The 144,179-nt window shown below is 40.2% G+C and overlaps 2 protein-coding genes and 1 pseudogene across 4 annotated transcripts; 1 reads left to right on the top strand and 2 right to left on the bottom strand.

Annotated features, from left to right (window-relative positions):
* Nucleotides 1-37,035: 37,035 nt before the first annotated feature.
* SLC35D3 (solute carrier family 35 member D3) lies at nt 37,036-40,439 on the bottom strand. The gene is made up of 2 exons (XM_002747060.7): nt 39,789-40,439; nt 37,036-38,759 (listed from the first exon to the last, which is right to left on the bottom strand). The coding sequence occupies exons 1-2, from the start codon at nt 40,225-40,227 to the stop codon at nt 37,972-37,974; spliced, it is 1,227 nt and encodes a 408-aa protein (XP_002747106.3). The 5' UTR covers nt 40,228-40,439; the 3' UTR covers nt 37,036-37,971.
* A 7,514-nt stretch (nt 40,440-47,953) lies between these two features.
* On the bottom strand, nt 47,954-134,662 carry PEX7 (peroxisomal biogenesis factor 7). Of its 3 annotated transcripts, XM_078370166.1 has the most exons (12): nt 134,429-134,662; nt 132,046-132,103; nt 130,817-130,967; nt 110,360-110,437; nt 109,876-109,984; nt 100,779-100,885; nt 97,421-97,534; nt 95,166-95,221; nt 94,277-94,352; nt 80,468-80,520; nt 67,738-67,837; nt 47,954-48,435 (listed from the first exon to the last, which is right to left on the bottom strand). In XM_078370166.1, exons 1-12 carry the CDS (start codon nt 134,556-134,558, stop codon nt 48,367-48,369), a joined length of 1,101 nt encoding a protein of 366 aa, XP_078226292.1. In that variant the 5' UTR covers nt 134,559-134,662; the 3' UTR covers nt 47,954-48,366. The 3 variants fall into 3 exon arrangements, with proteins under 3 accessions (XP_078226292.1, XP_078226293.1, XP_002747105.5); XM_078370167.1 differs by lacking the exons at nt 67,738-67,837; nt 80,468-80,520; XM_002747059.6 differs by lacking the exons at nt 80,468-80,520; nt 94,277-94,352.
* LOC144582214 (small ribosomal subunit protein eS7 pseudogene) lies at nt 50,498-51,171 on the top strand (annotated as a pseudogene).
* Nucleotides 134,663-144,179: the final 9,517 nt, after the last annotated feature.

The raw sequence follows: 144,179 nt of genomic DNA, 5'->3' as shown, positions 1-144,179 counted from the left end.
GGCTAAAGATCACTTTTGATGAGATTGTCAACATTGCTCGACAGATGCGGCACCAGTCTTCATCCAGAGAATTCTCTGGAACCATTAAAGAAATCATGGGGACTGCCCAGTCTGTGGGCTGTAATGTTGATGGCTGCCACCCTCATGCCATCAACAGTGGTGCTGTGGAATGCACAGCTAGTTAAGAAGCACAAAGGAAAATATTTCAATAAAGGATCATTTGACAACTGGTTAAAAAATACATCTATTTAGAAGCTTATTAGTAATTTTTTCTGATATTTTAAATGGAAGCAAGCTCTCCATTACAATATTGTTTTGATGGAAAAATACAACCTGTTTAACTATAAAACCATGTCACACCACAGTTTCCAAGAAGTATTCGTCCCCATCAGATGAAGCCTGCTGTATTCAGTTTTAAGTGGGCACATTCAATCTTTTGGCAGGATGGATGGATGGATGGACACAGAGATATCTGAATGAATACATGTTCTTGCTGTCTGATCGAAGGTATAATTCACAGGTGACACCGAGGAAATTAAGTGGCAGGTGTATGTCTTTCAGCAATTAGGAATGGTTGGACAATGTCCCTATTCTAATAATAGGCCTATGGATGGGTTTCAGCTTGAGTCCACATCAGCAGCACACTATTTGTCAGCTTCCCAAAGGATATTCTGGCATTTTCATTAGACTCTGCTTTCTTCCTATTAACACATCTGAACAGAATGTGCCCCTGCAAAGGGAGGCCAGTGACAGCATTTAAGTCTGTAATGTCAAAGAAGCCCTCTGGTGATACATACACTTCCCTGGTCTCTTTTCCCTTAAGGATTATGAGAGTTATAGATCTAACGAGGCAGAGTGTGTTTTCTTTGTATGCAATATCCCATATCCAAACAAAAACACAAGCACAAATACCACACACACCTTTAGCCATTTACTGAGTCAGTAAGATTCTGACGTTAGTAAGAGCAGCAATGAATTATGAATGTTTCTAAGAGAAACTTTTAATCCAGAAGGACTTTTTAAAAGGCACTTTCCGATTCTGGCCTAATAGATGAGTATAATCAAATAGCTGCTGTTTAAATTATTTAGTTATTCCCAACTAATATATAAAGCCCAACTGACAAAAACCGATTCTAATATCACAGGCTGAGAAACTCCACTGCCTACGCTTCCTCATGCCCCCATTCAGTGGAAGAGCTACAGTGTCAACACCACATTGTGATTGTTGCTTTAGTGGCCACTTCCTGCAGCTGCCATCTGGCTGATTAGAAGTGGGGAAGGCCTATGGTAACAAGCCCTCGGGGCCTTTTTCCAACTCTTTAGGAAAAGAAGGAAATGCTTGGGACTCTAATTACAGATTAATAAATAGTTCAAGCAGAAGAGGTTACGGGTCTAAAGGGAGTTGATCCCTTCATCTACCATATTCCACACTCTCTCTTAAATCTTTTATTTTCTTTCTTTCCTTTTTTTTTTTAAGACCGAGTCTCATTTTGTCGCCCAGGCTGGAGTGCAGTGGCATGAGCTCAGCTTGCTGCAACCTCCACCTCCCAGGTTCAAGCGATTCTCCTGCCTCAGTTTCCTGAGTAGCTGGGATTACAGGCATGTGCTACCATGCCTGGCTAATTTTCATATTTTTAGTAGAAATGGGGTTTCACCATGTAGGTCAGGCTGGTCTCACACTCCTTACTTCAGGTAATTTGCCTGCCTTAGCCTCCCAAAGTGCTGGGGTTACAGGCGTGAGCCACTGTGCTGGGCCTTTTCTTTCTTCTTAATTTACAAATCTGAATGGCCAACCTATGGCTTCATTGTTAAGAACCTAAGAATTTCTGCTCTGTATCACACCTGTGAGCCTATCCGATCATTCGTTTGTGAGTATCTATTATCCACCAGGTGTGGAACTAAATAATAGGAACTCAAACGCAAAGTAGAATCTTGCCTTGAAAACATATAAAACATAATTGATCCAATACCCTTCACTGAACTGTATTTATCTACCTCTCTCTCTCTCTTTCTCTCTCTCTCTCTCTGTCACTTGTTTCTTTTTACTCCATGTAGCCCAGAAGTTAAGAATACAGGCTCTACTCTCAGATGTGGCTGGAATCTCAGCTCCACCTTCCGTCCCCATATCCCCAGAGTTCTCATCCTGTTCATATGTTCAGTAACTTACTCATGGTCACACAGCTTTTAAGAGGTGGAACCAGAAAGGGACAGAGCTATGATCCAAAGCCAAGCAGTCTGACTTCTGATTCCATGCACCAAACCACAGTGCTTATTAAAAGTTGGGGAAAATATTTCAACATCTGTAGCAAACAAAAGGTTAATATTAAAACCTTTTCTGCTTTTCCAAAATACACATGCTGTTTTTCAGTTAAAAATATATGACATAAAGTTCTTTCCAGATTCTTATGATACTTTTTTTTTTTTTAAGACAGTCTCACCCAGGCTGGAGTGCAGTGGCACAATCTTGGCTCACTGCCACCTCCAACTCCCGGGTTAAAACAATTCTCATGCCTCAGCCTCCCAAGTAGTTGGGATTACAGACATGCACCACCACACCTGGCTAATTTTTGTATTTTTAGTAGAAATGGGATTTTGCCATGTTAGTCAGGCTGGTCTCCAACTCCTGGCCTCAAATGATCCTCCTGCTTCAGCCTTCCAAAGTGCTGGGATTAAAGGCATGAGCCACTGTGCCCAGCCTTAATATACATTTATATAATCTTTTATAATTTAAAAACCTGTATATACATATATATATAATCTATATAATCCAGACATACATATATGTGTATCACACATATATGCATATATACAAATACATATATATTATAGTATTTATTATTTCTATGTTTATAAATATATATTTATATATTTAACCAACCCCCATTGTTGAACATTTAGGCTGTTAACAATTTTCGCTATTTTAAATCATGGTGGCCATACTCCTGATAAACACAGGTGTATCTATATCTATTTACTTCTTCAGGATAAATACCTATGTGTAAAATGCCAGATCAAAGAGTATTCACTTTCTAATACTTTTAAGGGCTGAAGCCAAAGCTCCCTTCAGGAAGCCTCAAGCCAGCAGGATGTGAGAGCATCTGTTTCCACTGCACCCTTGCCAATGCTGATAAAATGTCAGACTGAGGAGTAAAAGCTTTTCAAGTATCTGTTTCTATTGATTAATAGTGGAACACTTCTTTGTTAGGTAATAATAATTTGAAATTCTTTTGCAAATTGCCTTTCCTGTTTTTTTCTAATAGAGTTTTGAAATTTTTCTTATTGATTATAATTTTTTTCTTGATGTATTTATATTAACCTCTTATCTGATACAGATGTTGAAATATTTTCCCTCAATTTTTAATAAGCTTGGTAATGGAGAAATTTTTTGCTGTATAAAAGTTATATATGGGCCAGGCGTGGGCTCACGCCTGTAATCCCAGCACTTTGGGGGCCAAGGTGGGAGGATGACGAGGGCAAGAAATCGAGACCATCCTGGCCAACATGGTGAAACCCCATCTCTAAAATAAAATTTAAAATAAAAAATTTTTTAAAAAGGTATATGTGGCTGGGTATATGGTGACTGCCACCTGTAATCCCAGCGCTTTGGGAGGCTGGGGTGGGCGGATCACTTGAGCCCAAACTTAGAGACCAGTCTCAGCAACATGGTGAAACCCAGTCTCTACAAAAAATACAAAAATCGGCTGCGTGTGGTGGCCTGCGCCTGTAGTCCCAGCTACTCCTACTCGGGAGGCTGAGGTGGAAGGATAAGTTAAGCCTGGGAGATGGAGGTTGCAGTGAGTCATGATCACACTACTGCACTCCACCCTGGGTGACAGAGTGAGACCCTGTATCCAAAAAAAGAAAAAAAAAAATTATACGTGACTGTACGTGAAGCAGGATGTTTCCCTGACCCATTCATTGGACTCGGGACGGGGGTGCATCGTTCACTCAGTCCCCCACTCTCGACTCTTCGCAGAAGGGAGTGCACTAGCAGTCGCGGCGGGGACTGGAACTGGCCTGCGCTTCGGCACCTGCTGGAGCGAACTCTGCTGGGCAGGCCTCACAGCACCGTGCAGGTGGGGATGCCTGAGACCCCTGGAGCTCCAGAGGGTGTGTTACGGTGCTCTTTTAGCTCTGCCGTCCTCGAACGGCTTAAATGTCCACAGCTCAGTGAGCCCTTCACCTCGTCGTGTGGGACGACTGCCCTCCACCAGCGAGGGCAAAGGGCCAGTGTGGCAGGCAGCCTTTGTACCCACACTCGAGTGGCTCCCGAGCTCTTGTCTGGCGTCCAGGAAAAATGAGGTTGCGCAAACGAATTGAAGAATGGTAAATGCGGGGGATTTTATTGCCCAGGAAAGTGGCTCTCAGCGGAAACAGGCGCTGGAAAGGGGACAGAGGTGGGGGGGAGCGGCTGGGTAATCTTCGCCTGGAGCCCAGCTGTCTCCGGCCAGATTCTTCTCCAAATTCTTCTGTGAAGCTACGCCGGTCCAGCTGTCCCTCTGAAGTCAAGCTTTTCTCTCCAACTTCCAGCCCTAGTTCCCAACGCCCAGTGGCTTCTCCTCTCTGCCTGCTGAGTCCGGGGTCTTCTATGCACAAGATAGGGGGCAGGGTGGGCCATGGGTAGTTTAGGGAAAGGCAACATTCACATGGGAAAACAGGGAGACAAGTTCTCACTTTGGGCCACAGGTTTCAGGCTTGTTGGCTTGAGAGTGGGGTTTCATCAGGGACTCACCCTTTTCTGCCTAGAATTTCTCTGTCCCCGTCCCCATCATACATATAAATGGGATTCTCAATGCCAAGATTACACTTATATTCACTGACATTGGATCGTTATGCAACCACCAGAAGCATGACTGACATCAACAGAGGGAATAAGGCATGGTAACCCAACCGGGTAGAAATATTTCTAAGTTGAAGTGTTTCCACTTTTTAAATAATAACTTTATATCCTTTTAATAACTTAAAAGATGGAGGAAAAGCAAAATATTAGACTAATCAAGAAATGATCCACAGATCCTTATCTGGCAGCTCAGAGTAATTGAGTGACTTGGCCAGGGTCATGGTATTAGTGGATGAAACACATTTGAACCATGACCGCCTGGCATCAGAGTCTAAGCTCTACATCATTTAACCTTCCTGAAAAACTTAAGTCCTCTTCTTCCATCCCCACACCCCAGAGTTCATCCTCACTCTTTTCATGGCTTCTGGCTTAATCACCTAGATGCTCTCCTTCTGGTCCCTGACTATGGCCATAGAAACTTCGACTTCACCTGTGGATTTCAGGCTCCTGCAGGTTCTTAGGAGCGTTCTGGCTGTTGCCAAGGTCGCCTTTGGGCTTTTTGAGTTGCCGGCTTTAGTAGTGAACCAATGCATTGGCTTCACCAATGACTGCTACCTACTTCTCAGGACTCAGTGCAAAATGATAACGTGGGGCCCCTTTTTCAAAAACCAAGAGAAAGAATTTTTCTTTCTCCCCCTCATGGTTTCTCTATTGCCCCTTCCTGTTGATTATTTGCTATGTAATCCCACACTCCCACGGGCACAAGAATACTGGAACGTGAGTGTAGATCCTCAGAAGCAAGGGGTGGGTGGTGAGCATGCGCACAAGACCACCAGGGCTCACACTGGGGCAGGGGGCGGTTGCAATGGGGGAATCTGGGACTGGGTGGTGGGGGAGCCTGGGACTCGGTGAGTGGGTGGCTGGGAGGGGAGCCTGGAACTGGGTGTGTGGTGGGGGAGCCTGGAACTGGGTGGGTGAGTGGGAAGAGAGCCTGGGACTGGGTGGGTGGATGGTAGGGGAGCCTGAGGGTTGGCGAGGAGTGGGGAAGCCTGGGACTGGATTGGTGATGCTACGGGAGCCCGGGACTGAGTGGGTGGTGGTGGGGGAGACTGGGACTGGGTGGGAGGGGAGTCCGGGACTGGGTACATGGGTGGTGAGGGGGAGCCTGGGACTGGGCAGGTAGAAGGTGGGGAAAAACCTGGGACTGCGTGAGTAGGTGGGAGGGGAACTGGCAGCTAGGGCCAGGAGAGGCAGGGAGGTGGTGGGAGCCTTCAAACTCCCAGCTTCTTCTCCATCATCCCATTAGGACTTCACTTAAAAGACACCGCATATTCAAAGATAAATCAGAATTTCAAGATGGTGACTGCAGACAATGAGGGTGCAAGGGTCCCCTTCTGGGCTCGAAGCCTGTGTCACAGCCCCATGAAGCCAGCCCTGCTCCAGCTCCTCTTTGACCATTGCAGTGCCTCCTCCTTGAGCTCCAGTCTGCCTGCACTGGACCGTAATTAACTTTTTTTCTTCCTCCCTTCCTCACCACCCCAGCCCACACAGCCCACAGTCCACTACCCGCAACCACTAAGCCGGCTGAGATAAGCACAAACAGACACAAGGAAAGCCAAGAGGCCCCTCTGTGTGAGGCCAACTAGAGTCCCAGAGTGCATTCCACTTAATTACCAGGAGAAATTCTCTAGAACTGCTTTGGATACTGTTCCTAGAATCAGCCCAAACCTTTCATTTACATGTTTTTGCATCTTCGAGTTTGTGCAAGTTGAAGATGCAAAAACAAATAACTATGGTACTGTATTTTAGCAGCTTAAACAGCTCCGTTTGTTTAAACAGATGAATAGCCTTCCAAAAATACACAGAAGAGCACTTCAGGCCTGAGGAACGCATAGCAATGACAGCTGTGAAGTCACAAAGGAAGTATCATTAGGTGGCATTTGCTAACAAGTTGTATTTTAGGAAGTAAAGAAAAAAGTTGTTAAAATAATTAAAGTCAAAGCCAAAGCAGAAACCTTATTTTACTTTATATTTAAGTAGAAATTATATACACATTATTCCGTAATTGTGTGTGTGACTATAACATTTGCTTTTGCTTTCGTAAAGATATACGTTAACAATGAGATACAGTCTGGGCACAGTGGCTCACACGTGTAATCCCAGAACTTTGGGAGGCCGAGGCGGGCGGATCACATGAGGCCAGGAGTTCAAGACCAGTCTGGACCATATGGCGAAAACTCATCTCTACTAAAAATAAAAATAATAATAAAGAAAAAAGGGCATGGTGGTGCTTGCCTGTAGTCCCATCTACTTGGGAGGCGGGGGCAGAAAAATCACTTGAACCTGGGAGGCAAAGGTTGCAGTAAGCTGAGATCACGCCACTGCACTCCAGCCTGGGTGACAGAGTGAGACTCTGTTTCAAGAAAACCAGAACAAACAAACGAAAAAACTATCAAGATACATATATATGCTAACATGCCGTATTTAGAAAGCAGAATTTCTACAAATTGGCAGGTGAATTTCTCCATTCCAGTGAACAGTTAAAAGCTATGCTAAAATATATGAAACCAATTTTCACATATTTTTCAATTTTAAGATTATGTGCTCAAAATAAGAGTTTCATGAACTTTGAATTCAAGCAAGATTTTAAAATTTTATTTTGTTGTTTTACTTCTCATGACTCATTCGAAGATAGCTTTTAAATTTTAACTTAATTGATTTACCTCCCAAAGAGCCTAATCTTAGCAAGGATGATTTTGAATTACATCAGTAACAATGGAAACCTGATAGCAAACATTTCCTGGTATTAATACAGATCTGTCAATTTGCAAATGAATAGACTGATCAGAGAAATGGCCTGTTTCTGAACGACACCCAATATGTTCATGTGTATTACACAAAATAAGGTTACACACGAAAAAGACCCTTAGCCGTTTCGAAAGTGCTGAGAGATAGTATACTCCAGTTGAGAGAGAACTGAACTATGTTATTCCAGCTCTAAGGACACTTTAATTTAATTTGGGAAAAGAAAGCAGCATTTGCAGCTAAAACAATGTTAATGATGGAAACCAGGGGCACAGAATCAATCTGCCCAGGCTTTATCTTAAGTCCTTTCTCCTTTTTTCAAATTGTCCCCTTTCTATCTTCTAATCTTCACCTGTTTATAACCCTTGAATTCTAATCTTAATTCCTTTCTTGATTAAACCCCTGAATAAAAATCAGCCCCTCCAACACACTGCCTCACAACCAAACGTGTATTATTATTTAGCCTGCTTGGTGTTAACTGACAAAACAAAACCTTAGACAAACACACTGGGTTCTAAATTTTGTGCTGGTCGGTTTATAACACAGAGGGGCCAGCTGCTGTCAAAACTGAATTCTTTTGTGCTCTTTCCATTTTCCCATATTTCCCTACTTGACTGGTACTCCCTTCCTCTTCCCCACAGCCCTCTCTACATCCTACTCCCATTCTTGCCCATCCTATCCTTCAAAAGAGTTCTTCCCACCTTTTTCATTAATGTTTCCATCGTGCCCTGTGTTAGTGATCCTCAAAATAGACACATGTTGTATTATGGAAATCACTTCCCAGATCCTCATCATCTTTAGGGGCTTCTTCCTAAGACCATTCTCCCTAAGAAAGAGCCTGTGGTTCAGGTGTCTTGCTGGTTCTCTGTTCCCATCCCGCCTTTCACAGACACACCTTCTTCAGACTTGAAAAAAAGGAAGCACCCACCTCATCTACCAGGACTTGCCACCACGGATTGCCTCATGGCTTAAAGGTCTCTGAGGCACCCAGAATGAAATTAATCTGAAATCCTTGTGTTTGTGTTGAGACCATGAAAGACTCTAACAATTGGGTAACAACTCCTTCTCCAAGTGAGTTGTTCCACCCATTTGGAGGCAGGGCTGATAAATCATTAAACATTTTTCACAATTGATCACAATATGATTTTGTTAGGATATAACTTGGAGAAGTGAATGGCTTTCCTATAACAAAACGCTTCTCATTTCCAACTACTTATTTTAGTCAACAAAGTTTCTCAACACTTAATGTGTGTAAAAATGGCAAATATGATGAGAATTGGAGTGGAACCCTATGCCTTTATGATTATACTATTCTTTGGTCTACTAACTAATGCACTGGCAATATACCAATGGTGACGAGATGTTGTCCGAGAAGGCATATTTCAAGGCCACTGCACACTAATTGTTTAAAAAGACTGGCCGGGCGAAGCGACTCTCGCCCATAATCCCAGCACTTTGGGAGGCCAAGGCAGATGGATCATGAGGTCAGGAGTTCAAGCCTGGCCAATATGGTGAAACCCCGTTTCTACTAAAAATACAAAAATTAGCCGGACATGCCTGTAGTCCTAGCTACTCAGGAGGCTGAGGCAGGAGAATTGCTTGAACCTGGGAGGCAGAGTTTGCAGTGAGCCGAGAATGCACCACTGCACTCCAGCCTGGGTGACAAAGTGAGACTCCATCTCAAAAAAAAAAGTGAGAATACATAAATAAATAAAAAGACCTGTGACACAGAATACTTCTCTTTATTGTATCAGAAATGTTGAGAATTGAAGCTGAACCCTATCTTTTTCTAAGTAATATTCACCCATGAATATATAAAATAACTGGTTTTTGCTTTTTTATTCCTGTTCCTTCTGTAATGAAATAACTTTTTAAATTCCCTATCTCATTAAGAGATGTGGTTCTAATGGAATCGTATCTTTACATTTAGTAACTACTAACACGTGTAGTATAATGATATTGAGGACCCACTGAGTACTAACAATAATCGTAATGATAACTGAATCCGGAAGAAAGCCTTTAAATACTTAGAGTCCTATGGTCAAAGAAATTAAAACTTCAGTTTCAATTTATATACATATTTTTGTTAAAGAAATATATTTAAGATTTTTAAGCATAGAAAACACCAGGATAAAAGTTTTGTTGGAGAATGAAATAGAAATATGACTTCAAAGAGTTTAAGGAAAAAGAATAGGATATAACATTTCTCTCCATGTCTACCTATGCCTTTCTTATCATTATGCTATCTAGGCTCCATTGCATACAGCAAAAATAATTTATCTATGTTATTTTAAAGCAAAAATGGAAATTACCTACTTCGCAACTGTGTAGATTTAAGTTGAATTTTTAAAATATCAATTTTAAAATGTTCAAGGAACACATAGCATTTGAAAATCCTCTTTGGGAACACACAAGCAAAAAGTTTTCAGCCTACTGCTCTATCTTATTCCAGTGCACACCTCTTCCCTCCCCAGCATTGCCATCCAGAAGGTTCTTTCAGCTAGGATGCAGTAGTTAGGAGCACAGGCTTTTAAGTCAGGAGGACAGAGGACCAGGACGAGGTGTGGCAAGAGAGAACCAAGGGTGCCAAACTTGAGACACTCATTTCCGGTTCACGCTCACACCAACCCTACACTGACACCCACATATCAGAGAGTTAGCCTCCCTGAGTGTTGCGCTCTAGGCACCCCTCTTGCCTCACCCCAGTCTCTTTCAGTTCTTACTGAGTGATCTCAGTAAATTAGTTAGCTCCTCTGAGCTTCAGTGATCCCCTTAATAAAATGGGGAAATAATACTACTGTCCAGAGTTGCAAGAGGATTAAAGTAGAGAACTTGGCGAAGTGCCCACCTGTGGTTGCCAGTCGATAAGTGGTTGCTCTTTATTCTGACACCAGGGAAGTGTCTGATAAACAATTCATAATGAGACAATGATCACCAGACAACTTAATGGATTATCATTCCCAAAAATGTTGACTTTAGGAGGCCTTTGGAGAGGCAATATTTCTCTGTCTCTCTGCCTCTCTGCCTCTCTGCCTCTCTCTCTCTCTCTCTCTCTCTCTTGCGTGCGCGCGCACGCGCGCGCGCGCACGCACACACACACACACACACACACACACACACACACACAGCCAGCATGGCTGACCAGTGAAGTCTGGAGGGAATCAAAGGTAATATATATTTTCTTCACTATCATGAGACTTTTCGACCGACACCCCCATAACAAAGGACAGATTAACAAGAGAAAAGCATAACCAGTGTATTTAACCTAAGTTTTGTGTGACACAGGAGACTTCAGAAATAAAGACCTAATGACCTAGAGGACACCATGTGTTTTTATGCTTAGGTTGGATGAAGAATTGACAGTGTGTAGAAATGTGATTGGACAAAAGAGTGTGATCTCCCGGTAATAGACTGAGGCGGGGGAATCCCAGTAAGAACTGTTTAGATTTTTCTTGGTCTGGGTGTAGGGCAGGACCCTTCTGGGTTGAGGGTTTTGTGGCTCATTGTCAGATGAGGTAGGTCAGAGAATTTTCTATGACTTAGTTCTGGGTAGAAAGGCGGGAGAGGGCCAGAGTGACCTTCTTGCTTCAGTAGTTTTCTCCACTGCCAAGGTGCCATATTTGGGGACACATTCTGAGCCTTGGCGGGGCTCTCCTTTCCTCCCATCTGTCTTCTCCTGACAGAAAGAAGGAGAGCCCTGCTAAGGGCCCTCTTTCTTCTGATTATGCTCCTGTGTGCCCTTTCTGTGCTTGGGAACATCCCTGTCTTTCAAAGCAAACTCAAAAAGAGCAGGAAACTTGCCTTTCCTTTGCAATTAGCATAGACATAAGCACTCAGTCTGCATAATACTTCAGCGTAACTATAGTGTAGTAAATAGAACCTAACAGCATTGCCTCCAAAAAGGCACTATTATGGAAATAACTAAAGTGTACAGAAAGGGTTGACTTCCATGTGGGTACAGTGAATGATTCTGTGAAAAGCCTAGTGAAGATTTAATAGTCTCCTTAGCGGCCGAACACGGTGGTTCACTCTTGTAATCCCAGCACTTTGGGAGGCCGACGCGGGCAGATCACGAGGTCAGGAGTTTGAGACCAGCCTAGCCAACATAGTGAAACCCCATCTCTACTAAAAATAAAAAAGTTGGCCAGGCTTGGTGGCGGGTGCCTGTAATCCCAACTACTCCAGAGTCTGAGGCAGGAGAATCACTTGAACCCAGGAGGTGGAAGTTGCTGTGAACCAAGATCGCACCATTGCACTCAAGCCCAGGTGATAGTCCGAGACTCTGTCTCTAGCAAATAATAATAATAATCTCCTTTCCTGCCTAAGTGTTAGCATCTGCCTATAGAACATGGATCCATCCTCAAGCTTCCCATTACCAAACACTGAGGATGGACCAGGCAGGGCGACCTACATGATGCAGAGATGAGAAAACCGATGCTCGCCTGCAATTACCTTAAAATTGAGAGGCTATATTTAATTTCTTCTCTTGGCTCTTCATTTTCTCTTTTCTAGCTTCACAACACCAAAACTGGCATTTTCATTTCTTTGTTGTTTGGTTTTACATGTCCAGGGTCACAGGACATTCAACCCTGCTGTGTAAGGGAATTTTACTCATTCAAATATCCAAATGCAAATATTTTTGAGTGCCTAGTCTATGTCGAGCAACTGTTGTAGATGCTAAAGACATAGCACAAACAACAAGAACAACAGAAAAGAAAACCCTGCTCTTAAGATGGGGTGAAGGAGGTGTCTCTTTTTAATAAATTGAAAGTGCAGCTGGATGCCGTGGCTCATGCCAGCACTTTGGGAAGCCAAGGAGAATGGATTGCTCAAGTCCAGGAGTTCCAGACAAGCCAGGGCAATATGGTGAAACCCCAACTCTACAGAAAATACAAAAAATCAGCCAAGTGTGATAGAGCACACCTGTAGCCCTGGCTACTCGGGAAGCTGAGATGGGAGGATTGCCTGAGTCTGGGAGGCCGAGCTGTAGTAAGCCATGATCACGCCTCTGCACTCCAACCTGGGTGACAGAGTGAGACCCTGTCTCAAAAAAAAATAATTAATTAATACCTAAACCCTCAAGGCTTAAGCAGACAGAGAGAGTCCCCATCTCTCTCCTGAGCCACTAGCTCCTTAGGCTTCTCTCACTTCAATTACTTCTGCCATCCTTTACCTTGGGCCCCAGGGATGGGTCCTACCCACTTTAACCATCTACTGCACACTGAGGCCAGTGAGCCAAAGCTGCTAGCTCTGTGACTTTATAAATAAAGTTTGACTGGAACCTAGCTGCACTCATTCATTTATGAGTCATCTGTGGCTGCTTTCCCACTACGACAGCAGAGTTGACTAGTGGCTACAGAGGCCATATGGCCTGCAAAATATTTACTTCCTGATCCTTTAAGAAAAAATAACAAAAGTCTCCTGGTCTAGAGGCCTAACCCAAGCCTGCACCTGCCCTGAGCGCCTCAGTGTATCTAAAAACAGCTTAAACTTTCAAAAAGACCTTACTAAATAGCTACAGAAAACAAAAAGGAAATGAACGCAGAGAAGAAAATAAACATGCAAACGTTCTGATCCCGGGCTTTGGTATCTGACCCTGTCATGGCTGACTCAGCACAGTTCACTGCTCGTGTCTTCCGTTCCTATCTTCTAATCCAGCCTCAAAGGCATACCCAGAACCGCAGACTCCTCTTTTCTGCTCCCAGCCTGTTCTGTGTGGAGATCATCATCTTATGGTCCAACATTTGGGAACTACCTCTGGGACATCTTGATACCCTCAGGTCAGAACCCTGGCACACTTCCTTTCCACAGCCCTCCTGGGACTCCTTTTTTTTTTTTTTTAAGAATTTTTTTTTTTAGAGCAGTTTTAAATTCACAGCAAAATCGAGAGAAAGGTACAGAGATTTCCTATTTTCCAGTACTCCCACACGTGCATAATCTCCCCCATTATCAACCAGAGTGATGAGCTCAACAACTGATGAGCCTACATTGATGCATCATTACCCACTCGGTGGTGTGCATTCTATGGGTTTGGACAAATGTAAAATGACATATATCCACCATTTGTTGTTTGATGATGTTGTTGTTTTGAGTTGGGGTCTTGCTCTGCTGCCCAGGCTGGAGTGTAGTGGTACAATCATGGCTCTCTGAAGCTTCAAACTCCTGGGCTTAAGTGATCTTCCCACCTCAGCCTCCTGAGTGGCTTGAACTACAGGCATGCAACATCAGGTCCACCTAAGGTTTTTGTTGTTTGTTTTTTGTTTTGTGCAGATACGGTCTGGCTATGTTTCCCAAGCTAGTCTCCAACTCCTGGTTCCAATCAATCCTTCTGACTCAGCTTCCTAAAGTGCTGGGACTACAGGCACGAACCTGTGTCCGGCCTGTATCCACCATGATAGTATCATATAGAATCTTTTCGCTGCCCTTAAAATCTTCTCTGCTGCACCCATTCATTCCTCTCACCACCTATTCCCTGGTAACCACTGATCTTTTTAATGTGTCCACAGTTCTGCCTTTTCCAGAATGTCTTGTAGTTGGAATCACACAGTATGTAGCCTTTTCAGATTGACTTCTTTCCTTCAAAAATTTGCATTTAAATTTCCCCCATGTGTTTTCATGGCTTGAGTAAAATTTTAGGCCTAAGTAAAATTCCATTGTCTGGTTGAACCACAATTTGTTTATGTATTCACCTACTGGCGAACATTTGATTGCTTCCAAACCTTGGCAATTACAAGTAAAGCTGCCATACACGTCTACATGTACATTGCTGCATGACAAATGAATCCCATTCACTTTGGTGAATACCAAAGAGTACAATTTTTGCATCATATGGTAAGAATATGTTTAGTTTTTTGAGAAACTGCCAAACTTTCTCCCAAATGGCTATATTGTTTTACATTCTCACCAGCAATGAGTGAGAGTTCTTGTTGCTCCACATCCTCATCAGCACTTGGTGTTCAGTGTTCTCGATTTTGGCCATTCTCATAGGTGTATAGTGGTGTCTTATTGTTGTTTTAATTTGCATTTCCAGAGTGACATATGATATACAGCATCTTTTCATATAGGTATTTGCCATCTGTATATCTTCTTTGATGAGCTGCCTGTTAAGGTCTTTGATTTTATTTTTAAATGAAAGTTGTTTCTTTTATTTTTGTGGTTTAAGAGTTCTTTGTGTATTTGGGATAACAGTCCTTTTTTAGATACTTTTTCACAAACATTTTCACCTGGTCCGTGGCTTGTTTTTGTTTTGTTTTGTTTTGTTTTGTTTTTGAAACAAAGTTTCACTCTATCTCTCAGGCTGGAGTGCAGTGGCGCAATCTCGATTTACTGCAATCTCTGCCTCCCAGGTTTAATAAAATCTTGTCTCAGCCCCACGAGGAGCTGGGATTACAGGCATGTGTCACCACACCTAGCTGATTTTTGTATTTTTAGTAAAGATGGGGTTTCACCATATTGGCCAGGCTGGTCTTGAATTCCTGACCTCAAGTGATCTCCCCTCCTCCTCCTCCCAAAGTGCTGGGATTACAGGCATGAGCCACTGTGCCCAGCCTGGCTTTTCTTCTTATCCTCTTGACATTATCTTTTGCAGAGCAGAAATTTTTAATTTTAATGAAGTCCAACATACCAGATTTTTTTTCATGGCTCATGTCTTTGGTATTGCATCTAAAAAGTCATCTCTAAGATGGGCATGGTGGCTTACACCTGTAATCTCACAATTTGGGAAGATCATTTCAGCCCAGGAGTTCAATTGAGACCAGCCTGTGCAACATGGTGAAATCCCATCTATATATATATATATAAATCCCATCTTTTTATATATATATATATATAAAGCCAGGCATGGTGGTACACACCTGTAGTTTCAGCTACTTGGGAGGCTGAGGTAGGAGGATCACTTGAGCCCAGGAGGTAAAAGCTGCAGTGAGCTGTAATCTCCCACTGCACTCTAACCTGGGTGACAAAGGAAGACCCTGTCTCAAAAATGAAAACAAAGATTGCAAGTCATTGCCAAACCCAAGGTCATCTAAATTTTATTCTTTTATCATCTAGAAGTTTCCTAGTTTTGCGTTTTACATGTAGGTCTGCGATCCATTTTGAATTAATTTTTGTGAGGAGTCTAAGGTTTGTGTTTAGATTCATTTTTGCTACATGAAGATGTCCAGGGTTCCAGCATCATTACTGAAAAGATGATCTTTGTTCCATTATTTTACCTCTGCTCTTTTGTCAAAGATCAGTTGGCTATGTTTATGTGGGTCTCTTTCTGGCCTCTCTATTCTGTCCCATTGATATGTTTGTTTATTCTTCTACCAGTACCACATGTCTGGATGACCGTAGTTTTACAGTAAGTTTTGAAGTCGGCTAGTATCAGTCCTCCAACTTCATTCTTCTCCTTCGATATCTTGTTGACTTTCTGGGTATTTTGCCTCTCCACATAAACTTTAGAACCAATCTGTTGGCATCTACAAGATGACTTGCTGACCCTCCTGGGACTCTTTCTCTCTGATATTTTCTATAAATATCAAGTGCTACAGTTTCTCCTCCAATGACTGCCCCAGTCAGTGACCTCAGCCTTCATAAAAGGGCCATATCCAGACTACAAAACCAATAGTATTAAAATTCCTGAAAAAGATAATATCCCAGTGAAACAGTCATCTTCATGTAGTAGTGGTTGGTTCTGTCACCTCCCAATTTCAGAAACCCCCATCTCTTGGAGAAGCTAGAAATTACCTGAGGAAATCAGACCTATTGGTGGACAATAATCTGAGAACAACATGAAAAACATCCAAACATAAGTGTAGGTATGTAGTCACTGAGGGCTATGGAATGAAAGAATGATCAGAGGAATGGGAAGAGGCAGAGAAGGCCTCTTTGAAGGGGTGGAACTTGAACAAATGTGGGATAGGAGCAGACAGGGAACATCTGTATCACTGAGAAACTCTGCTCCGACTGTGCCGCTCTCCATCTCCCCCCTACATGAGTTCTTCCTTTTTAAATTGTCTCAATAGCACTGGCCACAGCAGCGGGTGACTAGGGGCCTGGTCACAGCAGCTGAAGTATTAATGGCTGTGTTTACTGAAAACAAAACAACCATGGGGACAGAGAGCATTAGGAAGAATAGCTAATGGATGCTGGGCTGAATCCCTGGGGAATGGGTTGATCTGTGCAGGAAACCATCCTGGCATTTGCTTACCAACCTGACAAACTGCACATCTGTACCTGTGCCCAGAACTTAAAACAAAAGTTGAAGAAAACAACAACAACAACAAAAGAAAAATTGAAGAGATTGTAAAGCTATAGAATAATTAGGCCTTTGGTAATCAAGAGTAAAATGGAATTTGCTCCAAAAAGATCACACTTTCTTTCCCATTTTATTAGTAAAACACCCACTAAAAATGGAAGAAGTAACTATAAGAGGCTTTTCTCTCACCTAGGCAAGACGAATTTTTATAATTGTAAGGTAGTTGCTTACAGAAATTGATTTCCACAAAAAATACAAAATTTTCCCAATATTGTACACTTCCCCCCACCCAACAACTGGTTTTTAATTCAGTGATTTTCCTTCATCACACAGTCATGGAATAAATACTCTTTTCCTTATAAATTAAGTGGATCTAGACTTTGGTGTAAGATAACAATGAGGAAAATTATTAATAAAGACAAGATTAAGCTTAATCATTTGCCTTTGGATTTTTATCTTCCACTCTATATATTAGTATTTCTAAGAAGAAGCAGATGAGGTCCAAAATATATTATGACTAACATTTACTTTACTTCAAAGGAAAAAAAAAATCTTTGTTTCTGTGGAATTGTTGGGCCCCTGTTCAGCATCAATTTCATTCTAATGAGCACTCTTTTCTGTCTTGCAAATTACATTTAAATTCCATATATTTTGCTTTGATATATTTCCAAAGGAGATTCAGACAAATTGTGTTTTTTCTTTTAAGTGTAGTATTAAAATCCCATCCTATGCCACTCCTCTAGGTGCCTTGTTAAAATTTTTAAAAAGCTTTCTTCTATCTGTGAAGTTTTATTGGGGTAGAGCAGGGCTGGAACAAGGTGAAGGGACTGTGTGCATCAGATAATTGTTCCAGGATGAAAAACTCCAGGGAATATATAATGTGCTTCAGAAGAATTAAGGAGGAAAAAGCAAAGGTTGGAAAGAATCTGATCTTGTGGGTGGCAGACGCACAGGAGAGACTGCTCATGCATGACATGTTTCAGATCTTTTGACACAGGCACGCAAGCAACAGAAAGTTATATGGTTTTTAGTCTTCTAGGTAGCAGTGAAATAAAAACGTGGGTGGATCAGGAAAAAATGAACTTCTCCTCATTTTTTATTTAAATGACTTTTGAGCTAGCTCTAGACTGTGGAGGAGTTGATAAACCACCCAGTTCATACACACTCACACCACCCTGCTCCTCCACACTCACGCCAAAGTTGTCCACAGACCTGTCCTAGCCAAATAATCATTCACTCAAATTGCATGGATGCAATTTGACTGATACACGTGGACATCGTGTTTATGCCCAGGCAGGATAGATGAAAGAACACACTTTCTGCCTCTAATGAGAAAGTCATACAAGTAGATTTTAAATGACACACAGAGCCAGAAGTCCACTGACAGGAGCAGAAGTTAGGAACCAGGCACCTAACCCAGCTGGGGATGAGTATGTGGGCACTAAGGAAACCTTCCCAGAGGAGGCCACAGCTGACTGGATTTTGAAGATTGACAGGAGTTATTCAGGAAAGGGAAGGACATTCCTGGTATTCTCAGCTATGCAATTCCCAGATGTAAGGCATAGCGTGGGAAAATTGTGTTTTGAAAAGAAAGTAGAGAGGGCTGGAGAAGTGAGTGAGGACAAAGAATACATATGAGTATCCAAAGAAATACATATGAGTCAAGACAAAGAAACACATCTGAGTCAAGAGAGATATTTATAAGAGAGGGGTGCACCAAATGGGTTGGATATGCGTAGTGAGTGAGAACTGGAATAGGGGGTTTCAGAGAGGAGGAGGAGGAAGTAGGGTGGGGGACAATGGTGGGCACAGTTTAGATGAGATGAGTTCAGTGAATGGAACTATCCCACAGGCAATTGGATCTGAAGCTCAGAAGACAAGAAGAGTAGAAAGATATATTTGGGTGCTATCCAGGGGACAGGAGCAGTCAGGGTTGGGGATGAGATGGTCAAGGAGAGATATGGAGTCCACAGCATTTACAAGGGACCCTGAGAGAAAGAGTGACTTAGAAGGGCAGATCGGCAGAAATAACCCATGAAAGCCAAGGAGAGAAGTATGCTTTAGAAATTGAGTGCTCAGCCATAGAAAAGTAATCCGATGAAGCCGAAGAAGGGACTTGGCTTTTGGAAGCATGACATCCTTGCAGATCTTGGCAGAGCAGTTTTAGTGGAGTGGGCGGAGTAGGACTCAAGACTCAAAGAATGAAGACCAAATGGAGATGGGAAAGCAGAGAAAGGAATAGCAACTGGAATCTCAAGAAGTAAAAGGCAAATAGGAAGAAGGGACAGAAAATAGAAGAGATCCAGGCCAATGCCGGCATAGGGTGAGGTAGAGAGAAAGATTTGAGGTTTTCCTTGAGAAGATACCATCTCCTGCTTTTTCCTGCCCACTGAGAACTCCAGCACTAATCTAATCCAATTCTCAGGTAAAGTTGAATAAATAAATAAATAACAGTGTGTATTGTCCAGCAAAAGCATTATGTATTTTTCCCCTTTTGTCATCCCAGCAGCTCTACCCCATGGATATTTTTATGTTGTCTTGCTTTGAACTCCTGGGGATACTAAGTCAGGAAGGTTCACTGTAACAGTGATTTGCCCAAAGGCCCACGGTAACAGTGGAGTGGGAATTTGGCTGCCGCTCTAATGCCGGCTGAATCTAAGGCACTGAAACCCTGGTAGTGAGAGAGAAGGCCAGTCACTCTGCAGCAATTTCACCCCCAGGGGTCTGTTTCCTTCTAAGTGAAATGAAAGCATTGGGCTAGGAGGCGTTGCTTACTCTCTTTGGTGCACCTTGCAGTCAAGACTCAAGAGATCCATTGAAGAAGCAAACCGTTTGTTAAACAAACCATGTGAAAATCCATCTATTTTGTTTTGCCACTCTGGCTTCCATCTACATACCGGAGCACACAATTCCATTGTTTTCAAACTCTAATTTAGGTGTAGGAGGAACTGAGGTGGTTTTAGCACCGTAAGTTGCTAGCTCAGCATGCCAAAGTCCCATTAACTAAACACAAATGCCTTTGTTAGGCAGTTTCAGAAGAGCTTTTGTGGAAAGGGTTTTTTGTTTTTTGTTTTTTTAAACAAGATGTCACTCTGTCGCACAGGCTAAAGTACAGTACTCCAGCCTTGACCTCCTGGGCTCAAGTAATCCTCCAGCCTTAGCCTCTAGTGTAGCTGGAACCACAGGTGTGCATCATGACACCTGTGGCTAAATTTTTTATTTTTTTTGTAAAGACGAGGGGTGTCTCACCATGTTGCCCCAGGGCTGGTCTTGAACTCCTGGGTTCAAGCAGTCCTCCCGCCTCAGCCTCCCAAAGTGCTGGGATTATAGGCATAAGCCACCATGCCTGGGTAGCAATCTTTTTCTTTGCTTTATATCAGGTTTCTTAAACTATATATATTTAAACTTTTCATGGATATGTGATATACATTTACAATAGTGAACACATCCTAAGCATTCAGCTTGAAAGATTTTCACAAGATGAACACACTGTGGTAACCAGAATCCAAATGGTTGACTCTCTTTAAAAATTATTTGTTCTTTGTTGCCACAGTTATAAAGCTTGCTTGGTAATTCAACTCTCTACCTCACAGTGAATTTAGAACGGCTAGCTAATTATAGCTTTAAATGTAAAACACTTTGACAAACTTGAAGTAGGTAGAGAGCTGCTTAAGTTGATTATAATGTCACATGGTTTCTACTTAAATTATTTCACCTGGGAGAATGTCAAACTGTCCTCATTAGCAGATCACAAAAGAAATGTGTTGGAAATTCACTTTAATGGAGATTTGTGAATTTTTTAAACTAGTGGCGGCTCATTTCCTGAAATATTCCTGTTTAAGTTCTCTGAGTCAGCCTCCTTCTCTTCCCATACCTTTCTCTGCATTCCCTTTTCTATAGCAATGGGAAATTTTACATTTGAAATTAATAGTAGTCCCTAAAACCTCTACATATTATGAGTTGGTCATCTATTGGCTGCCACTAATCTCCAGCCACAAATCTTGGTTTTGAGGTATTAATGATGTTTTAGCAAAGTCACATTCCGGTTCTAACTATCTCCAGGCATGGACAACGTTTCAGAGTCCAATCTTCTTGTATATCGTTTCTAGTCTGGAAGAGCATGGTTTGGAACAGCTGAAGTAACCTCATCTCAGTGTAGAGGGAAGGAAGCAGGAAAGTAATTGACGCGTTTTGAGGACTCTACTTCCACTACCTTATGGGGCCATGGTGGGGAGAGCGAAAGAGCCCTCTGTGACAGTGATTCTGATGATGAAACCTAGAGTCTCAGAGTGAACATCAAGAAGAAAGGTATCTGATTCTCTTTCCAGAAGCACCAAGAGGGATTCTTTCTGGACATTTTCTTATCTGACCAGGAAAACTTCTTTCCAAAGCAAATGCCTTGTCTTAAGACCTTCTATGTATAAATCTCATCAAATAATCAGGAAATATTAATCACCAGAGAAGAGAAAATTCTGGGAGTCATCACCATGCTCAGATAGACTTTTCATCTAGTTTCCTGAGGTCAGCTCCCAGAGATTACCTAGGAAACTTTATCTATATAATAAGACAGCCTTTGTTCCCATGTATTTGGTCCCTCTCCTTCCTATAATCTGTCCATCCCATCCAGCTTCCAAAGAGAAACATTTACAAAACAACACCCACCTCTCATGTCCATATGACTTTCCCATGAACAGAGTATTCAGCCATCTGCCCCTCTTTGAGTCTCATGCTTTGCGTATGACTCTTATGTTCATATGTACTTTCATAAATTTTGTTTCTCTTTTCCTCCTGTTAATCTGCCTATTATAAGTTCATTTTCAGTGAACCCTTGTAGTGTAGAGGGGAAGCTTTTCCTTGGCCTTAAGGAAAAATAATGGTTCTTGTGGCACATAAAAGGAATCTCCTTAATATTATTTAGTTACTCTGTTTGTGTCCAATAATTCCAACATTACTAGGAGCTGCTGGAATGATTGGTGCCTGTATTAGTCCATTTTCATGCTGCTATGAAGAACTACCTGAGACTGGGTAATTTATGAAGAAAAGAGGTTTAATTGACTGACAGTTTCAGTCAATTGTATAGGAAGCATGTATAGGACTGTATAGGAAGCATGACTGGAAGGCCTCAGGAAACTTACAACCATGGCAGAGGGCCTAGAGGAAGTGAGCATCTTCTTCACATGGCAGTGGGCGGTGAAGAGAGAGAGAGAGAGAGAGAGAGAGAGAGGAGAGGTGCTACACACTTTTCAACAATCAGGTCTCGTGAGAACTCCCTCACTATCATGAGAACAGCAAGGGGGACGTCAGGCCTCATGATTCAGTCACCTCCCACTGGCCCCTCCTTCAACACATAGGCATTACAATTCAACATGAGATTTGGGTGGGGACACAGAGCCAAACCATATCAGTTCCGTTTCTGATAGTTATTTTGATAAATCTAGTCCTTTTACATAGTCTCTAGGAAATAAGTTTTTCTTTACTTGCTACCTGCCTGGAAGATCTAGCTCACAATCCGGATTTGTCTTTACTGTAGATAGATAGTTCCCATTTCCAAATTATGTGCCTCTGCTCTTTCAAGCTTAGAGATTTACCAGGGGAGTGAAATTTAGCCCAGCTTTGGAAGTTACTAACTTTATTCTCTGTCTTGGAGCAAGCATCTATAGTTAGCAACTTCAGAGTCTATTGTTATTTTTGTTTTGTTTTGCTTTGCTTTGCTTTTGGAACTGGTTTATGTACTATCTTGGATTCTTAGGTCACTTGTTATTTATATGTCTTGTCTTCTTAAGGAGAATGGTAGTTCCTTGAATGTAGAAAGTAAGTCTTATAAGTTTTTCTATGCCCAAAGGGCCTTACACAACATAGTGCTCAAAAATATTTGTTAATTGGATGGCTGGTTAAGGAAAAAAATGCCCAATAGACCATATTAATATTTTTTACATTTAGGAATATGCTGCCTGATTCTGAGGTCTTTCAAGCTGAAACCACTGTTGCAGGCAATAGGTAAATCAATATTCAATAAAGTTGAGTGTCAGAGACAACAGCACCTTTCCTTTCATAATTCTAATGATAGCTTCAGATGAGGACCACAACCGATTCTGATCCACCCTGGAAGAACTGAGGTTTTTGCCCACAAGCAGCTAATAAAACCATCACAAACAAGCTGAATGCCTCCCTACAAAACATTTTAGATGATATTCTTGCTCTCACTCACCTCGACCAATTTGTACTCTCAAGAAAAGATCATTTTACATATCTGACAATGAAAAGTATTCTCTCAGCAAAGTGCAACACCCCTCTTATGCAATCCATGGGAGTGACATGAATAGAAGGAAATAAGAAAGGTACCTCTGGATGCATGTAAATGAGCAATGTAGGGGCTTCCTTGACCTTCTCAGAGAACACAGTCTTTATAACTCCTGAAGAGTGGTATTATCAAGTATTTCAAATGCAAAATATGAATATATCTGTTTTGCTAATTAAGATGTCTGTTCAACCAAGTACTTGGCATCTCATTTAAATAATTATCTAGTAAAGTATATTGCACTCCTATTTTGTATATTAAGAGTGTTCAATCAGGAGAAACCCTAGCCTGCTTAGGAAAGTTTGTTAATTAAAAGATTTGCAGATTTAAATAGAGTACCTCCAGCTTTGGGAGAATCCTCAAAGGTAAGTCAATAAAAATTATAGCTCTTATTTTTCATCTGGAACTAACAACAAGCTCTGGCAGACATCTGAACACTTCCTCAGACAAAGAGGAGTGGCTCTATTGAATAGGCCACTTTAGAATGCCACCTTCGCTATCCTCCCAGAGCTGGACTCTTCCTGCTTCTCCAGCTTTGCTCGTCTCCCCAAGGATCTTTTTCCATTACTGAATCTGAACACAAAATCAAAAAAAGTTTTTTGGCCCTAGTTGTTCAGTTTATATAATAACAACTTGCCCAGGTTTGAGGACAGCCTAATTTTCCAGTAAGAAATTAAGAGCCAACTTAATAAAAAGAAAAGAAGAAACTGGATGTCTGTGCCATGCTATAATTTGGTTTTACTATTTTGGCAACAATCCAATAGCCTGAAATTCAGGACAGATTTTCAAAGAGTTACTTTTTGTCAAGGTCTGCCATTGAAGGGTCTATGAATCCCCTTGTAGCAAGTGTTTCATTCATTTTTATGATGAACATTTTTTGGAAATTAAATTTAGTTTTGGAAAATAGTTTCATGCTGGGCACAGTGGCTCATGCCTGTAATTCCAGCACTTTGGGAGGACGAGGCAGGAGGATCACTTGAAGCCAGGAGCTTGAAACCAGCCTGGGCAATGTAGCAAGAACTTATCTCCACAAAAAAAATTTTAAATAGGCTTAAGCCCAGGAATTGGAGGCTACAGTGAGCTATGATGGTGACTCTATACTCTAGCCTAGATGGCAGAGCAAGACACTGTCTCTAAAAAAAAAAGACAGAAAAATTATTTCAAGAAATCAAAACATGTTTTCAGTGCACCAGAAGGAATTCATGCATTGAGTAAGCACTCACTAAATGCCTACTCACAAGGAATGCAAAGATGAACGAACCCAAGCCCCCCTCCATGGCAGCTCAGTCTAATGGGGCCACAAGCACAGAAACATAAATAAAATATAACACAGCATGCAAGTACTATACTAAGTGTTGAATAGACCCTTCTAGATAAGCTTGAGGAAATTGACTAGGCTCTTCAGAAAAACCATGTTTAGAATACTTCTATAAACAGGCCTTGCATAGTGGCTCATGCCTGTAATCCCAGCACTTTGGGATGCTGAGTGGGGAAGATCACTTGAGGTCAAGAGCTCGAGACCAGCCTGGCCAACATGATGAAACCCCATTTCTACTAAAAATACAAAAATTAGCTGAGTGTGGTGGTGTACGTCTGTAATCTCAGCTACTTGGGAGGCTGAGGCAGGAGAATCACTTGAACCCAGAAGGCAGAGGTTGCAGTGAGATCATGCCACTGCACTCCAGCGTGGGTGACAGTGAGAGACTGTCGCAAAACAAAAAAACAAACGAAAAAAAACTTCTGTGAAACAAACTATCTCTTTTATTAGAAGTTCACATTTTAAGCTTTAAAAAAAAACCTGAGATGTACACATCATTCTAAAAAAAAAACTTTTTACCATCCAAATGATCAAGAGGCCACCAGGGTGATAATGGGAAGCTGCTGAAAGCATGTGCTCCAGGCCTCCAGTCTTCATAAACTTCCTGCTGACATGACTGAGGACTTAGTAATTAGATTTGCTTCCTATATCAGCAATTAGCCAGTTGTCTTCTAAAGAAGACTTCCTTAACTTTTCTTATGGAACCATTAAACTTAAAACTCCTGGGCTGGGCACGGTGGCTCACACCTGTAATCCCAGCACTTTGGAAAGCTGAGGCTGGTGGATCACTTGAGGTCAGGAGTTCGAGACCAGTCTGGCCAACATGGTGAAATCTCGTCTCTACTAAAAATACGAAACTTAGCTGGGCATGGTGGTGCACCCCTGTAATCACAGCTACGTGGGAAGCTGAGGCAGGAGAATTGCTTGAACCTGGAAGGTGGAGGTTGCAGTGAGCCGAGATCGCACCATTGCTCTACAGCCTAGGCAGCAAAGTGAGACTCATCTCAAAAAAAAAAAAAAAAAAAAAAAACACTTCTGGGCCCAGAATATCTGTTGGATTCTCAAATAATACCTCTAACTACATGCAACTGTCTCTTTTGCATTTGAAAAAAAAACACATATGTTTTCTTTCTCATTGATTTGTGATCCGAGGTTTTCTCTTGGGCATAACTTAGATTGTGTTGGCACTGGGATGCGCATGTTATAGCACTGGTGCCTCCAAAAGCATCTTAGCCGTCACTGGGGTTACTGACTCCCAGCAAACTCTTGTGCTATCCTTCAGTAAGACGCCCTTGCTTTCTCCTCATTCAACCTCTTCTAGGGCTTCTTCCCACACTCATTTGGTTCACTTTCTTGCTATCTCTCTTTTCTTATCTTTTTTTTCTCCTTAGGTATTGCCTAACTCTGCTAAGGTAGCACAGCACTAACTCAGTAGCTGCTAACTGCTCTGCTGAGACCCACATTCCTTTAAACTTGGACATGGTGGACCAGTTTTCCAGGATGTCTTCTGCGGCAGGGCCCTGTTATTGCTGGCCTTCAGTGGGTTCAGTCTAATCATTTCCTATTTATTAGTTATATTGATTACCACCCCCAGAGGAGTGACAGAAATCCTGGCACAGATATTAGCTCCAAAATACAGAACAAATTTCATCTGCCAAAAGCTATTTCAAACACTGTTCAAAAGATTAAAGAAAGGCCAGGACAGCTTCACCCTTTATTTTTTGTCTGACCTATTTCTACCTTGCCTGTCTGAATTGTTAACAATGTTCTATATTATTTTTCAAGACAGGCATCCTAGCCAGAAAAAAAAAAAGTTTCTTTATGAACATTTTTATTGGATTGAGCCAGGGCAAGCCTCCTAAAACTTGCCTGTGGGGAGCTCCTGGGCACCAGGGGTGCTGGTGAGAGCACTTCTGACTGAGCGGATGTTCCAAACGCATACGCCAAGCCTTCCTGCTCCTCCACCTTTCATACAGATGCTACCCAGCCCATTTCTTACCCAGCAGATCCAATTTATAGCATTTGATTTTCTAAGAATGGCACTATAGGCAATTCAGACTTATCTATCAAACCATCTTCAAAGGAGCCGTAGTTGCCAACTGAATGAGAAAACTAAAGTCAGGCTTTGATTTCATGACTTTGATTTCTTTTGTCTGGGAGTCAACCGATATTTATTGAGTGCTAGACCAAGTTCCAGGCGCAGTGTTGGGCACCAGGGCGTACTGGAGCAGATAAGATAGCAGGAATGCCTTCCTTTGTGAGGTGTATTGTCTGGTCTGAGCCTCCCTTTCTACAATCATCTCTCAATGGGTGTGGAATTAAAGAGGATGGCATTTGTTAAAGCCATTCATCAAATGAAAAAGGCAGTGCTATCCTATGCTTACAGCAGTGCTCTGGAAGGCGTAGGTACTATTAAGCAAAGTGAATTTCCCTTTATACCATTGCAATGACAGTAAGTGCCTACAGAAATGGCCGCTTACCAAGTCAGTAATAACTTTTATAAAATATATTGCAGATTTTGGAAGACAGCCACTAGGTGAATTGCAAAATGTAAAACTTTTCTCTATTTGCCTACCCAATTCATCTGAAAATTAAACGTTACTCCTTAAGGAAAACCAGAAACTAGTCATTTGAACTAAGTTGCTTATTATGGACTGCTTTACGAGTGTAGCAGTTATTGACAAAAAAGCATGGTGGCCCTCCAGAGAGCCAGCAATCAGCGTGGATGCACTCTACATACAGGCAGGACTTTGGAATTCCAATCATGACCTGCATTAACTCTCACTAATCCTAGGCAGGGATGCTATACAGCAGAGATTTAAAACTGGTGGTGTTCTATTAAATTATACAATAGATTAGCATTCTAGTCACACCATAATTGAAAAGCCAGCCCCAAGACCAACAGCACCCCACATTCATTAAGAGATCTTTAATACAAGGAAACACACACACAGAGAGACGCCGACAGTCTACATGAAGCCAAGTAGCCAAACAAAAATCAACAAATTTGGTCTACTGTCCAGATATCCCGAAATTTGGTGCTCTGCATCAAGTCTTGAAAACATCAAGTTGAATGGGTTTTTACGTTTTTTCCAACCAGGCTTTTTGGCATCAAATGATTGAAATTAAACTTTCTTCCATCACACCAAAAGAGGGTTGATTCAGAGGCAGGAATGAATCAAACACATTTGTAATGTCACGTGGAGGGACAAAACCAAAGGCATGCTTTTTTCTAATAAGTAATTGTTCCTTCTGCGACATCAAGTTCATTTTATGGATTATTTTCAGAATGTATCACAGAGGTTAATCCATTGTTACATCCTTGGAAGCTTCGAAGGTCTACCAAATTAGTTTACAATAAAGGAGGGGTTTGAAGAAATGATGGCCTTTATCCTTTTGCTTTCATGGTCTAAAACCTTTTCTATGATGAGATAAAAGGAATAGATGACAAATACACATGACTCTGGCCTTTTTTGGACATGTCTATTATATTCAATTGACTCTCTGTTGGCATATACCATAAACTAATCCTTTTTTTTTTTTTCTGTTTTTAGGCTAGTCAAGTAAAGCAGTAAAAATGGAGAAGGAGCAAAGAAATCTATAACTGGTTGTGATTAATTAGTTGGAAACACCTCTACATTCAGGCCACCCCATGAACTAATTCTTATTTGAGAATATTATACTCATCAAAAACTATCAACTATTAATTAAAAAATCAAAGAAAATAATTAAATTATAGGAGCTTACCCTTATATATAGTACTGTGCCTTCCACAGTTCAGTAAATTAAAAACAAACTAATGTAGAGGGTCCTGGGAGTGCGGAATCTGGGGCATGACTGGTTACAAGCTGAGGGATGGTTGGGATGAGGGAGGAAGAAGAAGAAATAGGGCAGGTAGAAGCCCTCAATCACTGTCTCTTTTGTTTTTCAAAACCATTGTCTTTCTCATGAGAGGTGAGGTGACAGTGGATTAGTTAGAATATGGGCCACACAGCTGAACTAAAAAGAACCTTACATATAAAAGCTCAACCGACAAAAGTATATTTTTCTCTCCTAATAGTCTGAAAGCAGGGAAGGGGGCAGAGTGGTAGAAAGCTTTGCTCAAAGGATGATTCAGGGCCCCAGTTTCTTTCGGTCTATGCTCTGATGTCCCCTGGAGCATTGTTATGGCTGGGCCAGTGCCACAGCCACAGTTGGGCTGTGGGACTGGAAAGGAAGGAAGGAAAGGACAAGCAGGTATCTTTTTATTTTTAAGTGGCTTTATTAAGATATAATTCCCATACCATACAATTCACCCATTTAAAGTGTACAAGTCAATAGATTTTAGTATTACATCATTAATATTTTTAATTGTGGTAAAATATATATAACACAAATCTTGTCATCTTAACCATTTTTAAACGTACAATTCAGTGGCAATAATTACATCTACAATGCTGTACGACCATCACTACTATCGATTTCCAAAATTCTTCATCACCAAGCAGTTTTAAACAAGTGATAGATGTTGTCCACATTCCTTCCCTTCCGCTTCCCATTGCTGCTTGTACCTGAATCAATTTGGAGTTCTGGGTGCAAGGAAGAATTGGTGGGTGGGTTGTCACAAATGGGCAGACAACCAACTTTGCATTGGTTGCAACATTGTTCAGAATAAGTCTCCACTCCGCATATGAGTTTTGCATAGTGGGATGGAAAAGGGGTGATGTTTTAATAACAATGACTTTTCCACATTCTGGGAAGTGGTGAAGAATTATTTTGGAGAATGTCTGTTCTTTAATTTCAGAGAATACAGTTATAGCCTTGTTGGTTTCTTCTTGAGAAAATGAAGAATGCGGGGCCTTGAGTCTAGAGTAAGAGTATGAAAAAGGAGTCTATTCTGATTTACAGAGGGCCCAGCCACATAGCAGCAGGCAGGGCCCAAGGAGGGAGGCCCGAGAACCTCCAAGCAGGGACTTCTGGCATTAGCTTCAATAGCTTTCACGTTTTCCTTTTCTACATTGAGATGCCCTTATAGTAGGTGGCATCGAGTGTTCGGTAAACCTTGTCAACTGCATCCCAATGCCAGCTTTATTCTGCAGTGACTTGGGTAAAAACAGGAGTTCAGGAGAAGGTTAAGAAAAGAAGTCTGAAAAAGCAATTTCAGGGTACTAAGAAATGATCAGTCCATATAGGCAGACCCATGGAGAAGGAAAGCGCATAGTAACTGCTGGGGGCTGGAGGATTGGGAAGAAATGCCTAGTGACTTCCAGTGGGTATAGGAGTTTTTATTTTTTGAGGTGAAGAAAATGTTCTAAAATTAGATGGTAATGATGGTTGTACAACTCTGTAAATAAACTAAAGATCACTAGTTGTACACTTAAATCAGACAAAATTTATGGTACCTAAATTATATTTCAATGAGTTTTTTTTATTATTATTATTTTTCTTAAATAGCGACAAGGTCTCATTATGTTGCCCAGTCTGGTCTCAAACTCCTAGGCTCAAGTGATCCTCTCACCTCAGCCTCCCAAAATGCTGGGATTACAAGTGTGAGCCACCATACCCAGCCTCAATGAAGCTGTTTTTTGTTTTTTTTCTTTTAAAGTGATCATCAGTGCAGCAACCTGGAGCGGGAAGTAACCAGCAGCGCTGAGCTATGCTGCTAAGACAGGGCGGTGCTCAATGACTCCTTAGAAATACTAGTGTAGTTCTGTGCTTTCCAAGGTTATTATGTAAGGCGAAGGGGTAGGTTATATTATTTGAATATTAAAGGAGATATTGACACAAAAGGCTGGATAGCTTGGGGTTACTTGGTTATAATAACAATTGAGACCTTTCTCTACTCTGCTTTTCATAGTACCTCACCTGTTCTCTTGGTTCCTAAGGTCTCACAAGCAGAAAACTACACACACACACACACACACACACACATGCACACATACACACACCCCCACACACGTTGCATCTAACAGCGTTGTATCCTCTTCCCTTCTGGCAACAGCACAAAGGAGTGAGGGCTAGAGGCAGGGTCCTCATGGAGTTGGACAACTATCAAGGGTGGAACTGCCTACTCTCACTTCCACCACCTCCAGCTTTCCTATGAAAGCATCCAGACTGAATGCTTCTCACCAAGAGGCAGAATGGCACAGTGGGGAGACACGGGCCCTGAAGCCAGACTACCAGGGTTCATGTCAAATCCCAGACCTACAAGTTACTAGCCATGACACCTCGGGCAAGTTACATAGCCTCTCCATATTTGAGTTTACCTCTTGAATGATTGGGCTCATATTCATACCAACACATAGGAATGTTGTGAGAATGAAATAAATTCATACATCTAAAACACTTAGAACTGAACCTGGCAATAGCAGGCATACTAAAATAAGCACTGAGTATTCATTATTATTATATTACGTATAGCACTATGCAATTCAGAGTATCCTGCAATCTCCAGTGAATTTGTGAACCATAAATGTAGGAATCAACAGACTTGCAAATTGAAGAGAACGAGAGTCGGTAAATTCATGGGTTATTTAGGACTATGGGTGGTACATGCTACACAGTGATTTGCAAGAGACCAAAGAAGCCTATCTAGTCGCTAGTTGGATGCAAGAGCCAACAGGGAGCCAGTTTGTGTTTCTTCCCTCACATCCCTGAAGAAAATCAGAACCAAAAACAAATAAACAATAACTCTCTTTTGGTCCTCTACCCAACCCAGCTTGATGCGAGCCATTAATTTATGTTTGTGCCTCTTGGGATTCTTTGGGTTGCACATATCAGGAGTTCCAACTCGAAATGGCTTAAGCAATTAACAACAACCAAGACTTTGTTTTATGTAACTGACAATATGAGGAAAAGTGCAAACTCAAGGTGAAAGTCAGCTTAATACCAGGGCCAGTGAAGATCACTAAGACTCAGTCTCCCCAGAAACCCACACCCCACCCCGCCCACCTCTCTGTGTTGTTTCCTTCCTATTACATGTTTTCCTCATGGCAAGATGGCAACAGCACCTCTGCTTCACTCTACTCCATCCTCCTAGTTACAAATCCAGTGAGAAAAAAATATGCAACCTAATTAAGCCTTGCCAAAAGCATCCTTGCACCTCATTGGCTCTGTCCAGGTCCCATGACTGTCACTGAACTAACCTTGGTAGCCAAGTGGAGGAAATACTTTGGATTGGCTGGAATCTCATTCGAAGCGGCAGGGATGGAGTCAACACCATATGAACCACCTGAGCTCAGAGTGGGAGGGGGATGATTTCCCAGGAGAGATTTGGGATTCTATTTTACCGGTTGTGTGTCCTGCTATTCTGTTATACTCTGTTCTGCTCACAGGTTCTCTTCCAACCCCTGCTGTTTTATCTTAGGAGAAGAACAAAGCAAACAGGCCGATAAATGTATTCAGAATAGACAGTGCTTGTGATGTATGTAAGGGGGAGGGGACATAGCCTGGGAGAGGGTACCGTTTCAGTAGATGCTGGGATGAAGTCCATCCTGGCGGATCTAACATGATGTCTAGAGACTAAGGCAACAGATAAGTCAGGCTAGCAGTCATCACTGGGAAATTAATGTCAGAGAAGGTGGTTGAAACTTGGTAAAAGAAAATCCAGAAGTGGAAGAGACTTGTGTTATGAAGAAGGGAAGCACTCCAAGAAGAAGGGGTAATCGATACTAATCACAGCTGTCGTGGCACACCAGCCTTAACATGCATGGACTCTTGCTCACAGTGCACTTGGATTTGGATGCTACCCGCATGTATATGTCATTGCAGCTGAGTGCTGAAGTGGGCAACACTCAACATGCGGTGTGGGAGGGTGGGAGTCACAAGAAGGGCCAGTAGCTTTGGGCACTTTTGCTTTCTCTTGGAAGCTTCCTTAAGAATGTCTAGGTTCCCTTCACAACTTCTGTTTTTACAGAAATTGAGCAGACTTTTCAAGTCTTCAGCCAGGACTTCCGGTTACAGCTTCAGTATGTGAAGAACTCAGAAGTGGTTCCTACCATCCTTACAACGAGAAAAAAGATGAACAAAATCTGAGAAATCAATGACATTTCCTGGACCAATCAGAGAACTGAAGTCATGGGGCAAATTGCCACCCCTAAGTCTGGAGAGAGGTAAATCCCAAAAGTTTATAGCTGAGATCTCCTTACCTGGAGCAGGGGTCACTGGAGCCATTGGTCAAGACACTTAAATGGCAATTTTGATAAATTTCTGGAGGCTGAATATGGACTATCGAGAGACGGAGAAATTCTTGAGGGTCACATTTTCATGGGCTTGACCTCCAGGAGCCCCACAGGTGGTGAAGAGTTGAGATAGCGTCCCTTGCCCCCCGGCCAGGGGAGGGGAGAGTAATCACTGTGATTACCAGAGCACTCCCTGTTAAATATCGGGGGACAATTTTACTAAGACTTGGCTGGGCACAGTGGCTCACATCTGTAATCCCAGCACTTTGGGAGACCAAGGCGGGTGGATTGGCTGAGGTCAGGAGTTTGAGACCAGCCTGGCCAACGTGGTGAAACCTTGTCTCTACTAAAAATACAAAAATTAGCTGGGCATAGTTGGGGGCCGAGGCAGGGGTGCCTGTAATCCCAGCTACTTGGAAGGCTGAGGCAGGAGAATCACTTGAACCCAGGAGGGGGAGGTTGCAGTGAGCCAAGACGGCAAAAGCACCTCTGCTTTACCCTACTCCATCCTCCTAGGTACAAATCCAGTGAGAAAAAAATTTGCAACCTAATTTAAGTCTTGCCAAAAGCATCCTTGCATCTATTGGCTCTGACCAGGTCCCATGACTATCAGAGAACTAACCTTGGAATTAGTAATTGCTGGGGGCTGGAGGATTGGAAAGAAATGGGTAGTAAATACTCTGGGCAACAGAGTGAGACTCTGTTTAAAAAAGAAAAAAAAAGATTACTAAGACTCAGGCTAGAGACTCCCAGGGTCAAAGGCTCCCCAGAGCTTTATTCTACCTGGGGAAAGGGCATCTCTCCCATTCCGGGCTCCTCTAGCCTTTCTGTCTCATGTAAAGAGAGCAGGGGAAAAGCCAGGAAACACTTGTGAAGGTCAGGGACTAGGGACACAGGCCCACTAAAAGGCTGAAGTTTAATAAGATTGCAGAACACTTCCCCTTCCCCACACTTTACCACCACATCCACAGGCTCCAGTTTAATCATTCCACCTGAAAGAGTGGCAATGTGCCTGACTCTAAGGAAGGAGGAGTTCTCAGAGAAGCCCAAAGACAACAGGGAGACAACACAAAGATGCTAGAGAAAGCTTGCAGCCTCTGGCACCTGGCACCTGCAGCCGCAGCAAACATTCAACAGAACCTGACTTCTAGCCAGATGAGCATGCAGTTTCACACTAGAGGCCTGTTTGCCTCCATTTCTATTTTCTAATACAGCATGTAACTTCCAATAAAAAAATTAAAAGGCATGCTAAATAGGTGAGGAAAATGCTGAAGAGACAAAGCAAGTGTCAGAACTAGATTCAGATATAACACAGATTCTGGAATTATCAGACAGGGAATTTAAACTAATTGTGATTAATATGGTAAACTCTCTGATGGGAAAAGCAGACACCTCCACGAACAGATGGGTAATGGAAACAGAGAGAAGAAAATCTAAGAATCAAAAGGAAATGCTAGAAGTTAACCATTGATTGTTAACAGAAAATGAAGGCCTTTGATGGGCTCATCTAAAGACTCAACACAGCCAGAGAAAGAATCAGTGAGCTTGAACGTAGGGCATTAGAAAATTCCCAAACTGAAATGCAGAACAGTCTTCAGTCAGTTAAGGACTTAAAAGTTTCACCCACTTTTGTCTTCGCGAAGTATTGCTATTAGTCACTCAGACCATTGTGTCCTCTGACAGTGAGTGACTGCTTTTGTAGGGCTGCTCCTCTTGCAGGAGTTCAGGTCACTGCTCAGCTCTGCTCAGCAACCCCAGTAACATTCATGTACCCTCTCACCTACCCAGTTCTGAGCAGTCATTGACCCAGTGTTTCTTATTTATCTGTTTGTTTGTTTGCTTGCTTATTTTTGAGACAGGGTCTCACTCTGTCACCCAGGCTGGAGTGCAGTGGCATGATCATGGCTCATTGCAGCCTCAATCTCCCTGGGCTCAGGTGATCCTCTCCCCTCAGCCTCCCAGGTAGATAGGACGATAAGCACACACCCCCATGCCTGGCTAATTTTTTTGTATTTTTTGTGAGGCAGGACTTCGCCATATTGCTCAGGCTGGTCTTGAACTCCTGGGCCCAAGTGATCTGCCTGCCTCAGCCTCCCAAAGTGCTGGGAGTACTAGTGTCAGCCACTGTCCCCAGCCTTGCCCCAGTGTGACTGATCTTTCTGATTTATCTCATCCTCAACAATAGAGATCTAGGTTCAGACACAGTGGTTCATGCCTGTAATTCCAATGCTTTAGGAGGCTGAGGTAAGAGGATTGCTTGAGACTAGGAGTTCGAGATCAGCCTGGGCAACATAGTGAGACCCTCTTCTCTACAAAAAAAATTTTTTTAATTGGCCAGGTGTGGTGGCATGCAGCTATACTTTCAGCTACTCGGGAGGCTGAGGTGGGAGGATCACTCGAGCCCAGGAGTTTGAGGCTGCAGTGAACTATAATTGCACCACTGCACTCCAGCCTAGGAGACAGAGCAAGACCTGTCTCAATAAAACAAAACAAAATAAAGCTAGGCAGCATTTGGGGGGCCAGCATTGAGAAGGTCTGTCTGACATTGAGCTATGTTTTAGAGACAGATTCTAGTTGGGAAATGACAGGTGAGCATGAGGCTGGGCGTCAGCCATGAAGAATTGATATAGGAACAGGTTGTCCAAGCAGGGGCCCAGTTGGGTACTGCTTGGACAACCTGTTGGGTGGGGGTGTAATCTCAGAAACAAGGGAGAATCCAAGTTGTCAGAATGGGGTAGACTGACAAAGACTGGATCAGTCTAGCAGCAATGGTGAGTGACTTCCAGTGCGGTCCCACCTATACAGATATCCTGGAGCTGGTCAGAAGCCCCCTGCCTGCCTGATACAAGGCCTTACCAGAGCCCGAAGGTCAGGGTGAACCAGAGTCTTGGATTCCCTCCAGTGCTACTGACAGTGGAGGAAGGATTCCTTTTATGTGTCGGCTTGGCTAGGCTGTGGTTCCCAGCTGTTTGGTCAAATAGCAGTCTAGATGTTGCTGTGAAGACGTTTATAAGATGTATCATCCAATTAGCTGAAGGCCTACAGACCAAAGAGTGAGGTTTCCAGAAGTAGCAACATCAATTCTGCCTTAAGATTGCAACATAGAAACCCTGCTTGAGTTTTCTACCTGCCAGCATGGCCCTGTAGACTTCAGACTGCCCCACAATCACCACTTCCTTAAAATCTCCCTCTCTTATGGGTTCTGTTTCTCTAGAGAAGTCCGATAGAGTGTCTCTACAGGTTCATTGACATTGAAGAGTTAATCCTTTTGCAAAAAAAAAAAAAAAATGCAAACTCACATTTTTAACCAATGGAGTTTTTTTTTTTTCTGTGAAAAACAATCATTCTGTCCACTTATCTGGCAGTGGTAAGAAATACATACTTCATTCAACTTTGCTGCTTTTCATTAATTCTCAGCTTTATATGGTTGTAACATTATATTGCTCTTTGGCATGTTAGCATGAAAATAAATGCTTATTTTTGAAGAAGTCATCATAACCCTGACAAACCATCTCTAACTGCAGCATGGGAAGTCACCTATATCTTAAATGGCTGGTGGAGGCACCTCTGGAAGTAGTCAGTTGCTTGTGGAAACCGGCAAACCAGGGCCAATCACGAACCACAATTCCACTTGCTCAGCCACTTGTGGAGCCAAACTGATGGAGCCAGAACTTCATTTTTGCTTCTGCTTTTTGCTTTGCTTTGATTTTTAGAAAAGAAAGAAAAATATAAGATGTTACTCTCTGGGAATCTCAGCGACATGCTGGCACATCAGAGGGGCCCCTCATTCTCAAAGTATCTCTCCTGCCTGGAGCTCACAGAAAGCTTCCTCCTTGGTGAGTTTGAACGTTTATTACTTCTCAGATTCCATGTTAAGTGAAGTCTGGTGTGGATGGCTTTCGTACCTCAGTGCGATGCAGTGTTTTATCACTTTTTGTTTGGGTGTGCGTTTGCTTTTGAGACAGGGTCTCACTCTGTTGCCCAGGCTGTAGTGTAGGGACCCAATCAGAGCTCCCTACAGCCTCGACTTCCCAAGCTCAGGTGATCCTCCTACCACAGCCTCCTGAGTAGCTGGGACTACAGGTGCACACCACAAAGCTTGGCTAATTTTTGGTGTTTTTTGCAGAGATGGGGTTTCGCCATGTTGCCCAGGCTCGCCTTGAACTCCTGAGCTCAAGCCATTTGCTTGCCTTGGCCTCCCAGATTGCTGGGATTACACACATGAGCCACTGCACCAGGCCTTTAAAGCTTCCTTCACTGGAAGACATGTTTCTGTTTTTGTTGTTGTCTCAAACCAAACAGCTTTGTTAATTTAGCAAGTTTCCAATGGTGTGTTCGCTACCCACCAGATACTGTGACCTCACATTGGAGGCAAACGCAAACTACTATACAGCAACAAGAGAAAGTGTGTCTAAAATAAATTTCTAACAATGTATCTTTTAATAGTTACACTCATACTTTATTTTGACAAAGTCAAGATAGAAAAATATCATAATGTGAATATAGCAGTTGCTCTTTTGGTAACGTGGTTGGGGATATGCAACATGTAAAGGGTGGCCCTCTCTGACTTTACAGGTGGCCATCTCTGACTGGGTTTCAGTTAATTCTGAATTATATTCCAGCCGTTGCATTTGCTTGAAAGAATATTGAACACAGTGAAAAAAAGAATAGGCTTGGCATTCAATAATAAATATTATAAAGCAATGAACCAAAACAACTTTCAAAATAATTACTAAGAGCAAACTTTAGACTTCATGATTAAAGCTAAGAATTCATATTTTCAAAATAGCTTTAACAGTTTCTATCACTATATAATAGAATATTTGGAGACTTATTTTAAAAAACAAGTGAGTAGAATCTGAGTAAATATGATATTTCAGATGACTATACACAGTAAACATCAATTCAGTATATTTATATATCATTTCAGCAATATACTCTGCCCACTTGGCGATAAAAACTGTAGTTCTATCATCAAAAATGCATCCCTGAATGTCATCTTTGAACTTACTAAGCACCGTCTCATTTCTACACTCCATCTTTGGAGGGGGTGGCTTAGGGACTCTTGGTACATGCAGATGTTTAGTTATGGCTATAATGACAAAAAACAAATGTGCCAGGAGTCTGAAGCAGACACTGTTGCCTTACTTTGTTAAGTACCTTCACATTCTTTTGTCTCTGTGATGCCCCAGGTGAAGTCACACTAAATAATTCACACAGGTGCTAAATTTGTGGCTACCTGTCAGTACCTTTCAGCCTCTTTCTTTTCTTCCCTTTCCCATTCTGCAGAGAATAAAACAGGGAGGCCTCTCATGAAAACATGTCATTCTAACATATAAAATAAGTGTATGCACAAGGTACATACTCTCCTTCTCAAGGACTGGGTAACTCCTCGTTTTCTATCAAATAATCCTTCTTCATATACCTGGTTCCCCTAACCAACCTCCACACCTCGAGGTAAGCATCTTTTAATGACCTCCTGCTCCCTTCTTCAGAGCTCCCAGCCACCAGCAGGACTCCTCGCGGGCCGCGCCTGGCCTCTCGCTCACTTGGGCCACCTGCTGCCTCCCCACCTTCTGACCGGCCATTTCCTCCCTCCCCAGGCAGCTCCTCCATCACGAACGGCAGCTGCGCCTCCTCTCCCCGGGGCTGGGCCTCCAGGTCCTCATAGTTGCTTTGCTTTCTGGTCTCCATGAACTTGGCCACACAGTAAATGATGGAGCCCAGGGTGTTCACCACGACGCCAGCAATAAACAGAGAGGTGGGCTCCACGTCGCTGAAGGCCACCATGCCCACTGTGATGGTGGCGATACTCTTCACCACGCCCACGAAGCTGGTGGTCACGGCTGAGTTGATGTAGGTGCAGTGCAGCGTGGTAAAGTTCATGGCGCAGCCGATCAGGATACAGGCCACGAAGATGCAGACCATGGCCGGGTCCTTCCAGCCCGGAAAGGTCCAGGCATGGATGGAGTCGGTGCTGGCAAAGGAGCAGATGACCAGCAGCGGGGTTGCAGAGACAGCGATGACATACTGCGCGGTGAGCGGCCCGTGCTCGGTGTCGGCGCTGGCCTTCTGGATGAGCACCAGGTAGGCGGCGTGGACCAGCACCGCCAGCACGCCCGTGACGTACCCTATGGGGTCACCTGTCAGGTCGCCGGCTCCTGTGGCGCAGGAGGAGGACAGCCGAGCCGGGGCGGGAAGGAAAAAGAGAGAAGACAGCAGGTTGGCGTGGGGCGGGGTGACCCACGGAGAAAACGCGTCGGGTAGGGAAAGCAGACTGGGTTCGCGCCCCAGCTCTGCCCACCGGATTCCTGAGTGACAGACCCCAGTCGTACCTCGGCCACCCGAGTCAAATGCGACAGCCAAACTCAGTGCCTAGTGCGCCTTCCCGCCATGTCCCCGGGTCACTCCATCTTCCCCTGTCCACGACAAAGGTGCCGGAGAGCGCACGTGCCCTCGGGGAAGGTGCTGTGGCTTTCCCGAGCTGACACCGAAGTCACTCAGGCGCAAGGTACCTGCACCTCCCAACCCCCGCCCCGTGGGGCACCCAAGGGAGAGGGAGCCTCAGCCAGTGGCCTGTAACCCAGAGCGGGCCAGGAGCCGGGGAGAACGCCTGTTCTGCCCCCCAGTGAGCTTCCCCCTGCCCCGGCCTCTCGTCTCGCTCAGCAGCTGGGTCTGCCTCAGGCCTGCAGCCCCCCCCCACCCCGCCGCACCAGCCACCCTGCAGTAGCCCCCGGAGCCTAAGCTTCGCCCCCATCCCCCATCCCCATTCCAGCCCCTCGTGACCCAAGGAAGTTCACGGCCCCCTCCTTCCGGGTCGGTCCAGGCTTGGAGGACTCTAGCTCCCAGGCTCAGGCGACTCTCCCACCTCTCCCGGAGGATGGGGTGACCGGGGAAGACCAGGGAAGGGGGCTGCGGGAAGGGCGATCCGGGTGAAGCAGGGGTGAGGGTCGGAAGCCAGGACATTGCGGGGCAGGAGGACTTGGAAGAAAGCCGGAGCGCTGCGAAGGGCTCACTGGGTTCCGAAGTCCCTATTACGAGCTGAGAGACCACTCTCAAAGCTGTCCGCATCTCTCTGCCTCGGTTTCCCCAACTGGAAGCGAGGGCGTTGCACTCAGTGAACCCCGCGGTCTCTGCCCTGCTGGGCGGGGTGGGTGGGGTCGGCTGGGGTCGGCGCGGGGCCCGCTCACCTGCCAGGGCGGCGCCGCAGGTGGTGATGAGCACGGCAGCCAGCACCCCAGGCGAGGGCGCGCCGTTCTTGAGAACGAGGACGCCGATGAGCATGGTGACCAGGGGCAGGCAGCGCTTGAAGACCACGTACATGGGCAAGCTGAGGCCGCGCAGGGACCAGAGCGTGAGGCTGGACTGCAGCGTGGAGAGCACCGCGACCCCCGCGAAGGAGCGCGCCAGGCTCAGGCCGAAGGGGGGCACGGCGATGAGCCCTAGGCGCCGCAGCAGCTCCAGGCTCAGCGCCGCGGTGGAGCTGGTCAGGCACTGCACCAGGGTCAGGAAGGAGAACTGGTATCGGCTGATGAGGAACTTGAGCAGGATGTTGAGAGAGCCCGAGAAGACCCCGTGCGCGATGGCCACCGAGATGCCCAGCACGCGGCCCCGGCACAGCTGCCGCATCTCGCCGGCCCCGCCGCACCCCGCGGTGGCGGAGCTCCACGACCTACGCGCAGGGAGCCGGGAGGAGGCGAGCGAGGGCGGCGGGGGCGACCGCCCGGCGCGGCGGCGAAGGGCAGGGGGCGCCGGCTCGGCTGCAGAGGGCAGCTCCGGCCAGGCGTTCTAGCGGTTCGGCAGCTCTGCGTCCGACCGCCCCGCAGCTCCAGGGAGGCAGTGACGAGGGCGGGGGACTCCGAAAAGTGGCAGGGGTGGGGGGGCCGGTCTGAGAGGAGTGGCGGGAATTCCAGCGATTTGTAAGTGGGTGGTGAGCCGCGGTGGGTTGTGTCCCGCGCGGTTTCACCGTCAGGGACGCTCTTCGGAGGGAAGCGGGCGGCTGGGTGCCCCGGGGCGGCTGCCGCAGGGCGGGACCGGGCCTCTTCGGGCGCGGCGCCCCTCTCCCCCAACAGAGCCAGCGGTTCTCGCTAGCCCCTTCTTCCCGGCCGAAGTGCTTGAGTTGGAGGGATCCGGGACACAGCTAAAGATTTTAGAAACAACAGTGCATCAGGATCGAGCGCCGTTTATTGGTCGCAACAAGTGAGGGCGCCCCCGGCCCCCTCGCCCCGGCGCTGCAGCAGCTTTTCCACCCACGGTCCCTCCCCGCGCAGCGGCGGGACTTCGTCCCATTGCTCGCCAGAGAAGCGAAAACCGTCGGTGCCGGCAGGCCCCCGAAGCTCCCGATCCCGCCTCCGACGCCCGGGCATCGCAGGAGGAACCCGCGGCTGGGGGCGCTGTCCCGGGGTGCTTCGGTGCCCAGAAGAGGGCCCCTTCCAGTGCCAGACCACGCGCGCCACTCTCTGTGTGCCTTCCAGAGGGGGTTCCGGGATTATGCGCGCGGCTCCAGGGAAGCTTTCGGGGGGTGCAGTGGTCTCGCACGGGAGCAGAGCCTGGAGGTGGGGATCATATTCGAATTGAGGCAAATATATAAATAAGCAAACGTGAGGAAACGAAGTCACTACCGCGAGTAGCCACCAACAGGAACCGAGGAGCTCGGGGGCGAGCTTCCTGAAGCGCGGGCGGCAAGATTGGCTGCGCTCGCAGAGTGGGGGAGTAGAGGGGAAGGGGGCGGGAACCCGAGGCCCCTCATCCTGCAGGGAGACTCCGCGTGGCGCTCTCCGGATCCCAGGGAATGGATCGCAAAGAACCCTCACCCTGCGGGACCGTCGTGGGTTGCTCTGGGAAGCAGGACAACCGGGAGGCGGAGGGGTGGAGGAATCACCACCTCTCTGGACCAGGGTACATCTTTGCACCGCAGAACTTGGGAACTGAGTGTTTCCCATTTAACTAGGAGAAAAGGGGAATTCTAATTTTGTGGCAGGAGTAAGGCTTCGGTGATTCTTTATTCAGAATTCATTTCCCTGGAAAGTAACCTGCGGACCTGTAGTTAAATCATCAGCAGCGGAGGGTTTCGCTCAGCCGAGGTCACCGTCAAGCGCAAGACAGTTTAGTTTTCAGGCGATCTGAAATCTGTGGCCTTGGCCAGGATTTGGCTGTAAGGGAAAGGTTCGAGATCGCTGCGCTCCAGCGCCGATGTCGTTCACAGCCAGCCGTTTAATTCTCTTAGCCCCGGGATCGCAGCCTCCTAACCTTTTAACGCTGCATCACGTTGTCTTAATACACAGGATCCATTTCTCTCGCGGTTCTTCTGTTTTCTGCCTCTTACTTCCACCTCTGTGCTGAATTCGACACTTCAGCCCAGGTGTTGAAGTCGTGATTTACCGCAACAGGGGAAGAAAAAAAAAAAATACAGCAGAGATCAGAAGCACCTCAGCAGCCCTTCATTTGCGCCAGCATTTTGAGCTCTCAGTGCTCACTTCGGTGAGCTCTAGAGAGCTCGATGTCAACCAGTCCACCAGCTCGTGTGCCTGGCGCCTAGGAGGCCACCTCCCTGCTCCCGACAGGTGGGCACTCAAGAAAATGTTTGCGAATGGCCCAGGGTGCCAACTTTCCAGGAATGGTTGGAAAGCATTACACTGAAACACGTGCTTTCAATTCTCTGGGAAGCTCTTGGTTTTTGTTGCTAAAACTTGTGGTTACACACCACTGACTGTTTAAGTGGCTCTGTTTTTCTAGAGTTGATGTTATTTAGGAAATAATGAAGTCTGAAGCAGCAGTTCAAATTCTGTGTGGTGGTATAACTGTATATTCAAAATATATTGATTAAAAACTCTGAAAATTAACTTTTTAAAGACATCAGCAAATAACAGATTTCTGCTTCTAGAGACCATTCCAATGAAAGTATGGCTGCTTTAAGCCATCCTAAGTGCATATTAATATAAAAAAGTGGCTGCACAGACCTACTTTTGGAATGATTCATTTCTGCCTCCAATTATAATTGCATCCATTTGTGATACTAACATTAGGTAAAAGATTTGGGGCTGATTCAGCTATCTTACTCTTCTCATTTAGGCAAGACAATTTAGCTTAATATTTGAAACCTACAGTGGCATAAAACAGCACGTTTTCTCCACTTTGTTGCATATAATTCTTTTTTATAAGGGTTTGTTGTTGTTGTTGTTGTTGTTTCAAAAGAACACCTTAACCCCTATCTCCCACAAAACCAGATACTAGATGAGCTCCTTTAAAAAACTGGGAAAAATTAAGAATACCATGTTTAGCAAAGTTAAATGATCAAGATGAACAAGAATGTAGATCTCAATAGCTATTTGACCTACTGGTATCAGGGTACCGGGGTCTAGACTCAAACACATCATCTTTGGAACCGCTCAATAAATACTAACACCATTAAATAAATGCTTTAGTTTATCCATTCATTCAACAAACATGCGGTACAGGTGTTTTGTGCTAGGTAGTCTGTTAGCCACAGAGGGCTCAAAGATGAACACACTGGCTTCGTCCTTAGCAGCAGTGGGATTGAGTGGCAGAAAAGAGGGGAGCACCAGGAGGGCAAGTACAAAAACTTGACAGTAGTAGCAAAGAAGGCTTCGTGGAGAAGGAAATATGGTCTCTTTGAAATCTTTACTTACTCCATTATTTTTCATTGTAAAAGTAACACATGCTCATTGTAGTATATGAAAGAAAAACAAATTTATAAATAAGTAAATAAAAGAAAAACAGATTTATAAATATGTAAACAAATTTATAGATAAGTAAATCTTACTATAAAATAAGGATAAGTGTTCACCATCCCCAAGCCTATGAACAGAGCTTGTTGTGCTCATTGTGGAAACTTTCAGTCTTTTTTTTAATCTATGTTTATACACACACAAACTCCTCCTTTAAAATAACAACAGAACTAGGATATCATATACATTTGTCTATAATTTCCTACTTTAAAAAGCGTATTACGGGCATTAGCCTTCTAGATAGTCCCTTCCCCGTTCACATCCTTATGCTAACTCCTCCCACGCTGTACCAGGGTTGGTCTGTGCAGCTAACAGAACCTGGCAGAAGTGATGGAGTTCACTCCTAACTTTAGGTTATAAACACTGAGGCTTCCATCTTAGACATCCTTTTTCTCTTGTATCACTGAATCTGGGGAAACCAAATGCTACATTGTAGGGGCATTCTTCCTATGGAGAGTCTCATGTGGTGAGTAGTTGAGACGGAGTTTCGCTCTTGTTTCCCAGGCTGGAGTACAATGTATTGATCTTGGCTCACTGGAACCTCTGCCTCCAGGGTTCAAGCAATTCTCCTGTCTCAGCCTTTTGAGCAGCTGGGACTACATGTGTGCACCACCACACACAGCTAATTTTTTGTATTTTTAGTAGAGACAGGGTTTCACCATGTTAGCCAGACTAGTCTCGAACTCCTGACCTCATGATGCGCCCACCTTGGCTCCCAAAGTGTTGGGATCACAGGCATGAGCCACCACACCTAGCTTTCTTAGTGATTTTTAAGAGCTCTTTGTAAAGTTTGGCTATAAACCATCACTCTATATATGTTGCCAGCATAATGAAACTAAGTATATCTTTCCATTATATCCTCTTTTAGCTTTGCTAGTGATGTGTTTTGCAATTTTAGTTTTTGTATATTGTCAATCTTCTTTAGTTATTTAATGTGACTTTTATTTATTTTTTTATTATTATTATTATTTTAGATGGAGTTTGCTCTTGTTGCCCAGGCTGGAGTGTAACAGCATGATCTCGGCTGTTGTTACCCAGGCTGGAGCCTCTGCCTTCTGGGTTCAAGTGATTCTCCTGCCTTGGCCTCCCAAGTAGCTGGGATTACAAGCACCTAACACCACGTCTGGCTAATTTTTTGTGTTATTAGTACAGACAGGGTTTCACCATGTTGGCCAGGCTGGTCTCGAACTCCTGGCCTCAGGTGATCCACCTGCCTTGGCCTCCCAAAGTGCTGGGATTACAGGCATGAGCTACTGCCTACAACCTAACGTGACTTTTTAATAATGGGTAAGAATTTACCAAGTCAAGAGCAGGGCAGTCCAGGCACATGGACCAACTGAAAACCTGCATCACTTACATGAGGAATTTGTGAGCACACTGGTGGTGCATGAAGAGAGGCAGTGCTGCAGACAGAGGCAGGAGCTATCCCTGGAGGACCCTGGCTGCTTGGTGAGCAGTCTTGAATTTTTTCCTATAGGCAATCTTATAAGCAGAGAAAGGTTTTATACTGAAATTGATGTAATCAGATTGCATTTGAGATCAGTCTCCGGCAGCTGTGTAGAGTAAGATGGCTCTGAGGGCACAGAACTGGAAACAGACACCCCATTTAGGAAGCTGCTGCAATTGTCCAGAGAAAAGCTAATGATGACTTGAACTGGGGCAATGGTGGTTGGATTGAGGGGAAGAGATAAAGGGAGCAGTGTTTAGGGGCTATCTTTTGTTTCAAAAGAGACATGATAGATCATCATTTGATGTATGTGGAGAAGTGGGAATAAGGGAAGAACCAAGGATGGTGTTTAGGTCTTTAGCTTGACCCAAGTGAATCTTTTATAATGGCTTGACTTTTGACAACAAATGAAAAAGCATGTGCAGGAAGAAAAGCTGGGTTAGTGGGCAAGTGAGTTTGTTGGAACAAAATGAGTGCAAAGGCTTGTGTGAAACCCTGGTGGGGAAGGCAGGTGTATAGATTTGGGAGTATTCAGTACTAACAGGAAAGTAAAACACATTTAAGTGAATTAGCATACACAAGGAGAAGCCTGTTAAGTAAGAAATTCCAATTCATTTTTGGAAGAGCCAAATTATTACTAAGATACACAGTTAAGAAGTGCCAAAGTCAGAAAGGACAGCTGACCCAGCCTGGATCTCCCTGGACATGATGGACCTTGGTAGGGTCACTAGACTCAGGCTCAGCATAGCTCTTGAGACTTAGAAACTCAATTCTGTCAAATCTCTCAGGAATAATCAGGATCTACTCACCAGAAGTTCTACACCTTAACTATTTCTCAGTGTGCCAATTTCTGTTATTCCTAAGAAAAGGAGGCTATGTGGCAGGACCATGGGTTTGGATTCAGTCATTCCAGATTTCAAATTCATTTCATTATTTTGTGGCTACTATGACTCTTGAGAACACTGGCTTCCTTGACCGGAAATAAGGAGGGCTACCTTGCAGGGATGTTATAGAGATTAAAAGTGGTTAACATATATAAAGCATCTCACACAGTGCCCTGATCACAGATCAGTGACTGAGTTCCCTTTTCTTCTATCCACTCTTTTTTTTCTTTATCCACTCTTTAGTGCTGTTCTGTCACTGCAGGTGCAGGAGGAGCTTGGGGGAGGCAGATAAGATGAAAGCTAAGAGCTCAGCAGCCAGGAGACAAATGCTGATTTCCCAACCTGGAAAGAATGACTGGTCATCCTCTACAGTCCAAAAGCTGCTTAGCTTGTGAGCTACCAAGGATTCAAAAATCTTGCACATTGTCAATTAAGAAAGAACCCAGGTTTGCTCCTTAAGAGGTTTCCAATTCTAGTTCTAGGGAACCAACTGGATAAGCATTCACCCACTCTCATATTGACAGACTCCAAGAACCTGAGTTATATATCATGAAGCCAGTGTTCTAACATCCCTGGAATAGAGGGAAAAATATAAATCAAGGGAGAGGTTAGTTTTTAAATTATAAGTTTTTGTTTCAAAAGATACATGATAGATCATTTTCTTAATAAAATCTCTTGCATTCTAGAAAGAAAAAATTTCATTATATTATCTGGGTAAGGTATATTTGAGACAAGGTGTCATTCTGTTACCCAGGCCAGAATGCCATAGCTTGGGTCACTGCAGCCTTGACCTCCCCGGCTCAAGTGATCCTCCTGCCTTAGCCTCTCAAGTATCTGGGACTACAGGCGTGCACCACCATGTTTGACTAGGTTGGGTAGGATACTTTTAAAGGTCTATCACAAATTCGGCTGATACAGAGAACACCCATTGTGGACCCACTTCTATTGACGACAGCTTGGTATAACACCATTAGTTCCTAAGAGACAAGAAGCAAGAGAAAAGGCTCTGTGAAACTTATCAGTGTAACAACTCTCAGGATGTGGTTGAGCACCATGTTCATTGCAATATACTTAGGTTAAGCCGTGTCCTCTTTATGGGGCCTCTCAAAAGCGATCTGTATTGCTGATCTAAGAATCAAAAAGAAGCTGGGCACTGTAGCCCATGCCTGGAGTCCCAGGTTATTGGGAGCCTGAAGTGGAAGGATGACTTGAGTCCAGGAGTAAGACCAGTTTTGGACAATACAGTGAGGCCCCATTCTCAAAAAACAGAAAAGATTTTTTTTTTCCCTGAGACCATTTATTCATTCAACAAATAGTTGCTGAGCCCCTTCTGTGTGCCAGACAGGGTGCTAGGGCCAAGCCTGGCACTAGGACAGAGTCTGTCCTCTAGGCCATAGGCACTGAACTGTGTAGCTGATCAGATTTCCCATTTATAAGGCTAGAAACCTTAGTAGCAAATCTTTGGCTCAGTCAGTGGTAACTCGACAGGACTCTGAGGTGTGTATACTCAGGCCCCACTCCTGGCTCTACTTTCTGTCTTTGGTTCCACCTTTTAATTTATGCTGTTTTGTTTTTATATCTTAAGCTGTCTTAAATGTTTTCTGTAACAACAAGGAAATATATAAAGAAGACAATTTACATATATTTTAGTTTGCTCTGATTATTACAAGCATATTTTGTTCTTTAAAAAAAGAACTTAAGAATTATAATTGTTGCCATTTATAGCATATCTTAATATTATATAGGAAATATAAGTGTAATGCAAAGTAGTTTGTTTTGCTTTTTCTCTTTTAACCGACTTTTTTGTTTTTCTTTTTTTCAGTTCATCTGCACCTAGAGCTCTTTCAGGAAAACTTAGGGAGGTGGCAAGGAGCATGTATGGCAGGACTTAGGGCTGGTTTCAAGGGCAACAGCTAGAAGCCTTAGTAGGACCAAAAACTGCTTGTTCAATTGACAGTTTTTAAAAGTTTTGATATTAGAGAAGTGAGAAGACAAACTTACACAGTCATGGGTACAATATCTAAAAATATGTGAATAATTTTTTTTTAAAGTAAGCTCTTAGCTCACAGCATTCCACATTCTTAAAGAGAATCTCATTCAGTCTGTATGTCAAGCACTGAGTAGATGCTCAGTAAACAGCTACTAAATAAATAAATTAACTGTATTCTAGTGCCATGTTACTGAATCACAGATATATCTCTATCATATATAGTACTGTATTCATATATACAATGTAATACAAAGAGCAGTCCTTTGGGGGAAGTCATAAAAGGATAAATGATCAACAGATATGCTTTATTTTTATTTTCATCCATAGCAGTGATTATATTTTACATCAAAAATGACATAAATTAAAAATAAAACATATCACTATCTATATAAGTATAATCTACTGATCTCCCATATTTTAATCCATTTATGATGCAGAGACATTTTAATAGATATTACAAGATATACCATAACATTAATTATTCCTTAGAATTTTAGGAAATATGGCTTATGTATCAGGCTTAATGAGTGAGCCAAAGTCCATATCAGCTCCCTCAAAACTGATTCCAGGGTAAATTTGAAATATTTGAAATCTGAATTACACATAAAAGCATAATGCCTATGTTTTCCATAGTTAATTTATTCCCTGTTAAGCGGTTCTTCAGCCAACATCCTCTGTTTCTAACCAGAGTCGTGTATCTCAAGCAGGAATAGTAAGACAAGCAGGGTCATATATCTTTATCGTTTCATCCCAAGAACAGTCAGCCACCTATAAAACAAAAATGAAATAAGAAGAAACGTATTTAGATGTTCAAAAGTTCAAAACTGGCAGCAAAAGCCCAAGTCATTTAGAGTGTCAAAAATCATCCACTAGTAAACATATTTTAAATAGAAAAAACATAGGGCTAAGTTTTTGATAAAAGGTTTATTTTCCCTTTTTAAGATAAACATCAGGGATTATTTCCAATTGACTGAGGTTTCCTACAAGAATGTTCCACACCTTCACCCCACCATCTGAGATAAATGTTGAAAAGATACGTTCCCAGACTGTGGACAAGATACTGTGCTCAATATTGTGGGAATAGAGAGGAAGATAAAGTAAAGCTCTTGCCTTCAAAAAATGGCTCATTCAAGACTGAGTGTGGAAGGTGCACTAACAGACTCTTAGGGGGACTCTATGATTCCAACTGGGACAGTGTTATACAACGTCACAATGCCATGGCATTCCCACTGGCCCTCTGTAGGAACCAGACATAAAAGACAAAGACATTCACATCTACAAAGCCATAGGGAAACATAAAGGGAAGACAGTCCACGGTGTTCAGGAACTATGCAGTAAAAACTTAGTGAGTGTAGCAATTGTCTCAGGGTATAAAACCAATAGATGAAAATCAGTTGTATTTCTATATACTAGTTTTTTAATAAAAGTGGATGAGGCTATTTTTGTTTTAATTTACGTGGAAATGTACAGGACTTAGCCAAAAGAATCTTGAAAAGAAACAACAAAGCTGCACGACTTAACATTAGGTGACCTCCAGACTTAACATGAAACGACTGTAATCAAGACAGTGTAGGATTAGGTAAAGACAAGTAGACGAAAGGAAGAGAACAGGAACAGGCCCTATGCTTGGACCAATGCTTTTCAACAAAGGTACCAAAACAACTCAAGAGCAAAAGGAAAAGTCTTTGCAATAAATGGTGGTAGAACAACTGAATATCCATATGGAAAAAAGTGAATCCTGACCCCAACTTTGCACACAAAAATGAATTGGAGATGGACTATAGACCTAAATATAAAAGCAAACAGTATACCATGTTTAGGAAAAAAAAAAAACCAGGAAAATATATTCTCAATACAGAGGTAAAGAAAGATTTCTTAGGAATTCAGAAAGTAATAACCACAAAAATTTGGCAAGTTACACTCAATCAAAAATAAAACTTTTGCTCATCAAAAGACACTTAAGAAACTGAACAGGCAAGACACAGTTATATAAAATATTCATAAAATATGCACCTGACAAATAACTGTATCCAGAATATATAAAGAACTAATACAACTCAATAATGAAAGACAAATCCAATACAAATGATGGGCAAAAGTAAGCACATAAAACAATGCTCAACATCATTAGGCATGAGGGAAATACAGATAAAAATGACAATGAGATACCATCATCTACTCACTAGGATGGCTAAAATTAAAGATCGACAACACCAAATGTCAGTAGACATGTGGAACAGCTGTGACTGCATATATTGCTGGTAGGGATGTACATGGTACCACCATTTTCAAAAACAATTTGGCCGTTTCTTACCAAGCTAAACACATACTTATCTTTTGACCCAGTAATTCCACTCCCAGATGTTTGTCCAAGAAAAATGGATACATATGTTTACAAAACTATGTAGATAAGAATGTTCATAGCAACTTCATTCACAATAGCAGAAAAATCAAAAACAAGGCTGAGCACACTGGTTCATTCCGGTAATCCCATCACTTTGGGAGACCAAGGTGGGTGGATCATCTCAGGTCAGGAGACCAGCCTGGGCAGCATGGTGAAACCCTGACTCTACTGAAAATACATAAAATTAGCTGGGTGTGGTGGTGCCCACCTGTAATCCCAGCTATTAGGGAGGCTGAGGTGGGAGAATCGCATGAACCTGGGAGGCACAGGTTGCAGTGAGCTGAGATAGTGACATTGTACTCCAGCCTGGGCGACAGAGTAAAACTCTGTCTCAAAAAAAGAAAAGAAAAGAAAAACCTTCTGCCACAGGATTTTGATGTGCTCTCGTGAAATTTGGGTCTTTTCCTAAGTCAGTGCTCACCAAGGAGAAAACCATGTTCAGTTCTAGTGCCAAGATCGTGAAGCCCAATGGCGAGAAGCCAGATGAGTGGAGTCCGGCATTTTCTAGACTCTTCTAGAGCTGGAGATGAACTCATACCTCAAGGCTCAGCTCAGGGAGCTGAATATTATGGCAGCCAAGGAAACTGAAGTTGGTGGTGGCCGGAAAGCTATCATAATCTTTGTTCCCATTCCTCAACTAAAATCTTTCCAGAAAAATCCAAGTCTGGCTAGTATGGCTTAGAGAAAATGTTCAGTGGGAAGCATGTTGTCTTTATCGCTCAAAGGATAATTCTGCCTAAGCCAACTCGAAAAAGCCGTACAAAAAATAAGCATAAGTGTCCCAGAAGCCGTACTCTGACAGCTGTGCATGACACAATCCTTGAGGACTTGGTCTTCCCAAGCAAAATTGAGGGCAAGAGAATCCACGTGAAACTGGATGGCAGTTGGCTCCTAAAGGTTCATTTGGACAAAGCACAGCAGAACAATGTGGAACACAAGGTTGAAACTTTTTCTGGTGTCTATAAGAAGAAGCTCACGGGCAAGGATGTTTATTTTGAATTCCCAGAGTTTCGATTGTAAACAAAATGACTAAATATATTCGCAGTTAAAAAAAAATGAAAACAACCAAAATACCCACTAACAAAAAAATCGATAACAAATTGGAGTAAATTCATACAACAGAATGTGCTCAGCAAAACAAAGGGAGGAGTTGCTAACAGGCTCAGCACCATGGATGAAGCTCACAGGTAAAAGGTCAGAAACAAGTGGGAACATACAGAAGAGTTCCTTATAGAGAAGCCTAAGACAGGCAAAACTCATCTAAGGTTAAAAAAATCAGAACAATGTTACTTTACTTACCTGGAGGGAGGGGTGGGGATGGGGAGATTGGAAAGGCATAAAAAGGAAACTGGGAGAAAGATCAAATAATTGGGAGGTTGTGGATTTCAGAGGCATATCTGTCAAAAATGTCTAAGATTTGTAAATTTCCATATATGTTAATTATACCTAAAATAGTAAAAGTAATGTCAGGGATAACAACTGAACAAGGGGTGCGAGTACAGGAACAAATAAAGTTAGAACGTTGATAGTTGCTCAAGCTAAGTAATGAAGTTCATTATCCTATTGTGTTACTTTGTATGTTTTCCACAATTAAAAAAGAAAAAATGTAGAAAAAAGAGAAGAAAAAATATGAAAGATGAAGTAGCAAGAGAGATTTTGACCAAAAGTACTTGCACTCCATTTCCCATCCTTTCATGGTTATATACAAAGGCTGAAAATTACACAAGAGAACCCCCGTTTTGACTAACATAATTTCTTAGCTATCACTAACTTTCAATACAAGAACCGTTCAAATTAATCAGGGTAATACTCACTCCTTATCATTGACTAGCAATGTTCTGAGATCAGAATCCAAACTACAGACAGCATTTTAGTCAAAAAATTTAAAAACCACACTCTTCAGCATCCGGTTGCTGCCCACTTCTTCATTTCTCATTGCACCAGGCTCACGCCTCAAATCCAAGCATGCTGTTCATGCCTCTTTGCTCTTGTTTCTTTACTTATCCCTTCCCCTTAATACTTCTTTTCCTTGCCTTTCTGTCTGCTCCTCTGTCCCCTCTTACTCTGCCAGAGATGTCTCTCTTTTTAAGAATCAGTTTAGGCATCACCACCTCTGTGAAGCCATTCATAGTACCCATAATACTTGTTTGTACTTATTTTACTGACTGAAGACAGAGTTGTCTTCAGCTCTTTGAAGGCATGGACCATGTCTTATTAGAGCATAACTCAATGAATATTAGTTCAACAAATTAATTTTATAGATTTAGATGTCAGGGATTAACTCTGTCCTCATGTTCACACGAGAGTGGCAGAGCCACAACCAGAATCTAAACCTGTTGAATGTATCCACTAAAAACAGTGCCTCATAGAAAAGGCAAAATGAAAATCATTATTTGCCTAATCTTGCAGTTTTAAGTTTTTATACCATGGGACACAAAGATCATTAAATTATACCTGTCTCATCTATGCATATTTTTTTCAAGAGTTGGGCCTTTCCACATGTTAAACATCAACTCCTGGAGAAAAGAGAATCAGAGAAATAATACTTAGGTTTCTAGTGCAAAGTATCTATAAATTGTGTTTCCAAAACCTTATTCAGCACTCTTCAATCCAGATTCTTATTTACTCAGGACTTATAATAACTACCAAATGTCAGGGCCACTGATTCAGCAAATATTCATAAATCTATACTTAATTGGTAATATAAGCTAGATCTAAAACTGCAATGATATAGAATTATGAATAGAATAATTCAAATTGATGGAAATAACATTTCTCTATTTGTTAATTAACGCTATCTGGCTCTACAAATTTAAACAAGCTAACAATAAAGAAAATAATAATAATAAGGTAAGAAAAAAAGCACTTTATTAACAAAGAGGCTCCAGATTCTCCAAGGTTGCCACTATAGGAACTTCCTGGTAAGGAAAAACTGTTGTGCCATGTGGTCCCCAAGGGACCTCTTAGTCACTGTCATCACCACTGCACTGGCTTCTGGTAGCACTGCTTCCCCTCTAATTCCAGAATGGAAAGTAAACACGGGTTCTTTCTTAATGCTCCATGGTACCTATCTGTGGTCAGCCTAAGAGACATTAAAAAAAAAACTGTACTAAAAATAAGGGCTAACAAAAAGATACACGTTAAAAAAAAAAAGATTTTGCAAAAAAAAAAGTGTCAACAGAAAAAGTAAGTAATAAAATGGCATGAAAATAAATAATCAGCTTTATAGGATGAGGTACACTCATTCTTTAGCTTGTCAAACAAAGAGGCATCTTTCCTGGCTCCCAGACTGCTTCCTCATGAGGAAAGCTTCCCCTCCCATCCCCAAGAATGCATGCCTGCCCATGAAGACTCCTTCAAGGCCAGCCTCAGGATAGAGAATGAGAAAGATGATGATAGGAATCTCCTTTTCCACCTACCCAAGATTCTCTTTCTCAGTTTCAGTCCCTTATATATGAACCCACTTCTTTGCCCATTATCTTGCTATCAGAAAAATTGTGAAAGATTGAAACCAGAAAAAAGATGACTAAGTGTCCTTTCAGTGGGAGGCTGGCATTTTCTTAGGGACCATATGGGTTACTTGTTTCTACAGAGCTCTGTGCATTTCACTTTCTCACTAGATTACTTTACAACTCTGCAGATTACAGAAAACCAACAGCAATGCAAATGACTCCCATCCATTAAAGTTGCAAGGGAATGCTGTCTTCTAGAGCTGCAAATGATGCCACCCCCAACTCCTTCAAGAGGTAACTCCAAACTTTAGGTCTTATTTCCCTGTGGATAGTGTCCAGTTTTGCACCTATTAGTTAATTCATTTCAGCACTCAATGATTGCCTGTGTCTGTTCTTCAGTTCCTTTAAGCTAGCTGTAAAATCTTTGAGTTACATAAACGAGTTAACTAAAATCTTTGATACATCTTCATATTAGGAGAGTCATGTCACCGCTTTGAAAATTATCCTTTAGCATGGTCACACGCGGGGATTCAGTTTACTATCTCAAGGGGGTAACCATTATTTCCATGAAACATAATAACTCTTGCTTTCTTATAGGACATACACAGTGAGTAACAGAAAAACCACTTCATTAACAGAACAAACATTATGAAATTGGGAAAAGGGGTAGATAATTATACTTAAAAAAGAGACTGAGAAGAACTGCTAAAATTGAGTATGAAATTAAAGGCAAATAATAATATAAGATACACAGATATGATCAATTTAGCAGCTCATCAGAGGATATAAAAGTTTTTTCTAGTACTTGACTATAAGAGAAATATATAATATGCCCCCATTACAAAAATTATTCAGTGCCAACAGAGCAGCTTTATATAAAAAAAAAATCTTACTTCATATGGCTGTAAAAAACCCAACATCTCAATCCTCCAGTAGACCAAAGGCATACATTAAACTGTATTTAGTTTAATGGAGGCAATTCTAGAAAGTGGTTGTTCTCAAGCTTTAGTGTGCATGAGAATCATCTGGCGGTCACACAGACTGGTCCCCATTTCCCTAGCATCAGGCTTCCAAGTGGGATCTTGGCTCCACACTGGGCTGATATACAGTCTCGAGTCTTGAAGCCAAGGTCTACAGATAGGCTTCAGAAAGTTCATACATGCAACATTTTGTGTATATTTCATTCTGGTGCGAAGGAAGAGATAATCCATAATTTTCTTCAGATTCTCAACTCCTGACCCCAAACATGAATCTAGAGTATTCTTCAGCTGGGCATTGTAATCATCTGCGGCCCTTTCCAAAATTCAGCTAGAAATGAGGACCTCTGATAAAGAGTATGACATGTATCAATTTTTTAACTGGGTTTTTGTCATGTGAACTAAGATGGGATACTTGTGCAAGCATTTTGTTGTTGTTGACTAAAAGAAATTCAAAACTTGGCAGGACTGAAATATTCTTCTTAAGGAAGAATTCTCTTTCTTTCCTGAGGAGAAAGAATAAGAATATGCCATAATATAATGGAAAACACTTTGTGCCATATTTTTACATTTTTATTTAAAATTTAAGAATCAAATCTGATAGGTTAACATGAGATAGGAGGAGACAGAATTGGGAGGAGGACTAAGAGGTAACATGATTGAACTATCTTTAAACAAAAACCCAAGTCCTCCCTGAAGCATTCCTAAATCAAAAGTTCATATAACATCCTGGTCCTCCTCTACATAAGCCAGGATCCAGAATTTCTACTGAAAGACATGAGAAAATTTTATTAATCATTTAAGCTATGGTTAATGACAATATTTTTATTTACTTTCCTTGAGACTTGGACCCTGCTGAGTTCTAAATGGGCTGAGGTGGTTTATAGATCAAACCACAAAGCCAAATAAAGATTAAAAAAAAAAAAAACTCCACAAACCAAAATCTGTACTAAAGGGAACAAATGGAGCAAAAAATTTCAAGCACATCATAATACTGGCAAAATAACTTAGGCTCTATGCTTTATAACAATGAACAAGGAAGCGAAAGCATGCTCGGTAATATAGTTTCTGTTTTCCAATAACATTCATGTATGTTTGTAAAAACTAAACCTCAAAATAATTTTTTATTAAGAGTCAGGAACTGTATCTTGAATAAATCTGTAAATCCATATTCCTTGTGTTCTATATACAGTAAACCTTTGATAAATGCTTGTTGACTAATCCATGTATGAGCCATAGTGTTCTGTAAGACTTTGTTGAGCAGCGTGAGCCTCTCACATAATAAAAAGCATCCAATTAGGTGTGAGGTCCGAGATTTGTGTAAAAGCAACAAGTTTTATGGGATATGGAACATATATATATATATATTTTTTTTTTTTTTTAATTTCAGGAATGTTATTTAGAGAAGTTTCACAGGGAGCTTTCCTTTGTGTCCTAGGACTGTTTGTCAAATATTCCTCAGCATATTACAAAGGTATCTAAAAGATAATTCATGTATACATCTATTCATCCACTTATTCAACAAAGTCTTATTAAGAACCTCCCCTGTGTCAGAAATATGTACAAGTTATGACAATAAACATAATGGTCCTGGGTCTCTGGCCCCACAGATCTTAATTGTAATGGAGAGACAGGTAAGCAAAGAGACACCTATACTGCAGAGTAATATGTACAATGATAGAGGAATTATGGGGTCCCATAAAAGTAGGCAAGGGGCCATTCTAATGAATGTGAGGGAAGTGCCCGCTTTCAGGAGGAAGTAATATCTAAGCTGAGGCTTAAAGGAGGAGCCCGCTAGACAGCATTTGTTGCTGTTTTTAGGTCAGGGGCACAATGGAAAAAAGGAAAATGTTCTAGGCAGTGGGATATATCAGGATAAATGAAGAACTAAGAGTTTTAGTTTTAAGGCAATTTAAATGGTTTAATTGCATTATAACTCCTCTGATGAAATTCAATCTTTCAAGAGGTGGCTTCTTTTTTTCTGAATCCCATGTAGGGTTTCTTGAAGGCCAAGGCATCTCTTGTTTGACCCTCTGCCCTTGCAGTATGAATGAGCATATGGACACTGAAGGGCAGGGGCCTCCAGGCTCTACTGCTTCTGCCCAAGGATATATAAGTGGAAAATTTACTCCTTAACTCACAAGCCCCCACTGTGGTACATTTCATACCTATGGCCTTCTGAATTTCCTTTAAGCTAAGACCAAAAGGCTAATCTTTTCCTCAAAACTCAGAATTAAAATTACTGACATTATGAAAAAAAAATGGTTTGTCAAATATTGTATTTCTTTACTTAAGGTAAAATTTGAAGAGAAATGAATCTTCATTATTATTTTAAAAGATGCTATCTACTAGGGTGGTAAAAAAACAAACTAACAGGGTGAGATCCCATATAAGTTCTATTTTTAATCATTTCATTTTCACTTTAATACAGCAAAATGGGTATTTCTGTTATAAAAATAAGCACACTAATAAGAAATATGAATTACTTGCTTTCAACTAATGTGCCAGTTTCTTCAGAACATATAATAATAAAGTCTGAAAAACTGAACAGAAATTTATTTTATGTCAATAAAGCCTATTCATTTCTCAACAGAGGTATGATGGCATATACATCAACATGTCTTCATACATGGAATGCCAGAGAGCAACTGTATTAAACCAGTATTTCAGCATTTCCTATGTTCAAAATACTGGACTAAATGCTACATAAATCCAAAGACAGTAAAGAAACATGCATTCACTAAGAAGACTATAATAAAAATTTACCAATGGTAGATCAAATCATATGTACCGTAGAACATCTTCAATAATAATGGTCCCAGAAATGTGGATTTTAGAGAAGGAAACATTATAATGGAAATATGATACTTTAAATACATGTGAAATTTAGAAAATGAATTTATATCCCTTAATTTTATCAATTCCCTCTACTTTATTAAAATGTTTACATGTGCAACTGATAAGGTAACTTTTCTCAAGTAATTTAATGTGATTGCTAATAATAACAACCAAGAATTCTAAATGACTCATTAGGAGATTTACTTTATTAAGAAGTTTTCCATTTCCTATTTATCATTATACCCTTTTCTTCTTAATTTTGTGGACAACTGCTTTTACCCTTGGGAAACTTGTTCAATCTACTGTAATTATCTGTATGACATATGGCCTCTTTAGCAAAAATGAGTAAGAGAAATAGGCAGAAAGATACAGATAGAATGAAAAAAAAATCACAGTCAATTCTACATTTTGAAAAAGCAGCCAAGATATTATATTGCAGTATATTAAATTTGGGGCTAAAGAAACATATTTTACTTAACCAGCTTACAATAGAAAGTGACTACAGGAGAGAATATGGCTTATTATGATTATCATTATGGAGTTTATGCAAAAGCAAGGAGAGAGTTGACCAATAAACTAAAAAATATCCTTTTCATTAATTCATTCAATATCTACTTAGCACATATGTATGAGGTAGTTTACACTAATCCACTGTGTATCTCCTGGCACTCAAGATAGTTGACACAAAATATTTACTGAAGCAGAGAAGGAAAGAAGAGGAGGATTGAAGGAAGAGAAGAACTTAATTCTGGAGTCAAAAAGGCAGAAATAATTTCCATAGGCAGAGGTGGCGGAGAGCAAGAGAAACGGGTGAAAACACGGAGAGGACAAATAACAAAATGTAATTGTTCTGCAACAGAGGATTACATAGGATGGTGAGAACTAAAATTCAAAAGGGAAACAGATTATATTGAATCTTGAAAACAAGGCTAAAAGTTCAGACTCTACACTGAAGGGAATGACTGGGCTTCCTCCTGAAGGTTTATGAGCAAAGATGACAATGATAAAAACGACAATTTAACTGGATTGATGTGTAAATTAAAACTAGTATTGTATGCCAGGAGGTTAATGATCAGAGTGGTTTAAAAGCATCACAGGAGTGACTGAACATGAATTCCAAAAAGAGAAAGACAGGTTAGGAGGCAAATAAAACAGCATCTGTATTGGATGACAAATGCCTTAAAAAAGAGACAGCAATAGGAAAAATGTATTCTGTTGCAGGAACATGATATGTCTGTCCATTTATTCCAGTCTTTTCTCAAAGGTCTCTTAGCAAAGTTACATAATTTTCTTATCTAGAGTCCTGTATATTTTTAATTTTTATTCTTTCGGAATCCTACACCTACAAACATACACATACACGCATGCACACGCATGCACGTGCACACACACACACAGTTTTGTTGCCATGTAAACATAATTTTTCCCATTTTATTTTCTAACTGATAATTGTTATACCTATAGGGTATTCAATGTTGTATATTTATTTTAACTTTCTTATTATTTTAAATAATATTATTAAAAATTATTACTTTTAAAGTTGATATATTTAATGCTTATTCAATTTGACAATCATTTGAAGTACAAATGACAATAAAATGTTCTACCTTTAAAAAATTTACTCCGTTTTGTTTTCTCCTATTACTAACTTGTCACACAATTTTTAGAACCATGTTGATTTACAGAGATGATGGTGGTAGTTTTCATCTTGCTCCTACCTTTAATGTACTTCAGGTCAAGCAATAACAAAATCAGATATGCATTATGGAAACCTCTCCATATGGAAGCAACATGGAGAATCAACAGGATGAAGGAAAGAGCTTAGAGACCAGATTTGAGATTGTTTGCAGTAATCCATGGTAAAGGTACAAATAAGTGCTTAGAGACCAGGTTTGAGATTGTTTGCAGTAATCCATGGTAAAGGTACAAATAAATGGAGGTAGAAAGGCATTGTCTGGATTTCAGAGATATTGGTGAGAAAGAATTAATAAATTCAATGCCAAGTTGAATTTAGGAAGTGTGAAGGGACAGGAAAACTAGGATGACTTCCCATATCTCTAGTATGGCTCCAAAATGCAATCAATTGACCAGGTTAGGAATACTTAAGGAAAAGCACGACATCTACTCAGATTTCACAGCAAAGTCCACTGGATAAATGGGGCAAGTATCACTATCATAGAATTAAATGACAGCTTCAAGGAGAAGTTACACCAAAGTAAGAGGGCTAAGATTGAATATTGGAGAACATCCACTTTTGGAGTGATGGTGATGAAGATATTTAGCAAAGAGGTAAGGAAGAAGGGGTCAGCATGGTAGCAATGAAAAAATAGGATAGGAAGATTTTTTCAAATATCAAAATTATATAGCTAAATAAGAAAAAAGTCTGAGAAAAGGTGACTTTGGTTTTCAGGAGGTTACTGGTGATCTTTTTGGGCTTAACTTCAATTGAATGATGAAAGGAAGATAGGTTTAAAAGAGAGTGTAGGTTCTGAGAAACTAAAAGCAAGAGGTCAATCTACTAATTCTAGATATTTAATAACAGAGGAGAAATAGAACTTGCTGATAGTGAGACAGGATAGTGGGGTGAAGTAATGGTAAGCCCTATAGAGCTTTGAAAATAGAAGAACCGATTGAAGATCTAAAAACAGTGGATAAGTGAAGAAGCAAAGATGTGGAAGAAGGAAGGAACCAGTGAGAAAATTAGGAATCCACTGGAAGGATGGGGAAGAAAGAGAGATAAAATGCAAACATTTTGGGGTGACAGAGACAGAATAAGATGCTCATTCCTGGGAACTCTCTTTTAATGGTAAGTAGGACATAAGGTCAAATATCTGATACTGGCACTGAAAAAGGTTGAGGAAAGATACGGTGGAGGATTTGCTAAAAAATCAGAAAGACTTCAAAGGAAAGTTGAGTAGGACCAAGAGTCCAAATGAAGTTTTTAAAAAAGGTAATCTGAAGTGTGCCTAGTCAGTACATTTGCTGGGTTTTTAGAAGCAATGCTTCATAGTCAAGAGAAAGATAACTGAATAGGAAAGTGAGTGATTCAGGAATGCCTCAGTGATTCAGAGGCAGATGTCAAGAGTAATGGGATGCTACAATTGCAAGAGGTGTGTATTAGTCCATTTTCACGCTGCTAATAAAGACATATGTGAGAATGGGAAGAAAAATAGGTTTAATGGACTTACAGTTCCACATGGCTGGGGAGGCCTCAAAATCACGGCAGAAGACAAGGAGGAGCAAGTCATGTCTTACATGGATGGCAGCAGGCAAAAAAAAAAGAGCTTGTGCAGGGAAACTTCCCCTTATAGGACCATCAGATCTCATGAGACTCATTCACTATCATGAGAACAACGCAGGAAAGACCCACCCCCATAATTCAATCACTTCCTACGGGGTTCTTCCCATGACATGTGGGAATTACGGGAGTTACAATTCAAGGTGAGATTTAGGTGGGGACACAGCCAAACCCTATCAGGGTGTCTATGTAGTGCAGAGGGCAGCAGACACAGCCTAACACCATCCACTTAAGGAGCACACTGATACCCTACAGAGCTGGACCTGGGAAATGTTTTATGGCTTGGAGAAAACAACAAAGACTTGTTATATCATTGTAAGCTAAAAAAATTATACAATTATGAAAGCATCAATGAGGAAACAGCAGAGACTAATGCCTGAGGACACTGACTGCTTCTGGCACTTGTTCTTTTCAACTCTAAAGCTAGCCTGTGACAGACACAGAAAATACCACCTGACATAAAAGGTGAACAGGACACAAATATCCCAACTACCAATAATGCTTGCCATCTTCTAAAATCCAATGTTTCAAACTCATTAGAGAATTCTTAAATACTTTTATTTATTGCCAACCATTAAACCTGATAGTGAAGATTGTAGGAATAGAGATTTGAACCAAAACATGAGATGGAATTGTTAAATGATACCTAACCGGGCATAGTGGCTCATACCTGTAATCCCAGTACTTTGGGAGGCTGAGGTGGGAGGGTCACTTGATCCCAGGAGATCCAGACCAACCTGGGCAACATAGTGAGACCTCATCTCTACAAAAAATTTTTAAAAATTAAAAAGTGGTGTATACCTGTAGTCCCAGCAACTCAGTAGGGTGGGGTGGGAGTGGGGGCTTGAGGTTGGAGGATCATTTGAGCCCAGGAAGTTGAGGCTACAGTTAGGCATGATATACCACTGCATTCCAGCCTGGGTGACACAATGAGACCCTGTCTCAAATAATAATAATAATAATAATAAATAAAAATACATTTAAAGAACTAGTTTAAATAGGAACCAAATCTAATCATCTTCCACTGAAACAAAACAAAAATATACAAAACTACTTCTACTCTATTAATATTTTAAAGAAAACTCATTATTGGAGCTATATGTTCCTAGTATGGACAGATTCAGATATTCATTCATTAAAGATTATGTTAGGCTGGGCATGGTTGCTCATGCCTGTATTGCCAGCACTTTGGGAGCCTGAGGCAGGAGGATTGCTTGAGCTTAGGAATTCTAGATCAGCCTGGGCAACACAGCAAGATCTGTCTCTATGAAAAAAAAAGAAAGAAAGAAAGAAAAGATTACATTTACCAAGCATTTTGGGAGTCCCAGAAGGTAAACTTGTACATATAGTATAACCAAAACTTTGAAAAATACACACACATATAGAGACTGTTAGAGTAGCTACTGTTGGGAAGGAGGGAAGGGGTTGAGATTTGGGAAGAAGCTTCTGGAATGCAAGCAATGTTCTATATCTCAATGTGGATAGTGATTATACAGGGGTAGTCACTTCTGGATCACTAATTGAGCTGTATACTTAAAAATATGTGTATTTTAAAATACAAATTTACATTTCAATTAAAAAGTTTTTTTTAAAAAAAGACTGAAAAGAAATGTAACTATATGGTATAACAAAGATTCTGTTATACCTATAGTATAATCTTTTTTCTTTCTTCCAAATGTAATTTCCATTTGTCATGAGAAAAACACTAAACCTTAAACACTGCTTAAACATAGAGCAGTGATATCTGAATGTGATAATGTTTACTTTTAAAGAGATTAAAATGATAACTACGTCCCAGAAACAATGTATAAAGATATGTAAACTTGTATCTAGCCAATAAATACTAAACTAAACATCACTGAGCATTTCGAAGAGCAGAATTGACACTGCAGAGCACAAAGTCAGGAATTCTAAAGATAAATTAATATAGAAATTCCAGTTATATAAAAAGGTACATTATAGGTCTAGAATCACAAATCTACAAACAGAAAAAGAGTATCCAATTTAGAAATAATAAGCATAAGAGAAAAAAGATAAAATGTTAGAACTGTACAAATCCTGATCAGAAAAAAAAAAAATCAAAGAAAACGATGCCTTCAGCCTGGTTAACAAAAGAGGGCATAGAGCATTTCTCAGCAATTATCCTTAAAGAATGAAACCAGACACTTATTTGTCAAGTTTTAAACTTTTAAAGACAAGATCTTACATTCTGTTAAGAAGAAAGGTGGTGTAATGTAAGAATGCCCTTGACCTCATTTCTCAGATCTCTAAGAAGGGAGAAGCTAAAAAGAAAAAGAATTATACATAGAAGAACTCAGATAAATCTCTTTTAAGACTGAGAATATATAAAAACACAGAGCCTTAAAGTAACATCAGCAAGGTCCTACAGCTGCTAAGATCACAAGAGACAATAGGTATTTGAAAGCAGATGGAAAGATACTAAGAAGTGAGAGAAAGATACATTATAAGGGAATAAAATATGATCAAAGAGTAAAATTAAATTAACCTGTAATCTGTAAATCTGACACATTATGAGACTAAAGGATAAATATAATACGTTAAAAATAACTTAAACCACCTACAATGCCAACGAAGGTTAGCATGGCAGATTTTAAGTGACTACAGATTCTTCACAGGTCCTTCCATCAAGTCTATTTCCCACTCTTTGAATCTGGACTGGCCTCGTAACTTGCTTTGCAATGGAGGGAATGCTGTGTGGCTTCCAAGTCCAGTTCCCAAGATGATTTGCAGCTTTTGCCATTGCCCTCTTAGAGACACACAACTGTTAAATTCAGAGATCTGAGCACACCTAGAGACATACGGCTTGGAAGACAACCAGCACTGCCCACTGACACATGAAGGAGGCCTAAGACAACTGATGGGATCCACGTCATGTGCAGTCACCACCAGCTGAGCTTTCTTGTTCTCCAGCAAGGTGGTGACGGTGTTAACCCCAGCTTGAAGGACAGCTGGTCTCTTAGTGGAGACATCCTCTTTGCCAGCAGCTTTCTTCTCAGCCTGGGCCAAGAGTCTCTGCTTCTCTTGCTTTGTCTCTGGTCTGTATTGTGAGCCAGCTTATGTAGTTGAGTAGCTGTTTGGTGGTCCAGGGCCTGGGTGAACTGGTTCATTGCAGGAGGCACTTCCAGCCTCTTGTAGAGGATAGCTCTTTGCTGCTGCAGCCTGACAGAGTAGGGCCACTTCACAAAGTGGGTGAAGTCCCTTTTGGGCTAGATGTCCTGTCCACCAAGCCCAAGTTAAGCCACCAGATGGCTGGAACCACATGGGTGGCTACAGGAAAGACCAAAAGAACTGCCAGGGTGAGCCTGGTCCAAATTGCTGACTCATAGAAATGTAAGCATGTAAAATTGTTGTTTTAGGCCACTAAGTCCTGGGGTTGTTCGTTACACAGTAATAGATAACTGACAAAAGAAGTGGGAGGAAAAATATGGAGATACATGGAGAACTTGATTTGTGCTTTCCCTAGAAAGGAATTCGATGTGACTTGGTAAAAATACGAATTATCTCTCTCTTCCAGCCGCCCAAGAAGCTGAAAGGAAAGAAGGCTAAGGGCAACAGGGTAGCTCTGGCCCCTGCTGTCTTGAAGCAGCAGGAGGCCAAGAAAGCGGTGAATCCACTATTTGAGAAAAGGCCTAAGAATTCTGGCACTGGACAGGACATCCAGCCCAAAAGGGACCTCACCCACTTTGTAAAATGGCCCCACTATATCAGGCTGCAGCAGCAGAGAGCTATCCTCTACAAGAGGCTGGAAGTTCCTCCTGCGATGAACCAGTTCACCCAGGCCCTGGACCACCTACAGCTACTCAGCTGCTTAAGCTGCCCCACAATACACACCAGAGACAATGCAAGAGAAGAAGCAGAGACTCTTGGCCCAGGCTGAGAAGAAAGCTGCCGGCAAAGGGGATGTCTCCACTAAGAGACCAACTGTCCTTCAAGCTGGGGTTAACACCGTCACCACCTTGCAGAGAACAAGAAAGCTCAACTGGTAGTGATTGCACACAACATGGATCCCATCAAGCTGGCTGTCTTCCTGCCTGCCCTGTCTCATAAAATGGGGGTCCCTGACTGCACTGTCAAGGGAAAGGCAAGACAGGTCCACAGGATGACCCACACCACTGTTGCCTTCACAGTGTTAGGCCTCCAAGTCCAGGCCTGACCATTTTAGCCTTGGTGACCCCCACGTACACCTCTGGATGGTCTCTAGGAACCAGAAAGTCTGAAGCAACCACAAGTAACCAGGTAGCCACAGAAAGAAGTAAAACTACTTGTTCCTACCTCAACTAATTGCTGCAACTTGCATCCATTATTCCTGTTCAGCCTTGCAAAAATTTCCCCCTGGACACTGGGTTTCTCAAGATTCCCACTCCTGTAACTATGTAATCTACTGCATCCTCTCCTCTGACTGCAACTGATACTCCCCATCCTTACGATCATGCCTGTTTGTAATAAATGACCCCTACCTTGTGATCGTGCATCCTGTGATGTTCTTTTCCTCCCCAAGATAAATTACCGACCCCTACCCCTGTGACCATGCATCCCATGATGCCATTCCCCTCCCTAAAATAGGTTACCACCTTTAACTGACCACTTGCCCCAACCTATAAAACCAACTCCTATCCCACTGCCCTCCACTGACTCTCGTTTCAGACTCAGCCCACCCGCACCCAGGTGAATAAACAGCCATGTTGCTCACACAAAGCCTGCCTGGTGGTCTGTTTATGCAAGTGACTCGCCTAACACACACAGGTTACCTCGGAAGACAAAGGGGCTTTGTTTAGGCTGGTGGCAGTTATCAGGAACAATTACAGAGACACATATCATGAGATCGGCTGTCACTGGGGAGGCAATGTCCTCAGTCCCAAGTCTGTTGCTCACACTGCCAAGCTGGAAAAGGCAAAGGCTAAAGAACCTGCCACTAAACTGGATTAGATATACACTGTTGAGCTTTCTGAACATAAAAATAATTAAAATAAATACAAATTATCCTTCAAAAATATATATAAATTAATAATATACACAACTCAAATGTTTGTGTTTAAAATGTATTAATATTAGATATACTTAAAAAATAAAATACTGGTTGAGATCACCATCTTAATTTGAATAAAATCCATTACTTAGGGATGTATGTCCTCTGATGAAGTCCTCTCATCACAAAGTTCCTTTTAATAAGGTAGGTCTATGTGTGGAGGATTTAGAAAACATCTGGTATTCTGGAACACCTTGGAGAGGAAGCACCACAGCTGAGGAAATGGAGGTGCTGTGGCTGCTGCCACAGGTGCCAGTCTGGGCTCACAGAGGACAGGTAATAGAAATATGTAAGAATGAGAATTTCAGAAATCTTTACTTAGGATCCTTTGTTTGGGGGTGCCATGTTTCAGTGCCATCACAACTTTTTAAGACTAAAATAAAAAACAGGTACAATTACTTTATTAAAAACCATCTATAATAAATATATTAAAAAAGGAACTAGTTCATTTGAAACACATTATATTTATGCTGAAAATAATGCCATTTCACTCATCACTATTTCAGTTTTTTCTCACATGCTAGTAATTTTAAATAATTATTTCTAATGTTAATGGGAACATTCTAATACCAAATGAGAATCTTTTAAACTCAGAATTACACCTTTAATTCCTAAAATAAAAAACTCGTAGGTCACGAGTGGTGGCTCATGCCTGTAATCTCAGCACTTTGAGAGGCCACAGAGGGTGGATCACTTGAGGTCAGGAGTTCAAGACCAGCATGGCTAACATGGTGAAACAACGTCTCTATTAAAAATATAAAGATTACGCTGGGCACAGTAGTTCATGCCTGTAACCCCAGCACTTTGGGAAGCTGAAGCAGATGGATCACCTGAGGTCAGCAGTTCAAGACCAGTCTGGTCAACATGCAAAACACCACCTCCACTAAAAATACAAAAAAATAGCCAGGCATGCTGGCATGTGCCTGTAATCCCAGCTACTCAGGAGGCTAAGGCAGGAGAATCACTTGAACCCAGGAGGCGGAGGCTGCAGTGAGCCAAGATTGAGCCACTGCATTCCAACCTGGGCAACAGAGCAAACTTCTGTCAAAAAAAAAAAAAAAATTAGCCAGGTGTGCTGGTACATGGCTGTAATCCCAGATACTCGGGAGGCTGAGGCAGGAGAATTGTTTGAACCTGGAAGGTGGAGGTTGCAGTGAGCCAAGATTGTACCACTGCACTTCAACCTAGGTGACAGAGTAAGACTCTGTCTCAAAAAAAAAAAAAAAAAGAAAAAGAAAAACTGGTATATTTATTTAAATTTCAGAATATAGTAATGTGAAGTGGGATTTTCTTTTTGTTTAACCTACAAAAGTTATCATAAAAATACAATTCCACAGTCATGTTCTAGAATTTCCACATATTTTGTGTTTCATTGATATGCTGGTTCTTCCACACAGTCTGTATTTAAAGGGCCTTATCACTCAACATATTATACTGGTTCTGACTTGACTTTACAATTTCCAAAATGAAAAAGCTTTTTTAAAAAAAACCTGAAGGGTATTTAAAGTCTAAAATGTCTACTCTCAAGCCCTCGAGAGAACAAAAAGGGGGAAATATAATGTTTATTAACTTATATAGCAGACATTCTCCTCTACTTGTTCTCCATCTGAAGCCTCCCAGTCGACATGGGGTGTGGAGACAAGGGCGACAGTCCTGAGAGTAGTGACCAGCCTGCCCATGGTCTCAACTGCCTAGTGGGACAGTTGAATGAGGATCACATGTTCCTGATACTGCCAACCTATGGTGACAATCCTGCCGTATTCCATCTTTCTCTTGTCGCTTTTCCATTGGGAGAGGTGTAGAGAAAGCCTTTAACATGTTAGGACAATCCTCCTGGGACAGTTCCTTTTTCTCTCAGAGAAATCAATCTTTCAAGAGGGGAAAGGTATGCCAACTTTCTGGATACCTCTTATTCCCTAGTAGTCTAATGCTCAAACACTCTCAAGCTTATATAGCTAAAATGGCAACAATTTTATTCATAAAAGCAACGGATGCCACACAGAGTTGGCTGTGAACTTGGGCAGAAGAGAGTATCATGAGATTGCATCTGTTACCTGAGTGGGGCTCTGAAGACTGAAGTCTAAACCACAAGTAAACTCTGTATGATGCTCTACTGTTTCAAGTAGAGGGTCAGGCTTTGAAAAGTTCCAGAATCTGTGAAGATAAACAAAAGGGAATAATTTAAGTGCTAAAACTACCAAAAAACTTACATTACAAAAAAATACATATTTGACATAGCAAAGATTTTATCCAAACAGGCTCAACCAATTCAGAAATGCAGAGCCCCACTATTGAGCCACACATAAAAAAAATCCAATAAGGAACAAAAAAAGGTACTCCATCCTATCATATAAAAAAAAACAGAATTATTCATCAATCTACATTTACAGAAGATTACTCTATTCCCATTAGTATACCTTGTAGGGCAGAAGCTTAACAAGTTTTAATTTGAAAAAATGTTTTTATATTGTGCAAGGACATTTGAGATGACAGTCAGTATGCTTTCTGTAGCAATTTCTAAGAGCATTCATGGCTGTAAAATAAGGATACCGGATTAAATGAAGTCTAACACTTTGTGATTTTAAATACAACTTCATTTCTCAACGACTGACATGAAAAGATCTGACGCTTAATTTAAATTTCAACAGCAATTAGAATTCTTTGAAAAAATCTGTTCTCTTATAAAAATCTCTTTAATTCTGAAACTGTCTTTTTTCTCTTCTGAGGCACAGACTTTCTTACAGATTCCACATCAATATAATTCCTAGAATTAAGAAAAACAGAAATGTGTTTTCTGCACCAATATTATATATTCTACTTAACCTCGACAGACTGAAAGTGGTAATATTTAGCATAATCAAGCCCTCATTTGTACTGTGCAGAATTTGGCCCTATTTTGAATACATAATATAGTACTTTATTTCTAATGTTTTATTTGCTCATCATCTTTTTCATTTGACTCTAAACATACTATAAAAATGGCATATTCAGAATCATAGAGTCATACTCTGATTCAGCTTCTCTTATGATCTACAACATGGCACACTGAAGGTTTAACAGATCCCTTTGAAAGAGAGTAAATACACAGAACCAACAGTCACAGTTTGTTTAACCTGGTGGTATTATTTCCCTAATAAATACAGAGTTGGCCCTATTATGTTTTGAAAAGGGTTGTTGCTATGGATAATCCACTGTGTGGGTACCAAAGAAACAATGAATAACTAGCTCATTTATCAGATTACTGAAATCTACAAAATATTTGGGAAGCGCAATTTTACTTTTGAAATTTTGCCTGTTCAAACAAATGAGGTAACAAGCTGTACACGTTCTCAGAAATCCTAATAGTGGTCTCCACTGTCTTTGCATATTTAATTCTTTGAATTCTAGAGACAGTGAATTATAACAGAATCTAATTTTCTGGATCCAATAATGTTTATAGAAGCAAAATAAACATATAATTTTGTAATTTCATTTCTAAAACATGGTTATTCACTGATTTGCATTATTTGAAACAATAATCAAATGATTTTGCATGTGTCTACTACATTCCAAAAAATACTCAAAATGGTTTTGAAAATAGGCATTTAATATGGCAAAAACGAGTTAAAGGAAAATTAAGGGTAGGAAAGTAAGATGGCATCTGCAATGAGATTGGTAGATAAAAATACATCCCATGATGGGAGGGGAGGACCTCAAGATGCTGAGCTTTCTAGTAGTCAGAGGAAAAGGGGAGATAGTTAAGACCCAAATGAATGGTCTACAACCAAACTGCTCCTGGAAAGTGCAGAAGGAAATTCTCCTTTGAGAGTTTGGTGACAAGAAACCCGATGTTTATATAATGAAGAACATCCCCAACATCTGTGAGAAAACACAGATGTTTTGCCAGCTGCTGGCGAAACATAAAGGACAGTTTAGTAGAATGGGTCTAAGTGAAAGTCAATTTGATGTAATCCGGGTATTTAGCTCTCTGACTTTACTTGGAATTTACATTTTATTTCAGCAGAATGGATAGGCTAAATATTCTTTATGTAAACCATAAAAATTGGTTTCTTTCAGAACTTTTTAACGAAATAAAAAGCAACAAGAATTTTTTTTTTTGAGATGGAGTCTCCCTCTGTCGCCAGCTGGAGTACAGTGGCACAATCTCAGCTCACTGCAACCTTCGCCTCCTGAGTTCAAGTGATTCTCCTGCCTCAGCCTCCCCAGTAACTGGGACTACAGGCGTGCACCACCATGCCCAGCTAATTTTTGTATTTTTAGTAGAGACGAGCTTTCACCATGTTGTTCAGGATGGTCTCGATCTCTTGACCTCATGGTCCGCTCGCCTTGGCCATCCAAAGTGCTGGGATTATGGGTGTGAGCCACAGTGCTCAGTCAGCAACAAGCATTTATTTCTACCTTCCTGATAAATTCCTGGGATGCACTTTCTGTTGTTTTGAGCCAGCTAAGGACAATGCTGCATTGAGATAAGATAAGGTGGGCCTTATGAAAATTAAGATGCCTAACAAAGACACAAGTGTGTAGCTATCCAACTTCAGCCTGGAAGTGTGATGAGGGAAGTCACACATTCAGGAGAACTGTGATTCTATTCAAAAAGGCTATCTGAATTTGCTCTAACATATAACTAATGGGTAGTCAAAGCCTCACAGAGTTCTACACCACAGAATTGCAGACATAATTTTAACCTGGGAAAAACTATCCAGTATTTATCTGCATTTTGCAAAGAATTCATCAAAGAAAATACATGCTGAAACTTTGGTGAACAGAGGGTTAGTCTACTGAGTGGCATAAAGACACTTCATTACACCATTTCACAGCTCTGCTAGAAATTATGTAACACACAAAGTATATACATTATGGTACAAAAACTAAGAAAGTTTATTTCCAACAGAATGGCTGACTAGGTTTCTAGACCAACATTTTTAAAACAACTAAAAACCCTGGACGAAACATAAAAACAAACAACCACCATTAAAACTTCACTAAAGCATTAGTGAGGGACACTATTGTAAAAACCAAGACTGGAACCCAGAGCAGTAAATGGAACAATGAAGCCAGCTTTTGCCTTAAGAGAATATGCTAAACAGAGAGAATCTAAGCTTCAGATTTCTTCACCTCGTGGGGATCAGCAGTCAGGAAAAAAATTTAAAATCAGTATTAATATGCATAATTTAAAAATTATTTTCAGTAGTGAAATATTAAAATATTAAATACAGTAAATTACACAAACTAAGTTGAGAAAGCCAAATGCTAAATAGTATGTCAATATACTATATTATTAGCTAATGGCTTTTTAATAACGAAAGAAATATATGTATTTCTTTTCCCATTCTCACTTTCTAATCAGCAACCACTGCTTTTTTTTTTTGAGATGGAGTCTCGAGCTGGAGTACAGTGGTGCAATCTCAGCTCACTGCAACCTCCGTCTCCTGGGTTCAAGTGATTCTCCTGCCTTAGCCTTCCAAGTAGCTGAGATTACAGGCGTGTGCTACTATGTCTAGCTAATTGTTATTTTTTTTCGTATTTTTATTAGAAATGGAGTTTCACCATGTTAGCCAGGATGGTCTCGATCTCCTGACCTTGTGATCTGCCCGCCTCGGCCTCCCAAAGTGCTTGGATTACAGGCAAGAGCCACTGTGCCCAGCCCAGCAACCACTGTTAATAGTTTAATGAATGCACTTCTAGAGTTTTTCTATGTATTTCTATTCAAGTTCCACCAGGGAAAAGTGAGTTGAAAGGAGGAGCTAACTGGAGGAAAGTGGGTGTTTCTCCAAATTTTCTGAAGTCTGCAATTAAGGGAGTGGGCATGGGTCTCTTCTTGTAACCTTCTTCTGAATTCAAGCGTCCCACAAGTGCTATATATCCAAGGGCCTTCATGCATCTATCACATAAGTAAAATGAGCTCCTTTTTGCTGGGAGAAGTCATGCTACAATATATCATTAAGTGGTCAAATAAGGCACATTATTCTTAAGTGAAATGTTTGTTTTGATCCAGCATATATACTACTTGGTGCCTTTTTGTCTCTTTGCTGATGAAATCACTGGCTATTTAATCTCCCTCATGGGAAGTAAATATACTAGATAAGCCTCCAATGATTAAAAATATTATAGAACTGTAGGAACATTTTTCATTTAAATTGTATATCATAATATAATGTCTTGGTTGAGTTATTTTTGCTTTTTAGTTCCACAATTCTTTAACAATGCAAGTATACATCACTGTATTACATCTGTTTTTAAAACATATTATTACCTTTTTTTTTTTTTTGAGATGGAGTCTTGCTCTGTCGCCCAGGCTGGAGTGCAATGGTGTGATCTTGGCTCACTGCCACCTCTGCCTCCTGGGTTCAAGCAATTCTCCTGCCTCAGCCTCCCGAGTAGCTGGGATTACAGGTATGCACCACCACGCCTGGCTAATTTTTGTACTTTTAGTAGAGACAGCAGTTTCACCATGTTGGTCAGGCTGGTCTCGAACTTCTGACCTCATGATTCACCTGCCTTGGCCTCCCAAAGTGCTGGGGTGCCTGGCCTATTATTACTTTTTTTATCAACAGTGAAATGATAGGGCTCTGCAGCCTCAAACTCCTGGCCTCAAGCAATCTCCCCTCCGCAGCCTCCCAAATAGCTGGGACTACAGGTGGGTACCACTATACCCACCTCACAGTCTGTATTAAATAAAACATCAAAACTATTTCAATGATTAAGCTGAAATTACTTACTTTCTACTTTAACTAAATGTAATTTGGAATCTCTTTACTAACACTTTTGAAATTTAGCCAACAGATGAATTTAGTAGAAGGTTTAAAATATTTTGTAAGGTTCTTTCTTTTTCTTTCCTATTCTCAGCTTATGAGTTAGTCATGAATTACTCATGAGTCTTCCCTTACTATGAGAAAGGGACAATGTTCTGGCTGTTTTTCAATGCCTTACATGTACGTTCATTTTTGTTGTGTTTTTGTAATTTTAAGCAATTTGCACTATTATACTCCTCTCCGTTTGCAGTGCTCGGGCCTAGTAGTCTCTAGAGCAAGGAGCAAAAATGTCACAACACTTATTTTCACCTCGTTTAGTTACTCATTCATTCAACCATTGATGAGTCCTCCCATGTGCCAGGTAGGTGCTAAGCACGATATACAAGACAGACATGGCCGCAGCCCTCCTGCAGATCACAGTTCAGTGGGATCAACTGACATGTTTTTAAAAATCACCAAAACACAAATGTAATGACAATTGACAAGCGCCCCAAAAGACAATGCAGGATGACTTAAGAGCAAGTCCTGAGGAAGTGGCATCTGAGATGCAAATCTGGAGGTTGAGGAGTTAGCCAGGGGGAGAGCAGAAAAGCAGCTTGCCCCTTGTCTGCAAGGAGCCTGACAGTGTGTGACCAGGAGGGCACATGAGGCTGGCACAGGGAAAGGGAAGAATGTTCCAGGAGGTAAACAGGGCCAAGTCACACAGGTCTAATAGGTCATTTGAAGAATTGGGGATTTTCTCTTTTAAAAAAAAAACACTGAAGGATTTTAAGCAGCAACTTAAATTTGTGTTGTCAGTTTGCCTTGTTTTAAAACATTTGAATAAACATTTTTCATTTAGGAAAGTTCTAAATTTACAGAAAACTTGTAAAGATTGTAAACAGGGGTCCCACATGCCTCAACAGCCAGGTTCCCCTACTGTTAACTTTCTGTGGTCTGCTTTGCCTCCAAGGTGTCTCTAGCCACAGTGAGAAGAATGGACTTGAGGGCTTGAGTGGGTGTGGGAAGATCAGTGGTCCAAAAAGAGATACTAGCTTGGACTTAAGATGCTGACCGTGATGATGAAGAAAAGATGATGGATTGGAGATTTATTTAGGTGAAGAATTAATACAACCTGGTGATTGATGGAACGGAAGACATCAAAAAAGACTGTCATGTTTCTGGCTTTATTCATAGTACTCATAATACTTCCATGCATTTATTTATTTCTTAATATAAATCTATCCTCCTTTAATAGGCGCTAAGCTCCTTGAATTCAGGGACAGTGTCCTATTCTTCTTTGTATCTCCTGCATGTATAAAAATGTCTGACACATGGTCAACCAAAGAATTTATGGACACTCACGAATGAATGAATGAGCAAATAAATATACAATGGGTATAATTATTCTCATTTCAGAGATGAGGACAATAGCATCCAAGAAATCGAGCAATCCATGGTTATGGAGCTAATAAATGGTAGCCCCAAAACACAGACTCTCCTGACATCGTCTAGTATGTTTTCTACTAAAAAGATGGCATCATACATTTTTTTTCTCTAGGTCTAGGCCATGCCAGAAAATTTCAAGTATAGGTGGGCAGGATCTGGAATTCTTCAGGCAGTTTTAACACCCTGAAAGTTCAAATAGGCCTGGACCAAGTCAGGTATCCCCCAAACTACAGACAGAATTTCATAAGCCAAAGCCCATGCCAAGAGTCCATTAGTCAGCCACTTACAATCAAAACCCTAAGGAAATTACGAGCCTGAATACATCTGAACTATCAGGACAAGGAGTTTAGGAATTTTCTTTTCTTTCTTCTAATATATTTTCTATGCATTTACTTTATCCTCTAGTCTACTCTGCTGTCTCTTTCTAACTTATGTATCACTCAACTCTCTTTCTGTAACCACTCAGATTTCCATTCTTTTGCAGTGAACCCCCTATAGAACACCCGGATTCATGAGCCTATTATTTTATAATCTGTATCACTTTTGGAAGGTATTAAAAAATTGAAGTGGCTGGGCATGGTAGCTCACACCTGTAAATCCCAACACTTTGGGAGGACAAGGCGAGTGGATTACTTGAGTCCAGGAGTTTGAGACCAGCGTGGGCAACACAACGAAACCCTGTCTCTGCCAAAAATATAAAAATTAGCCAGGCATAGATGGTGGTGGTGCATGCCTGTAGTCTCAGCTACTTGGGAGGCTGAGGCAGGAGGATCACTTGAGTCCAGGAGGTAGAGGCTGCAGACCTGTAATCTGCAGTGAGCTTGGGCAACAGAGTGAGACTCTGTCTCAAAAAAAAAAAAAAAAAAAGAAAAGAAAAGAAGTTGTTGGCTAGCAAAACTCAAAAATATGCATTGATGGTGACATTCATTTATTTGCATAACTGGATTCAAACTGTTTTGTTTTTAGGCTTTGGAATTATGTTAATGATAACAAAAATAGAGTTTAAAACAGAAAAAACTTACCTGCTAAATGAAGAATACATAATCAATTGTGAAAAATGACTGAACAGTTTTCAAAGCTGTCTCTTGGAATACTCAATAACAAATATCCAGAAACCCCACATTTACAAACCTTGAAGGTTACAGATGATAAAATTCTGGACTTAAGCTTCCCTCTCACAATGAATCGATCACAATATTTCAACTAAAACTCTAATCAGATCAGTATTTTAGAGGAGCAGACTTTACTTCATTATAATAAACATTAAGCCCGGGAACCACACACCACAAAGCCTGGGGTACTTGGACAAATTAAAGAAAATCATCAGGCTGATGGAAGGCTTGCTCTGAGATACTCATGGCAGAGATCCAAAGGGATGCAGGATGACTTTCTGAAGAATGCCACATCTCAGTAAGAGGAGATAAAGGAAAAGCAGCAAAACTCCTATGCAGTTTATGTATTGCTTACTGGTACAAATCAAAGAATCATGAAATATTTTTTGCAATACAGTTTCAAATAAATGCCTGACTAAAAAAGAAAGAAAACTGGAAGAACTCTACTCACAAAACACTATCACTATCTTAGTGATAAGAATAGTCTGTGTACATCTGAAGCGTAACTGGCAGCATCAAAATGTGGCTACCTAGAGCAAAAGAGCATTTCACAGATGGATAATGTGATCACACGGGGTTGCATCACAACTATACCCCACACCTAAATGTTGAAAATCATTAAACTTACAGCAACTGACTAGGCTTTGGTCATTTATTAGCTATATCACCATGAAATACTTAATGTCATCTCTGCAGCTAAGCATTTATGAATAAACCCACTCAGATGTCAGGTAGTGGAATATCTGCACTGCTTACAATGATCTCCTTTATTTAACAACTCTCTCCTCAGCAGAGGGTGGACACAGTGATGGGGGTGAGTAGGGGGAAAAGACAGACACCGACAAAGAGAGTAAAAAAAAAACTAGAGACAGAGCAGACCAAATAATTCTGTTCTTTTTCTAGTAACTGGACATGAAAGCTTGAGGGGAAAAAAAAGGGAAAAAAATCAGCCTGCAGAAAGAGGAGGAATGACAAAGTCAGCTGTACAGGTTCGCTGTCTTCAGTAGGCTGCACCGCGCTCCTGCCTTTGGGCTCTGAGGGACCCCATAGTCTGAAAAATATTTTCCCTTTTATATTTAAGCTAACTAAGGATGGCTTCTGTTTTACACATGTGTGCACAAACACACATACTATAAATAAATAGTGGAGAAAGATAAGGGACTCTGATGGATTTTATTTAGGATGAAAACAGATTAATAATTACTGCTTTTTATTCTCTGTATGCTTCATTCCGTTAGGTCCAATCTCTAAGAATTCCATTTTAGAATATTTAGTGTTGCCACACTCTAGACTGGGATTTCAGGACAGACCTCAAAGGGTGAATTATTCATCCTTGTGCTCTCTGGGAACTGTGTAAACTACTACCAGCTGACTGGCAGTATCCAGTTGATCTAAGTAAATAGGCTTACTATGTGTGCAAATAACCGAGAGAGGGAAACACAGGTTTTCTGCTCAATTATCTTCTTCTTAAAAACTCTAATTGCACAGATTAGAGTCAACTAATTCTACAAGGTTTAAAACAGAAAACAGCAGCTGTACTTCCTCCATATTTCACCTCAGAGGCAATCACTCTAGATTCTTTTGGTTGCTTCTTCTGATATTTTACTCTATATTTCTAAATAATATGCTCATGGAACTCATTTATTTTTTTCATTTTCAGATATTATCTTTTGACTTCCTACTATAAAAAATGAGGCAAAGCAGTATCTACATTGAAAAAATATAAATACTTGCAACAAAATCTACTCAGTTGCCTTATTGAAACTGCACAATAGGATTTTTTTAAAGGTATGATGCAAATTTACTGACAAAGTCCATACATTTTGTGTTGGAACTAATCAGCACAATTCAAAGTTCAAAGCAGTGACTTACACTGCATTAAGTAAGGCTTAACATTCCTTGCTCCTTTTAGATCTATCTATTTATTCATGTGCTTGCATTAGGTTATGAATTAGACATGGATCTGGTTTGATTCTTAAAGAAAAATGTTAGTAACAGATAATTCTGAAAATGCTCTGCAGTTATAAAGCAAGCTATTTAAAATCAAAAGTCTTACAACTTTCTTTCCAATTAATGTATGTTGTTTCATTTTATAGGAAAATTTTCATTTTCATCTGGCACTTCACTTACAAAATTATACTTCACTTCACGAAAAGACCTTTCCAGTATGACAGTAATTAACACAGAATTTTCTAATTTTAAAAAGTCAAATGGAAAAACTCTTTTGGGACATATTAACAAACTAACATTGGCCAGGCGCGGTGGCTCATGCCTGTAATCCCAGCACTTTGAGAGGCCAAGATGGGCAGATCACAAGGTCAGGAGTTTGAGACCAGCCTGGCCAACATAGTGAAATCTTGTCTTACTAAAAATACAAAAATTAGCTGGATGTGGTGGCACACAGCTGTAGTCCCAGCTACTCAGTAGCCTGAAGCAGGAGAATTGCTTGAACCTGGGAGGCAGAGGTTTCAATGAGCTGAGACCACACCATTGCACTCCAGCCTGGGTGACAGGGTGAGACTCCATCTCAAAAGAATTAATAAATAAATAAATAACGTATCAACAGACTTGGGAGTAACTGCTTCATACATACAAATACGTATCTTAACCCAAAGGTATATGAAGCTTAGACATTTGTCAGTATATTGCATATTACAGTTGATTTGTAGAAAAAAATAAAAATGTTTATCTCTCACTTTAGTTAACAATCAGGAAATAAATACGATGGTTCCAAATTTGCTAAATAGTAACATTCTATTAGTTAGTACTGTTAACCACAATTGAACCTCAGATTTTCTCCTTGGAAAAGATTTCTCATCACAACAGAACTTTCCACCTTAAATTGTTTTATTAAGGGCTACTTTGGAAATATTTAAAGTGGAAACCATGTTAAAATACAACTGTTTGAGCTTCTATAGTCAGAGTGACCAAAGGGTATCACAATTTTTCATGTAATTCAAATTCACTTACATTTATAAACATGGTCTTAGCATACCCACATCCCAGGGACCAGGGACAAAACAATAAAACAGACCTACTCTGTCATCAGGCAATGTGTTTTATTAACACAGAATAAATTGAGTACTAAAATTCCCTTGTGAGAATTACACAAATCAGAGAATGCAAATATTCCCATTCTTAAAAGGAAACCAAAGACAACTACATTCAGATGCTTTTCCAAAGTCAGTGATGAGGTGTGCTGAACCTATCCCACAAAGCAAAAGTGGTGACAGGGCTACAAAGACATTTCTACCTAAGATTTAAAAAATCTCTGATTATCCTAAGATTCAACTGTAGTTCCTGCAAATGTTAACAATCCATATCGTATCATTAGCCACATGATATTTTGTGGTTTGATAAACAAAAGTAGAGGAATTAAAAACAAGTATAGGAAAAGAGGCGGTAAAATGATCATTTGAAGCTGCATGGCAGCTCACATTCAGCCACATTTCTCATCTGTTTACTCTGACTGACCTTTTTTTGTTGGTAAGGGGAACTAGGCAAAGTTGAGAGGAAAGGTTTGGGAGAGAGTACATATTCAACTATACTATCTGTTTACTTTGGCTGACCTTTTTTTATGGGGAAGGGGAAGAAAGAGAAGTATCTGCCTGTGGAAATCTCTGTGCTAATAAACATAAGGATCAAAAAGCCCATCAACCACACCAAAGTTAAGACACTTGCTAGATAAGGGCAAATCCTATGAGAATAACTGTGACAAAGATAAAAGGTATTTCTGTATCCTCTGCTTTAAGATTTTCAGTTTACTACAATCCAATTAAAGATCATTTTCCCACTTAACACAATATAATACAGCTAGTTAGTTGTCTTATTCTACAATTAAACTAATATCATTAAATAATAACATTAACCAGAATATATTTCAGTGTCTTGTTCTGCATGAGTAGTTTACTTCTTTCTCAAATGTTTTTATTTTGAAAATTACCAACCCACAGTAAACCTCAAAGAATAAAATGACACCCCTATGCCCTTTGTCTAGTTTACCCACTGTTAACATTTTGCCACATTTGTTTTATCCCTCTCTCTACACATACACATATGAAGTGGTATTTTTGCTGAACCATTTAAAAATAAACTGCAGACGTCAGAATTTGTCTTTGTCATTTTGCTGGTTTTTAGCAAATTTGATCAGAAATATAAGAACGTATTTACAGTGAAATGACACCAAGTATAAAGTCTGAAGAATATATATGGGAATGAAAAATAAAATTCCAAGTGCCAGATATGGGCCAGGCACTATGGGAATAGCCTTGCATGTATTAATATTTAAATCTCACAACAGTACACGTTATGACTGAGGAAACAAAGGCTCGGGAAGGTTAAGTCACTTTGTAAGAGGTTAAATATAACTAAACTACATTAATTATATATTAAGTAATATATAATTAAGTTATACTATAGCTAGTAGTGGCAAATTCAAGATTTTAAACTATATCTCTTTTTCTATTACATCATGCTATCTCCTTAAGAAATAATTTTTTCAACAAACATATAGGTAATACATAATAATTTAGGGGGACATTTCTAAATAGGTTGAAATGAAGTAGAAGTGGTCACCTGGTAACAGGTTTTGTTGTTGTTGTTGTTTTCCTTGTTTTTATTTTCATTTTTTGAGAGAGTCTCACTCTGTTGCCCAGGTTGGAGTACAATGGTGCAAACACGGCTCACTGCAGCTTCCATCTCCTGGGCTCAAGTGATCCTCCCGCCTCAGCATCCCAAGTAACAGAGATCACAGGTGTACACCACCACAACTGTCTTAATTTTGTAAAAGTGGGGGTCTTGCCATGTTGCCCAGGCTGGTCTTGAACTCCTGGGCTCAAGAAATTTTCTCCCCTTGGCCTCCCAAAGTGCTGGGAATACAGGCATAAGCCCCTGTGCCCAGCCGCTTTGGTAAACAGATTTGAATCAAATGCCCAAACATATTCAACTTTGTATGGTGTGACCATTGTCCTGGTTCATGCTGCACCATATTCACTAGGTTCAATCTCCTACTTCACTTTCACAGTGCAATAAAAATTCCTTTTCACAAAGCTCCTCGGTGGCTTTAGGCAATATAATTATGTTATTAATGTAAGGCTAGGTAAGGCATGAATGATTAATATCTTAACTCTCCCTAAAGTACTTACATTTTAAAATGGGAAATATTATTACTATTAGTATTCTCATTTAAAACACATGCTTTTTTTATGAGCTCTTATTATGTGCCAGAGTATTTACAGATAACACTTCATTGAATCCTCTGAACATCCCAGCAAGGTAGATCACTGTATCATTTCCCATGTTTCACAGCTAGTAAATAGAGGAATCAGCTTTTCACTTCAAGTATGACTGGCTCAAAAGTCTACATGCTCACCCCACTACATAATAGATGTTTAATCTATAGAATGTTCCTAAACATCTCCAAAGAACAAGGATGTGGAGGGACTGAGCTGATCCTAGGTAACTTCCTACCCCAGTTTGTACTTTTCTTTTACCTCCAAGGAGTCCAGGACAACAAAAGGCCAGATAGGGCTGCTTGCTCTTGATGCTGTAAAATAAAAATTACTACTTCACCCTTGAGGACTAGAGCTGAAATGGCCTCAGGCCCAAAGAGACACCCTCTGTCACCATCCATTCTAGCCTTAATAATGACAAAAGTAGCAAACACTCACATGGCACTTACTATGTGCCAGCATCTGTGTATATCAGCTCTTCTAACCATCATAACAATCCCATGCAGTGGGTACTATTAGCATCTCCATTTACAGGGATGGGGAAACTGAGCCATCGAGATTTAAAATAACTTGCTCAAGTTTATATAGCTAGTAGAAGGCTATTTGGCTCCAAAGTCTGTGGTCCTACTATGTAACCTGGGAATGTGCCAACCCATATTTACCCTATTGAATATGTATCTTCCAGCACTCCCTATTTGCACTTGTGACTACGTATCTCCCACAATACCAACGAAACTGATATGTTTAGGGTTCTCCTGGCTGTGCTGCTACTTGACTCCAAGCCTTCATTTCTATCATTTCCTCAAAAAGACATTCCAAACTGTCTATTACAATGGCTGGCAGATAACAGACATTCTGTAAATATGCCTGAATTTTAAAGCAGAGTACAGTTGTATAATTTCATCACCAAAAAGTAGCTTACTAGTTGAGCTGGAAACATTAATGTTGCTGATACAGGCAGAGAGAGACTCACGTCATGCAACTGTGACCGAATACAGTTTGGTAACACTGAAATTCAAATTCACTTTATATTTTTCTTGCCCCCAAATCCATATATCTAAAAAAAATAAGTGCTTGGTTTGACTTATTATTACCAAAGGCCATTAAGACCATTGATAAAAAAGTTTTAAAGATTATACTATTCGTAAATGTATCGCAAAACTGGAGTGTTACTTTGAGGCTAAACTGGTCATTGTAGCTTTATAAATTAAAATCTTCAAATATCTGAGAATTTGCTACAATGTGGAAGACAGAAAATGCTGCTCTTCCTAATGAAAAAAAACCATTAACTGTAACAACTTTTACTTTGGTCTGGTTGTTACACATACCTGGTTTCTTGATTTCTGTTTATGAAATGATCTACTTGGTATGAAACCAAAAAAAAGCATTCACAACTCAAATAATGCATATGCACAGTTGGCACAACAAATGTGGCTTGGCAGGAAGAGAAGTAACTAACTTAAGGGACAGTATATAGGAAAAAGATAATATGCTCAAATCTATGATACTAACATTCATGGAAGAATAGAAATAATTTACTATGAAACATTTTAACTTTAGTATTATCTTGAGCGAAGTTTAGAAAGAATCAAGGTGTATTTTGATAGACTATATTGTCCACCAGCTGAAAGGAGTTATGATATTTTTCATAAAGTTTGAAGTTTTCATTTAACCTAAACCATACTAAATACTTTCCAATGCTACATTATATATTACTTCTTAGATCTTCATTGGTTATTCTGTGAAACATAATGAGCTACTATAGAGGTAAAGGTCTTACAGCTTCTTCTATTATATATGGTAAATAGCAACATAAAATAGAAGTCTAAAACTTGCATTTTGTTTTATTAAAATATCCACCATATCATCAGTTTTGATATACAACACACCATAAAAACTATTTTAGAATTAAATTTTAAAAGTTTACAAACCTAAATATAACAATGGGCAACTAAATAAAAACTTGTATTTGAAAAGCTTGTGTTACAAATATTAGCCACCCAGAGACTCTAAAGACAGCATCTGTATAGTTATCAGTGCTAAAAATTAAACAGGTTACTGTTAGTCTTATATCTTAAATCTTTTTCTTCTTGTTAAAATGGTTTTCTGACACTAAAAATATCATCAATTCAATCAGATTTAAAATTCTTCAGAGGATAAATTTAACTCATATCACGTGGAGTAAAAATCTACCAAAAACGCACCTTTTGTGACCTTTCCAATCAGTGGTCACCACATTCAAATAATGAGACCAGACTCAAACAGGCATTAGAATGATTAAAGTCTTATTCTCGACATGTGTTTGGAATTACAAATACACATACATATAGTATATTCAAAAGTAAAGCGTTTTCAAATGATTTTGGTTTCCTTTTCTATTTTTTTTCCTTGTTACAAGAAGGTCTTTCATGATCCTATGCTGGAATACACAATCACTGGCCTCCAGTTCCATGAAGTATGGAGGTGAAACAGTAATTTAGTAGCTACAATGTATGTTAAAATTAAAATTATATTTTTTAAAAAAACATTGCTTCTATATACTGCCTGTGAAGCATACTCCACTTCATTTTGGGGAAATGTTTACCAATTTTTCAAGACAAAGGAAAATTCCAGGTTTCTGGCTTGTTTGAACAGGGATAATGTTCCCATTAACTGAGATAAATAACACAGATAAATAAGCAAAGAAAGAGTTCAGTGAGATTCCTGTTTGGACACTCAGGTGCCTGTGTCCAGACACAGCTGAATATGCAGGCCTAAGGCCCTCAAGGAAGGCCAGACTTAGAAGAAGGGGGCTGGAAATTATCATTTAGATAATTTAAATTATCACGTAAAAAAAGTCCTAAACCAAAGTGAGACGACCAAGTTTAAGGGGAAGAGAAGGGGATTCTATGATGAACCATAAGAAGGAAGTGTCAGCAGAGAGTAAGAAAAACAATAAACGAAAAAGAACATGGAATCCCTAGGACAAGGAGTTTCCAGAAGGGAAGGTAGGATCGACAGCGTAAAACAGAAAAAAGTTCAGCATGACGAATGCTGACAAGCAGACTGGATTTGGTTTTACAGAGGTCCTGGCAGCACTTGCCAGAGCAATTTCAATAAAGACAAAGGGACTGAAGCCAGTTGTGCCATTAGGAAGAACCAGAAGTGCTTCGCCTATAAGCTTTCAAGGGTCTACAGAAATGTCTAAGAGTGGAACATTTAAATTAAACTTTTAAAATAATTAAATTAAAAATTAATAAATTAACATTATTAATTGATAAACCTGGCACTCAGAAACATTTCATTCCACTTGGAAACAACTTCTAGGTTAGATTTTTTTTTTAAACTTCACATGAATTCTTTAGCAAGCATAATGATTGCCAAGAAATCATAATCAATCGTAAGTGAGTTACTCAATGCCAAATCACTTCAAAAGCAAAAGCACACAAATCTTTTCAAAATAATTAACCCTATTTAATCAGTGATGTGGATCCATTTTATAGGCTCAAATGATCTGGGGTAAGACCGCCAACATAAAGTACCCTGGGACAGTGAAGACTTTAAACTGGCCCTGGTAAATGGAAGCTTATGGGGACACTAAAAGTTTGGCTAAGAAACAAAGAGAAATATAACAGAGAAGTTAAAGGCAAATGCAGGATGAAGGAAAATGTTACAGGCTGAGGAAAAAGTCAGTAGAGAGTTGGAGACTAAGATACAGAGAGATGTTGGTAGAGAAGAGATCACTTCATGGTGTAAGGTCCTGAAGAAAACAAGTATAAGGATCAAAAGCACTCATGTCTAGGGTTCTAAATAACAGGAGGAAGGATGAGGTACAGATTTAGATAAAATTTGCAGGCCTGGGTTAGAAATTAAGATAATTTGTGCTTGAGTCCCACAATAGTTATTACTATGATTATTATTACTATTTTAAAGGGAAGATCTTTTGCTGAATGTTCAGGGAATAGGGTTGGAAAGATGGCTTTAGAAGAGAGGCAAAGGGCCAGGTGCAGTGGCTAACTTTGGGAGGCTGTGGTGGGCAGATCACTTGAGGTCAGGAGTTTGAGACCAGCCTGGCCAACATGGTAAAACCCCATCTCTACTAAACACACAAGGTGTGCCTGCAGTCCCAGCTATTCAAGAGGCTAACGTGGGAGAATCACTTGAACCCTGGAGCTAGAGGTTGCATGACCCAAGACAGCACCACTGCACTGCAGCCTGGGTAACAGAGTGAGACTCTGTCTCCAAGAAAAAAGAAAAAAAGAGAGAGGGAAAAGCAATTAAGAATAATCACAGTATTTTTAAGAACGTCTTCTCATATAATTCTTGTAATCACCTTGTCACCTTGTGAGCACAGATATCACTAGTTGCCGTATTACATATTAATAAAAGAAACCTGGACTCTAAGTTATACAGGATCATTGCTTTCAAATAACTTTTTAACCTTATGTTAAAGATCTCCTGCTACTGAACTATAACTCTCAGTTTTTCCAAGTGCTTAAGAGTATAGCTATGATGCCTTTGATCTTACAGCATGTCTCAGGGACCGTGACCTACACCGCCTCCATCCAAGGGGGACTAAACAGCTATACCCCACTCCTTGTCCTTGCTCAGAGACTCAGCACTTAACAGTGGAGAGAAAAGTATACCTGAGAGCCAAAAACTATGATGATTCTGAGCATGGTTTGATACTTCGAAGCTTTTAAGAAATGTAGTTCACATCCAGTCTTAACAAACATTCCTGAAACATATCACAAATGCCTTACAAAAGTAAGGCATTTTCCAACAGGGTGTTTAGGGGTACTTAAATACATAGATAAAACAGGGAGTGGTCAGCCAGTAGGATTAAGACCATAATGACAATTCTGAAAAGAAAGTATCAGTAGTCATTAGGTCTTTCTCTTTAATCAGAAACAAAGCACTGAAATGGATTTAAGATGTCCCAATTAAAACTGTTAAGAATACCAAATATAAGATCACCAAAAGAGTAATGTCTCATCTCAGTTTAAGCCTCCTGCTTCAAATGCCAGAAAGGTGTTTGAATTCCAAGAACTAGATCCTGTATGTGGAAATCTTGTTGAACCCATGAGTGACAATATGTAAGAGAAGATTCCAAGTTCTCTCTCCATCCTGCTCAACCTATATGGCGAACCTGACATTACTGGCTGACCAAACCTTGTTAAAAGCTCCTCCTCTCATAGCTTCTGTGACTACTGCATGCTCTAAGGTTTCCTCCTGTCCTTGGGGGTCTGTTCCTTCCTTCCTTTCAACATTAATTCCCTCCTGAAGGAACTGCCTTTTTGTTCTTCTTTCTCTACACTTATCTCCGTTTGGCTTATTCATTCTTATGGATTGAATTATTAGTAAGTTAATGATGTCCAAATCTACATACACAGTCTTAACCTCCAGCCAATTATCTAGCTCCACAGTTCCAGTTTCTTCCCATCTGTTGTGCTGCCATTCATTGGCTCCCAAACCGAAAACTCTATAATCACCACTTACTATTTTATACAGAATACTAAAAACAAACAAACAAACAAACAAAAGCCTGGTGATAGTACTCTTTTAATTGAGAACTGGGAGCCTCTGTGTGACTATGCTTCCCAGCTGTCTGCCTGCTTATATTGAATGAGTCAAGAAAACCATGTTAAGGCATGAAATACATCTCAAGGCATTGTTGTATTTATGCTATTAGAAGTACGTTTTATACAAACAAAGTTATGTAGACTGTGCCACGTCAAATGCGAACTAAGAAGTGAGAAGAGAGGAGATTTGGGTAGTCTAGGCAATGAGGCCATATAAATCCAAAACTGTTACTATATTCTCACAAAAGCCAATACAGAACAACAAAGAGAACAAATAAAACTACACAAACTTCAGGTCTTCCACACATCCAAACTTCAAATTAACTGTAAGAAGAAAAGTAAAAACAGAACCCCTAATGAGCTCTCTTCCCTGTTCTAGCTGCAAGCCTGTGTGAATGGCAAGGAGAGTTTGGGGAACACCGAATGGAATGGAGAGGGCAGGAGCTAGAATTAGTTCTAACATTGATCTAAAACCATCTTCAGAAAGAGAAAGTGTATCCTATGAGTGAAAATACGGGAAAAAGGGATAATAAAGACTAGATCACAGATTTTTTTTTTGAGACGGAGTTTCGCTCTTGTTACCCAGGCTGGAATGCAGTGGCGCGATCTCAGCTCACCGCAACCTCCACCTCCTGGGTTCAGGCAATTCTCCTGCCTCAGCCTCCTGAGTAGCTGGGATTACAGGCACGCGCCACCATGCCCAGCTAATTTTTTGTATTTTTAGTAGAGACGGGGTTTCACTATGTTGATCAGGATGGTCTCAATCTCTTGACCTCGTGATCCACCCACCTTGGCCTCCCAAAATGCTGGGATTACAGGCGTTAGCCACTGTACCCGGCCCTAGATCACAGATTTTAAGGTACACTGGATACAGGGTGGTGATCTTGGAAAGTTGATAACTTAGCAGGGAAAGAAAATTAAAAGGAAGAAAAGGTGCCAACCTCAAACCATCAACCCTGTCCATAGATATAGACAAAAAGTCTTTATTTATTTAAAACACACACATACAGAAATAAATGGTTACAAGAATTTCAACAATTCATCTGATAAAAACTTCCTTAAAAAAATAGTGAAGTAGAAAACGATGTCATATTCTAAACAGAATCAAATATCTTCAAGCAAGCATTTGGGTACATGGAAGAAAAAAACAACAAAACCCTTGATCAGGAACTCAAAAACAAAAGAAGTGGACAAAAACAGAAAGGAACTGAAACAGAAGTGACTGAACCCAAGAAAGAAACACAAGAAAAAAGGCAAAATCATTTCACAAATAATCACAGAATTACATGGGGCCCAAGAAGAACAGATTCACACAAAATCATAGTAAGGGAATTGAGGACAGCAGAAAAACAACCAAGACAATGAAACTGAGATAAAGAAAGAAAGAAGGAAAAAGTATCAGAAAGTGTCTGACAGAGAATACAGGTAAAGGAGCATTTATTTATATATAATTGGAATTCCACAGAAAATTAAACAATTAAGTAGAACTACTATTTAAAATTATAATCCAAAAAATTTTCTGGGAATAAAGGAAGACCTGAATCTATATACTTACAGAGCTCACTGAGCCTGCAGCAAGGAAAACTAAAATGCAACAAAGGTTCTTTTTTCCCCAGGGTCTCGAGAAGGAGGGAAGGGGCAGGTGCCAAACAACTTCCAAGTACAAGAGAATTAGACTGGCATCAGAATTCTCAAAAACAACATAGAAAGCAACGTAAAAATGTAGTAGCATTTTCAAAAACCTGAAATAAAGAAATGTAAATCAAGGAGTTTATATTTAGCTAAACTATCCTCAAGTAGGAAGGCTACAGAAAAATAGTTTTAAACATACGAGAGTTCACGAGAATTCTATGCCCATCAGTCCCTCTTGAGAAATCTACTAGAAGATAAACTGTATCAGATAATGGGGGAAACTTAGGCAAAAGAATTTATAATGAGCATTTAATATATTTAATTATATGTCTAAGACTAAAACACAGGTGGAAACCAAGTAAAAATATATCATGTGAGCTAGGCACGGTGGCTCACACCTGTAATCCCAGCACTTTGGGAAGCCGAGGTGGGTGGATCATGAGCTCAAGAGATCGAGACCATCCTGGTCAACATGGTGAAACTCCATCTCTACTAAAAATACAAAAAAATTAGCTGGGCATGGTGGCGCATGCCTGTAATCCCAGCTACTCAGGAGGCTGAGGCAGGAGAATTGCCTGAACCCAGGAGGCGGAGGTTGCGGTGAGCCGAGATTGCACCATTGCACTCTAGCCTGGGTAACAAGAGCGAAACTCCATCTCAAAAAAAAAATATATATATATATTATATATTATATTATATATTATATATTATATAATATATATAATGTAATATGTGATATATGTTAAAGTTGCATGTTCTAACAAAGCATAAATGAAACAAAATTTGATGGAAAAGGGAAAATTAAAAAAAGAAAGAACAAGTTCATTGCTTATTGTATTAAAAAAAGGTGGGATTTAACACAAATATAATGAAAAACTCACAACCAGGTAATAAACGGTTAATTTTTAAAGAACAGTTACAAAGGCATTAAAAAAGTTGTAACACCAAAGGCAATCACTAAAACAAACACATAAAAACTTATCTAAATATCAAAAGTTTTAAGTCAAAGAAAAAAAAATTTTAAGTCCAAGTCAAAACACAACAAAAAAACCATCACACACAGAAACATAGCAAATAAAATATAAATAATAATCAAAACATAAAAGATGACAGATTTGATGCTAAACATTTTTATCAAGAAATATAAATGAGTTTGGGAGGCTGAGGCAGGTGGATCACCTCAGGTCACAAGTTCAAGACCAGCCCGGACAACATGATGAAACCCCATCTCTACTAAAAATAGAAAAATTAGCTGGGCATGGGGGTACATGCCTGTAATCCCAGCTACTAGGGGAACTGAAACAGAAGGATTGCTTGAACCTAGGAGGTGGAGGTTGCTGTGCACCAAGATCCTGCCACTGCACTCCAGCCTGGGCAACAGAGTGAGACTCCATCTCAAAAAAAAAAAAAAGAAAGAAAAAAATATGAATGAGTTAAACTTACATATTCTAATAAAAAGATTGTTTATTTGTTCACTAAGCAAAGTCCTAATATATGCTCTATACAAGAGACATACATAGAACAAAATGGTTCAACAAAATTGTTTAAATATGGGGGTTCAACATAAGCAAATCAATCAACATAATCCATCACATGAATAGAACCAATGATAAAAGCCACGATTGTCTCAAGAGATGCAGAAAAGGCCTTTGATAAAATGCAACATCCCTTCATGCTAAAAACTCTCAATAAACTTTGTATTAATGGAACATACCTCAAAATAATAAGAGCTATTTATTCCAAACCCACAGCCAATATCACACTGAATGGGCAAAAGCTGAACCATTTCCTTTGAAAACTGGCACAAGACAAGGATGCCCTCTTTCATCACTCCTATTCAACACAATATTAGATGTTCTGGCCAGGGCAATCAGGCAAGAGAAAGAAATAAAGGATATTCAAATAGGAAGAGAGGAAGTCAAATTGTCTCTGTCTACAGATGACATGATTGTATATTTAGAAAACCCCAATGTCTTAGCCCAAAATCTCCTTAAGTTGATAAGCAACTTCAGCAAAGTCTCAGGATACAAAATCAATGTGCAAAAATCACAAGCATTCCTATACACCAATAATAGACAAACAGAGAGCTAAATCATGAGTGAACTCCCATTCACAACTGCTACAAAGAGTGTAAAACACCTAGGAATACAACTTACAAGGGATGTAAAGGACATCTTCAAGGAGAACTACAAACCACTGCTCAAGGAAATAAGAGAGGACACAAACAAATGGAAAAACATTCCATGCTCATGGATAGGAAGAATCAATATCGTGAAAATGGCCATACTGCCCAAAGTAATTTATGGATTCAACGCTATCCCCATCAAGCTACCATTGACTTTCTTCACAGAATTAGAAAAAAACGACTTTAAATTTCATATGGAACCAACAAAAGAGCCTGTATAGCCAAGAAAATCCTAAGCAAAAAGAATGAAGATGGAGGTATCCTGCTACCTAACTTCAAACTATACTACAAGGCTACAGTAACCTTGTGAATTTTAGATATTAGCCCTTTGTCAAAAGGGGCTAATACCATACAAAACAGCATGGTATTGGTGCCAAAACAGATATACAGACCAATGAAACAGAACACAGGCCTCAGAAATAACACCATACATCTACAATCATTTGATCTTTGACAGATCTGACAAAAACAAGCATTGGGGAAAGGATTCCCTATTTAATAAATGATGGTGGGAAAACTGGCTAGCCATATGCAGAAAACTGAAATTGGATCCATTCCTTAAACTTTAAACAAAAATTAACTAAAGACAAAAATTAACTCAAGATAGATTAAAGATTTAAATGTAATACCTAAAACCATAAAAACCCTGGAAAAGAACCTAGGCAATACCATTCAGGACATAGGATGGGCAAAGACTTCATGACAAAAACACCAAAAGCAATGGCAACAAAAGTCAAAATTGACAAATGGGACCTAATTAAACTAAAGAGCTTCTGCACAGTGAAAGACACTGTCATCAGAGTAAAGAGGTAACCTACAGGATGGGAGAAAACTTTTGCAATCTATCTATCCTACAAAGAGCTAATATCTAAAATCCACAAGGAACTTAAACAAATTTACAAGAAAAAAACAAACAACCCCATCAAAAAGTGGGCAAAGGATATAAACAGACACTTTTCAAAAGAAGACATTTATGTGGCCAACAAACCTATGAAAAAAAGCTCATTATCACTGGTCATTAGAGAAATACAAATCAAAACCACAATGGGACACCATCTCATGCCAGTCAGAATGGCGCTCGTTAGTCAAGAAACAACAGATGCTGGAAAGGATGCTGAGAAATAGGAACACTTTTAATTTGGTGGGAGTATAAATGATTCAACCATTGTGGAAGACAGTGTGATGATTCCTCAAAGATCTAGAATCAGAAATGCCATTTGACCCAGCATTCCCATTACTGGGTATATGCCTGCAAAATTATAAATCACTCTACTATAAAGACACATGCACACATAACATTTATTGCAGCACTATTCACAATAGCAACGACTTGGAACCAACCCAAATGCCCATCAATGATAAACTGAATAAAGAAAATGTGGCATATATACACCATAGAATATCATGCAGCCATAAAAAAGGATGAGTTAATGTCCTTTGCAGGGACATCGATGAAGCTGGAAACCATCATTCTCAGCAAACTAACACAGGAACAGAAAACCAAACACTGTGTTCTCACTCATAAATGGGAGTTGAACAATAAGAACACATGGACACAGGGATGGGAACATCACATACCAGGTCCTATCAGGGGTTGGGAGGCTAGGGGAAGGATAGCATTAGGAGAAATACCTAATGTAGGTGATGGGTTGATGGGTGCAGCAAACCACCATGGCACATGTATACCTATGTAACAAACCTGCCCATTCTGCACATGTATCTCAGAACTTAAAGCATTAACTGTGACAAAGAAGGATATTCTTTAATGTTAAAAGTCTCAATTCACTATATACATATTATAATATCTACATACCACAAACACAGCATCTATTTCTATAAAATAAAAACTACAAAAGATGCAGGGAGATGTAGAAGCCTGCTAATGATAAGAGATTTTAACACGCCATGCTCAGTAACACACCATTCTCAGACTAACTGGACCATTAATAAGAAAGGATACAGAAGGCCTAAACAACATAATCAATTTGTAAGCTTATGATCATATACTGAACTTTATTGCCTGAAAATGGAGAATATACAGTCTTCGCAACTGCAAATGAAATATTCACAAAAACTGATCATTTATTAGGCTCCACTTCCCCCAAATATCAATATGTTCCATAAAACAGAATGACTAAAATAGTATTCTCTGATTTTAATGCAACAAAACTAGAAAGTATTAACAAAATTTTTTAAGTTACAAGGCATTTTCATATGGAAACTAAATAATTTCCTATTATACAACTCTTGGAAGAAAAGGCAAGTATAAACAGAACTAAAAAATTGTTTAAAATGATAATGAAAACATTATATATCTGAATTTATGGGCTATTGTTTGAAAATAACCAGAAAAAAATTTATAGCCTTAAACACTTTATTAACAAAATGAAGGAATAAAAATAAATTCCCAGCTCAAGAAGCTGAAAAAAAGAACAATAAAAAGTACCAAAAAAAAAATAATAAAAATAAAAGTAGCAATTAATAATTTAGAGAATAGAAAAAAGTAGTTTTTTTTTTTTTTTTTTGAGACCAAGTTTCGCCCTTGTTGCCAGGCTGAAGCACAATGGCGCGATCTCAGCTCACTGCAACCTCTACCACTTGGGTTCAAACAATTCTCCTGCCTCAGCCTCCCAAGTAGCTGGGATTACAGGCATGCACCAGCACACCCAGATAATTTTGTATTTTTAGTAGAGGTGGAGTTTCACCACAATTGTCAGGCTGGTCTCAAACTCCTGACTTCAGGTGATCTGCCCACCTTGGCCTCCCAAAGTGCTGGGATTACAGGCATGAGCCACCACACCTGGCAAAAAAAAAGTAGTTCTAATTAATAAATTAAAATTCTACCTGCTGAAGAAAAATAACAAATAAACATACCATTAGATATGAAAAAAAGAATTTATAAAGATACAACATCAGAAATAATAAGAGTAAAACAATTGAAAGAGAGGAAATCCTAGTTTCCTAGGATTAGTTTACAGACATCTTTTTTTACTTTTTCCTGAGGCAGAGTCTCACTCTGTTGCCCAAGCTGGAGTGCAGTGGCATGATCTCAGCTCACTGCAACCTCTGCCTCCCGGGTTCAAGTGATCCTCCTGCCTCAGCCTCCCAAGTAGCTGGGATTACAGGCACCTTCCACCACGTCTGGCTAATTTCTCTATTTTTAGTAGAGGTAAGGTCTCACCATGTTGGCCAGACTAGTCTCAAACTCTTGACCTCAGGTGATCTACCCGCTTAAGCCTCCCAAAGTGCTGGGATTACAGGCATGAGCAACTGCACCCATCCCTTTACAGACACCTGTACAAATAAATTTGAAAACCTACAAGCAAGGGACATTTCCAAAATTGATCCCATTCGAGATACAAAGTTTAAAGAGACCAATTTCTATAAAAGAAATGAAGTTATCAAGAAAGCACTCCACAAAAAGCACCATGCTCTGATAATTTTACAGCGCAATCCTACCAAGGATTCAAAGACCAAATAGCCTCAATACTGTATAAGTAGTTCCAGAGCTTTGGAAATGAAGGAAAATGTCTTAATTCTTTTTATGAAACAAGTAAAACAAAGACACATAAACAAAAAGAAAGAAAACTACAACTAATATCACCTTTGAATACTGATGCAAAGCTTTAAATAAAATATTAGCAAACATAAGTCAACAACATGGTTAGAAAACGATACACAAAGAACATGAGAGACAGCCAAGGAATGCAAGGTTGGTTCAATCCATTAATATAATACATCACAGCCATAGCTCTAAGAAGAAAAATCATGATTATCTACATAAATGCCAGGGGGGAAGAAAAGCCTTCAACAAAACTAAGATCCATTCCTGATTAAAGAAAAAAAAAAAGACAAACTCAAGAAAATAGGAATTCATGCATACTTTCTCAGCATGACAAACAAGTAAACATATATAATTTACATTAAAGCCAGAATCTTATTTTTAATAGAGAAACACTAAAGGCATTTGAACTAATATTAGGAATCAGATATTCTCTATAAACTATCGAGCACTGTATTAGAGGTATTTTTGAAGGCAATTTTAAGAGAAATCAATTAGAGGTGTCAGAATTGGAAATGAAGGTGTAGAACCACCTTTAATTGCAAGTGATATGATCATGCACCTGAAAAACCCTAATGAATCAACGATCTTTAGATGGCGAAGAAACAGGTACTTTCAAACATTGCTGCTGGGTATCAAAATTGGCATATTCCTTATGGATGAAGATTCAGTAATATCTAACAAAACTACACGTTTACCTTTTAACTCAGCAATTGTAATTCTAGGAACACCAGATATTAATTCTCTAGTAATATGAATATACATACACACAAAGCTATCATTCACTCTGGCACTATTTATGAAACACTGAAAATAAGCTAAATGTCCATACATAGGAGGGTAGCCAAATAAACTATAGTACATCCACACAATGGTGTATTAAGCAGAATGAGAATGATTTATTTGATATGGAATGGTTACCAGGATATATTTTAAGTGAAAAATGCAAAACTTAAAGGAGTATGTATCCAAAGTACTCCACTCTTTGTGTAAGAAAGGGGGAAATGAGAAAATATATATATCTATGTCTACATATATGAGCAAGACTAGTTACCTACAGAGTATAGAACAGAATAAAACAGAAAGGCTGAGGAAATAGAAGGGGGGAAATGACACCTTTTTGAATATACCTTTATGTACATCTTGATTTTTGAAACCAGGTCAATGTTTTGCCTAGACAAAATCAACAAGGATTGGAGGAAAACCCTAAAATTGAATACAAACAGAAACAAAGGAATCAAACTATGTTTCAAATGAATAACATAACCACACTCTAACACAGAAGAGGAGAATTAACCTAAGTAATTTCTGAATACAGTATCTGAACTAAAGACAAAAAATTCTAAGCAAGTGCTGAGCTCTAATTAATAAGATTCTTTTTTTCAAAGGTATGGCTTTGCAATTCTTAAACTACTTTTTAAGCATTACAGACAGCATTTAACATGTAAGAAAATACACTGTGAATAAAATGGAAGTCAAGAATTAAACATTTGGAAAGGAGAAATGAATCCTGTGTGGTGTAGAACTGTAACTGAAAGTATAAATAGGGACACATACCCACACACACTCATATATATCCATGCACATATATACACATATACATTCATATATCTACATTCACAAACAAACTCATGTTCACTGTTTTTCATCTAAGCAATCTTAGCCTAAGACTCATATTATTAGACCTGAAAAAATGAAATTTTCCAATTTCTAAATCTAAATTTACAAGATATTGGCTATGCAAGCTATGGTTTAGGAAAGTGTTACCATCTATTAGAAACAAAGCTTTTACACATAATAGCCAGGCTAATATTTGAAAAGAAAAAAAAATGTACTCATATATGTGACCGGATCATGAAAACAGGAAAAATATAATATTAATTCTAGTAAATATTTAAATACGCCCATCTCAGATTATTTTCATGTTAGTAAGAGTAATCACATTGTCTTTTATAAAAGTTGCAAAGATGCAAATGTTACCTGGTATTTCACAATGAAACGTATTAAAAGTCACAGTACCTTACAGTAAAATCATACGAGCAAGAGGCCAGCACAGAAGCATGAAATGGGGAAAACTAAAAAAAAAAAAAAAGAAAAGAAAAGAAACCAAAAAAAAAACCTTTTTGAAGTCAGCTGTAATTATAACATTGCTTTCTATGATCATTCCATAAACATCATAATACATTTAAGTTTAGTCAGAGCTGTCACTTAAAATTACGCTTTTCCAAAACATACATCTTTTAATTTGCAGCAAAAGTCTTCTGGCCTTTTAAGTATCCATCTTCAGGAAAAACATTTTTATATTCTCCAAAGAAAATTATCCCTCAAGTCTTTTAGAACTTATTTAGAATATTCCCAAAGTGTTGCTATTCTAGAAAAATTAAATACAACTTCATATGGACTATCCAAAAATGATTCTTACAAGCCGGATGAAGTGGTTCACGCCTGTAATCCCAGCACTCTGGGAGGCTGAGAAGGGCATATCACCTGAGGTCAGGGATTCGAGACCAGCCTGGCCAACATAGTGAAACCCTGTCTCTAATAAAAATACAAAAATTAACCAGGCATGGTGGTGCACACCTGTAATGCCACCTATTTGGGAAGTTGAGGCAGGTGAATTGCTTGAACCCAGGAGGCGGAGGTTGCAGTGAGCCGAGATCGCGCCACTGCACTCCAGCTTGGGTGACAGAGAGAGACTTCGGCTCAAAAAAAAAAAAAAAAGCAAACAAACAAAAATGATTCTTACAAATATAAGGGAAATATAATAGTACAAATAAATAATGACATTATTTACCAATTTTACAAATATATATTATGATTGCTATAATTAAAGCTATCAAAATAAACATTTAAAATAAAAACAGCTTTAAGACATTTTTGTTATTTGTATATTATAGCTAATGAAAAATTATATAAAGAATAAAAAGCAAATTTAAAGACAAGTAATGTCTTTTAAATAAAAACGTACTTAATAAGTTGACCTTTACAATTACATTTCTTCAGTGTTTGTCTTACCAGCACTTTAAGTTAAATACAGATATATAACTACATTTGACTAGCACTTAAGCACTTTCACTACATTACCTTATTTCATTCTAAGAATCACTCTGAAATATAGAGAATATTTTTAACCTGCTAAAACTTGTCCACATAAAACAAAGTTTTGTTAAATTTGCACAGAGCACTGTGTCTCCTATGTTGCACTGCGGTCAGTGAAACTTAAAATATTAATATAACTAAAAATTTAGAATTGTTGGCCAGGCATGGTGACTCAGCCTATAATCCCAGCACTTTGGGAAGCCAAGGCAGGCAGATCACTTGAGGTCAGAAGTTTGACACCAGCCTGGCCAACACTGTGAAACCCTGTCTCTACTAAAAATACAAAAAAATTAGCCAGGTATGGTGGCATGCACCTATAGTGCCAGCTACTTAGGAGGCTGAGGCAGGAGAATCGCCTGAACCCAGGAGGCAGAGATTGTAGTGAGCCAAGATTGTGCCACTGTACTGCAGCCTGGGTGATACGGTGAGACTCCATCTTAAAAAAAAAAAAAAAAAAAAAGAAAAGGAAAAAAGAATAGAATTTTTAAAATAGTAGGGATAATAATATATAATTATCTTATTTTTTAAAATCAGTAAGGTACTTTTTTTACCTTTAATGTAAAAAACAAAGAATGAAATGGGGAGATATCACTTAACAAAATGCTTTCCACTGTCATTTAGCAGAAATTGCCTAAACAAAAAAGCCAGGAAACTAACCTAAGTCATCTTATACCCAGAGAAATGTATTGGGACCATCATTAAAAATTTACCTCATTCTCTGCTGTTCACAGAGTAAAAAACTTCTATATCCCAAACATTTGTGAATAGTCATGTATGTTATCATGCTGGGAAAAAGAAAGTATTAACCATCTCTTTAGACCTGTTTCTATAAGGTAAAGAGACTCCCACTAATTAGAAACTTACGAAGAACATAATACTAAAAGTGAATTACTTTAGTTAAAAAAAATATTAAAGGAAATAATACATTAGGGGTGAAAGAATGATAAAAAGATTTTTATTTAACCTTAAGTATTGAATGTCTACATTGCCCAAATTCATTCAATAATTATTCAAATATTTTTACCTAATTTTAGCTTTTAATATTAATTGGGTAACAAAAACACATATAAAAAAGAATTAGTAACTTCAATCCCTAAACCCAGAACACTTTTTAATATATGCTTCACTGATTATATAAATTTATTCTACATATAAAATAAAAGATGAAAACTTACTTTCACCCTCCTAACAGCATAGGTATGACCAAGAAGTTCAAACACTGGTTGCCGTACATTCCTTAAGTCCCAGCCTCTCAAACTGCAATCAACTGCCCCTGTCACCAGCAAATTCTAAAAACAGTTTAGAGAAAAATAAACCGTGACATCTTGGCAGAGCAGTATGCAGGCTTTCTACCAGAAACAACATCTACTTTCTGATAATTATTTAATATGAACCCAGGAGTCATTTTTGAGAAGCTGTATAACGAGTATCAATATTAATAGCAAAAAATTAATATGACCTGTGAGGAAAAGAACTCAATATGCTTTAACTACATGATGGAACACTACACACAACTGGAAAAGGCATAGCTCCAAAGAGCATTGTGGATTTTCTAATTCACCTTCAGCAGTGGCAGAAGTACCTAAAGGATTGAAAATTATATCTGACAAATGAACCCAGCTTTCTCTTCAAAAGGTTTTCGCTGGAATCCCAGCACCTTGGGAAGCAAAGGTGGGAAGATCACTTGAGGCCAGGAATTTGAGACCAGAATGGGCAATAAAGCAAGACCCTGTCTACACAAAAAATTAAAAAAATTAGCCAGGCATGGTAGCACACACTTGTAGTTTTAGCTACTTGAGAGGCTGAGTGAGGCAGGAGGATTGTGTGAGCCCAAGAGTTCAAAGCTACAGTGTGCTATGATCGCCCCACTGTACTTCAGCCTGGATAACAGGGCAATATCTTGTCTCTAAAAAAAATAAAATTAAAAATTAGAAATGGTTTTCAAGGCCAGGTGCAGTGGTTCACTCTTATAATCTCAGCACTTTGGGAGGGCGACACTGGTAGATCACTTGAGCCTAGGAGTTTGAGACCAGCCTGGGCAACACAGTGAGACCCCAGCTCTAAAAAACAAACAAACAAAAATTTCAACATAATCTGAGGTTTTTCCAGGCATTAAAAGGCAAGAGGTCTGTTTATTTAGGGACATCTGAAAAAGCATGCGCTACGAATTAAATTTTTCCATGTTCTCTAAATCAAAATTAATCATTGTTTCTAACCCTCTTGGACCAAGTCTTAATATAATATCTAATCATATCCAAAAATGTAATCAAATAGTGGTGAGTCTATCTAGCCCAGCTTTACAAATTCTGCTATCTGGAACCCCAAGTGAACCCAGAGGTCCTGCCTGAACAGGCCAAATGCTGGGTCTACACTCAGTCCACCCCACATAACCCAGAACAGCAATGTATTAAGTTGGTGCAATGTATTTAAGTTATTGCCATTACTATCAATGCAAAAACTGCAATTACTTTTACACCAACCTAACATTGTCTGAATATGTTGGGCTTTAGTGTAAGCTAATTTGAAGAAAAGTTTCAGTGATTAGAAAATAATTTTTATAAACCACGTTCAAATGTCTATCAGCATCTTTCTTTAGAATTCCCAAACATCTGATATATGGGCCATAATTAATTTTCCAATATGAAAATTCATTTATGAGTCTGAATCTGTAGTCATCAGCACTGAAATGTTTAGATTGAGTAACATCATTTCATATGTATTATATTTTCTTTTAACTTATTTAACTTATTTTTATTTAAAGAACTCTGCCAATACACTGCTCTTTTAACTTTAATTAATTTAAAACTGGGAAAAAAGCAAAGTGTACATTTTAGCTATTTGTCACAGTCAACAGACCACTTCAGGGACATAAATACAGTCACGCATCACTTAATGATGGGGATATGCCTTGAGAAATGTGGCATTGGGTAATTTCATCTTTGGGTGAACATCACAGAGTATACTTATACAAACCTAAATGGTATAGCCTACTACAACAGCTAGGCTAGATGGTACAGCCTATTACTCCTAGACTACAAGCCTATACAGCATGTTACTGTACTAAATACTGTAGGCTATTGTTCTGTATCCAAACATAGAAAAGGTACAGTAAAAATATAGTATGGAAGATAAAAATGGTAGTAGGGCCCTTACCATGAATGAAGCTTACAAAACTGGAAATTACTCTGCGTGAGTTAGTAAGTGAGTGGTAAATGAATGTGAAGGCCTAGAACACTACTGTATACTAAATTTATTTTTTGAATTTTCTTTTATTTTTGAGATGGAATCGTGCTCTGTCACCAGGCTGGAGTGCAGTGGCACAATCTCAGCTCACTGTAACCTCTGCCTCCTGGGTTCAAGCGATTCTCCTGCCTCAGCCTCCCAACTAGCTAAGACTACAGGCACGCACCATCAAGCCTAGCTATTTTTTGTATTTTTAGTAGAGATGGGGTTTCACCATATCGGCCAAGATGGTCTTAATCTCTTGATCTCGTGATCCACCCACCTCGGCCTTCCAAAGTGCTGGGATTACAGGCATGAGCCACCCTGCCGGGCCAATTTCCTTTCTTCAATAATAAATTAACCTTAGCTTACTGTAACTTTTTTGCTTTGTTAAACTTTCTAATTTTTTTTAACTTTTTGACTCTTCATAATAACAAAACTTAAAACACAAATACATTGTACAGCTCTACAAAAACATTTTCTTTCTTTATATCCTTATAAGCTTTTTTCTATTTTTAAATTGTTTTTAACTTTTTAAACTCATTTGTTAAAAACTAAGATACACACACATTAGTTTAGGACTACACTGAGTCAGGATTATCAGCATCACTGTCTTCTACCTCCACATCTTGTCCTGCTGGAAGGTCTTTGCGGGCATTAGGAATTTTTCAGCTCCATTATAATCTTAGGGGCCCTGTTATATATGCAATCTGTCACTGGCTGAAATGTTGTTATGCAGTGCGTGGCTATAGTACATTAACACATATTTAATCCACTGCTATCTCTTAATTCATATGCTCATGTGGTTAACTGAGGCTTTAAAAAAGTTGCACATGGACACTTATCTTACAGAGGCATGAAAATTGGTTAGGCTTAAAAAGGAAGATGAAACAGAAAAATTTAAAAACTGATGGACTGTCAAATTAAAAATCAAGTTACAAATAGCTCAACAGCCTGACTAGCAAGGTGAAAAAGAAATAAAAGCAAAAGATGATACAAAATTGCAGGGTTAAGAGCAATAAAGAAAAAAAATTACATAAATTGGTAAGGCAGTTTCCCAAAACAAACAAGTAAGGCTGCACTGTTGAACTTTGAGAATTTCTGTTTCTTATTTTGCCTGTTTTATGAGCACTTAAATCCAATTAATGCTAATGCAGGTCAGTCACAATTATTAATTAGAAAGGAAAGGGACAGAATATAACTTAATGGTCCAGGAACACCACCAAAGTCCACGTAAACAAAGATAAATAAAATTTAGAACATTTTAACATTAGGAAGGACAGAAGCTCAGGACAGAGCCATATACTATACCTCATTGTATTTACACCAGTCACAACTCAAGATTTCTGCCTGATGTGCTGGAATCACGATTCTGACTCCTGCTGCTTTCACATCCCATATTCTCAGAGTCTGATCACCTGGTAAAAAAAGAAAGACTTAATCATTTCCCGTCACACCACTTGAATGTGCAGTGACGTATTAATAACGATAAGTCAAGTAAAACTACATGGCTTTCACTGTTAGGATACTGCCACCTTTAGACTTATTTTTTAAACCATAATAATGTATAAGAACTATTCAAATGAAGGAATACAAAAGTAATAGTGCACCGTGATAATGCTTTAAGGAGGAAAACTGAATCTCACAGAGATAAACACAAATAACTAAACACGCACCACACCTGGTACATTTTTCTTTAAGGCAGGAAAGACCCTGAAAATTCTCCCGTTAGGAAATAAGTGATCACTCCGATTCAGTGTATTGTACTAGAAACCAACAACAGAGTAACAGTTTTACTGCTAAAGGCAGGCAAAGTCTACCAAGCCAAAGTGGAGAATTTTTACTTTTCAAGTATACTGTATTTTAGTGGGCAAGCTATAGGTGTATTTTTCTACAAAAAAAAAAGAAAGAAAGAAAGAAAAAAGAAAGCTAAAAACATTTTATTTTATTTTTTGAGACAGAGTCTTGCTCTATTTGTCAGGCTGGAGTACAGCGGCATGATATCGGTTCATTATAACCTCCACCTCCTGGGTTCAAGCAATTCTTGTGTCTCAGCACCTCCCCCAAGTAGGTGGGATTACAGATGCATGCCACCTTGCCCAGCTAATTTTTGTATTTTTAGTAGAGATGGGTTTCAGCTGTGTACAATGGCTCATGCCTGTAATCCTTGCACTTCGGGAGGCCAAGGCGGGCAGATCACCTGAGGTCAGGAGTTTCAACATAATGAAACCCCGCCTCTACTAAAAATACAAAAAATTAGCCAGGTGTGATGGTGGCCACCTGTAATCTCAGCTACTTGGAAGGCTGAGGCAGAAGAATCACTTGAATCTGGGAGGTGGAGGTTGCAGTGAGCCAAGATGGCGCCACTGAACTCCAACCCAGGCAACAAGAGCAAACTTCCATCTCAAAAAAAAAAGAGAGAGAGAGAGAGATAGGATTTCACTATTGTTGGCCAGGCTGGTCTCAAATTCCTGACTTCACGTGATCCTCCCACCTTGGCCTCCCAAAGTGCTGGGATTACGGGTGTGAGCTGCCGCGCCTGGCCAACAAGCTAAAAACATTTAAAGATTACACTTTGCATTATTACAAAAATAGTTTGCATTACTTAACTGTATGGTCACCCCGATTAAATATTTTATATGTTATTTACCTCCAATTTTTCTAAACTATAAGGAAACAAAGGATGGATGACAGGATGAATAAAATACGGAATACATATATCTACCTCAAAAGTAAAATATAAACAACTGATGATAGAAGAAAACCAGTTCCATGTAATGAAACACGTAGTTTCTGGCGTGATAGCAGGTGGGGTCTTGAATCCCATTTTGTGGTTATAGGACCCTGCCTAGGATATGTAATATCTCTAAGACTGATTCCTCATTTCTAAAAGAGACACAGAATGCCTAACATGCAGCGCTGTCTAAGAATTTAATCAAGTCTCTGTAAAGTACCTGGCATGGTCTCTAACACATAGCAGACACTGCCAAATATGGTATATAAAAACGCTAACGTTTTAAAGCATCTTTTACTTACCTCCATATATTTTCCTATAGTTCTAAATCATATATTGTTAAGCTAAATGTAGCTATCCTAGGCAATTTTTTTCCAGCTTCTTTGGAAGTTGCTTAAGAAAGATTAGATATGTGTTGGCAGTCATGAAACACCGAGATTAAGAACAGGGCCTTTGCAGTTCCGGAGCTTGGTTCTAATCCAGCTCAATCGTTCTGTGGTCACTGATGCTTAATCAAGTTACTTTGCTGATCTTCAGTTTCCTACCTACAATAAGACAACTGCCCTGTAAGGCTGAAATGGGACAAGGTAGCAGCGTGAATATGGTGCCAGATAAGCAGTAACCCCTCAGTGTTTCTTTTTTTAAATGAGAAAAAATACCCATGATTAGAAGTTATTTCTTTCCCCTAATAATAACATAAATAATAGCTAATATTTATTAAGTGCTTCCAATGTGCCACATACTATTCTAAGCATTTTATACATATTTTTTCTAAAAAATCACAACTATATAAAGTAGGAATTTAGATATATATATAAAAAGTAATTGTGTAGTACTATACAAACGAGGAAACTGCAGCTAACACCCAGCATAGTAAGCAATAGAAGCACAGGACCTGGAACCAGAACCCAGGCACTCTGGGTCCCCAGCATGTGCACTTCACAAGTTTACAATCACACTACGCTGCTGCCTCCTTGTGTTGCTGGAGAACAAATGCCAAACAGTCAATGCTGGCTGATTCTGGGGGAATTCTTTTAATTCTTTTAATTTCCAGGATGGAGTGCAGTGGTGCGATCTCAGCTCACTGCAACCTCTGCCTCCCAGACTCAAGCAATCTTCCCACCTCAGCCTCCTAAGTAGCTGGGACTACGGGCGCACATCACCATGGCCAGCTAATTTTTCTATTTTTGGTAGAGACGGGGTTTTGCCATATTGGCCAGGCTGGTCTCCAGCTCCTGAGCTCAAGCAATCCACTGACTTCGGCCTCCCATAGTGCTAGGATTACAGGGTGAGCCACTGCGCCCAGCCTTAATGTTACTTTTTCTATAAATTGGAGAAAAATCATTCCTTGCTCTGACCACAGCTGACAGGTCAAAGGCGGGTATTTGGGATTTTTCTGAACTTCAAATGAAAAATAATGTCAGTCCCTCTTCTATGGCAAAATTTACAAAGTATAATAAAATTCAGGACCCACTGGTGACAACATATCTCATTGTGAAAAAGGAATGATGAGATTGAAAGTACCAAAAGGAAATTGTTCAGGATTGGTACAGGTTAGAGTTTCAAATAACTCCAAGGGCCCTCATTAGAATCACTGTCCGTGGTCTAGCCCCCAGTCAGTAAAATTTGTTTCCAGAATGCCAAATAGCTTGGATGAAATGATCTCTCATGATTTTCTCCAGCCTTCAGTGTATAATGCAGGGTGATGTGGATGTCTGTTGTTTGGTCTGCCCAGCAATACCCCTTTTCTGGGAACAGCATGTCCTTTTCTCACCAAGTGATTCTATAAAGACTTATACCTCAACACAATTGACTGGCCAAAGGCAGGTCCAGGCAAGGCCAACTGCAGTACCTCATTCCCCGCTCTGACAGCTGAAAAGGTCAAAGGTAGGTACTTGGGATTTTTCTAAACTGTAACTGAAAAAATACTACCTGTCCTTCTCTTATGGTAGCATTTACAACTTATAAAATTCAGGAGGCTGGGCATGGTGGGTTACACCTGTAATCCCAGAACTTTGAGGGGCTAAGGCAGGAGGACTGCTTGAGTCCAGGAGTTTGAGACCAGCCCGAGCAACATAGTGAGACTCTGTTTCTACAAAATATTTAAAAATTAACTGGGCATGGTGGCACACACCTATAGTCCCAGCTCAAAGGTTGAGGTGGGAGTGTTGCTTGAGGCCAGGAGGTCGAGGCTGCAGTGCGCCATAACTGCAATACTGCACTCCAGCCTGGATGACAGAACAAAACCCTGTCTCAAAAATAGAAAAATATGGCCAGGGGCAGTGGCTCATGCCTATAATCCCAGCACTTTGGGAGGCTAAAGCAGGTGGATCACTTGAGGCCAGGCATTTGAGACCAGCCTGGCCAACATGGCAAAACTCTGTCTCTACTAAAAATACAAAAAAATAAATTAGCCAGGCATGGTGGTACATGCCTGTAATCCCAGCTGCTGAGCAGGCTTGGGTACAAGAATTACTTGAACCCCAGAGGTAGAGGTTGCAGTGAGCTAAGATCACGCCACTGCACTCCAGCCTGGGCAATGGAGACAGATTCTGTCTCAAAAATTTATATATGTATTCATGAACTACTTGGTGGCCACATATCTTACTGTGTGAAGAAAGCCAGTCTACAGTCAGGTGAACAAGTAGGGAAAAGTCCAGATGAGAGACAGAATGTGACTTGGGGGCCTTTCAAGCAGCCGTTCCCTTTCTGGAATATGCTCTTTAACAAATTTTGCAAAGATCTAACATAGTCCCAGTTCTATCACTTGTAGGCAAAGGAAATTACTCATCATAAGGGAGTAAAGGGTATTCTCCTGAGGCTTCAGTCTCCTGAAGCTAGCTCCAAAGAAAACCATTTGATTAAGCACCAGACTTCCATTAAAATAAATAAAATGGCTAAATAATATATACTAGCTATAGCATGTCTCAAGATCAATAAGCTTGGGTTCACCCTAATAATATATGAGTATGTGCATTGATTTAAAGTACCAAAAGAGGTCAGGCATTGTGGCTCACGCCTGTAATCCTAGCACTTTGGGAGGTCAAGGTAGGCAGATCGTTTGAGTTCAGGAGTTCCAGACCCACCTGGGCAACCACATAATCCTGTCTCTACAGAAAATACAAAAATTAGTCAGCCTTAGTAGCATGCACCTGCAGTCCCAGCTACTCAGGAAGCTGAGGTGGGAGGATTGCTTGAGCCTAGAAGGTGGAGGCTGCAGTGAGCTGAGATTGTGCCGCTGCATTCCAGCCTGGGTGACAGAGCCAGACTCTGTCTCAAAAATAAAAATAAAAAAATTTACAAGTACCAAAACATTACAGTGAAAGCAGACTAGGAGATTAAGAACTGTTATTGTAGCAATAATATGAATGAGTCTCACAAGAGATAATGCTGTGAAAGAAACCAGACACAAAGATATGAAAATAGGTAACATGAATCCATGTTATTGGAAGGCCACACAGTGGTCACCTGGGGTGGGAGGTGGTGAGAAGTGACTACAAGGATGGGAGGAGGCCCTCTGGGAATGTTCTGTTTCTTCATCTGGGTGCCAGTTACAAGGATGTGTTCAGTGTAAGAATTTGCCAAATTGTATACTAAGATTATGTACTGTTCAATATGTGTTTATGCTTCAGTAGAAGGTTAAACAACACAACAACAAAGGTTACATCTCTGGCACAACAGTTCTGTTCCATACCACCATTTTCATGCAATATTAAAAAAAAAAAAAGAGCCATGGCTTCAGCTATCCCCTCTTGCAGTTAATTTAACAGGCACAAAAATATGAAGACTGCTGGGCAGGAGCTGAGAATTCCACTTCCTTGACGGCAACTCCTGATGTAACCATTTGGCACTCTGTCCTCGCCATTTTGTTTTCCAGGTAGGAAAGAGGTCTTTTGACCAAATGGTACAATGACTCATTCAACTCTTTTAGCTGCCAGGACATCTGCATTTACGTTGTTTTTTAAATTGAATTTTCTAGACAATTGGCCTTTCATTGACAGGCAGACATTTATCTATGGCCCGTGATGATGCCATAGACTCACCTGAATTGCCAGATTCTCTTATCAATTGCAGACCTGCCACTGACAGAACCAGTGACTTTTTTTTTTTTTTCCAACTGAGACAGAGACTCTGTTGCCCAGACTGGAGTACGGTGGTGCAATCTCGGCTCACTGCAACCTCTGCCTCCCAGGTTCAAAGGATTCTCTAGCCTCAGCCTCCCAGTAGCTGGGATTACAGGTGCCCACTACCACGCCCAGCTAATGTTTCTGAGTTTTTAGTAGAGACTGGGTTTCACCCTGTTGGTCAGGCTAGTCTCGAACTCCAAATCTCAAGTGATCTGCCCACCTTGGCCTCCCAAAGTGCTGGGATTACAGGCATGAGCCACTGTGCCCAGTCAGAACCAGTGAATTTAAATGTACAATATGGATGAGGACCTGGCTGTTACCATGTCTAATTTCAAACTGCAGCAAGTAAGAAGTTCCATAAGGAGAATGAGTGTAAACATAGAACCTAAAACTGGGAAGTGAACTGAGTAGCAAAAGGGTACTCTGGGGCCAATGTAATATTACTTAACCAAAATGCTCTGTGCCTCTCAGATGTAATATAACTTTTTCTTACAATAGAATGAGGTATGCTTTAACGACTGAATCCCACACATTCAGGCATGATTATGACTTATGCAATTAGATGGAGTCTGTGACAACAATAATTTAGTTTTAAATGATTCCAAAGATAATTTACTTCATATTAGTCCTCTTCATAAAAAGAGCTCAAATATTCTTCCCTATTTCATATAATTTAGAAATATGAATTCTGTACTGACACAACTACCACGAATTAGGCAAAATGTAGTGTCTTTAGGGAACTCTGCTATGGAAGGTAAATCTAAATGTATTAATAGTTCTCTAAAACTTCCCCCATTTTGGCCTGTCTTAATTTAGCTAATGATAACAAATTTGATTCTAGATTTGCAAAACTATACAACCTTGAAGATGACTAAATTCTTGGAGTAAACTAAATGCTACGTTCTCATATCTTAAATTAAAACATAAATTGTTGTAATCAGTTGAAAGATATACTTAACTGGATGTGTGCAAGAGGATTAGACATAATCCTATAGCATAATCCTTGACTGCCTATTGCATAAGCTTCCACCATGAAAAACAAATATTTTACAACTATGGGTTCCATACCACAAATTTTGCAGTTGAGATTACTTTATGCAAAGATTGTGTTATAACTTATGTACTTGTCTGTAAGCAAGAAGATAAAGCAAGAGAATTAATAAAGATAAACTCACAAAACTGAGAAAAAACTAAGCAGTTCTCAAACTAAAGAACCCGATTCTCTGAATTCAGCACTGAAACCATTCTGTAGGTTTCTTGGGAAAAAAAAAAAAGAGTTGAGTATATCCCTTCAAAAACAGACATGCAATTCCCATTACCTCAAATAGAACTAAGCTGTCAAGTTGGCATCTCAAACAGAGCTCTTCCATAGACTAGTACAGTGCTTCCCAAATTGAGCTGCTCACTAGATTCAGCTGGGATTTAAAAATATACCTCAGAGAGGTATTCTGTCTTTTTATTCAGCAAGACTAAGATGAAGCCCAGAATTCTGCTGCTGTTTTTTTAAGCTCACGCAATGGTTCTGATGATTAGCTAGATTTTAGAATCACTGGACTAGTATATTACTAGTCCATGCATTCCAGAGTCTGCCTAAAGCAAGTTACTCTAGAGCTCTGTTCTAAGAGTTTTAGTTCTCAGATAAGCACTAACTGTCCATTGTTATAGCACATATATACTGCAAAGGCCATTCTGATGGTCTTCAAATACGCTCTGTTCTCTCCACATTCCAACTTTTGCCTCCTGCTTCTCATTTCCTAACTCTTACTTATTCATAAGTAACCTGACAAGCTCAGGAATCCATTTATACATTTCCACAGAATTCTGGGCACACGTGTTAATAATAGGTAACGCTTAAGGCCGGGTGCAGTGGCTCATACCTGTAATCCCAGCACTTTGGGAGGCTGAGGCAGGAAGACTGCTTGAGCCCAGGAGTTCCAGACCAGCCTGGGCAACACAGTGAAACCCTGTCTCTACCAAAACTACAAAAATTAGCTGGGCATGGTGATGCATGCCTGTGGTCTCAGCTAGTACGCTGAGGTGGGAGGATTGTTTGAGCGTGGGAAGCAGAGATTTCAGTGAGCTGAGATGGCACCACTGCACTCTAACCCGGGCAACAGAGCCAGACCCTGTCTCAAAAAAAAAAAAGGTAATACAGAGCGTTGACTCTACCAGTCACTGTTCTAACTAAGCCCTTTATGTACATTAGCCACTTACTCCTCCTCAAAACTTCCTGATGTAGATACCATTACCACCCTGATTTTAGAAATGAGGAATGAGGAGACAGAGGTTAAGCAGCATGACCAAAGAATGTCTCATAACAGCAGGAAAGTTTTTGTCTTAGCATTCCTCTTTCCTACTGGACTACATGCTCTAGGAGGGCAGGAACTCCATCTGTTTTCCTCACTGAATCTCCAGTGCCCAGTAAATGATGGACATTCAATAAATATCGGACTGACTCACTGGCAATGTCCTTCTCAACAATCAAAATGAACTCAGATATGTTTTAATAATTCAAATAAGATGATTACTCCCGTATCAAATGTAATAACAATCAAAAATATTTTAGTGTTTGGCTCTGTAAGGCATTCGGCCATGTGAAAGAATACACAAGTGTTACAGGAAATGTATGAAAACAAGGGAAGCAAAGATGATGGAAGCACTACATTTGCTTACAAACGCATGGCACAGAGCTCAGTAAATAAATGCTCTTGTGTTTGAAATGGCTAAGGCACAGTGAGAATTCTGAAGCTTGCCTTGGCTTTTAACTATACCAAAACTCCTTCCAAAACTTTTGCAAAGTGGAAGAAGAACTTTGAATCTTTTAAAAAGTACTAAGTAGACTAATATTTGTAAATTATCACAAAGGATTATTTCAGGAAAATAGCAAATGTTAGATAAATCAATCTTTGAATGAGTTCCCCAAGTCATAAAAATTGGCAGAAAACAGCTTTACAGTATCAATTTTCCAAGGAAAGCTTTTAAAGAATATATTTTGGAGCTTACAGGTCCAGTACCTGATTTTTATCAAATCCCCTCTGATTCATCTGAAGGCTTAGATGTGCAGCCAATTCAGTGAACACTGGCCCCTTAGGTGCTCTGATTTACTGCAATAGCTTTAGTTACCAGTTATAAGCCAATGATACAATTTTTACTCACAAGGCCAGACTTCTCAGTTCCAAACTCAACCTGCTCATTGACAAACAGATGCGCATCTCAGAGGTTCTGTAACAGTGTTCTAACACAAAACTCAAAATCTTCTTTTTCAAACATAGATCATAACTCAGTTATAACATTATCATCCACGAATTTGTCCTTGCCAGAAACGGAGGAATTATTCTTTAGGAGATGGAATCATCAAAAAGTAACCTGAACCTCAGCTAATTCTTGTCAAGAGGTTGACAAAGGAGGAAAGTCTTAAGAGGACAAAAGAATAGTTTAAGACGCCTGTTTTCTCTCTGAATCTAAGGTACACAGCGCCACCTAATGGGAAAAACAAGGCCACCTATTCACTACAAGTAAGGCTTTTGGCAAATATAGAATTAATTACCTGAGGCTGAAGCAAAACAACCAGGGATGTGGGGAGACCAGATTGTGCTATAAATGACATTTTCATGGCCTCTAAAGGTGCACAGAGACTTTCCAACAGTTGGATCCCACTACAAATAAATGAATAGATCAATTACTCAAGAGGGATAAATTCAAATTTATGCTTTTACACATAGTATTTACATCCATAAACGATATACATTTATATACACATGTAAATATACATGCAGATATCAAGGATTTTTAAAGCTCTATTTTGATATAAAACAAGATGGTATTTAAGGGCCAAACTAATGCTGAGCTAACTATTAGTTTGCAGCCAAAAGATTACAAAATGTTAAGTTCTAATAAATGTTTTAATTTTTTAAAGAAAATCAGCTGTGCAATCACAAAGCTACAGAAGTATGTTTGGAAAAGAAAGAAAGATTCAGTGGAAGCTCTAGAGAAGGGAATATTTGTTTTTGAATATAATAATGCTAACATACCAATTTGACAGTTCGATCCCATGAGCCAGACACCACAAGCTGCTCACCTCTGGTTTGGCTCCAATCAACACTATACACCTAAAAACATTTGAAAGTATTTAGAAAGCAAAAGAGCATCAAGTTCAACACTGCATTTTATCTCTTGTTATATGACAGTGACAGGCAGAACAACTAATTTACAATGTCAAAACATCAAATAATTCCTGTCCATCTCAACACGGTGTCTGAGAAATGAAAGGTTGATCTCGTCCATTCCTCCAGACTTATTCCTTACAGATAAGACTCCACTTGCTTTAACAGAATTCTACAGAATACTTCCAAACCTTCTTCACTAAAACAAATTATACATATTTTAAAACCTACCAACAAATCACTGTTTGCAGCTCCACGAAGAAATGTCAAAGGAGATTAGAAAGTTAGTCATCTAAAAAAGCTTGCTGGGTCAATGTTTATCGGAAAGCATTAAAATTCAATTAATATCCCTATCTGGCCTTTCTTAGAAAAAACTTGCAAGAACCAGGTGGTCCTTCCAGATCTCTTGGTAAACAGTTTTAGTTATCCAATGCTCCATTCTAAGGTAGGCTTCACTCCTCTCAAGGAACCATTTCAAATGAACCATTTGAAAACTTTTGGAAATGTTTTCATTCTTGCCTTTTATAGAACAGATTACACACATATCACTCTGTAAACTAAGTTCAACAAAATATGTGAATAATTATACTTTCTGAAACTAGTCCTGACAAGGACCTGAGTATATGCCCTTCATATGAGCAGTCAGCAGGTAACTTTGAATCTTATTACTCTCCCCAACATATATGTAGGAAGTATGAGTATCTGGGCTTAAGTCACTTAAGTTTAGGTTACTTGCTCTCTGCTGCCCACTGCTATGTCAAGACATGTTGGAGGCTGAGGAAAAAAAACATCAGCAATACTGATCCTGTCTTTATTTAAACTGTTGATGCTTTGTCACTGGTAGGCAGAATCTTTAAAAGTCAAACTTAAGAGAAACATACTGTAGAAGAGTGTTTGCCAGGGGTTGGGGGTGGGGGAAATGAGGCTACAGTTGTATCAAAGGATACAAACTTTTAGTTATAAGATGAATACTTTCTAAAGATTCAATGTACAGCATGGTAACCGTAATAAACAATAATGTATTACTTAATACTTGAAATTGTATACTTGAAATTTGCTGAGAGTAGACCTTAAATGTTCTTACCTCACACACAAAAAATGGTAACTATTCAAGTGATGGATATGTTAATTAGCTTGATTGTAGGAATCATTACTCAAGATACACTTAGATCAAAACACTAAGCTGTACAACTTAGTTTCGTTTGATTTATTTATTTTTTTGTGTCCTGAAACAGGGTATTGCTCTGTTGCCCAGGCTGGAGTGCAGAGACACAATCTCAGATCACTGCAGCCATGACGTCCTGGGCTCAAGCGGTCCTCCCACCTCAGCCTCTTAAGTAGCTGGAGTCACACTTTCGTACCGCCACACCCAGTTAATTTTTTTTTTTTTTTTTTTGTAGAGACAGTGTCTCACCATATTACCCAGGCTGGTCCCAAACTCCTAGGCTCAAGCAGTCCTACCACCTCAGCCTCCCAAAGTGCTAGGATTACAGGCATGAGCCACCATGCCCAGCTTACAAATTTTTATTTGCCAATCACAATAAACCTGGAAAAAAGTTTAATAAAATTATATTAAGCTTCAAAAAAAGACAAAATAAATAAAATATTAGTATTTTGTTCATCATAAGTTTTGGCATTAAGTTTTATTTCTAAAAACATTATATTAACAAATTACATTGCTTATCTAGTTTTTTGTGCCCCCCTTAAATTGTGAGTGCCTCATACACCCTACCCTAGTCCTGGCCCTGCTGCTGCCCATATTCATGCAAAAGACAGAGGAATAGTTGGAACACTAAAGGAAGCACAATCCAGCAACAGACAGCAGCTATGAAGGGAATAGAAGGGGCAGTGAAAACCAAAGAGCTGCCCTGGCCATCTGTTAGTTACGGATAGAAAAAAGACTGGTTTGGAAGCAATCACTGAAGATCTTGAGAGCTAAAGAGTTTGATTTTATCCTCTAAATTTCTCCTATAAAGGACCATATAGTAAATGGTAACTTTCTTCAAAAAAGGTACATTTCTTCTATAAAGGGCCATATGGTAAATATTTTAGACTTTCCAGGTTATTTGGTCACGGTCACAACTACCAAACCCAGATCTTATAGCACAACAAGCAGCCATAATCAATACTGAATGAATGGGCATGGCTTGGTTCCAATAAAACTTTATTTGTAAATCATATTGCAAGCCAGATTTGGCCCTGGCCCACATGTTGTAGTTTGCCAATCTCTGTGCTAGGCTGATGTAAAGACTCAAAAATAAAAACAGCAAACCTTTATTGAACACTCTGAGTGCCAGATGCTGCTGCTAAGGACTTTATGTATTTTATTTCATTTAATCTTGATTTATATGAAGTAGATACTATGTCAAGGCCCAGAAAGGTTAAATAACTTGTCCAGAGCCCCAAAGCTAGTAAGGGGCAGAGATGAAATCTGAACCTGGGCAGCCTAATTGCAGGGCCCACCCTTAATTGTTATGCTAGGCTATCTGTACAGCATGCTACTTGAGGGCACTGTTGAATCAGAACTTCTTGGCTACATTAAGCCATGATATCAAGGAAATAAAGCTCTACCCCTGCTGGTAACACCCTTTACTGGAGCTTCATTTTTCCAGATTGATTCCATTGTGTTTTCATGAATTACCCATACGCAAGATATTAAAGCCCCTATCCACTTGTGAATTTCCATTTATCCATCAAGATGTGGCCCCGTTACATCCCTTATGAAATGAGCCTCCCTATAAGCCCTTCGGTGAGTCATATGCTGCCTTCTACGTACTCCAGCAGCAGCTCACACCTACTTCTAAATCAGCATTTGCCATATTGTATTTACTAAAAAGAACGTTAAACAACTGTCATATCCGCTAGATTCTGGAGACTCCTAATGAGCAAACATCTTATACACCTATATTCATCACAGTACAATAGGCACTCAAATGCTGGTTAAAATAATTTAACCAATTAAGCTTTCTTTACACCCTCAATCATCACTAGGTAGGTACAGAGAACTACTAACTAAATACTAGCATCATCAGCTCAGACTCCACTGCCTCCACACACTTCCAGTGTGATGCAGCAGGTGAAACCTATGACTCCTCACCTTTTAAAACTGCAGGGGCCTCCATGGAAAGAGAATCCAGCTTGAATCAACACCAAAGACAGGAAGTAAGAAAACCATGCTGATGGCACTGCTGCTGCCAGCTGTTTTCTGTTTCACAACCAAGTGGCAAGCATTAGGTCTCTATACAGAGCTAACAGTAGGACATACATGGTGGTGAAGTTAAAAATGGGATAATAAAGAAGAAAATAGGCTGAGTGTGGTGGCTCACACCTGTAATCCCAGCACTTTGGGAGGCCGAGGCAGCTGGATCACTTAAGTCCAGGAGTTCAAGAACAGCCTGGCCAACATGGTGAAACCCCATCTCTACTAAAAGTATAAAACTTAGCAAGGCATGATGGTGTGTGCCTGTAGTCTCAATTACTTGAGAGGCTGAGACAGGAGAATCGCTCCTGGAAGGGAGAGGTTGTAGTGAGCTGAGATCATGCCACTGTACTCCAGGCTGGGTGACAGAGTAAGACCCTGTCTCAAAAAAAAAAAAAAAAGGAAAAGAAAAGGAAATAAAGGCAACTCAACTGATAAATACTTTATGTGTTTTACTATGTTTATAATATTAGGATATAGGAAAGGAATTAACAGATCAGGAGACTGTGTGGGTTTTTTTTTTTTTAATTAGAAAAAGAATAACTACACTAGGCATGGTAACTCATGCCTGTAATCCCAGCGATTTGGGAGGCCGAGACGAGAGGACTACTTGAGGCCACAAGTTCAAGACCAGCTTGGGCAATGTGGTGAGACCCCAACTATATATAAAATTTAAAAATCAGCCAGGTATGGTGACAGGTAACAGCTACTCAGGAGGCTGGGATGGAAGGACAACTTGAGCCCACAAGGTCAAGGTCAAGACAACAGTGAGCCATGATCATGCCACTGCACTCAATCCAGCCTGGGTAACAGAGAGAGACCCTGTCTCAAAAACAAAACAAAACAAAACAAAACAAATTATAGACATAAGCACAAAAGGATACTTGGATGGAAGATACAACTTGGTGCTCAGAAGAGGAGGATTGAAGCGGGGCGCTGAGGGCTGGCTAAACTGTCAATAGGCAAAAAAGCAGAGGTGAAATAGTAACCAGAAAACTTCCCCAAAGACATACAGCACCCTAGGGGTCAGGGGTAGTAAACACTGCAAGATAACACCAAAGTTTCATGGCTGAGGACTGTCAGTGATGGCGGCATTAATAAAAGTGAAAGAAAGACTGAAGGGAGGAAAATAATGTAATTTTATATATACTGTGTCTGAGGTGACAGTAAAACAGGGTTTAGGCATTAACCTCAAGCTCTGAAAAAAGTTCACAGCCAGAGAGATGTTTGGGAGACAGTCGAAAAGGGAAGAATGCATTCCATGATCCCAACCTCAACCAATTCAACAGATATTTATTAGGCACCTACTGGGTACTAGACAGGAGGAGAAAGGGGGCTAAAAATTGAGATAAGACCAGCCCCCATATTTTATTTTAGCAGCAGTAAACATGCTATAAATGTATAATTTAAAGTTGCAATAAAAAAAAAACTACAAAGAAGAAGCAGAGTAGGGAAAATAGAAAATAATGACAAGGGCAGGGGGTCACTTCTCAACACAATGGTCAGAAAGACCTCTCTGCGCAGAGACTTAAGTGCAGTTAAACACTGAACTCTGCAGATATGAGATGAAAGGCTCAGGTGACAGAGAACAGGGAAAGACCTTGAAGCAGGGAACAAGCTTACCAAATCTGGGAACAGCAAGGCTGAAGAGTTGGGAGGGATAAGATCCTAAAGGGAATTTGTATGTGATTTCTCTTAAGAGGTAACAGCCATCAACCATAAGTTACCACTTAGATTAGCATCCTTCTAACTGCTCTCCCCGTCCATTTTTGTTTACCTCCAATCCATTATCCACACTACATAAAAAGTAATCTTTATAAAATACAAATTAAATGTCACTCCCCTGTACAAAGCCTTTCAGTGGTTTGCCAGTATATGTAGCTCCTACAACTTAGCATCTTCGCTCGACATTATGTGAGATTCAACCATGTTGATTCTTATTACCCAAAGGTCAAAATCATGCAAAACTATGCATGACTTAGGGATGCATACACATGTAATAAAAACAGAAAGAAAAGCAAAAAAAATACATAAATAGAAAATTCAGCCTAGCGGTTACTCCCTAGGAAAAAAAAAGGAGAGAGAGGAAGGATAGGACAGAAAGGGTAACCAGGGGACGCCAGTGGTAAATGTAATGTTTCATTTCTTAAGCTAGATGGTGAATGAGTGTGTTCAATACATCATATTTATATCTTACATGTATTTTATAATGTATAAAATATTTCAGAGACTTTTTAAAGTGTAGTGTCTTTCCACTGATCTTAGCACAATGGCCAAAACACGAACAGCTCCAAGCACACAGGCTCTAACCTTTCTGATCGAGGTGCTCTTTCATTTGCCTCTAACACTACCCTGGCCTCTCCACTTGAATAATTCATGCCTATTTCCCCTTTAGACCAAACGATGCCCTCCCTGCCCCTTCCCAAGACAAATCCTCCCTTCCCACAGCACTGCATACATTCACAGTGCTTACCACATCAGACAGTAGATAACCAGAAGCCTGCCTCCCAAGACTGGGCAGGGAGTCCAGGAGGGCAAGAGCACATCTAATGCGTTCGTCTTCCTAGCTAGCCTGGTACAGTCTCTTGCAAACAGTAGAGTTACTAAAAGTTTCTGGAATGAAGGAAGGAAAAGAGAAACAAATCTGAATGGAAAGCACATCTCCTATTAAGTCTACTCTTCCATCTCTTCCTTATTCCCAGCCTCCCCCTCCACTCCCACTCAAATAGTGGCCATGGCAAACACACAAATTAAATATAAAAAGGAAGAGAGATATGCAGTGCCTGACTTTACGCTTTAAGAGCAGGGTCCTCTTGAGACCTATCTTATGAAATTACTCTCGGCAGTGGTGAAGAAAATTAACCAGGAAAATGGAAAAAGAAAAAAACCCACTGTACAATGTTTTGTGCTACTTTATGAAATCTGAACCTCATCAAAACTATGGTTTGAGAGGACAAATTTTATTCCTGAAACCAATTCCCAAAGAGCTCATCTTTAATCTACTGTAAAGTATTGCCCTTTTTAAGTTAGTCTATTTAATTAAAAATTATCAAATAGAAACTATGTCCAGAATTTTCATTCTTATCTGTATCAATACAAAGGAAAGGGACACTGACTTTTAATTACTGATTAGAAAGGGCTATATACTTAAGGTGAAACTTAAATTTTCTCTTTTTTTCCTATTTTGAGACAGGGTCTCACTCTGTTCCCCAGCTGGAGTGCAGTGACATGAGCACAGATCACTGCAGCCTCCACCTTCTGGGCTCAATTAATCCTCCCACCTCAGCCTCCTGAGAAGCTGGGACCACAGCTGCACACCACACCACCAGCTACTTTTTTGTTTTTTTGTAGAGACGAGGTTTTACCATGTTACCCAGGCTAGTCTCTAAATCCTGGGCTAAGGTAATCCTTCTGCCTAGGCCTTCCAAAGTGCTGGGATTACACGCATAAGCCACCATACCCAGCCTGAAACTTACATTTTCCTAATTTTTTCATTATGGAAATTTAAAAACATGCATAAAAGTAGGGAGAATGGTATAATAAACCCCAGGCACCTATTACACACCTGCTGTAACGATCAGCATGTTGCCCATCATGTTTCATCTGTCCCATCATTGACTGAATGACTGACTGCTGGAGTATTTTAACATCAGACCATTTTACCCCTGAATACTTCAGCAGATAAGGCCTGTTCGTCTTTTTTACAGAAGCACAGGCCAGTTTCACACCAACAAGATTAACAATGGCTACTTAATATCATTTAACACTCAGTCTTTATTCGTATTTCCCTGACTGTCCAAAAGCATTTTGTTTTGTTTTGTTCACAGTCGGCTTATTTGAATCAGTATCCAAATAAGACCCACATTTTACACTTAGCTGTTTCATCTCCTAAGTCTCTTCTAAGCTAAGACAGTCCTCATCCCCACATCTTGCTCTTCCTGCCCCTCATCCCATAATATTTATTTGTTGAAGAAACCAAGTTATTGTTCTTGTAGAATGTCCTACCTTCTGGATTATCCCAATTGTTTGCTCATGGTGGTAATTAACTTTTTACTCTACCCTTCCAATTTCCTCTAAATTAGAAGTTAGATCTGGATGCTTAATCAGATTTGGTTCATTTTTTTTAGCTCCCAATTATATTAGGAGGCATATAATTTCTGGTTGACCCACTTTTAGTGATCCTAAGATTGTTCAGAGAACGTTTCAATCTTAAACTAATGGTTTTAGCATCCACAATGATCCCTGCCTAGAATCATTATTTCATTAGGGGCTACTAAATGGTGATTTTCTGTAATTCCTTCTGCATTTATTAGCTAGAACTCTGTTATAAAGAACTTTTCTTATCAACTATTTTATAATAACACAATGAAACATACAAAAAAGGAAGGGTAAATGCCTTGATTCTTTACTTTTGTTTATCAATTTTCAGAATAATGAGCTAGTTGTCCTAATAATCCTCAATGGATGAATCACAACTCCATCTCCATGTAAGGACTGAAAATGTGGGGGGGGTCGGGGGGTGTTGAAATTTGCTTTCATTCTTTTGGATATTCCAATAGTCTCATCTTCGGCCAATGAGAGTCCCTTCAAGTTTCCTCTTCCCTTTGGTATGTCGCCAGTGGCCTTTCATAGCTTTCTTGCTTTCTGACACAATAAGATGGCATGCATTCCTGCCCAGTCCTAGAATAAATGACTTACCCAAAGACACTATTCCTTTGTGAGGCAAACAGTATTTAGAGACCATATTGAGGGTACTAAGAATATTCACTGCTACTTACTTGTCACTTCTTCTAAATCTTTATTGTGCAAAAAACTAGGAAATATGTAGTTTTTTAGACAGAGAAAAATAAATCCCAAGTTTATATGACTACTCCCCATTCAACTTTAAGATCATTTCAGCTTAACTTCTTTATACTCATGAGGCTTTTCTCTCACTTTAAAACTTACAGTTTCTAATAACATAATCACTGGTATGCCTTATCCTACAATGTACATGAGTTTCAAAGTAACAATGTTAATTTTTTGAATGCAGTTTCAAATTTCTTTCCAATTCTTTGTTTGTTTTTGTTTCTTGAGACAAGAGTCTCACTCTGCCTCCCAGGCTACAGTACAGTGACACAATTTCACTCACTGCAACCTCTGCCTCCCAAGTTCAAGCAATTCTCCTGCCTCAGCCTCCTGAGTAGCTGGGATTACAGGTGTGCACCACCACACCCAACTAATATTTATATTTTTAGTAGAGATGGGGTTTCCCCATGTTGGCCAGGCTGGTCTCAAACTCCTGGCCTCAAGTAACCCACTCGCCTTGGTCTCCTAAAGTGCTGGGATTACAGGCGCGAACTACCAGCCCAGCCCTAATTCTTTCTGTTTATCAGACTTATTAGGAATGTATAATCACAGCACTGCGTTTTTTAAGTCACTTAAAACAACTATTTTCAATACCTAGTTATGGCATCAATTTGATAGACCTTTAGATTAATGTGTTTGCTTTAAACTTTAAGCAAAACTGCTTTTTCCTTTCCAACTTATTAATACATAGTGATTTTTTTTTTAAGAGACAGTCTCGCTCTGCTGCCCAGGCTGGAGTGCAGCGGTGTGATCTCAGCTCACAGCAACCTCCGCCTCCCTGGATCAAGTGATTCTCTGGTCTCCGCCTCCTGAGTAGCTGGGACAACAGGCACACGCCACCACACCCAGCTTATTTTCATATTTTTAGTAGAGACGGGTTTTCACCATGTTGGCCAGGATGGTCTTGATCTCTTGACCTCATGATCCACCTATCTTGGCCTTTCAAAGTGCTGGGATTACAGGCGTGAGCCACTGCACCCAGCCCACTGGGATTCTTAATTACATAAAACATTTCAGTGGTTCCAAGGTCAGAACTATAACACAAGTTATATTTGAAGAAATCTTATTTCCATTCTAGTTCCCTTTCCCCTGTTTTCTCCCTTACTCCCTTTTAAGGTAACCATTTTTATTACTTTTTAAATTATCTTTCCATTGTTTCTTTTTGAAATGTATATATACCATATATATATGTAATATATAATGGGTATGTACTTTTTAAATATAGAAGCATAGTATATAACAGGTATATAACCACATATATAAAAGAGGCATATAACTCTATATATATAACAGCATACTATATACCTGTTATATAGTATGCTTCTATTCCTGTTAATGTAAAACATAAATTTTAGATATATTTACATAGCTCTGCCAATAACTTCACTTCAAGTTAGCTTGCAGTAATACTAAACGTAATTTTTAGTTTCATATAAGTTTAAATTATCAAACAAGATTTCATAATTCCCCTACATATGCTTGCTAACAGATTCTAAAATCAGAGATACGGAATTTTAACTTCTATCTACAATTCACTAACTCACTTCAGAGACATGCATAGTGTTTATCTTACAAATAAGTGCAGCAAAAATAAAATTTTTTTAAAAAGAAAAAGAGACATGCATAGTGTTGACACCTACACTTTGTGTATGAGAGAGACTATAGATATGGTAGCACTAGTCATGCTTGAAAGTCCTTCTCCATCTGAACATATTCTAGTATAGTTTCCATCTATTTAAAACTATCATTTTCTCTTCTTTAAAAAATTTTAGAAAGCATTGAGGTTAAATAATGTGTTGGGAATCATGATTTTGCAAGGTAAATCAAATCACTCCCTTTATTAAAGATTTTTTAAATCTCCATTTTGAATATTACAATCCCCAAATTATTAGATAACACACCTATCAAGGTCATTAGAATTGAATGTTTATCAAGTCAAGGCAGTGGCTTCCAAACCATGCTGCACATTGGAATCACCTGGGAATCTTTAAGTAATAATGATGTCTGGCTCCAACCCCCAGACATTGTGACCTGGGCATGAAGATTTTTAAAAGCTCCTGGCTGGACATGGTGGCTTACGCCTGTAATCCCAGCAATTTGGGAGGCCAGGGCAGGAGGATCGAGAGGTCAGGAGTTTGAGACCAGCCTGGCCAACATGGTGAACTCCTGTCTCTACTAAAAATACAAAAAGCCAGGCGTAGTGGTACACGCCTATAATCCCAGCTCAGCTACTCAGGAGGCTGAGGCAGAATTGCTTGAACCCAAGAGGTGGAAATTGCAGTGAGCTGAGATTACACCACTGCACTCCAGCCTGGGCAAGAGAGCAAGACTTTGTCTCAGAAAAAAAAAAAAGATTTTTAAAAGCTCCCAAAGTGATGCTAATCTGTTGCAAAATTTAAGAACCACAGACTTAAGGCTGAGTACAGTGGCTCATACCTGTAATCCCAGCACTTTGGGAGGCTGAGGCAGGCAGAACACCTGAGGTCAGGAGTTCAAGACCAGCCTCACCAACATGGTGATACCCTATCTTTACTAAAACTACAATATTAGCCAGGTGTGGTGGCGCATTCCTGTTATCCCAGATACCTGGGAGACTGAGGCAGGAGAATCACTTGAACCTGGAAGGCAGAGGTTGCAGTGAGCTGAGATCGCGCCACTGTACTCCAGCCTGGGCAACAAGAGTGAAACCCCATCTCAAAAATAAAAAAAAATTAAATAAAACTACAGAGTTAAGCCTTTGCACACCTTTTGTATGTTAAGTATTGAAATTCCAAATGCCTGGATTATAGTCTAGTCCTACCTAATAGCTAATACCTGAAGAAGTGAATTGAATAGAAAATGGGTAATTCTTACCTACCTACATATGTCCTGTTTTCTGCTCACAGTGTATGGCCCAAAATCTACACAATCCATCTTTCTCCCGAATTTTCAAAGCATAAAGTCCAACCCCCACCATCCAGGTATTCAAGGCCCATCAGGATAAAATCCTTACCCACCTCCGTTACCTCATCTCCTACTACACACACTCTATGCTCCAGGCACAACAAAGGACATGTGGTTGTATGAACATGCCACCCTCTTTCACAAATCTTAACTCTTGTAGATGCTCTTCTCCATCAGAAATGTCCTTTTCAGTTGGATGTGGTAGCTCATGCCTGTAATCCCAGCACTTTGGAGGCCAAGGCAAATAGATTGCTTAAGCCCAGGAGTTCAAGACCAGCCTGGGCAACATGGAGAAACCCCATCTCTACAAAAAATCCAAAACTTAGCCTGGCATGGTGGCACAGACCTGTAGCCCCAGCTACTTGGGAGGTTGAGGAAGGAGGATTGCTTGAGCTCAGGAGGCCAGAGGATTGCATGCCTCAGGAATCAGAGGTTGCAGTGAGCTGAGATTGTACCACTGTATTCTACCTGGGCAACAGAGTGAGACTCCATCTCAAAATGAAAACAAAACAACAAAAAAAGAAATGTCCCTTTCCCTTTGGGCTGCCTAGCAAACTACTAACTGCCCAAGACTCAGGCCAAATAGCACCTCTTCTGTGGCAGTCCCTCGTTTTCCTCTCTGCGTACCTTCTAGACACCTCTTTCAACATCTATCATGTTGTATTGAATGGTTGAGTTTTGTGGGGTTTTTTTTTTAATTTACATGATGGGACCCTAAATGGTTTGTTTGCATGTCCCAAAACTACAACCAGATAACAGCACATGAGTCTTATTTACATCTGCATCATCAATGACTGGCACATACCTGGCATATCATATGTGCTACAAGTATAAACAGCTCTGCCTTTTTAATACAAGTCTAAACTTTAAAATATAAAAAAAGCCAAAAGAAGGTAAATGCTTTTAGAACATGAAAATTGAAAAGTGATGACATATCACATCCTAATGGCAGTAAGATCCAAAAAGTGAGAATTGATTCAACTGACATCTAACTAGAAACTATTTTTCTGTACAATCACAATGTTCACAGGAAAAAGCTTTAAACTGCTATTATAAATTGCAATAAAATCTTACTGCATTAACCCACTGCAAAATGAATGGCTAGGCATGACTAAATATGCAAAAGGAAATATATCAAGTCCAACTATTTCCTCAATTTTTAAAAAAGAAAAAAAAGCAGGATACAAACAAAGAAAAAAGAGGCCTTCCGTTGATAAATCCTTTGTGCAGTTTTAAACATAAATGCATTTCTGAAGAAGACACACTGGTTTTAAATGCAGGACTGGTTGTCATTCTGAGTTAATACTTTTTATTGGTACCTGATATGGTTTGGCTTTGTGTCCCCACCCAAATCTCATCTTGAATTGTAATCTCCACATGTCGAGGGAGGGACCTGGTAGGAGGTGACTGGATCATGGCTGCAGTTTCCCCCGTATCTTCCAGTGATCATGAGTTTTCACGAGTTTGGATGGTTTTAAAAGGGGCAGTTTCCCCTGCTCTCTCTCTCTCCTGTCACCTTCTGAAGGTGTCTGCTTCCTCTTCACCTTCCATCATAATTGTAAGTTTCTGAGGCCTCCCCAGCCATGTGAAACTATGAGTCAATTTAACCTCTTTCCTTTATAAATTACCCAGTCTCAAGTATTTCTTTATAACAGTGTGAAAAAGGGCTAATACAGAGAATTGGTACCAAGATAGTGATGTACTGCTATAAAGATAATCTGAAAATGTAAAAGCAACTTTGGAACCGGGTAACAGGCAGAGGTTGGAACAGTTTGAGGGTTCAGAAGAAGACAGCAAGATGTGGAAAAGTTTGGAACTTCCTAAAGACATCTTGAATAGTTCTGAACAAAACACTAATAGTGATATGAACAATGAAGTTCAGGCTGAGGTGGTCTCAAATAGAGATGAGGAACTTATTGGGAACCGGAGTAGAGGTCAGTCATGCTATGCTTTAGCAAAGAGACTGGTGGCATTCTGCCCCTGCCCTAGAGATCTGTGAAAGTTTAAATTTAAGAGAGATGACTTAGGGTATCTGGCAGAAAAGATTTCTAAGGACCACAGCATTCAAGAAATAGTCTGGTTGTTTCTAAAAGTGTATAGTCACATGCATTCATGAAGAGAGGATTTGAATTTGGAACCTATATTTAAAAGGGAAGTAGCGCATAACAGTTTAGAAAATTTGCAACCTAACCATGAGGTAGAAAAGAAAAACCTATTACCCAGGGAGAAATTCAAGCATGCTGCAGAAATTTGCATAAGTAACAAGGAGTGGAATGTTAATAGCCAAGACAATGGGGAAAATGTCTCTAGAGCATGTCAGAGATCTTTGCGGCAAACCCTCCCATCATAGGCCCAGAAGCCTAGGAGGGAAAAATGGTTTTGTGGACCTGAGTGGCCCTGCTGATCTGTGCAGCCTCAAGACATGGTGCCCTGCATCCCAGCTTCTCTAGCTCCAGCCACAGCTAAAAGGGTCAAGGTACGGCTCAGGCCTTGCTTCTGAGGGTACAAGCCCCAAATCTTGGCAGTTTCCATGTGGTGTTGGGCCTGTGGGTGCCCAGAAGACAAGAGTTTAGGAACACTTTTACACTGTTGGTGGGAGTGTAAATTAGTTCAACCATTGTGGAAGACAGTGTGGTGATTCCTCAAGGACCTAGAAATAGAGATTCCATTTGACCTAGCAATCCCATTACTGGGTATATACCCAAAGATTATAAATCATTCTACTATAAGGACACTGTGGCACTGTTTACAATAGCAAAGACTTGGAACCAACCCAATGCCCATGGATGATAGACTGGACAGGGAAAATGTGGCACATATACACCATGGAATACTATGCAGCCATCAAAAACGATGAGTTCACGTCCTTTGTAAGGACATGGATGAACCTGGAAGCCATCACTCTCAGCAAACTGACACAAGAACAGAAATCAAACACCACGTGTTCTCACTCATAGGTGGGTGTTGAACAATGAGAACACATTGACACAGAGAGGAAAGAGCATCACACACTGGGGTCTGTGTGGGGGGAAACAGGGGAGGGACAGCAGGGGGTGGGAAGCTGGGGAGGGATAACATGGGGAGAAATGCCAGATATAGGCGATGGGGAGGAAGGCAGCAAACCACACTGCCATGTGTGTACCTAGGCAACAATCTTACATATTCTTCACATGTACTCCAAAATCTAAAATGCAATTAAAAAAAAAAAGAAGACAAGAGTTTAACCTCCACCTAGATTTCAGAGGATGTACAGAAACACCTGTATGTCCAGGCAGAAGTTTGTTGCAGGGGCACAGCCCTCATGGAGAACCTTTGCTAGGGTAGTACAGAAGGGAAATTTGGGGTTGAAGCCCCCACACAGAGTCCCCACTGGGACTAGTGGAGCTGTGAGGAGGAAGCCACTGTCCTCCAGACCCCAGAAAGGTAGATTCACTCACAGCTTGTACTGTACACCTAAGAAAGCCACAGGCACTCAATGACAGCCAGTGAAAACAGCCATGAGGACTGCACCCTGCAGAGCCACAAGGGTAGAGCTGCCCAAGACCATGGGAGCCCACCCCATGGATATGAGACATGGAGTAAAAGAAGATCATTTCAGAGCTTTAAGATTTAATAACTGCCCTGCTGGGTTTCAGACTTGCATGGGGCTTGTGGCCCCTTTGTTTTGGCCAATTTCTCCCATTTGAATCATTTAGCCAATGCCTATAGCCCCATTGTATCTTAGAAGTAACTAACTTCTTGTTTTTTTATTTTATAGGCTCATAGGCAAAAGGGATTTGCCTTGTCTCAAATGAGACTTTGGACTTGGACTTTTGGGTTAATGCTGAAATAAGTTAAGACTTTGGGAGACTGTTGGAAAATCATGATTGGTTTTGAAATGTGAAAAGGACATGAGATTTGGGACTGGCCAGGAGTGAAATAATATGGTTTGGTTCTGTATCCCCATTCAACTCTCATCTTGAATTGTAATCCGCCTGTGTCGAGGGAGGGACCTGGTAGGACATGATCAGATCATGGGGGCAGTTCCCCCCATGCTGTTCTCGTGATAGTGCGGGAGTTCTCAAAAGATCTGATGGTTTTTAAAAGTAGTAGTTTCCCCTGCTTTCTCTCTTTCCCTCCCTCCTGCCACCTTGTAAAGAAGGTATCTGCTTCCCCTCCACCTTCTGCTATAATTTTAAAGTTTCCTGAGGCCTCCCCACTCATGCAGAAGTGTGAATCAATTAAACCTCTTGTCTTTATAAATCACACACTCTCAAGTATTTCTTTATAACAATGTGAAAACAGACTAACACAGTACCTATCATTATTGACTTCTCAGCTTCTATCATTATCAAAAAGTAAATAATTGATTCATTTTTTAAAAGTAAACAAGATTTTAACTCTTAAAATGAGTAAGCAAATACATTTCCTCCATAACAGAATACTAATAGTTGCATACTTACATCAAAAATAAGTTTTTATAAGCAATGCTCAAAAACCTTAATGGATCAAATATGCTACAAAAATTCAGGAAATTGATAAACCTTGCTATCTGACAATGAGAAGAAATGTTAACTATATTTTAAATTGTAATAAGCAAACTCAGTGTGAAAATTAGAAATTAGTACACTACATTGATTTATGTCATTTTTAAAGTCACTTCAACTCACTCTCAGTAGCACAGTGCTCTGAGAAAGCAGTAAAATAAAATTGTCAATTCACTCTTATTTTTCTACTTCTCGCTGAATTTTTTAAATTTTGTATTATATATTCAGCAGCATTAGAATAGGCATGGCCAAAGGCATTTTATAGGACTCAAAAGACACAAGGACTTCTGCAGACATCGGTTAAACAATACAGAGAAGAATCTGATTCCTACTTTGATGCTAAGTTTAGCAGCCTTTCACACAGATAATGTCCATGCTTTTCTTTGTATTTCACCAAGACCTGCATTCCTCAAAGCCTAAAATATACCTAAATCTTGGATTTCTCTTTTTTACTTCAGCTAACAACTTGAAAATTGACTGTTGGGCATATAGCCATCAAGTGGTAAAGTGGGTATCTGGAAAAGGTCTAACTTGTTTTACATTTATATTTACCCTATTATAATAGGAGCAAATAATAATACTAGCTCATATTTAGTCAGTGCTGGTTCTAGTGAAAGCACTCGCAGCAACCCTGTGATACAGACTACTAATAAACTCAGTTTGCAAACAAAAACACTAAACTTAAGGAAAAATATGTGATATACCCAAGGTCTCACAACAGGTAACTTAATGAAGCTGGGATTCAAATCCAAGATTGACTAAAACCGTAGTATACATCTTTATTATATGCTATCTTCCATAGAAGAAAATGACCCATTAATTGCTGCTCTATTTTACAACATAGCTTCCCTGAACATCCTGGTGGAAAAAAAAAAAAGAAGAAAGAAATTGGCTATGCTCATTCATTTATTCACTTTTTAATACATTTTTTTTAAGACAGGGTCTCACTCTGTTGTCCAGGCTGGAGAGCTGTGGCACGATCTCAAGTCACTGCAACCTCCACCTCCCAGGCTCAGGCAATTCTCATGCCTCAGCCACCGAATAGCTGAGACTACAGGTGTGCACCACCACACCCAGCTAATTTTTGTATTTTCAATAGAGATGGGTTTCGCCATGTTGACCATGCTGGTCTCAAACTCCTAGTCTTAAGCGATCTGCCTGCCTTGACCTTCCAAAGTGTTAGGATTACAGGTGTGAGCCACCACACCCAGCTTCATTTATTAATTGATTCAACAAATACTTACTAGCTCCTTAAAACTCTTGTTTGAGCTTAAATCCTTTTAAGTATTTTCGAGTATCTGGCATATGCAATGGACTGAATGTGTCCCCACAGAACTCATATATTGGAATATTAGCTCCCCAACAGTAATGATTAGGACATGGGGCCTCTGGGAGGTAATTAGGTCATGAATGTAGAGCCCTCATGAATGAGATTAGTGCCCTTATAAAAGGGATTTCCAAAACCTCTCTCGTCCTCTTTCCACCACCTGCAGATACAATGAAAAGACAGTAGTAGTCTTTGACCTGAAAGAGGGCCCTCATCAGCGCCCAACAATGTGGGCACCCTGACCTTGGACTTCCAACCTCCAGAAAAGTGAGAAGTAAATCTCTGTTCTTCATTAGGCACCCGGTCTGTAATACTTTGTTACAGCAGCCTGAACAGACTGAGACAGAAATTGGTGCCAAGAATTAGGATTGCTGCTGTAACAAACACCTAAAAAGCTTATCTTCATTTATTTTTCACATAACCAAGAAAAATATGTGAAACAGTAAACTCTGACTGTTGAAGCCACTTCACTGTTTTCTATTACACTAACATTCAAGGCATCCTGATACAAACGCTTACCAAAAATTGCATCTGAAAAGAAAACGAGGAAGGTTGACTAGAACAGTAGTATGCAAAACAAATTTCAAAAATTAAAAAACCCCAAAGTGTGTCTTCAGTTCAAAAGAATCAGATGCAAAATTATAAAGTGATGTAAATCTGGTTTAACAGCAGTTCAGATGACAAAAGAGGGAAGTGTGTTACTAGTAGACTCAAAGTAACCTAACACTAAGACGTGGCTGAGAACAATGGATAGCCCCTTTAGGTAATATTATTAGAACTAGGCGCTCAAGATTATGGTGGTAAAATCTTACAAAGCTTAGCCCTTCATCACATTTCTGGAATAAATTAGGTATACTACATTGAAAGGAACATTGAAAAACAGGATTATCAAAGGAGGTTACCAGGAGGATAAAAGATGTAGAGATCATGCCATCTGAGGACAGGACATGAAATGGCAAGTGCAGTCTGGAAGAGGCACGATGGCTATTTTCAAGAGGTTTCCTGGACAAGAGGGCTGGACTTAGTCTTACCATTTCAAAGAAAGGCACTAAGAGCAACAATTGGTTGCTAGAGAAGGTAGATCTGGGCTTACAAGAATTTCTTAATCATGAGAACAATTTAAAAGTCAAATAAGTAATATCAAGATAAAGTGAAATTCACTTTCACTGAGATGAAGTAAAGACTGAGTGACCAGCCATCTAGGACATCCTAGAACAGTATTTCCCAGAGAGTAGTTGCACAAGAGATTATTTTAACTGGTACATACATTTATTTTATTCATTACTAATTGATTTTAATGTACATTAAAAACAAATAAATGTACATACTAAAGTAACCATCAACCCCATTGTTTCATGAATATTACTGTTTTAGGATAAATGAAGCAACAACTTTAGTTGATTGAAAGAAAAACATTAAGTCAATATATTGAATTTAACTTAATTAGCTATATTATTTTATGATGTTAGTTACCATCCTTGAATTTATACACATAAGTCATAAAAGGCACCAAAGACTTAAGAAAAAGGAAAAAAACTTCTGAGAAGAAAATATTTTTTTAAAAAAGAAAGAAGAAAAAGAAAAACATTAAATTAATTATAATATAAGTGATATAAAAAGATATCAAAAATCACAAAAACTAGCCTGGGCAACACAGCGAAACTTCATCTCTCCAAAAAAAAAAAAAAACCACACACACACACACACAAAAACACAGGCGGGATCACTTGAGCCCAGGAGTTCAAGACCAGCCTGACCAACATGGTGAAACCCCATCTCTACTGAAAATACAAAAATTAGCAGGGCATGGTGGCACATATCTGTAATTCCAGCTACTCAGGTGGCTAAGACATGAGAACGGCTTGAGCCTGGGAGTCATGAATTTAGAGCCCTCATGAATGAGATTAGTGCTCTTATAAAAGGGATTTCCAAAACCTCTCTCGTCCTCTTTCCACCACCTGCAAATACAATGAAAAGGAGGTGGAGGTTGCAGGGAACCAAGATCGCACCACTGCACTCCAGCCTGAGCAACAGAGCGAGACCCCGACTAAAATAAAACAAAACAAAACAAAAAAATTCACCCAGGTTCCACAAAAGTATCTGAATTTTGGACATACTACTCTGTAAAGATTCGTGCATGGATCATCCTGAAACTAAAATTTCTCCTTTATCAAAATTGTCTTAATAGTCAGTAATTCCCTGAAAACATGGTGATTCACAACTACATTTATTCAAATAGCTATCACAATCAAATTACAAACTGGCTGGGCACGGTGGCTCACACCTCTAATCCCAGCACTTTGGGAGGCCAAGGCGGGTGGATCATGAGGTCAGAAGTTTGAGACCACCCTGGTCAATATAGTAAAACCCTGTCTCTACTAAAAATACAGCCTGAGTGACAGAGCAAGACTCCATCTCAAAAAAATTTAAAAAATAGCCAGGTGTTGGTGGTGCTTGCCTGTAGTCCCAGCAACTTGGGAGGCTAAGCCAGAAGAATTGCTTGAACCCGGGAGGTAGAAGCTGTAGTGAGCTGAGATTGCGCCACTGCACTCCAACCTGGGCGAAAGAGTGAGACTCAATCTCAAAAATAAAAATAAATAAAATAAAAATAAAAATAGAAACTGAAATGTCAATATTTCAATAACAATTTTAGAAATCTTGATTGTCAATACCTACAGCTATAAAACATCTGGATCCCTCACATAACTAATCTTTTACCACAAAAGACTGATATTCTTGCATCTAATAAGCATTTATTGAGGGCCTTCTTGGACCAGGCACTGTGGTGGACAAAAATTTGAAAGTAAATTAGCAAGTTTTCATTTGAAGGACGTACTGCCACCTTAAGGAAAATCTTAAAACATTTAAGGTAAAAACACAAAAAAGAGGATGTCTTCATTACTATCTTCACTGAAAATATATATGTATGTTAGTACAACTGAAACTATTTTCTATGCTATACATACACACACACACACACACACACACACAAAATCTAGACACATGAACCAGATGTAGATATAAATGATCAAAGTTCTGCCTCATACTCAGTATTTTATGCTCTTGCTCCAATATATTCTGAAACTCCTCAAGAATCTCACTGAAGCCCCAAAGGCAATCTTGTGATGTCTCTGTGAAAAGTCCACCTACCTCTATCTTAAAGCACCCTGTGGCAAGCACATTCTTAGAGCACAAAGAAAGTGATGGGCCTCTCGGGAGGAAATGAACCCAGAGCACACTGCTGGAGGCGTTTTTTTCTGCCTAATGAGAAGACTGACCTTTTCTTTTCTTTCTCAGCTCCTTACGCCAAGAGGTACTTTATGTTTGAATAATCAAATAATAAGTGACATCTAGTGTGTCTAAGAAATACTAAAGTTTAAACTTGTCCCTGGGAGACATTTCTCCATGTGTGCATCCCCAAATGGATTTCAACCAAAGTCGAAGAAAGAAAAATAATCAGCCCAGAAAGATTCCCCACCTACCTCCTGAGTGTGTTCCTTATAGACCTGCAGTGGCCCCGCAGCTCTGGCTGTGTCCCAGAGCTGTAGCGAGCCATCGCCACTGCAGGTGACGAGGACATGTTCATTGTTCTCACTCCAGGTCACATCGAACAAACCATCACTCCAGTCAAAGCTATACCAGGAAAAAGCAAACAAACAAACAAACAACACTTATACAGGCAGCTACACACACAAAAAATAATAATTACAATTATGGCTTTTTTCCTTAAAATTCATCACATATTTCAATAGATATATCTCATGTAATCTTCACAACTATGGGAATTAAATAGAGCAGGTACTTGATAAATATGGCAACAGATTCAGAAAGGCTAAAAAAAAAAGTCCATAGGAATGTCATAATCCAAAAATGTAATGTTGCAAAGTATACTACTCCACATTTGTTATAAGTTTTATAATTTATGAGTGGACACTAAGAGATAGGCTTCAGATTTGTTTTGTTTTGTTTTTTATTTAAGAGAAGGAGTCTTGCTCTGTCACCCAGGCTGGAGTGTAGGGGCCCAATGAGAGCTCATTGTAGCCTTGAACTGGACTCAAGCAATCCTCCCACTTCAGCCTCCCAAGTAGCTGGGACTACAGAGGTAGACCATTGGGGCACAGCCAATTAAAAAAAAAAAAAATTTTAGGCCAGGCCCAGTGGCTCATGCATGTAATACCAGCACTTTCGGAGGCCAAGGCAGGCAGATCACCTGAGGTCAGGAGTTCGAGACCAGCCTGGCCAAAATGGCAAAACCCTGTCTCTACTAAAAACTAAAAAATTAGCCAGGTATGGTGGCAGGCACCTGTATGTAATCCCAGTTACTTAGGAGGCTGAGGAAAGAGAATCACTTTGAACCCAGGAGACAGAGACTGAAGTGAGCCAACATCATGCCACTATACTCCAGCCTGGGTGACAGAGCCAGACTCTGTATCAAAAAAAAAAAATTTGTTTAGAGATAGGGTCCTTCTATGTTGCCCACCAGGCTAATCTTGAACTCCTGGCCTTGAGTGATCCTTCTGCCTTAGACTTGGTAATAGCTGGGACTACAGGTGCACACCACCACAACCAGCTAAAAATAAACTTCCTCCTATGCAAACGCCAAGGTTCCTTTTATATTGTAAACTAAAATCCTGAACAAAGAGTCAAAACCTCATCCTATTAGGGCTTTAATAGCAACAATATATACCTTTAATAGTTAGAGCCACTTTACCTTCTAAAAAGCCTTAGCCCAGATTCATTTGGATCCAATATTAGTAGGGTTCCACAGCCTAAAGAGAAAAAAAATCAAGGTCATGCCTTTGAACCTGCCAGGGTAACATCAAAAGTCAAGGAGTTATCAGGTAATTGGTACCTAATTTTAATATCACAAATTTCTCCCTCAAATTTTTGGGACCTTGAATACCAAATGGTCATGTGATCAATTTCTCCCTAAACTTTTTGGGACATGAATACCAAATGTGTTCTTTATTTCCATTTTTCTATATTATACTTCAGTTAATAAATATTCAACTTCCCATTGCACCTATGATTGGAATCCAGACATGGACCTAACAGGGGGAGCAAAATACTTAGGGGCCTACTCTGTAGCCAGACAAGGCATCAGGGATACAAACCTTCCAAGTTGGTGTTATCATCCCTACTGACAGATGAGAAACCTCCAGGGCTCCTCCTGCTAAATTGCCTTGCCTCACCAATAAATCTAAAATACATCTGACACAGGATTTTAAAACAAAATATGGACGCGGAGATACCTGGTGGGATTTAGCACGACTGGTGGCAATAAAGTCCTGAAAACGCTATTAATATGTTACATATCAAAGATAATTTTACAAAAGGGCCACTGTATTTTAAAAGTTATATTTAATTGTATAAAGACCAAGGGGGGGAATCTCTTCTACTTAAATATGACTAATATATATATATATTTTAAAGACAAGAGTCTCTTGCTCTGTCGCCCAGGCTAGACTGCAATGGCATGATCTCAGCTCACTGCAACCTCTGCCTCCCGGGCTCAAGCGATTCAATGAGCAGCTGGGATTACAGGCATGTGCCACCGCACCCGGCTAATTGTTGTATTTTTAGTAGAGATGAGGTTTCACTACGTTGGCCAGGCTGGTCTCAAACTCCTGACCTCGTGATCCGCCCACCTCAGCCTCCCAAAGTGCTGGGACTACAGGCGTGAGCCACCGCACCTGGCCAATACCAACTCCTTTTAAAGAGTTTTTGCGTAACATTTAAAGTAGGATTACATGCCGTCACAGTGGCTCGAGCCTATAATCCCAGCACTTTGGGAAGCCAAGGCAGGAGGATCGTTTGCACCCATGAGTTCAGGACCAGCCTGGGCAACACAATAATACCCTGTCTCTACAAAATAATTACAAATTAGCGAGGTGTGGTGGTACCTGCCTGTGCTCCCAGCTACGGGGAGGTTGAGACAGGAGGATCATTTGAGCCCAGGAGGTTGACGCTGCAGTGAGCCATGCCTGCACCATTCTACTCAGTCTGGGCAACAGTGAGACCCTGTCTCTAAAAAGAAAAAGATAAAGATAAAAAGCAAAATTCCTACTAGACTCATGAGTCTTCAATCTAACCGGTGGGCCTTGTAAATCCGAACATGCAAGCACTAAGAGCTAATAATAAAAATAAATCAAGTATTTCTTTGACTTTTAGAAGTAACTTTTTTTTCTGCTGTAGGGCAAAACAAAAAATACGGTAGACCACTGACGTTATGCAATGAGTTGCGGCATTTTGCTTCAGTGCATATAACAGGTAGGGCATGAATTAAAGCAAAACCGAGAATGAACCCGCGCCTTTTCATCTAGTTCGTGGACAGAGATGATTAACTATTTTTTTTTCTTTTCTTTTCTTTTTTTAAGACGGGTTCTCAGTCTGTCACCAGGCTGGAGTGGAGTGATGTGATCTCAGCTCACTGTAGCCTCAACATCCCCGGGCTCAAGCGATCCTCCTGCCTCAGCGTCCTGAGCAGCTGGAACCACAGGCCGAGACAATTAACTGGAGTCTCTAACATCTACTTGCTAATGTGTGCACCCTTCGTGAGACAACTACAGCTGAGGACTGAACTTGATACATTCATCGTGTCACCCGCGGGACTCCAGGCATCCGCTGAAGAGCATCCTCCTTAGGAAGACCGGCCCGCAGGTCGCCGCTTGGTGCTCAAATGGAGACTGGGAAATGTGGGCCGACTCGCAAGCCCTGGCGAGGTTCTGGTTCGGACCCTCTCCCCGGTACGGTTGTGCCGGGCGGATCGATCGGAAGGGCCACGCAGGCTCCCCCGGCTCTCCGCACGGGGACATGTGCCTGGCCGTGTCACAGGTGGCGGAGGCAGCGCAGTCTCAGGGAACAAGGACACGAGCTAGCAGGCTACACCTATATGCGTTTGCTCCCTGCTGGAAAAGAGGATCGACTCCCGCTCTCCGCAAAGGAGGGAGCGGCGCCGATCAGTGCCTCTTCTGCCCCCTGGCGCCGACCCGCGGCACCGTCTGCGCTCGGAGGGGCTTTCCCTCGAGCACGAGGAGTTGGAGCCCGCGGGCCCCCACCTCCGCCCCCGCCCAGGCGGCGCGGCCCCGCCTCACCCGCTATGCCGTAGTGCTGTGCGGCGGCGCAGGCCAGGCGGCCCGGCAGGTACGGGGAGAACTCGGCGGCGTAGCCGTGACGGCCCGGCACCCGCAGCGTCCGCGCCGCTCCGCCGCACACCGCGTTCATCCCGCCCGCCGCCCCCGACCCTCGCCGTCCCGGCCGCAGAAGCCAGTCCGAGTCGGAGGCGCAGCGGAGCCGTTGAAGAGACCAGGAAGACCGGGCGGAAGTGTGGGACCCGTGCCTTGTATTCGAGATTCTGATTGGTCCGCACAGGAAAAGCCATTGACTCCGACGGAGACCATTTTTGTTTTGGGTGAAACCAAACTAAATTGCACCTGCTGCAAACATCCATATCTATCAGAGGAGTGATCTAGGGTTACGTATTATTAATAATTACGACAACTTTTATCGTTGCCTCTCAGCCTCGTCTGCGCGGCTATCTGGTTTTTATTAATTCACTGAGCCCTTGGAAGACTGGCATCGGGAACTTTTCCTGATGATTACTGAGATAAGTTACAGCCACTTTGAATCCACGCAGCGCATCCAAAAGGCAATTGCGTGCTGCGTTGCCCAAGGAAATTGGAAGCAATGATAACTTAAGTCCGTGGAGTCAGTGCAGTATTTAGAAACAAGAATGTGGGCTACTGGGCTACTTCCACCCTGTAACTGGAGAAGATGAGACACCAACTCCAAACTAACCCCCCATGCTTGGCAAGTGAGAAAGAGGAGCTGGCCAGTTCTAATGAAGCTAAGAAAAACAGCAGCACAGCATCATAAACAACTAACTTTTTTTAAAAAAGTATCACTATATATGTATATATTGTATGGTAATAGGTAGTCAGATGCTGGTGTTCATTCATTCATTGCTAGGCATGTACTATGTGGAAAATGACCATATGTAATTCATCTACGAAGCCAAGATACTTTTGAGAGTAAAGAGGGTGTAATTATTAAGCCAGGTCAACAGGTACAAACCAAGTCATATGATCAACTTAACCATATATCAAGCACAGTGTTAGGCATTTCGGATTCAAAATCATAGAATATGGTCTATGGCCTCAAGAGATTAGAGTCTACTAAAGAGAAGCCATGTAATTAGTTAAGTGTAATCAAAAATACTGTAGAGGCTATGAGAAATATACATGGGGTAATTTTAAAAAGTGACTGTCAATGCTGGAGTTAGGGGAATTGCAGGAAAGGCTGCCGATAAGAGGTAGTCTTTATGGTGATTGTGCACAGATGAGTAGGTTTTCTTTAAGTAGACAAGAAGATGGAGGTCTTTGTAGGAGCAAGAATAACATGAGCAACTTGGGAGACCTAAACCATCATGATCCATAGGAGATGGTGGCTGCCAGGACTCAGCCTGGCCAAATGGAAGGGATATGGTGAAAGAATATTGGGTGGGGAGACTAGAGTGTTGTGCTGGGGCTAGATCGTGATGAGTCTTGTATACCATACTAAAAGAATTGGATTTCTACTGTAAACAATGAAATAGGGTGGAAGTTTTCTAATGTGAGAAATTAAATGACCCAGGTTTTATTTTTAAAAGTCCTGCAACACTAATCCGGAGATAGAGTTTGGAGATGGGGAGGCCATTTAAAGACTTTTAGCAGGCCAGGCGCAGTGGCTCACACCTGTAATCCCAACACTCTAGGAGGCCCAGGTGGTCAGATCACTTGAGCATCCAGACCAGCATGGCCAACATGGTGAAACTCCATCTCTACAAAAAATACAAAAATTCACCGGGTGTGTTGGCACATACCTGTAATCCCAGCTACTCTGGAGGCTGAGATGGGAGGATCACTTGAACCCAAGAAGTAGAGGTTGCAATGAGCTGAGATCAAGCAAGGCTCCCTCTCAAAAAAAAAAAAAGACTTTAATAATAGTTCAAACAAAAGATAAGAACTTGAACAAAGATTATGGTAATGGGAGTGGAGAATAAGAGTCAGATAAAATGTTAAGGCAATAACTCATAATATCTGCATAAAGAAAGGGGAGTCAAAATGACTTCCAAGTTTCAGACTTATGTGCCTGGATGAATGCAGGTACTGCTCCCTGAAATAGGGACTATGGCAGGAGCAGGTTTAGGAAGAAAATGAGCTCCAGTTTTAAAGTGTTGCCTGTGAATTTCTTATGGGCTACTGGACATACCAGTTGGCACTCATTTGCATTTAGATAATATTTAAAGCCATGGGAATGACTGCCCTCAGGAATAGAGTGATATGAAAAGAAAAGAGAGCTAAAAATAGAACGCTCAACAGGCGTGGTGGCTCACACTTGTAATCCTAGCACTTTGAGAGGCCAAGGCAGGTGGATTGCCTGAGACCAGGAGTTCAAAACCAGCCTGGGTGATATGGCAAAACCCCATCTCTACAAAAAATACAAAAATTAGCCAGGTGTGATAGCATTCACCTGTGTTACAGCTGCTTGGGGAGTGGTGAGGGGTGCTGAAGCAGGAAGGTCAGTTGAGCCAGTGAGGTTGAGGTTGCAGTGAGCAATGTTTGCACAACTTCACCCCAGCCTGGGCAACAAGATGAGACCCTGTCTCAAAAAATAAAATAAAATGAAAAAGAACTTTGGGAGAAACAACAGTCTGTAAGGCTTGGCAGGGGAAGAGGAGCTACATGGACTCACAAGATGCATTCTATTCATTAATTCATCTGTTTAAGGATACAGGTCAGTTTGAATTTGCACACTAGCTTCTGATGCATACTTAGGCAGACAGCCTAGCAGATGGACTCATTATGAATAACATGACTCAACAGAGTTCTTCTTAACAGTATTGCAGGAAATATAACATCTATTATGGTGACTGGCACATAGTAAACATTAGGGGGGAAAATGGCAACCATTACTATGGTAGCAGGCGAGAATTTGTTAACACAGACTCAAGTACACAAGACAAAGAGCATTTCTTTATTTTCTTCAACTAACTTAAATCTCCTTTCCAGGCTGTTTGTTGGAAAATTTCACCCCATTATGTTTGGGGCCTCCTGGCACTCGCTAGGACCACACTACTAATCTGACTCTACGTGTAAAGTAGTCTCTAATTGTCAGATGGCTCCCTATGCAAGTCTGAATGGGCCTACAAATGTGCATTTTCATGCAATACTCGAATACAGGCAGGGCCTAGGCCTCATTGCAGAGATGGGCTCCCACTTCCCTAAGGGCCCCATGATACCATCTTTTGAGGGAGCAGGGCCACATCACTGTCACTTCTCCATACTTAAGAATGTCCACTCTCAACCCCTGCCCTCTCACTCACACCACATAGTCATCTCTTGCCTCTCCCTTCTCAAAGACACATCACAATTCTGTTTAGTGAGTTTAGGCTTTCGCCAATGATTATAAGCAGTTTCTATGCCAATCCTTCAAGTACCTTGAGTCCAGGGATCACAGAGGGTCTGGCTACCTAACTGAAATGGGGGAAGGGACTGGGCGCAATGACTCATGCCTGTAATCTCAGCACTTTGGGAGGCTGAGGCAGGCAGATCACTGGAAGGCAGGAGTTCTAGACAAGCCTGACCCTATCTCTCCTGAAAAGACAAAAAAGTAGCCAACCGTGGTGGCACATGCCTGTAATCTCAGGTACTTGGGAGACTGAGGCACGAGAATTGATTGAACCAGGGAGTTAGTGGAGGTAGCAGTGAGCTGAGATTGTGTCACTGCACTCCAGCCTGGGTGACAGAGAGACTGTCTCAAAAAAGAAAGAAAAAATGGGGGAAGGAAAACAACTACAGCAAAACAATACCTTAATAAATTGTCCTACCATACTGTTAATGAAAAAAGTAAATATCAATTATTAATAACAATTGACACGTTTTTATTCAAGGGGAACATTTTGTATGTTTGTCTGTTTTCTTTCAGGACCACTGCACTTGTATAAACCTGAGATCCTAACATGTAGAAGCACATAGAATAATACATATGCCTCGCCTCACACCCAAACCACACAAGCCCTGAATTCTTACCCTTCCTCCGTGAACCTGAGACAGAATATGTGTATCTCATCACCCAGGCAGCATTCCTCATATTTCAGATCCCTGCCTCACAACCTTGTTGGGTGAGTTTTATAATATAGATTCCATGGCAAGTGGCAAACATTCATCAAAATCCCAGGGACTGGGTCTGAAAGTCTGCGTTTTAACAAACTCCTCAGGGTGATTCTCATATGCTGGCTAAAGCAGACAGGAAAGAAAATCACTTGGGGAAAAGTGGTCATCACTGACAGGGACTACTAGGACAGTGGAAGCAAACATGCAGGTAAAGCAAGAATATGCTCCAAGGCAAAGCAAGCTGGGCTTAAGTTGTTCAAAGACGGGTATCATTCATGCAAAATTGACGCCTTATGTGAAGAGCAAATAATTGCATGATATCTCCCTCCTAAATTCAGAGGAGAACACTAGAACTACATTTTTCACATAGCAATATGGTTATGAATACAGCCTCCAGCTCAGACTCACGTTCAATTCTTTCTTTATAGATTAAGGCTGCGAATTGGATTTCAGTTATATACTTTTTTTTTTTTTTTTTTGGAGACAGAGTCTCACTCTGTCACCCAGAGCTGAAGTGCAGTGGCATGATCTTGGCTCACTGCAACCTCTGCCTCTTGGGTTCAAGTTATTCTCCTGCTTCAGCCCCCCGAGTAGTGGTACTACAGGTGCGTGCCACCACGCCACACCTGGCTAATTTTTTTGTCTTTGTAGTGAAGAAGGAGTTTCACCATGTTGGCCAGGCTGGTCTTGAGCTCCTGGCCTCAAGTGATCTGCCCTCATTGGCCTTCCAAAATGCTGGGATTACAGGTATTATCATTATACATTATATAAAAATAAAAATACAAGCGTATGTTTATAGTAGCATAATTCACAATTGCAAAATCAGAAAACCAACCCAAATGCCCATCAATCAACAAATGGATAAGCAAACTGATATATATATACATATGTACATATATACACATACAATGGAATACTGCTCAGCTATAAAGAGGAATGAATTAGGGGCATTTGCAGTGACCTGGAAGAGATTGGAGACTATTATTCTAAGTGAGGTAGCTCAGGAATGGAAAACTGAACATCATATGTTCTCACTGAAATGTGGGAGCTAATCTATGAGGATGCAAAGGCGTAAGAATGATATAATGGACTCTGGGGACTTGGGCAGAAGGTGGGGGTGGCGAGGGATAAAAGACAAATAGAGTGCAGTGTATAGTGCTTGGGTGATGAGGGCAACAAAATCTCACAAATCACCACTAAAGAACTTAGGTAATCAAATACCACCTGTACCCCAGTAATTTATGGAAAAAAGAATTTTTTTAATAAAAAATTAACCTTACTGGCAATTAATGTCAAGTAATTTTTAAAGTTTTAGAACTATGCAAATATATGTTGCAAACAGATTAAATATATTCAGATTGGCTACTGTTGGACACTAATCTTCAGAGAGAAAACTTTCAACCTAAAAATTAAATTAAATATCTTCTTTCCCATATCACAAATATGGATTTGCCTAGAGATTTCTTCTGAAATATTCTTTTGTTACCTACACCCACTGCCTTTTGGGTGTTCTTTGATGCTGCCCCCTACGCAGGAAGAGACTTAGCTTTCCTATTCTGCAAGCAAACTCTGTCCGCTTTGGATATTCTCCATCAAATTTAAATACTTCCAAAAATTCTTACCCATCTCTAAAACTTACTTTCAAATTTGAAAAGAACATTTGTCTATTATGGTTTCTAAAAATAGAAATTGCTTTTCTTGTTTTCCCCCTTTCTTGCAGTTATCATATGGGTTATCTCCTTTTTGTGACAAATTTAATGGATAAAATATTTATAAGGTAATGATTATTAAGGCATCGTTTTAAATAGAGAAAGTGATGGACTGAATGTCAAAAATTTCTGTACTTTGGAACAAAACATTTTACTAAGTTGGTACTCTATTATCGCACCTGTAAAATAAGTATGATAGATTCTGATCCTTTTTACCTCTTAATATTGTAACTCCAAGACTTGTTATAAAAAAGATTTACTAAGGCTGGCATGGTGGCTCATTCCTGTAAGCCCAGCACTTTGGGAGGCCATGATGGGTGGATCACTTTGAGCTCAGAAGTTCAAGACCAGCCTGGGAAACAAGGCAAAACCCCATCTCTGTTAAAAATATAAAAGTTAGCCAGGCATGGCAGCTCACAACTGTAGACCCAGCTAGTCGGGAGGCTGAGGCTGGAGAATTGCTTCAGCTAGGGAAGAGGAGGTTGCAGTGAATTGAGATCATGCCACTGCATTCCAGCCTGAGCCAGAGTAAAACCCTGTCTCAAAAACAAAAAGAAAGAAAACTTGCTATAATTGAAAGTTATTTTTATTTGGACTAAGACCAACAGAAGCTAGCCAAACTTTACCTGAAATGTTGATTCTGCATTTTATAGACATAGAATAACATTTTTTAAGTGGCAAGTTCATTTTAATTAAATTCACACAATCCATAGCTTAATTCAGAATGTAAATATTCCTGAAAATTACATTTCTCAAGAACTAGAAAGTTGACACAAAATTAAAAGAGAAGGAAAATGACCTTGAAATGGTTTTCTTAAAAGTCTTAGTGTTTGGTTTTAAGATCTTCATTCAACTATTAAGAATATGCAGAAGTTTCTTTGTGTGTATATTTTATATGTTTTATAATTTTTGGAAAAGCAATACATGCCCATGGTTAAAAAAAAAAGTATTCAAAGGTATATGTGGTATGAACTAAATCTTTTCTAGAGCCTTCAACTTTTCAGTCCCCCTCATCAGAGAGCAGTATATCATCTACTGAAAAAAAAGCAAAGTGCAGAACAGTGCTTTTAATATGCCACCATTTATGTTTTTAAAATATGTGTATGTGTGTATACGTCCTGCTTGTAAACTCAAAATTGTCTCTAAAAAAAAAGAAACAGGTACAAGTTTCTCTGAAAAGAAGAATGGAACACCAGAAGGCAAGAGCGAAGTAGACTGACTAGTCAGTGGATTCCTTCTTTATGTTTAAATGTTATATCACATGCAGCTGTCAATTTTAAAAGCCGATGTATATCTTGGAGGCTGTTCTATATCCACACATAGTTCTATTTTATGCTTTTTTCTTTCTTTTTCTGAGACAGACTCTTGCTTTGTCACCCAGGTTGGAGTACAGAGGCACAATCTTGGCTCACTGCAAACTGTGCCTCCCAGGCTCAAGCGATTCTCCTGCCTCAGCCTCTCAAGTAGCTGGGATTACAGGTACCTGCCACCATGCCCTGCTAATTTTGTTATTTTTAGTTGGGACGGGGTTTCACCACGTTGGCCAGGAAGGTCTTGAACTCCTGACTTCAAGTGATCCACTCACCTTGGCCTCCCAAAGTGCTAAGATTACAGGCATGAGCCACTGCGCTTGGCTTATCTTAAACTTTTTTAATAATAAAAAGGTTCTTCATCTACTTAAAATTATATCGACTAAGTCTTACCCAAAATATTAATAATATTGCTAAGAACAGGCTCTGGAACTAAGCAGATCTGGGTTTAAATCCAGGCTCCCTCTCTTACTATGATACAACCATGGACAAGTTACATCACTTCCTTCTCCTTTTCTGTACATGCATGTAATAATAGTCTTTGGGGCTGCTGTGAGGATCTAATGAGCAAAATATGCAAAGAGCCTAATTCTATACCAGACACAAAGTAAGCACTCAGTGAAGTTCAGATTTCTGTCTTTCCTGGATTTTTGGTAATTTGAAAAAGTGGATTAATACCTAAAATAGAAAGACAAAGGTGTGTTGTTTTACTATTGTTGTCATTGTTATGTGTAGTAGACTTTTGCTCTGAAAAAATAAATACCGAAGTGTTAGTATTAAATTGTATGAAATCTAAGATCATGTACCTTTTGAAAAGAAGCTTGTTTTATTTATAAAACACAAAGAATAGGAAAATGAGGAGAAATGAAAGAAGAAAGCATGAAGCTTTCTAGTTTTATTGCCAGATAAGCTACTGAATTTGAATAGTTTAGACCAAAAATAAGGGGGCTAGTTGAGACCTTAAACTCTATTGCCACAACTATCAAGAAATCATCATAGGCTGGGTGCAGTGGCACATGCCTGTAATCCCAGCACTTTGGGAGGCTAAGGCAGGCAGATCACCTGAGGCCAGGAGTTTGATAACAGCCTGAGAAACATGGCGAAACTCCATCCCTACTACAAATCCAAAAATTAGTCAAGCATGGTGTCACGCACCTGTAATCCCAGCTACTTGGGAAGCTGAGGCACAAGAATCACTTGAACCCAGGAGGCAGAGGTTGCAGTGAGCTGAGATTGTGCCACTGCACTTTATCCAGCCTGAGCAGCAGAGCAAGACTGTGTCTCAAAAATAAATAAATAAATAAATAATGACTGTTTTCAGATTTGAGCCCCACCTGAGGTCCAAGGGGAGTGGGTGGCTGTCAGGGGCAGGGCAGGGGGACGGGCAGGGAGCCAGAAGAACACTTAAGAGACAGCAGGTTGATGGGATAGGACTTTATTCAGCAGCTGTTTCACAGTGTCAGTGTTGCATTTATACACCTCCCAAACAATAGTGGCTTAGAGCCAGGTAACGAGCTTCCCCATGTTATGGCTACGTAGCTAAGATTATAATGCATGGAATTGTACACTTGTGCTTCAATACCACTGAGTCATACAGGATGTTTACCTCAGCCTATGCCTGCCTGGATGCAGCACAGCCATGTTCCTTTAAACTGCAGAACACTGTGCTCTCTGTTACTATTTGCAATGAATTGAATTGTGTCTTCCCTCAAATTTGGAGGTAGGGCCTTTATGGGAGTTCTTAAGGTTAAAGAAGGTCGTAAGGTCATAAATACTAAAGGTTAAATAAGGTCCAATAGAACTTGTGTCCTTATTAGAAGAGGAAGAGAAACCAGAATTCTCTCTCTTTCTCTCTCATGGAAGTTTCCATGAGGATATAGCAAGAAGGCAGCTGTCGATAAGCCAGGAAGAGACCTCTTACTAGAAACTGAATTTGCAGGCACCCTGATCATGGACTTATAGCCTCCAGACCGTAAGAAAATAAACATCTGTTATTTAAGCCACCCAGTCTGAGCTATTTTTTTTTATGGTAGCCTGAACAGACTAATGTACTACTAAAGGATTTTCCCCTTTATCAGGACAACCGGAAAATGTGCTGCTGCTTTTGTTAATATATATGCCCTGTCTTCAATTAAAATTGTTTCTAAGACCAAAAGAAAAAAAAAAAGATATAGACACTTCAATTCCAGAAAACTTTCAAGTTAATAAGAACTCTAACAGTTAAAGTGCTATAGCAGTAATTGAATTTCATCACCTCAATTTTGCAAATTAGAAAATTGAGGCCAAAAGAATTCAAGTCAGCACCTTCAATGACTGAGCCAGAACTGGGTTTAATCCAGGTGCCCAGAGATCTTACCATCACGCCCACTGCTTTCAATCCACAACTCTTTTCCATTTCTGAGGCTATCAGGTCAGGTAAAGGAGAAAGGAAGGGAGAAGCTGATGGTGTTCTCACCTCCCTGCCATAGTCATATGTCTAAGAAGAAGCCAAGGATTCAGGGACTCTATCTTCTCTGAATCAAAAACAAGGCCTTCCAAAGAAGTCCTTATTTTCTCTTATTTAAGAATAATGGATTTCACTCAGTGAAATGAGTGACAGCCCATAGCCTACATTCCTTAAACAATAACTGTCTAGATGGAATGATCAGCACTCTAAAGACTTAAAGATGGGAA

This window comes from Callithrix jacchus, chromosome 4, assembly GCF_049354715.1.
Source record: "Callithrix jacchus isolate 240 chromosome 4, calJac240_pri, whole genome shotgun sequence".
Lineage (NCBI taxonomy): Eukaryota > Metazoa > Chordata > Mammalia > Primates > Cebidae > Callithrix > Callithrix jacchus.
Note: the sequence above shows the minus strand (reverse complement) of the source record. Positions and strands in the feature narration are given on the sequence as shown.

Excerpts from the sequence above, each read along its gene's own strand:
- PEX7 (XM_078370166.1), bottom strand. The coding sequence starts at position 134,558 with ATGAACGCGGTGTGCGGCGGAGCGGCGCGGACGCTGCGGGTGCCGGGC. Across the intron at positions 132,104-134,428 it reads ACAGCACTACGGCATAGCGG|GCTGTGGAACCCTACTAATA; the intron begins GTGAGGCGGGGC and ends TTTTCTCTTTAG. Across the intron at positions 95,222-97,420 it reads ATGCTGTTAGGAGGGTGAAA|TTTTCCCCATTTCATGCTTC; the intron begins GTAAGTTTTCAT and ends TTTTTTTTTTAG.
- SLC35D3 (XM_002747060.7), bottom strand. The coding sequence starts at position 40,227 with ATGCGGCAGCTGTGCCGGGGCCGCGTGCTGGGCATCTCGGTGGCCATC. Across the intron at positions 38,760-39,788 it reads CTGCGGCGCCGCCCTGGCAG|GAGCCGGCGACCTGACAGGT; the intron begins GTGAGCGGGCCC and ends CCTGCGCCACAG.